Raw genomic sequence first — 144,179 nt, 5'->3', positions numbered from 1 at the left:
GACTCAAGGACAAATATGTCTGTTTGTATTAAGACAAAACATTAAAAAGAACTGAGCAAACTTTAAAAGCACACAAACACACTCACACACACACACACACACACACACACACACACAAACACACATTCACACACACACGCTGAAAAGGAGGGTGACTGAGAGTGCAGTGTTAGGTGTGCTGCTCCCTGTGTCACTGTGCCTTTGCACTGTTTCAGGGACCTTGCTGTCACCATGGGGTGTCGGTCAGAACACAATCCAAGCATCCAATTTGGATTTTTAATATTTATTAAAAGGCACAGAATGACATGAGCACACTTGAACTTGCAAAAAAGGGGTTTGTTAAGGTATGGTCTGGTGTGGGTGGTTAAATCGTGACTGACGCACACCGCATAAACTTAAACTGTCCAGGTTTTGACCTCTTCTCTCCGGAGTGGGGGTTGATCTGACGATCGGGAGAGATGTGAGTGTTATATATGCTGACCTGTATCTTTAACCCTATTGGCTGTAAGGTCAGAGGGCAGCCTGGATGGACAGGTCAGATGGCTAATCCTGACCTGGACGAGAAGTTTATGGGTGCGGTCTTTGGTGTACACGCAACTTGTTGACTTTGGGGTGCATCGGGGGGAGGGGGAGCTCTGCCAGCCTGATGGAAAAACACAGAACTTGCACAGTGCAGTGGTTATCTAACATGTTGTAATTTGTAGTGTGAATATATTTAACTGACTGATAGGACTTGTCTTTAAACAGGAAAAATACTGAGAGGGTAAACTGACTGAATATAGATGGTGATGTTTAATGATTATGAAATGATGTACATGTATGTTAATCTACATGAGTCTGTGTTATACTTTCCATAGATAACCATTTAGGCACTGTCTCCTGAAGCAGAGGTTCCCTACTGATGGCCCTTTTATACACACGCACGCACACACACATGCACACGACTCTGAGACACACACACACACACACACATGCACACGACTCTTGGCATTATTTACACTCATACTGTTACTATAGAGTAACTGACAAGCACTGAAAAACATTTGGATTAAATTAAATGTAATATGTATTAATTTATTATATCTAAACGGTCATTCACCTCTTCACTGTCTCTCTGTCCTCTGAAAGAACACAGATGTGGACATTGTTTGTGTTCTCACAGAGTGAAATCTCCCGTGTCATTTCTGACACATCAGTCCTCCTCTTGTTTGTTCCCTTCAGCTGCCTCCACACTCAACTCCTCCTGACTTTTGGAGCAGATACAGACCTGACAGACACACCTCCCTCCCAGTCACACAAACAGAATTCAGCTGAGACACTGTTATGATTGGACAGTGATTTGGAAGTATATGTACATGTGGATTTAATCCCTTTATTCTCTAGGACTCATTCTAAAACTACACAAATCTACAGAGCTCTGGGCTCATGTGTGTTCTGTACAGAGCAAAATATAAGACAACTCATTTCACCTCAACATTCTTATCATCCTCAGAAAAGGGTAAATAGATTTTCATCTGAGGCAGTCAAGCAGCTTTATTAGTGGCCATTGTAAATACTAGAGCACTATGCCTCTGTCTCCACTGTTTCTCTCTCTGTAATTCACTGATCTGTTGAGATATGAACCTGTTTAAAATCTTTCAGTAATTCAGCACCATTACTCTCCAGCTCCTGTAAAACACACTCATACACAGACACACCCTCACAGACTCCACCCCCCACTCATGTGACCTGTACCAGCACTGCACCAAATAAGGCAATATGGTAAACAGGGGAAAATGAAAGTAATCAAAAAGAATACATTTTGTTTTGAGTTCGATTTCCTGTACGCAGTATGTTTGGGTCACTGAGGTATTTCTGAACCTCAGAGAGAAAGAGAGAGAGAGAGTCACTGGTCGACTGTTACAGAGTATAGGTTTATATTTGGTCTATAATGTATAGGATAATATATATATTACAAAAGAATGAATGGAAGACAGTAGGCCTTTACCCTGGCTGCTTGCAACTGTAGGTTGACTTCATGAAGGATGATTCTCATGCCTCCACAGAAAATATCCAATCATTGATGAGTTATTGTGAGCTGACTGCTGAGATCAGACAAAGCACTCAGCCTATGACAGCGTTCAGTCCAAAAATAAGTTTGTCCTGACTCTATCTCCTCCCCCTGTCAGTTCTACCTATGAACGATAGGCCTCGCCCGTCTCTTAACTGCCGCCAGTCTATTGGACCCGTTACTCAGCAATCGCTGACACTCATGTTCCATTAGTTCCTGTTTGCTTCATCAGGTTTAAATATCTCTGGGTTTTGTAAAGTGAATCATTATTGTGAATTCTGAGCAGTGTTTTACATTCTGCGATTTAGCTTTCCCTGTACTGTGACCAGTGTTTATCTATGGACTTTACTTTTGTCTGAGGTTGGTTATGATTGACTGAATCTCTGTATTGACCACTGCCTGTTATTTGGATTACAGCTCAGTCTTATCTCCAGTACCAAGCTTCCTTTTAATATTTTACATATAATGATTTTCAAATTACCCTTTTTGTTAACTTCTGACAAACTTTTCTTTAATCATTTTCATTTTCTAATTATTTATATATCTCTCCCCTTAGATAAGGTGTTTCTCTGTTTATTATTCACAGTGTTCCACAGGAGATATCAGACTCACCCGTACCCAGCTGTGTGTCCATGAGGAGTGATGACTCTAAAGGCATGCTGCCACCTGACCTCAGAGAGGGAAATATTCCTGATGGAGAAAGGTACTTGCTATGATGTAATTTATGTAAATAAGGAGGTGTGGTCAGTGTAATCTGACAGTTGTGCTTCACTAATGAACAGTAGTGTGTACTTCATGAAGGATGAGTCTCATGCCTCCAAAGAAAACATCCAATCATTGATGAGATGTTGTTATTGTGAGCTGACTGCTGAGATCAGACAAAGCACCCAGCCTATGACAGCGTTCAGTCCAAAAATAAGTTTGTCCTGACTCTATCTCCTTCCCCTGTTGTCATGGGTTGGACTATTTTTGACCACTAGAGGTCGCCAAAGACTCTTTGTTGTTCTTGCTATGTTCATCCTGCCCTCTTCTTACCTAGCTCACCTGTACCTTATTGTCTCTGTCATGTGCTTTGTTTGCTTGTTAACCCAGTGTATTTAAGCCCAGTCCTCTGTCTCTGTCTTTAAGTGTTTGTGGTTCCTTTGTGTTTCTTGAGTTCTAAGCTGTTTTGATCTCTCTGTTTTCTGGACCGTATGCCTGCCTCATTTTAAAATTTAACTTCTGACAAGCTCTACTTTTTATCATTTTCATTCTCTGATTATTTCTCTCATAGATCACGTGTTTCTCTTATTATTCACAGTCTTCCACAAGAGAGATCAGACTCACCTGTACCCAGCCATGTGTCCATGAAGAGTGATAACTCTAAAGGCCTGCCACCTGACCTCAGAGAGGGAAATATTCCTGATGGAGAAAGGTACTTGTGATGATGTAATTTATGTAAATAAGGAGGTGTGGTCAGTGTAATCTGACACTCATGCTTCACTTATCAAAAGTGCTAAAAACCTGAGACAGAACAAAACAATACACATTCATATGTGGTGATGGGCTCACTGGTCCCAGTTAAATGTTTAACTGGGCCACAGTTCTCTCTCACAGTTAGTAACATTGTTTACTGGATTAGATTAATGTTTGGAGCAGTTGAAAGTACTTTGTTTCCATATTTCCTACAAATGAATGCACACTATAGTCACATGGTGCTGTCACACGGTTATTCACACAGTTCATTTGTTAGGACAATCTGACAGGCATACACTCTGTTCTGGGGCTTGGTCATCAAAGTTACCACAACTCACCTGTGAAGGAGAGTGCCCGTGTGTCTGAACATGGCTGCCATTGAGATCACCTCCACTTAACATTTTATTTGATATATTTAAAAGTTAATCAGCTTTAAAAAGGGTTGACTGTTGTGGAGGGCACTGGTGATCTTTTCAAGAACTCAGTGGACTACAAGAATTTACACTGTGATTTACACTTACCTTTTTAAAGACAGCTTGTAAAATGTACTAAAGTGAATATTTTGGAAGGACATATCTACGTTATTTTTATAATGGTCTCTTTGTAAGAGTGGACCATTCTTTAATGAGCTTTTTCTATGTTCAGCATTCAGTGGGAGAGATCACTCATCTGTGCCCTGTGTGTGAACAGTGGTTACTGTTACAATGCAATTTGTTAATGAGGAGGTCTGGACACTGTAACCTTCAATTCTAAATTCAGTAATAAAGTGTATTTATAAAATGTTCAAAGAAAAAGAAACATTCTCTGTGCTAAAACAGAGAAATTAGAGTTGTGGAAAGTATTAATACTTTACAGCTGACAAATCATTACAGAATGTATAAATTCTGTAGACTGTTACTGAGAACGTGTGACTTTTACTTGACCTTGAAAAGAAGTAATCGCGTGAACTTGAGGAAACTGTGGATGTATGTGCAGATTTCTCAGTTTTATTAGAACAAGGCAGGATGAAACCAAAGACTTGGAACTCAGGCTTCTGGTTTCCTGACAGGATTCTTAATGCAGGATTCACAACTCATTGACCACACAGTTCCACACACCCAATAAGAGAAAAGTAGCAGTTTTTATACACAACAGAACAGGATTAGATTAACCAAAACCAGGTGCCACTAATGGTTTGATTACCAAGGTTAACTGAGGGTAACCAGGAAGTGCATAAACAAATGTAACAGAGTGACCAGCAGAGGGGAAGAGAGAGAACCAGATAATTTATTCTTTCACTCATCATGTTTCCTATTTGTGCATGTATAGATCATTATAATGTGAATGACAGAGATATAAAGCATGACACTCAGAGGAACTGTTTTAAGAATACAACACTCATGTTTGTGCTCTGATACAAGTCCATTAGAGGATGTCACTGATGTGGTGGTTAATTGTTGTTAGGGTTGTAGATGTTACTGACACACACTCCCTTTAATCTTAGTTAATACGTTTTTACCCATTAAAGCATTAACCAACCAAAACACAGTCGTTGTCATTCATTGAATATGTTAGGGTGTTAAAGGTGATGTGTTTTTAAAGTGGTTTAAAAACTCTAGAATAGTTTTTATTTCAACCACAGTCACGTATGGGAGGTAATCCCTGCCAAAATTAAAATGAAAATAAAAACAGTAAAATGTAAAAGTTCAAACCCTGTTTTGACATTTCTTTTTCAATACCTTTGCGCACATATCCTGCCAAAATGAAAAACGAAATCAGATAACTCATTTTCATTTGCATTTTCACGACAAAGTCTTTTCTGACTAAAATAAAAATAAAATTAAAATATCTTTTTGTCATTTCACGTCATTATTTAGACTTTTCCTTTCAATAGATTTTGCGGGAGAAATCAAACAAAATGCAAACGAAAATGCAAAGTTGATAAACCTAAGTCCCAGTTTGTGATTTAATTTTCGACATTATGAAAATATGAAAAGGCAAATGAGCATTGCGTTATCGTTTCCCACTTTGGCTTTTCGTTTTCGAGTTCGCCTACATGTAAATATATGTAAACATATGTAAATTAGAAATGGACATTGTCTAAAACATGGGTGCATGTGATGGAAGTCACGTGATCACAAAGGTGCTTGAAAGCCTTAAAAACACACCGAACAGCAAATCACTATATTAATTCATTGTTTTAATTCTGACATGAACTTCATAGGATTATCACAGGGTTGTCTATTTATGTATAACTGAATATTCAAATAAAATAATAAAACATTTTAAAAATAAAAGAATTTCTCATTTCACTTGTAAATTATACAAATTCACACATGTTTTGAAGCAATCTGTATGTTTGTTCTAAAGTTTTTCTTTATATTTTTTCTACAGTACTCAAGAAAAGGAGACACAGTCGAAGATTCAGTCTGTCCAGAATCAACTGCAAGACTTGGTCTCCATATTTAAGGTGGGCTTTGTACTTAATGAGTCAGTATGAGATAAATTTTATCTTAATGGACATTTGATAGTCAGTATTTGTACAGGTGACATTGGGTAAGATGGTAAGAAGACAAATGTGTGTGATAAATGAGGGCAGACAGACTGTATCCACTATACTCCTGGCTTTATGGTAAGAGGTTTGCTTTAGAATATGATATGACTAGTAATTACTTTACATGATCAAATATACATTAATAAAACTCAGGCTTTATTAATGTGCTGTAGCTTTGTAATGCTTTTAAATTTTTTATATACTATTGTGTGCACATTAGTGTTAATCTACTCTTATTTTGTTACTACTTTATTTTCAGCTCCTCGAAAGCAAAATCACCACCTTTGTGAAGAATGAACTGAAAAGACTGAAGAACCTTCTGACTGGGGAAATGTTAGAATGTTTTGAGGGTCTGAAGGAGGATGAGACCAGTGCCAGAGAGGGAGTTCTGAAGATCACACTGAACTTCCTGAGGAACATGAACCACGATGACCTCGCTGACACGCTGGAGAAAAGTAAGACTTCTGAGACAAGATTATACTTTATAGTAAACATGATACACTCTAATTAGAGTCTTCAGGTCTAATAAAATCTAAAACTTCTACTCCTAGCAATATTTCTATTCCTGTTGTCTAAATGGACATAACTGATCATTTAATTTTCAACCTGTTTAGATGACCGGGTTGTAACTCTTCATAGTGAATTAAAATCAAATCTTAAGAGGAAGTATCAGTGTTTGTTTGAAGGAACAGCAAAACAAGGAAACCCCACCCTCCTCAATAAGATCTACACAGAGCTCTACATCACAGAGGGTGGAAGTGGAGTGGTCAATAATGAACATGAGGTGAGACAGATTGAGACAGCATCCAGAAAAACAGAAGTACCAGAGACACCAATACAATGTAATGACATCTTTAAACCCTTACCTGGACAAGACAAACCCATCAGAACTGAGCTGACAAAGGGAGTCGCTGGCATTGGAAAAACAGTCTCTGTGCAGAAGTTCATTCTGGACTGGGCTGAAGGAAAAGCCAATCAAGATATCAAGTTTATATTTCCTATTCCTTTTAGGGAGCTGAATTTGAAGGAGGGAAAACACAGTTTGCTGGACATTCTCCATCAGTTTTTCCCAGAGACAAAGGGACTCACACTGACCAAAAATGACAAATATAAAGTCATGTTTATCTTTGATGGTCTGGATGAATTTCGATTTCATCTGAACTTCCGGAAAAATGAGATTTTGCGTAATACAACAGAGCCAAACTCAGTGAATGTTCTGCTAACAAACCTCATCAAAGGGAATCTATTTCCCTCAGCTCTACTCTGGATAACGTCACGACCAGCAGCGGCCAATCAGATCCCTCCTGAGTGTGTTGACCAGGTGACAGAGGTACGAGGGTTTAATGACCAACAGAAGGAGGAATACTTCAGGAAGAGAATCAGTGATCAGAACCTGTCAAGCAGAGTCATCAAACACATCAAGTCATCAAGGAGCCTCTACATCATGTGTCACATTCCAGTCTTCTGTTGGATTTCAGCCACTGTTCTAGAGAGAATGTTGAGTAACGGAGAGAGTAGAGAGATCCCAAAGAGTCTGACTCAAATGTACACACACTTCCTGATCTTTCAGACCAAACAGAAGAATCAGAAATATGATGGACACTATGAGATAGACCCACACTGGAATAAAAAGAGCATTATGTTACTGGGAAAACTGGCTTTTCAACAGCTGGAAAAAGGTAATCTGATCTTCTATAAGGAAGACCTAGAAGAGTGTGGCATTGATGTCAGAGAGGCATCAGTGTACTCAGGAGTGTGCACCCAGATCTTTAAAGAGGAGTCAGGGCTATTTTATGGCACTGTGTACAGCTTTGTTCATCTGAGCATTCAAGAGTTTCTGGCAGCTTTATATGCATACATGTCTCTCAGCAACAGCAACATCAATGTTCTAGTCCAAGAGCAAGCAACGCTGGATAAATCAAATAAAACAGTGACCGGTTTGTTCAAGTGTGCAGTGGACAAGGCCTTAAAGAGTGAGAACGGACATCTAGACCTGTTTCTTCGCTTCCTTCTGGGTCTTTCATTGGAAACCAATCAGACTCTCTTACGAGGTCTACTGACACAGACAGGAAGTGGTGCACAGAGCAAAGAGGAAACAGTCAAGTATATTAAGAGCAAATTTGGGGTGAATCCCTCTCCAGAGAGATCCATCAATCTGTTCTACTGTCTGAATGAACTGAATGACCATTCTCTAGTGGAGGAGATCCAAAGCTACCTGAACACAGGAAGTCTCTCCAGAGCTAAACTCTCTCCCGCTCAGTGGTCAGCTCTGGTCTTTGTGTTACTGACATCAGAGGAGGAGCTGGATGTGTTTGACCTGAAGAAGTTCATCAGATCAGATGAGTGTCTTCTGCAGCTGCTGCCAGTGATCAAAACCTCCAGAAACAGCTCTGTGAGTAACGACTGTTTATCCACACTGATGAGAAGCATGTCAAGATGATCTTTTACATTTATCCATGTGGTAGCATAGTCAAGGTAACTTTATAAAACATGCAACATCTAACAAAAACTTCACAAACTTGTGATTCATTTATGTGCTGTTATGTTCTTAGCTTACAGGTGCAAGTTTTAATCAGTCCACTGGCTGTGATAGCTGAATTTAAATGTTTGCTAACCAGAGAAAAACATTGGGAAGAGCCACCAAAGCCAATGGAGGGTATCTTCTCCCCATTTATAGACTTGTTTTAAAGGCTGAAACACAATGAGGGGAAAACTGAAAAATTGCAAAACCTTTCTTCAGTGATGTTAACCAACCATCAAACTTGAATCTTCTTTCATGCCATTTTATTTTGGACAAAATTATGAAATCTGATTATATTCAAGGCATTCCTTGTTTGATTTTGTTAGATAGTATAGCCTGTGTCTTTTTCTATCCTACTTAACTTTATCAAGAGCCATGCAGCACTTTTCCAACACACAAAGTTCACTATGTAAGATCTGCAAATATGCACTTTTCAGCAACATAGTTCATATAATGAAGTGGTGAGTTTCATGCAAACATTGCATTGGCCAGCCCAGAGTCTCAAACTCAACACAAAGGAAGTTTCAAACTCAGCACAAAGGAATATATTTAGAGTACGTGTGTGTGTCTGTGTGTCTGCCCTTTGATGGGTGTTTCTCCACCTTTTGCCCAGTTCCCCCGCGACCCTAATTAGGGTAAGCAGTTTAGAAAATGAATGAATAAACTGGGATATAGAATAAATACTAGGCCATGACAGCCCTCCATATCTGAGAAAAAAACAACAACAAGGAAAAACAGATTTAAACCACAAGCCAATATAAACTCTCCCAATGTTATAGTGGGCATAATGTTACCATAATATTGATTCAGTTAATAGCTACATGTGCTTTTAGTTTTGTTATAGTGGACAACACTGACATTTGTTGCTGGGTTTTTTTTTTATTTTTAGGCTTAATAATTGTAATCTAACAGGGAAGAGCTGTTCAGCTCTAGTCAAAGTTCTCAGCTCAAACTCTTCCAGTCTGAGAGAACTGGACCTGAGTAACAATGATCTGCAGGACTCAGGAGTGAAGCTTCTCTCTGCTGGTTTGGAGAACCCAGACTGTAAACTGGAGACACTGAGGTGAGTATGAATGGAGGAATAGAGTACATTTCCTCCAAACTGGAGAATCATTTAGAGTCTAGTTAAAGAATTTTTGTTCTAAATCAGTGCACCATCTTGAGGATTCATATTACAATTCAATATTTGTGAAATACAAGTTTTTTGTCTGTTGTTATCTTTTATTTTTCTTGAATGGGTGACATGGAGTTTTGTTTTCAGTGAATATTTCCATTAACAGTTACGTTGGCCCATAAACCTAAGGAAGAAAAGTATATGATATATCAGAAGACATTTATTAGAAGTATTCTGTTCTTTTTGAATACTTGCTATGTGTCAAACCAGAACAACAAAAATTTGTTCATTTGGTTTAGTGATAAAACAATGTCCTTTCTCTGAATCCTCTTTCATGACATTTTATTTTGGACAAAATTATGGAATCTGATTATGTTCAAGGTATAGCTTGTTGTGTTTTTCTTAGATTAGTAGAGCCTGTGCCTTTTTTCTATTTTATCAAGCACTATGCAGCACTTTTCCAACAGACAGAAAGTAGATTATGTAAGATCTGAAAATATACTCTTTCCAACAAAGTAATACTTAATGTAAGGTTTCAAACCAGAATCGCTGAAGAATTCGTTCTCTTGTTTTAGTGATAAAACACTGTCCTCTCTCTCAAGAATTGCAGGCTGTAATTCAACAGAAGAAGGAAATGCTGCTCTGGCTTTAGCTCTGAAATCAAACCCCTCACTCCTAAGAGAGCTGGATCTGAGTGAGAATAAACTTGGAAACTCAGGAGCGAAGCTGCTCTCTCATCTGCTGGAGAGCCCAGGATGCAAAATGGAGAAATTGGAGTGAGTAAGGTTTTTTAAACAGACAAAGGCTTAAACAGTAAGTAGTCTTTTTGAGAGAAACAGTCTAATTCAACACCCACCCACCCCCCACCCCCACCCACACACACACACACACACACACACACACACACACACAGACTGTGTAAGTGCAGTATAACAGAAGGCGGCTGCATGGATCTGGCTTCAGCTCTGAGGTCAAATCCCTCACAACTGAGAGAACTGAATCTGAGTGGGAATAAACCAGGAGACTCAGGAGTGAAGATGCTCTCTGCACTACTGGAGAATCCCCATTTTAAGCTGGTGAAACTAAGGTGAACAATTTGTCTGACACGCTGAACAGTAATATAAATAACTTCTGTAATGTTTCATGAACAAACAAATAAAAAATTAAGGTGTCAGTATCTCTTGAAAGCAAAGATAAATGTTGTTCTACTGCTGTTGTCTTGAATACTGTATTCAGGAAACAAAAATATGTATGCTCATTGAATCAATCTTCATAATCTTCTTTTGACACTGACAAAGAATAGTTTGATGCTATTTTTACAGTATTAATAATTACACAGTGTACCACAGCAATTTAAATTGAATCAAATAACACACAGAGTATGTGATTAGCTACAACGCCATACTTTAAATTAGAAAGATATTTTTTCTGCAAAACTTTGCATACAGTGTCAATATGTACATCATCCAAATCCATATCCATATCCTGTCACTAGTCTTTCAGACTGCAGTATAACAGAGCAAGGCTGTATTGCTCTGGCTTCAGCGCTGAGATCAAATCCCTCACACCTGAGAGACCTGGATCTCAGAGGGAATGAACCAGGAGACTCAGGAGTGAAATTCCTTTCAGCCCTACTGGAGAATCCACACTGTAAATTGGAGAAACTGGGGTCAGTCTTGTTTTTATCAAACAGAAAATGGAAACATCTCTGGCATTGAGAAGATTCTTTACTTATGGAATTGTCGCAAACAATCTGGCCATGCATTTTCTTTTGAAATTCGGATCAACAGTTAAAAGTGCTAATAATTGAAAGTGTGTCAATTCGTCAATTCGTTGACGCCAATTGTCTCTATCGCGGTTCGTAGCTGCTGTTGCAGTAATGCTTCCACCACTGCTGCGCTCGCTGATCTGCTTCCTACTGCTCTCAACTCTTTCAATGATCAGCAAAGATCTTTGAACGACTTGACGGACAGCATAAATTCTACCCTTCGTAATGTACTAGATATGGTAGCACCATTAACTATAAAAAATTGATGTAAACACTTAACACTTAGGTTTAATAATGAAACCCGCTGAAGCAGGTGTGTAGGAAATTGGAACGAAACTGGCGGGCAACCAAACTAGAGGTTTTCCGCCTTGCATGGCACGACAGCCTGATAGATTATAAACGCGCTCTCTACACAGCCAAATCCGCGTACTACTCAAAAATAATTAATGTTAACAAAAATAACCCCAGGTTCCTTTTTGATGCAATATCTAAACTTACCCAGAATCACTCCCCTCAATCTAGCCCTTTTACCGCAAACGATTTTGTTGAATTTTTCTCGCAAAAAATAGACTTAATTCGTCGTAATATTCAAATTAATTTATCAAATCAGACTGCCTGCATGCTCTCTGTTACTGCGCCCAAGATTAGTCAGGATGTGCACCCTTTAACTCAATTTAACCCTATCTCTCTAGATGCACTGTCCAAAATTGGTGCACTCTGCTAAACCAGCTTCTTGCCTCCTTGATCCCCTACCTGCTAAACTTTACATGGAGCTTTTCTCGGTTCTCGGCCCAACAATCTTAAACACTCTAAATATGTCACTTCAATCTGGTATTGTACCCTCCTCTTTTAAAACAGCCGTGATCAAGCCTTTACTTAAAAAACCAAACCTTGACCCTGAAGCCTTAAATAATTATAGGCCGATCTCTAATCTCCCGTTTCTTTCAAAAATACTTGAAAAAATTGTAGCTGCTCAGCTGATAGCCCATATGTCCTCTAACAGTCATTTGAAATATTTCAGTCAGGCTTCAGGTGTTTTCACTCTACTGAAACCGTACTTACTAGAGTAACTAATGATCTTTTATTAGCCATGGATGCTGGTGCTACTTCTGTTCTTATTCTGCTTGATCTGAGTGCAGCACCTGACACAGTCGATCACACTATATTGTTAAAGTGCCTGGAAAACCAAATTGGCATTCGTGGCCTGGCGCTCTCTTGGTTTAAATCTTATCTCTCTGAGAGAAAGCAGTGTGTCCACTATAATAATGTGACTTCTAAATACCGTAAGCTTAACTATGGTGTTCCTCAGGGATCAGTCCTTGGCACTCTTCTATTCTCTATTTACATGCTCTCTTTGGGTGACATTATTCGTAGTTGCAACATTAACTTCCATTGTTACGCTGATAATACTCAGATTTTCATGTCTTTGTGCTATTAACAGTTGGATGTCTTCAAATTTCCTGATGCTTAACACAGGCAAGACTGAAATGCTGGTCACTGGTCCCCCTACACATAAGCATCTTTTTAGTGATCTTACCCTAAAGTTTGACAACTGCATCATCTCTCAAAACTTTTCAGCTAAAAACCTTGGTGTGATTTTTGACTCTAGTCTCTCGCTAGTCACTCATATCAAGAACACAACCAAAACTGCCTTTTATCACCTCCGTAACATGGCTAAAATTAGGCCCTTTCTAAGTATGGCTGATGCAGAAACCATTGTTCACGCATCCGTCACGTCTCGCCTCGATTACTGCAATGTTCTTTACTCTGGCCTGCCTGCCTCTGGTACCAATAGTCTTCAGCTGGTCCAAAATGCTGCTGCTGGAATTCTGACCGGAATGAAGAAGTTTTTATCACATTAGACCTGTCCTGGCTTCCCTTCACTGGCTCCCAATTCATGCAAGGGCAGATCTTAAGGTCCTCTTATTAACGTATAAAATTTTACATGGGCTTGTGCCTTCCTACCTGTCTGGCTTAATTACACCCTATAACCCACCTCGCACCCTGCGCTCTCAAGATTCTGGATTATTAGTCATTCCAAGAGTTAAAAAGAAGTCCGCTGGCAACCGAGCCTTTTCCTACCGCTCTCCCTTCCTCTGGAGTGGTTTACCTAAAGAAGTTAGAGAGGCAAAGTCTCTCAATACCTTTAAAACAAAACTAAAGACTTATCTATTTTATCGAACTTATTCATGATATAATTTTGATTTGACTTTGTTATAGACATGTAAAGCCCTTTGAGACTATAAATAGTGATATTGGGCTCTAAATAAATATTATTATTATTATTATTATTATTATTATTATTATCTCTGTCATTATGTTTGTTGAGACAAAATAAACAGCATTTCCCTTCATTATGTTAGTTGTGAACATGGTTTAGATGTGTGTTTTCATCACTTTTCTAGCTGATGAAAACATCCCCTCATGCTGCCTGATTACTAGGGCAACCCAAAAAGTTACAGTTTCTAATAATGACACCTCTCTCTCTCTCCCCTCTCTCTCTCTCCTCCTCTTTATGTAGTCTGTGCAGGTGCAGCATAAAGCAGGGAAACTGTGTTGTTTTGGTTTCAGCTTTGAGGTCATATCCCTCATACTTGAAAGACCTAAATCTTAGTGAGAATAAACTGGGAGACTCAGGAGTGAAGTTTCTCTCTGCTCTACTTGAGGACACGCATTGTAAATTGGAGAAGTTGAAGTGAGTAAACTCCGTTTTTCAGTTTTTCTGAATATGTCTTACAGGAACACAGAGGGCTATTGAGAAGAGCATAGGTCTGATTTACCAGAGTAATCTCTGACAGATTTCTCTCTCTCCCTCTATGCAGTCTGTTTCAGTGCAGCATAACACAGGAAGGCTTTGCTGCTCTGGCTTCAGCACTGAGTTCAAACCCCTCACACCTGATAGAACTGAACCTGGGTGAGAATAAACCTGGATACTCTGGGGTGAAGCTGATCTGTGGTCTACTCCAGAATCAGTACTGCAAATTGGAGAAACTGGAGTGAGTTCTGTCTTTATCAAACAGAAAATAGAAACATCTTTAGTAAATGAGAAGGCACTTTACTTAATGAATCACACACACAAGCACACACACACACATTATGCTGTACCATAGCGGGAAAAGCAGGAAGAAATTATAAAACAGGGTTGAGAAAATTCATGTGTTGATTGTGTTCACTGGAAGTACTGCTCTGTAGGTCATGGTGGTAAGGATTAAGAGGGAGCAGAGATAGGGTCAGGAATATGACAGGTATCTTTGGTGCTTGTTTTACTGAGCCATAATGAGCAATGAGACACAGCTCTGACTCCCAGTTACAGCCAGGTGCTGCTGGTCTTTGTGACTGAGGGCATTAAGATCACAGTGGTTGAGGATTGGTCTAGTAACCAAATGGTTTTGGGTTCCAGATGTAGATGTATCTCTACTTTGGCAATTAAATGAATAAAACTGCAAACAGTTTGAGCTACTCGTGGTTCCTGTGACATTTTGACAGACCAGGACTGTCCATGGTCCTAGGTGCTTTGGTCTTACAGACACTCAGCATTTTCACTGTTAGAAGGGGTTACATGGTACATGTATTTTCTGTCCTTTCATTAAATAAATTTTTTAGTGTGACGTTTGTACAACAAAGTGAACTGTAGCTAATATTGGCCTGATGGAACTGCATGAGTGATAAATGTTATCACACAATGTTGACTGTCTCGTAATCCACCCCCCCCCCCCCCCACACACACACACACCCACACACCCATGGTTCAAAATAATAGTAAATAGTAAATAAATAGTCCATGATTTTACCATACTATTAACAAAGGGAAGGTCATGGAGAAGGCATCATGGTTTTGCTGCAATATTTATCTATAACCCCTGATATTACACAGTTGGTCTTTCTTTTTTTTTTAAATTGTATGGTCTGGGGCTTGAGTCATGGAGTTGGGTTTGGGGGAATGAGAGGGGCGCATTCCTTGACTAATTAATCAAAACGGGAGGGAGTGTCAGTGTCCCATGTAAGGCTGATCATTAGTGTAAGTTATTGTGAGTCCTAAACAGTCACTGTCTCATGGTTCTGTATGTACAGTTATGTGATAACGAGGCAAACGGGGGATGAAGATGCCCCATTTCTTTGTAGTAGTCAGTCGCTGTGACAATCATTCTCTCTCTCTCTCTCTCTCTCTCTCTCTCACTCTCTCTCTGTATGTATGTGCTTTTCTGCCTCTCCCTCTCTCTTCTGTGTATCTCTGGGAAAAAAGTCCATAATCCATGGTGTAAACTGGAGAAACTGTCCTGACTTTCACTGGGAACTTTCCTAAATTGGGAACTAAATCCTAAATTAAATGTGTCCCTGGGTCGTGACGTGAAAAGACCGAGTGTATGGCGGATGTGTTTTGGTGTATATGTATGAGTGCTGAATTACGAATAGATCTAGAATAGGTTTTTAAATTTTGATCTAAATTTGGGATAAAGGAAACACGCTGAACATTCAAAAGACTAACAAACTTCTCTCCTCTCTCTAGACTTGCAGACTGTAGTATAACGGAGGAAGGATATGCTGCTCTGGCATCAGCTCTGAGATCGAACCCCTCACACCTGAGAGAGCTGGATCTCAGAGGGAATGATCCTGGAGACTCAGGAGTGAGGCTGCTCTGTGATTTACAAGAGGATCCGCACTACAAACTGGACACACTGAGGTGAACATGTTGGAACAGTGTTCAGAGCAGATATATGGATTGAAAATGTACAGAATTCAACACTTAGGAAAAAAAATCTTGTAAAATGTTTAATTGTTACTCAAATACGGTATAATATTACTTAAACTTTGCTCTTATTGAGGGATTCAGATCCCTTCTCAGCAGCTGAATCAGGACCATCCTGGTGAAAGCAGTCTGCTCAACCCCCAGAGATGTCTAGTTGAACTTAGTCAGGCATCTTAGTTTGGATCCCTAGTAAGGTGGATCCAAATGCAGAGTAAACACAATAGGATGAGGACTTAAACAGATCATAAAAGCTTGAATTTGAGATATACACAGGAAGAGTACAAACTTAAGACAGAGCAAAAACCAAGATGCAGGGTAGGACGTAAGTAGTACGGGGGACAAATGCAAATCTTAACAAAGTAACACAGGTTAAACACATAAACCAAGACAAGACACAAAATATGAAACACAAAAAGCTTCTCATCCTCTCACGATGACCGGAGGGAGCAGCAGCCAAACTTACAGGACCCCTCCACCTCTCTAGGAACAGCTTGGCAATCAGACTGGAGATGGTTGAATTCATAGTCATTGATAGTCAGGATGAAGATCGTTTCAGATGAGGACCGGTGGTCGTTCCTCTGGCTTGTATCTCTTGCTGTCTGCCAGGCTCTGACAGTTTTCACTGGACCCAATGGGAGCCCAGCAGATGACCAGCAATAATGGGGGGAAGGGGATGACTCCCTGATAGAGATAGGATCAAAGATGTCATGCAGGTACCAGTGATCAGTGTCAAGATGACTGGAGAAAGGAGGCTGGACTGTTCACGCTCCTGCCATCCGGCAAACGGTACAGGAGCATCCGGACCCGTACCAGCAGGTTCAGAGACAGCTTTCTCCCCCCAAGCAATCAGGCTACTGAACCACTGACACTACACTTGCAGACCATGCTTGGACCCTCAGACCCTTAGACTGATAACTGTCTACATTACATTACACTGTATACCCACTCAATATTGCACTGTTCATCTACCCAATCCACTACTGTGTACACCACAACTGTCTATGCTGCTGCACATGCACTTTAAGACTGTTCCACTCAGGACTGTTCACCCACTACACATTCTTATACTCCTATACTCTTATACCTCTTATATTTTATATTTCTACGGTTATGTACATTGTATTTATTGCACATGTACATATATATTCCCTTATATATCTCACTGTATTACCCCTATATTTACCCTTATTGTTTTTCCATTATTATTAATGTTATTTAACTGCTACACTTTGCAAGTTGAGCTGGCCCCGAGCCCAAGAAATTTCATTGCTGATAATGATGTCCACATTGTTATCTAGTAAATGACAATAAACCTGAAACTGAAACTTGGAGGCCACAGGCTTTAGGTGAAAGACATGGAAAATCAGTGAATCCTCATGGTCCAAGGCAGTTGGATATGATAGCAGGTTGGATTTACTCTCCTGAGGACTTTAAAGGGTCTGATGAAGTAGAAGTCAGTTTCCAGGACTGAACTCTCCAGCAAAGATCCTTTCAACTCAATCTGAACAACCCAGCCAGTCCTTCCATTCATTGGCCATCAGAAAAATCTCTGTTCAGCTTGGCTCCTCATCACTGCTAGCATCTAAGTCTGCCCGAAACAGAAGAGTGATGATAGATGACCAACTGACCCTAGATCTGTACAACATCAGGAAAATCAGACCATATCTGTCAGAGGATGCAGAATTGCTACTGCACATCTGGTCTTCAATCAACCAAAGCAAGCACATGTCAAAACCCACCTCATCTCCCTTCACTGGCTCCCTGTCTCTGCCTGCATCAAGTTTAAGTCTCTGATGCTGCTTTTCAGATCAGCCAATGGAACCGCTCCTCCTAACACTGAGTCACTCATTAGGGCCTACTTTCAGTCTGTGAGGGAACAGCATTTGGTGATTCCACCTCCACAATTCACAAACTGGACTGGTTCCTTGATGGTGGAACGAGTTGTCTAATTCAGTCCAGTCTGCTGACTTCTTTGCAGTTTTCAAGAAGTGCCTAAAGGCTTATCTTTTATGTCAAACCCTCCACAGCCACAAACTAACTCATAGCTCTATACCCGACCCCCACCTTTCCTCTTGATGGCTCAAATTTCTACTGCATTGCTCATCTTTTTGCCATATACATTTCATGACACTTCCTTGTAATGTGCTGTATATACTGTAAATCTATGCTTATGCTTATGCTGTTCTGCGTTCACTTACTTTTTTAATGCAGATTGCCTTCCTTCTGTGACTGGCACTGGTACTTAGCACTTATTTTGGGATATTTGTTGCCATAGTTACTCAGTAGTTTATATTGTTTGGGCTATAGACCCACGTGTACTCCATTCATTTCCTTTAATAATTTGGGATTTGTAATTGGTTCAATGCTGAACTTAGCAGTGACACTTATGCAACAGACAGCTCCTTCATGGCTATATGCTTGGTTTGTTTCCTGTCTTGGAAGTTGTTTCCTGTCTTGGAAGTTGCTTTGGATAAAAGTGACTGCTAAACAAATAAATGTAAATGTCATGGAGAACCAAACCCATCACCCAGGACAGAGAGAGCCTGAGCCTGCAGTGTTGATGGCCTGGAACTGCTGTTTTGAGGAGATCTTCTGCATAGCTCTCCAGGCTCTCTGTCAAGTATGATGACAGTGCTGGACCAAGTGCTCTGCTGAAAGCACCCCCATGCCTTACTCCTGCCTGGGAAATAGAAGGGGTTGGAAACCAAACTGCCATTCGAATGGGGACATACCTGTGTAGAAGCAATGCAAGGTTTGTTGGAGGTGATGTCTGGGGAGCCTCAGAAAACACTGGACCTGGCTGACCAAGATGGGCTGTGTCCAGTCTCTGAGTCCCTGAGTCTTGCCAGTATCCATCTGAACACGTCCTTTTCGGATGATAAAACCCAGGAAGGATGCTGTGGGGAAGTAAAAGTCACTCTTCTCAGCTTGACAAAAACTTAATTTTAAGTGATCGCAGTAGGACCTGACAAACATGCTGGACATTATTTCAGATGGACATGGAGAAGATGAGAATATCATCAAGACACAGAGACCAAATTATTCAGCACATCCCTAAGTACATGACCAGTCAGGGGTAGGAGCACTGTGAGGGCATTGCTAAGGCTTGATCTGAAGATGTACACAAAGACACTAATGAAACCAAGTCTGACCAAGTCTGAGCAAAAGAGAAAAAAGACACTGGACAGAACTTAAATTGTACAAGGCACATGTGGAAATCATAACCAGTCAACACATGTGAAACCCATTAACCCAGACAAAACATAAAAACACTAAGCACAAAACCTGGTGCTTAAACATGACTAAATGACTAAAGCAATCAGTAGTCAAAATCCACAGAGCTCTGATACCAAGCCTAACGTAAAAATGGTATTTTTAATTTTTATATTGCCTTAATTGTTTTACTAGTTATATTTTTCAATGCTGATCAGTCTCTGTTCTCTGTAGACCAGAATGGATACTGTCCTGGACTATTTAAGAGAATTGGAACAGTGGTGAGGTATAAAGTGTTCAAAGACAAATATTTTTCCTCTCTCTGCAGGCTGTTGAAGAATCCTCTGGCAGAGGAGGCCTGTGTTGCTCTGACCTCAGCTCTAGGTAAACACCCCTTACTGCTGAGAGAGCTGGATCTGAGTGAGGATAAACCATACAACTTAGGAGTGAAGCAGCTCACTGCTCTACTGAAAGATCCACTCTGCAGAACACAGAAACTGGAGTGAGTCATTTTTTTTTAAAAATGCATTTCATCTGCATTTGATCAGCCTGAAGCACTACCTCCATAACAAAGTTCTCACTCTGTTTTCACACCTCTGTCCAGATACAGGGGAAGGCACACCAACGCCTTCTGGGCCTTCCAGCTCTGTATGCTGGGTGTGTGGTGGTGTCAGTTGTTGCTGACTGTAAATTCTTTCACATGGTGATGGGGGTCTGGATTGTGGTTTCATTGACTGGTCAAATGGGAACAATCTCTGTTTACAATAAACATAAGATGAAGATACTGTAGGTATTAAATGATGATGTCGGGTTACACTGGGCTTTCTGCTCTTCCTCCCACTTCTCTCAGTCTCTGTTTGTCAAACCCTTGACCTGTCTCCTATTTCTCCTGTCCTGTCTGATGGTGCAGTATTTATTTATTTGGAAAAAGCCCCACACAGAAACAGTCTCCATATTTTAGTAGATACCCTTCAAATTTTCAAATTCACTCACTCTCTTCTTTACTTACAAAACACTGAAGTTAAATTTCACTAACTGATCCTTTTCCTATGGGTCTCCATAGTGTGAAGGAAGATTATAGTATTTGTCCCTATGAGAATGTTCCAGAAACCTTCACGTTCAATGCAACATTTTTTGTCAGACTGTCGTGATCTTCGCCTGATAGTTCCTGTAAGGTTCATTATCAGACAGAATTAGAGCTGAAACACTGGCATGTATTGACTGGAGGAGCAGCACATGTTGGGAAACTAATGACTGATATGTACAGAGCCAATACCAGTGGACTCTAGGTACAACATATCATCCCATCTCTGTTGTGTGTATATATGTAACACCTGCCCATTGGATGGTGCTTGTAAAGGGAGAATAGAGAAACTGCAGTCAAAAGTCACCAAAGACATGACGTCACCATTTAACTCATGAGTGTGTGCTGTCCAGTAGGGTTTCAAGAGGGTGAAAATCCATCAAAAACTTCACAGTATCTAATCAGAAGCACATGACGGCATAAGAGTTTTCCAATAGAGTTGGAGCTGCTGTAAATGTGTTGGATTGAAACCATGCTTACCTCATTTACATCAATTGTAAATGTGATTTACATTACATGTAATGTAAATGTAGAGGTATTTCTGGGTTTTTTCTTTAATTAAAAAGCCTTATCTGTCCATCCGGTTAATGTAAAAGCTGCCATTGTCATAGTTAAGGCTATTTTGTCAGTCTATTCCTTATGTTTTTAGTGTTTCGCTTTCCCTGTGCTCCCCCTGTTGGTTTGTCTTCTCTGTTGTGCATGTGTGTGTTGTGGGCGTGGTCTCTCTACACTTCCAGATCGCCTACACACCTGCGATCCGGCACCTCATCACGTCAGAGTACTTAAACCCCAGTGTTTCATCCATTCGTCGCCAGATCGTTGTTTCAGCCTGTGCGGTAGAACTCGCTTCTTGGTCTCTCTTTGTATTCAGTTGGTGTTTGTGGTTTTCATATCAGTGTTATCTGCCTGTTCTTTCTCGAAAGGATTACCTCCGTGCCACTCCGCATCTCCAGCGTGCCTTTCGCCTGCCTGTCACCCTTCAGCTCCGTCTACTTAGTCCCACTACTCCGCCTCGCTCACAGCTACACTCTGCAACCTCGCTCATCATCCGCTTCCTTGCCTGCTACCTTCATTTCCTCTGCCCGTTTCCATCTCCATACTACAACTTGTCAATAAACCCTCCTTCATTCTAAGTCTGAGTTGTGTTCTGCATTTGGGTTTCCTTAGTTGATTTTCACAGCCATGTGTTGACACCATTTAGGGCTGAACGATTAATCGAAATTGAAATCACGATTTGAAACAATGCCATTAGCAAATCGCAAAGGCTCTGATATAGGATATACGTTATGCAGCGTGTCTGACCCAGGGCTTGAACTGTCATAGCAATGGTTTTTCAAATTCATGCCATCCACCTTGTGTGGTGTCATGCTCACCAATCAGAGGTGACCCAAGGTGACAGCGTATACGCCCACCAACAACAAACACGTCAAACACGTGGCCTCCGCTGAGCCAGAAGCAACGTTAGACAATTTGGTCCCGAAGAAAAACAGAACTTCAATATTTAGATGCAGCGCCTGAGCCATAAGTGAATGAGCTACCTATTTTAGTGTACAATAATGTTTACAGTAAGGTCCTATTGTTTTTCTTATTGGAATTGTTTTATTTTTTGTTACATCATTTATCTAACTTGATGTAACGGTCTTAATTCTTCATTTGTCTCTACCTTTGCGTTGTGTATTTTTTTCCTTTTAATAATCTCTCCAAGTCGATAATCCGTGATCATTGATGTTTATTCATAGTTTCCCCTGACAATAATAAAAACAGTTTCAGGACCTTCGCTCTCTAGCAACATTGAAACCACACGAAAACACCCTCTGATATCGGTTAAAAGACTGGGAAGAACACAATGTACAAAAACTAATAATATTATATGTACACTATATAATCTTACATATGTATAAAAATAATAACGTATGAAACAAAAAAAATGTAACTGACAATAATAAAACAGTTTCAGGACCTTCGCTCTTGAAACCACACGGAAAAACTATAAAGAAAGAAATGTTAGCTGCGTTGCCCAGCGACAGCCGGTCAAACAGCTGATATGAACATGCTAATCGCTATAAACAACTCTATAAAAACCGTTATATTTCATCAACGTGTTTTTTAGTAGTACATAAAGTAGTATTAATAATAAATAAAATAACTTAGATATGATTTTTGAACATAAGATTGAATAAATTAACGGGGTGGTTAAACTTTTCAACCTACCCCTCTGATATCGGTTAAAAGACTGGGAAGAAGGGGCGGAGTTTTACCTCCCAAATCTGCATAGGCACGAGGGGCGGGGTCTCAGGCTCAAATAGATAAACAGTACACGGCAAGTGGAACAATACATTGATCTGCTACATTGACACAGTCACCACTTTTGTGATAACTGTTCTTTATTACATGGCTTTGTTGAATACTCGACTCTGATTGGTCAATTACGGCATTCTACAGTCTGTTATTTCTGAATAGCAGACCGCTGCAATGAATAACAGGCCATTGCTATGGAGAGATTTTCTGTAGCAGAAGCACTCATTATTAAATCGCTTCGTGTCGAGGTCGTGCTTCACTCTGCCGGGGTTTATTTAGCTGTAATGACCGGCTCACTGTGCACTATCCCTTACATGTTCGATTGTTCTATGTTCTATGCCAGTTACAAAAATGTAATGAACACATGTTGGAAGCAATTCATATTTTTAATTTCTCATCCTTGCATTAGAATATAGAGCAGTTAATATTTTGATGGTATCTCATGTGGTAATGCTCCATTACATGTTTTAAATTCTATTACACAGTAAATATTGAACTGAAGCTTGACTTAAAAAAAACAAAAAAACATATATATCGCATATATATATACATATATACCTATATATATTAAGCACTATAGCCACTCTAAGATGGTGGCCCTCCATGGCAGACAGATGGAGCATTAACAAAGGGGCAGATATGTTGTCTGTGTGGCAAGTGACCGGAATTAATGATGTGCATTAGGGTTAATTATGTAATTTATGGAGAACAGAGCATTTAATATGACAACATATGCTGTTATTCAGTGTTTCAGTATTCTGTTAACAAGCCAAGTTCTGATAGTTTAAGTGAGAGTGAATCTGATGTTGAAGGAAGCAAAATCTTTGGAAATTCAAAATCTGAACTCAATTTTTACTGTTAGCTGAAAAGACATGTTAATGAGACGATATCCTGGAAGTTAAAGTATGAGTTTTGATGCATTTCTGTTTTATCTGTGGAAATACGATGTTAAGTCATTAATGGATTCCCAGACTCTTTTACACTGTGTGTGTTGTGCATCCCTATTTCAGCCATTTCAGATCGGTTTCAGTTACTCTGCCTCTGTCATGCCGTCTGAGACTTTAATGATTTTTAAGACCTTTTTAATACCTCTAAACATTTCCAGACATTTTTAGACCTTCAATATCAATATCAAAATTAAATTTAAGATGTTTTAAGACTTTATATTTTACACGGATTTTTAAATATGGCGGTTACAATCAACGCACACTGACGTCTCCTCTCTGTCTCTGTCTCTCTCACATTATCTCTCTGTCTCTGTCTCTCTCTGTCTCTCTCACATTATCTCTCTGTCTCTCTCTGTCTCTCTCACATTATCTCTCTGTCTCTGTCTCTCTCTGTCTCTCTCACATTATCTCTCTGTCTCTTTCCCTCTCTGTCTGTCTCACATTATCTCTCTGTCTCTCTCACATTATCTCTCTGTCTCTGTCTCTCTCTGTCTCTCTCACATTATCTCTCTGTCTCTCACATTATCTCTCTGTCTCTCACATTATCTCTCTCTCTCTGTCTCTCTCACATTATCTCTCTGTCTCTCTCACATTATCTCTCTGTCTCTCACATTATCTCTCTGTCTCTGTCTCTCTCTGTCTCTCTCACATTATCTCTCTGTCTCTGTCTCTCTCTGTCTCTCACATTATCTCTCTGTCTCTCACATTATCTCTCTGTCTCTCACATTATCTCTCTGTCTCTGTCTCTCTCTGTCTCTCTCACATTATCTCTCTGTCTCTGTCTCTCTCTGTCTCTCTCACATTATCTCTCTGTCTCTCACATTATCTCTCTGTCTATCACATTATCTCTCTGTCTCTGTCTCTCTCACATTATCTCTCTGTCTCTGTTGGATGCTTTTCCCACGTAGTGTAGTCATGCATACCGAGTGGACCCCAGACCTCACTTCCATACAGCGCAATAGGCTGTATTATGCTGTCAAATAATTTGCACCAGATTGTGATTGGTATATTTATATTGTAAAATTTGGATTTTATAGCATAAAGTGCTCTACGGGCTTTTTCTTTGAGTGCATTCACTGCCGTGCTGAAACTTCCTGATGCAGTAATGGGATGACCGAGGTAAGTATACTGCATCGTGTGCTCTAGGACAGTGCTACCCAGAGTGAACATGTATTTGTGTTCCTGACATCTGGGCTTCTTTTGGAAAATCATGATTTTTGTTTTTATAGGATTTACTGCCAGGGCCCAGGTCTGGCAGTACTTTTCTAGCAGGTCCAGGTGCTTCTGTAGGCCCTGTTCAGAGGGTGAGAGGAGCACCAGGTCATCTGCATAGAGCAGGAATTTGACCTTTGTGTCTTGAAGGGTGAGTCCAGGGGCTGCAGATTGTTCCAACTGCACGGCTAATTCATTAATGTAGATGTTGAAGAGTGTTGGACTCAGGCTGCAGCCCTGTCTCACTCCACGTCTCTGTGTGAAGAGCTCTGTTTGTTTTTTGCCAATTTTTACTCTGCATTTATTATTTGAATACATTGATTTGATCACATCATATACTTTACCCCCTACACCACTTTCTAAAAGTTTGTAATATAATCCTGTGTGCCAAATAGAATCAAATGCTTTTTTAAAGTCAACAAAGCAAGCAAATATTTTTCCACTTTTTGTGTCTTTTACATGTTTATGGATTAGGGTGTGCAGGGTGTAGATATGATCTGTGGTACGGTGGTTTGGGAGAAAGCCAATTTGGCTTTTATTCAGGGCATTGTGTTCATTAAGGAAGGTTTGAATTCTGTCATTTAAAATGCTACTAAATACCTTCCCCAGATTACTGCTCACACAGATACCTCTGTAATTATTAGGGTCCAATTTGTCTCCACCTTTATGAATTGGGGTAATGACCCCTTGATTCCAGACATCAGGAAAACAGCCAGAACTTAGGGTGAGATTGAATACTTTGAGCAGAGCTCTCTGCATCTCAGGCGTGCTGTGTTTAAGCATCTCACTTCTGATACTGTCAGGACCACAAGCTTTACGGGGTTTTAAAGATTTTAATTTTTGTGCCAATTCTTCACTTGAAATGGGGTAGTCAAGTGGATTTTGGTTGTTTTTAAATATAGATTCAAAATTGTGTAGTTTTTCTTTGATCTGATTCTGATTTTGATTTGGCTCTGTTGATTGTATTTCACTGTAGAGGTTTTGAAAATGCTCAATCCAAATATTACCATTTTGAATGGGTACTTCTTGTGGTTCTTTTGCACTCAAAGTATTCCACATCTCCCAGAACTGATTTTTATTAATGGAATCTTCAATTTCATGGAGAAGTTTGTTAGTGTAGTTTTGTTTTTTTCTTTTGATTGTTTGTTTGTAGCTTTTGAGGGCTTTGTAATATTGCAATCTTAAGTCTGTGTTTTGGGGATGGTAGTGTTTTTGGTTTGATAGGTGCCTTAGCTCTTTCCTGATATTTTTACATTCTGTGTCAAACCATTTCCCATATCTTTGTTTTTTGACTGTCTTGCTGTTGGCTTTTGTTAGGCTAGCCTTTTTTGCTGCCCTGTGGAAAATCAGGTTCAGCTCATGAACAGCCATGTTTATACCTTTTTTGTCATTGGGGAATGGTTTATCTGTAAATTTAGTAATTTGATTTGTCAAATCAGGTGAGTTTAGGGCTTGTGTAAATTTTTCTGGGCTGTCTGGAGCCCATCTGCAGGTGGGATTAAGCTTGTGCAGCGCACTGGGCTTCATTTGTGCGTTAGTGGGTTGGTCAGTCATTTTCAGAAATATATTTAATTGGTTGTGGTCTGAGAAAGGAGTTTGCTGCCTGACAGTGAATGCACTGAAGTAGGAGGGGTCCATGTCAGTGATTGCATAATCCACTACACTATTACCCAGAGCTGAAGAATACGTAAACCTCCCTAAAGAGTCCCCTCTGATCCTACCATTAAGCATGTACAGACCTAAGGCTCGACAGAGGTGCACTAACTCTTTACCACTGTTATTCACCACACAGTCTGAGTTGTTTCGTATTATGGTGGTTGGTGAGAGGTGCAAAGGGGACTGGCCAAACACATGTGCATTGCCCTGTGGATCTATCAAGTCAGACTCAGTACCTGTCCGTGCATTAAAGTCTCCACACAATAGCACTTTTCCCTGGGCCTGGAAATGGCTTATTTCTGTATAGAGATCTTTAAAACAGTTTTCATCATAATAAACTGATTCCACTGGGGGAATGTAAGCAGCACAGAGGTAGGCTGTAAATTTAGAAATGCCAATAGTATCCTGCAGTTTTAGCCAGATGTGATTTTTTTCCATTTTAATAACTGAAATATGTTTAGCCAATTCATTTTTGCACCACACCAAAATACCACCCGAATCTCTGCCACGGCGTGTTTTTTTTAATTTTACTGAGGGCACTATAATCTCATAATAGTCTGGTGGACACTGAGTTACAATTCTTTCTCGACACCAAGTTTCCGTAAGTATCAAGATATCACTGTTTTTAACACTTGTCAAGAATTCAGGGTTTGTGCTCTTTAAACCAAAGGTTGAGGAGTAGAGACCCTGTATGTTCCAACAGCTAATGCAAAAAGATCGCATGAATACAATTACAATGAGAAATTAACCAATGTTGTGAGACAAATCAGTGAAAACAGTTCTGATGCGATTTTCCTAAAATGTTACATTTTATGTTACCAAGATTTTTTTTTTTTTTAAGCCTATATGTCTGTGTGTTTGTGTTGACCTCACTGTTTGAGGAGACCTGCACACAGCTTGTGAAGCAGGTGTCTGATTTCTCCCAGCTCAGAGGGTTGGTGGGATGCAGGGGTGGGTTGGGCCACAGCTGCAGCATAACTCTGCTGTCTCTCTGGTTGTTGGATGGTTTTGGTAGAAGAGAGTCTCTTCTTTTTGGTGCTGGGCTGGGGTGTTGCCATGCGATGAGGTGATGTATATGGTTATTTTGAGGGGGGAGGCCAGTTGATGAAGGAGTTATCTTGCATGTAAGGTGGGGGAGGGTAGCGGATAAGATAGGGAGGATGGGGCTGTGGGTTGGTTGGATTCCGTCCTAGAGCCACATCTTTGAGAGTTCTGGCAAAGATTCTGACACCATCCTTGTGAAGATGAAGTCCATCATACAGATCTCGGGGGCCAATGGAGGGGTGATGAGCTACATGGACATTGGGTAGGGCAGAGCAGCTTCTGGTTAGCTCTGCATTGATGTCATGGATGATGTGGGGAGGGATGTCTATACGTGGAAGGAGAGTAGAAATTATGATGCGGGATTCTGGGAACTCTCTGCTTGCTTTCTCTGCCACCTTCTTCATTGCTTCTGCAGTCCCACGACGTTGGGAAGGGAGGTCATTTGTGCCAGTGTGGACAATGATACAGTTGGGTCTGCCAAGGGTGTTCTGATTAAGGAGACGAAGGGCCTGGCTGCTGTTACTGCAGCGTTTGGTTGTTACACGTTGTCCAGGAAAGAGTCTTTCAGGGTTCAGGAACTTTCCGTTTGAGTCCATGAGAAGCACCACCTGGGAGTTTGGTGTTTTGGCCATATTCTGCGAAGCAGACAACGTTTCTATAGGTGTGGGGGGGTGAGGGGAGGATTCAGTGAGTGATTGTGTGTCAGTGGTGTGTGTTGTTGGTGGTGGATCCTGCATGGTGTGTTTTGCTGGTTTGTTATCCGAATTAGGCCGTGAGTTTAACTGTTTCTTTGAGGTGCTGGGCAGAGGGAGCTGCACCTCTGTGTATGCCTGTGTGTTTGTTGATGTGTGTTTCTCCCTTTGTATGTCAGTTGCTGAAGTCTGTTTTACCTCCATTTGCTCCTGCATCTGTGTTATTTGCCTTGAGAGGGTTTTCTCCCTGTCGTTGGCATCTTCTTTTAATTTTGCCACCTGGGCTCTGAGACTTTTGTTCTCCTCCTTAATACCCTGGATGGTATATCTGAGCTCAGAGATGGTGGTCTGGGTATTAGTCCTCAGCTGCTGAAGCTCCTCTTGGAGCTGCCTGATGGAGTCGTAGGGGGAATCGTTCAGCCTGGCCTGCATGAGCTCCTTAAATTCTGCCAATTCCAGTTCAAGAAGGGCCAGACTTTCTCTTAACTGTCTGTCAGAGCTGAGGGGTGATGGTGGAGCAGGGGTCAAGGTGGAAGTTGTCTCCTTTATCTGTTCTTCATTTTCAAGGTAGCCTGACGATTTTTTCTTTCTGTACCTCTGCTTTCAGTTTAGGGAATGCCTGCTCAAAGGAATTTAAACAATTTTCATGTCCCTGGACTAGGATTATACCCTTAGTGTAGTAGGTGATGGTCAACTCAGGGTTGTCTGTGTCCAGGTTTTCATCCTCACAGACTGTTAGTCTGCCTCCGCGTCCAATGCCTTCCTTACATATGTGATCGTATTGTTTGCAGAGGACAGATTTCCACTCAGATAGGCAGTTGGTGTGAAATATCAGATTGTTTTTAACTCTTTTGTCCCTGTGCTTTGTAAAGTCTGTAAAGAGGACCTCTGGATTACTTCTTAAGACATGCTCTTTATGTTTTTTCTTTTCCTTAGAGGTTTTGCAGTTATTGGGAAACTCCACTTCTCTGCTTTCTGCTGTCTGCCTGGTTTCCATGGTGATAGAATGTTTACTGCTCTAACTGTCACTCTCCACTGTCAACAGTCAGTTTACTATGCTAGTCTGCTAATTTGATAATAGATAATAGATCTTTTAATAGGTAATAAACCGTGTATTAATATTGTTATAATACTATACAATACTGTAAACAAGACTTCTTGGGCAAATGTCCTTGGCCTGCGGTCAGGCTTACCTTAGATTACAGGTCAGTTTAAAGTTTTAGTTTGAAAAACCTGTTTGTAGCAGTCAGCCCTCAGTTTTCCTTTAGTTTTCTTCAGTTTTCCCTTTTCTTGTCTTCTTTTGTCATAATCCACATGAAAGTGCCAGAATTTGATAAGAAATGTTTTCCTATTTCTTCCTGTTTGGAAACTACATCACATTTTCCTTTTTTGTCTCACTTTTAGGTTAATTTTTCATTTTTCATCAGGAGCTCATCATGACTCTGACTGCACTCTCTGACTGCACTCTCTATCTCTCTCTCTCTGTCTCTCTCTGTCTCTCTCACATTATCTCTCTGTCTCTCTCACATTATCTCTCTGTCTCTGTCTCTCTCTGTCTCTCTCACATTATCTCTCTGTCTCTGTCTCTCTCTGTCTCTCTCACATTATCTCTCTGTCTCTGTCTCTCTCACATTATCTCTCTGTCTCTGTCTCTCTCTGTCTCTCTCACATTATCTCTCTGTCTCTGTCTCTCTCTGTCTCTGTCTCTCTCTGTCTCTCTCACATTTTCTCTCTCTCTCTCTCTCTCTTTCTCTCTCTGCCTCTCTCACATTATCTCTCTCTTTCTCTCTCTGTCTCTCAGTTTCTCTCAGTCCATGTCAGGTCAGTTAGTGTCAGTAAGGTTGTGTTTATTCCTGATGTTTTAAAGCTCTTGATTTATCATCTTTTGTGCTAGAATTGTCAGGTGTGTGTCTGTGTGTGTGTGTGTGTGTGTGTGTGTGTGTGTGTGCACGCGCGCAAGAACAGCTGTGTGTGTTTTCTGGCTTGTTTCTTTTTGCACTTGGTGGGAAACTCCACTTCTGTGTATTCTGCATGATGTCAGGGTAACAGGCCAAAGTGAAATTGTACAGTTTCTAACCAACTTTCCGTTTTGATACGGAATACCTGTAACATTTTATAGAATATCTACAGAGATTTACAAAGTCTTAACACTGAAATGAATGTCTGTAACAGAATAGTGTGGTTCACTAGAGTGAGTTCAGGGAAATGTAATCTGTCTCTCTCCCTCTTTCTGTAGTCTGAGATCCTCCAGACAGAGTCATTACAGAATATGTGAGAGATGCTGTGCTGGTGTGGCTTCAGCTCTGAGATCAAATCCCTCATACCTGAGAGAACTGAATCTGAGAGGGAATAAACCAGGAGACTCAGGAGTGAAGATGCTCTCTGCTTTACTGGAGAATCCATGCTGTAAACTGGAGAAACTGGAGTGAGTTATGTTTTTATGAAAGAGACACTGAAATACCCTTGGTGTACTAGAAACGTTACCTGTAATATTTTTTCACAGTTAAAAATCTGTCATTAATCCGTTTGACCAATATTTTATAGTAGTAAGCAGCCTCTTTGACAGAGAGATGCAATCTAATTTATCAAAGTAATCCTGAAAAATATAATCTCTCTCTCCCTCTCCCTCTCTCTCTATCTCTGTCCCTCTTTTACTCTCTCTATAGTCTGTCTCTCTGTGCAATAAGTGAGAAAGACTGTGCTGCTCTGGCTTCAGCTCTGACATCAAATCCCTCACACCTTAGAGAACTGATTCTGAGAGACAATTATCTAAACCACTCCAGTGTGAGGCTGTTTTCTGCATTACAGGAGGATCCACATTGTAAACTGGAGTGAGTAAACTTAAGTCTGTAAGATGTAGTAAAATGTAATTAACAAAATAATAACAGAATAGTATCACAGTAACACAGTAAACAGAGTAATGTAGTTACAGGGAAGAGTATTAAAGTGAGTTCAATACTGCCCACTGACCTCAGATCAGAATTAGAATCAGGATCAAGATCAAAATCACTTCATATAAAGGACGTACAATGTACAGGAATTTGCTGTGACATACTGATGCCACACACAACATAAAACACATTGCAGAATGACAAGGTAAAATGATAGAAATATATGTATTTGTTTTGACTGGAACATATTGTATGTAATATATATCCAAGAGATCCCTGGATGTCTTGTGTTTGTATTGAATGACACTGTGGGGAAAAAAGGCATTACAGGATAGTGAAGTCAGTGTGAGGGGGAACAGGGGATTGTCACTGAGAGGACACACTGAGAATGGAGGTTGCCCTGTGGGGAAAAAATACTCAGATGGTGATTGGTCCTCGTCTTAAGACAGTCTGATATCACATGACTCACCTCCCAGAGACAGGTGGTCAGATAGACAGATATTTTATTAATCCTGAAGGAAATGGAGGTATCTGGTTAGCTGGATATGTGGGATCGGTCACAATCTGAAACACTTTTTCCTCAGTGTGAACCCTGTACAGCTCCTGTATGAAGAGCCAGATGGCAGCAAATGATCTGCTTGGCTTAGTGTATAAAGTCCAGTCTCTTTACACCTCATTCTGATTACCCACACACATACAAACCTGACAATGCATTACAGGGATTATCACTGCTAAACCATAAACAAATCTAGCTGTTCTGTGTAAATATTTGACCTTATTTCCACCATTACCTCTGAGCATTTTCATTGCTGGTGCAGTAATGTGTGAACATGTCTATAGTATGAAAACTAAGTGGAGTCAAACTGACAGCTGTAGAATGCTGGAGTGATGATGTCAGAGAAATGCATTATGACCTCACACCCGCATCACTCCTCAATCTCACTGTCATGTGATCATGTGTGTAGCAGAGATCAGTGATGCTCTCTGACTCTGTCTGTCTCAACTTCACTCTTATGGCTCACTAAAATTATTCATCTGTTCATACAGACAACACACACACTTATACAATAAGCTGATCTCAGGGGATATATGTACCTCTGAGCATGTTTTTGCACAGCCACAAATACATACGTTTTGCTGCATTTTAGATCCAAATGCACTCTGGGTAAAACCCTTAATTTGGGAGAAAAAAAGTACAAAACGGATTCAGACGTTCTGAGCAGAGGGCAGAGGTTTATATCATGGAGTCAATGCAGCACACTGTCCTCCTGTAGGTCCACATGGTTCTCATGTTGAAACCACCACATTAGTCTATGAAACTAAAGCTGTTTCTACAGGAGGACACTGGGCTGTGCTGACTCAGCGACAAAAGCTCAGAATGTTGCAGATTGTACTTTTTTTCCCTCCCAAAGTATTCATACAGACACATTAGGTACCGATTTCACTGTCGGTTGGCACACGAAGCATGCTATCAGGCAAGGTTAGGTTAAGGGTTTGGTCAGGGTTAAGGTTTAGCTTCTCATTAAACACCCCCCCCCCCCCCCCCCCCCCCCCCCCCGGTGGACATTTGTTTCCCAAAACTGAGGCAAAACAACAAAACAAACTTGACGGTACATATTTGTTGTTGAAAAAACGTGCTCAGAGGTATGTATTTTCCATGAGATGGGCTTGCTTATACAATAACAAGATTGATGTTCACAGATTGCAACAATATTAGACACTCATGGAGATGCCTTTTGGTGTATGTGGAAAACGATATCTATTTAGAAAGCATTATCTCGTAAGCATTTCCCCAGCTATATGTACTATGTACTAAGTCAGATAAAGTGTGTGGTATATGTATCAGTGAATATATCAGATAAAGAGTTTGTATTATTGTATTACACTGCTGAATCAAATGTGTCTAATTCTTCAATGTACTCACAGTTATACAACTGATAACTGTTTAACACACACACACACACACACACATACACACACATACCAAATTAAAATGCTGTAATGAAAAGTAGTTGGTTCAGACAGGTTGTATAAAAAATGGTGGTGTGTTTCTCTTACAGATTTGGCCATAGTCTCCTCTTTTCAATAAATCAGTGGAAATCTCATCTGAGACCGATTTGGCTTCATCCGGCTTATTGTTGTCGTCTCTGTGGCGTATCTGCGAGTGGAATAGATCTGGATCTGGATCTGGATCTGGATCTGGCAGAAAGAGTAGAAGAGCTGTAGTGAGAGGAGACCAGTTTAAATGGTTTTGCTGGGAACTTCTGCAGCCTCCACGTTCTCTGGATGGACAGTGTCTCTTCTCTACAGACTTTTCTCTTTCATTATTTTGGTTCAGTCACATGCTGCCATCATCACCACTGAACTTCTGAGGATACAACACAAAAGGAAATCGTGTTTTAACTTAGTCAGTTTTCTGGAGATGCCATCTGCACTCCCCAGGTTTGGCCATACATTCCAACACATGGGGATGTATTAAACTAGGGACCAGTCTTAAGTAGCTTGTTTAGTTTATTCTCTAGACTACAACCATTAATACAAGTTAGATAAGTGCCAGTTAAGTGTCTCTGCATTTCCCTAAGACCAACCCAAACAGCAAAATGGACTTAAAACAATGGTGACCAGTTTGGCGGTGTCCAGTACCCTGGTATCTCTGTTCTCCACTGTCCACACAAGCCCCACACTAACTGGGGGAGGGTGAAGACTTGACATGTATCACCAACATCTTCTCCCCTCACAGCAGTCATGTGAAGAGATTCATGTTGGACTCAACTTCAACACGCGCACCAAAGTAGACATCTTCACAACTTTGCTTCAAATAAGCCGTTAATGCATTAATTTATTTTATGTATTGTATACAAACCTACCATGAACAAACTCGTATAATTGTATAGAGCCATTTTGTGTAATCAGGTTGCCAATCATATCTTCTTTTTTCCTTGAAACTTCACCAAAACCTGGTCAATGTTGAACAAACTTTGTTTTATGTTTTTTTGCATGTTCAAAATGTATATATCATTCACTGCAGAGGAATAGTCTGCACTGATGGGCTGGTAAATGTGTTGTATTGTCACTTTAAGAGGCTGCAGTTCTGATGTCATCAGTGCTGTTAGACTCTCAGTCTCCACTCTGTGAACTGAGGGTAGTTATACATATTAGGTATACATTATTTTATTGGTCGTAATAAAAAAAATCTATTTTCAGCTTATAATGTGCTGCAAATTCTGCATTATACTTTTATAAATGGTAACCTTGTGTCTATGAACATGCAGCTATATTGTCATTCATATGTAAACATAAATCTTTTATAAAATATATTTATATCTGTATGGCATATTTGTCTTTACTAGTGCTATGAGGTTAAGCATGTATTTCATTGTTAAAATGGGACTGATGACCTGTGTGTATATGGAGGATATTTATCATATTTATCACAGATCTTTGATTTTTTGTATTACTGACTTGTACAGATACGCCCATCAACATCTACATTAAAACAGAAACAAATAGCAGTTTGTGAGCTGAGTCCTTCCTTCAAACAGCACAACAAACTCAACACAACACAGACCACACAACAAACTCAACACAACACAGACCACACAACAAACACAACACAGACCACACAACAAACTCAACACAACACAGACCACACAACAAACTCAACACAACAGAGACCACACAACAAACGCAACACAACACAGACCACACAACAAACTCAACACAGACCACACAACACAGACCACACAACACAACACAGACCACACAACAAACTCAACACAACACAGACCACACAACAAACGCAACACAACACAGACCACACAACAAACTCAACACAACACAGACCACACAACAAACACAACACAGACCACACAACAAACTCAACACAACACAGACCACACAACAAACTCAACACAACACAGACCACACAACAAACTCAACACAGACCACACAACAAACTCAACACAACACAGACCACACAACAAACAAAACACAACACAGACCACACAACAAACACAACACAACACAGACCACACAACAAACTCAACACAACACAGACCACACAACAAACACAACACAACACAGACCACACAACAAACTCAACACAACACAGACCACACAACAAACGCAACACAACACAGACCACACAACAAACACAACACAGACCACACAACAAACTCAACACAGACCACACAACACAGACCACACAACACAACACAGACCACACAACAAACACAACACAACACAGACCACACAACAAACGCAACACAACACAGACCACACAACAAACTCAACACAACACAGACCACACAACAAACACAACACAGACCACACAACAAACACAACACAACACAGACCACACAACAAACTCAACACAACACAGACCACACAACAAGCACAACACAACACAGACCACACAACAAACACAACACAACACAGACCACACAACAAACTCAACACAACAAACACAACACAACACAGACCATACAACAAACTCAACACAACACAGACCACACAACAAACACAACACAACACAGACCACACAACAAACACAACACAACACAGACCACACAACAAACTCAACACAACACAGACCACACAACAAACACAACACAACACAGACCACACAACAAACACAACACAACACAGACCACACAACAAACTCAACACAGACCACACCACAAACACAACACAACACAGACCACACAACAAACTCAACACAACACAGACCACACAACAAACACAACACAACACAGACCACACAACAAACTCAACACAACACAGACCACACAACAAGCACAACACAACACAGACCACACAACAAACACAACACAACACAGACCACACAACAAACTCAACACAACACAGACCACACAACAAGCACAACACAACACAGACCACACAACAAACTCAACACAACACAGACCACACAACAAACACAACACAACACAGACCACACAACAAACTCAACACAACACAGACCACACAACAAACACAACACAACACAGACCACACAACAAACACAACACAACACAGACCACACAACAAACTCAACACAGACCACACAACAAACTCAACACAACACAGACCACACAACAAACACAACACAACACAGACCACACAACAAACTCAACACAACACAGACCACACAACAAACGCAACACAACACAGACCAAACAACAAATTCAACACAGACCACACAACAAACACAACACAACACAGACCACACAACAAACTCAACACAACACAGACCACACAACAAACACAACACAACACAGACCACACAACAAACTCAACACAACACAGACCACACAACAAGCACAACACAACACAGACCACACAACAAACACAACACAACACAGACCACACAACAAACTCAACACAACACAGACCACACAACAAACACAACACAACACAGACCACACAACAAACACAACACAACACAGACCACACAACAAACTCAACACAACACAGACCACACAACAAACTCAACACAGACCACACAACAAACACAACACAACACAGACCACACAACAAACTCAACACAACACAGACCACACAACAAACACAACACAACACAGACCACACAACAAACTCAACACAACACAGACCACACAACAAACTCAACACAACACAGACCACACAACAAACACAACACAACACAGACCACACAACAAACTCAACACAACACAGACCACACAACAAGCACAACACAACACAGACCACACAACAAACACAACACAACACAGACCACACAACAAACTCAACACAACAAACACAACACAACACAGACCATACAACAAACTCAACACAACACAGACCACACAACAAACACAACACAACACAGACCACACAACAAACACAACACAACACAGACCACACAACAAACTCAACACAACACAGACCACACAACAAACACAACACAGACCACACAACAAACACAACACAACACAGACCACACAACAAACTCAACACAACACAGACCACACAACAAACACAACACAACACAGACCACACAACAAACTCAACACAGACCACACAACAAACACAACACAACACAGACCACACAACAAACTCAACACAACACAGACCACACAACAAACTCAACACAGACCACACAACAAACTCAACACAACACAGACCACACAACAAACACAACACAACACAGACCACACAACAAACTCAGCACAACACAGACCACACAACAAACTCAACACAACACAGACCACACAACAAACGCAACACAACACAGACCACACAACAAACTCAACACAACACAGACCACACAACAAACACAACACAGACCACACAACAAACTCAACACAGACCACACAACAAACACAACACAACACAGACCACACAACAAACTCAACACAACACAGACCACACAACAAACACAACACAACACAGACCACACAACAAACTCAACACAACACAGACCACACAACAAACTCAACACAACACAGACCACACAACAAACACAACACAACACAGACCACACAACAAACTCAACACAGACCACACAACAAACACAACTCAACACAGACCACACAACACAACACAGACCACACAACAAACACAACACAACACAGACCACACAACAAACTCAACACAACACAGACCACACAACAAACACAACACAACACAGACCACACAACAAACACAACACAACACAGACCACACAACAAACTCAACACAGACCACACCACAAACACAACACAACACAGACCACACAACAAACTCAACACAACAAACACAACACAACACACACAACACAGACCACACAACAAACTCAACACAACACAGACCACACAACAAACACAACACAACACAGACCACACAACAAACACAACACAACACAGACCACACAACAAACTCAACACAACACAGACCACACAACAAACACAACACAACACAGACCACACAATAAACTCAACACAACACAGACCACACAACAAACACAACACAGACCACACAACAAACTCAACACAGCACAGACCACACAACAAACTCAACACAACACAGACCACACAACAAACACAACACAACACAGACCACACAACAAACTCAACACAACACAGACCACACAACAAACTCAACACAGACCACACAACAAACTCAACACAACACAGACCACACAACAAACACAACACAACACAGACCACACAACAAACTCAGCACAACACAGACCACACAACAAACTCAACACAACACAGACCACACAACAAACGCAACACAACACAGACCACACAACAAACTCAACACAACACAGACCACACAACAAACACAACACAGACCACACAACAAACTCAACACAGACCACACAACAAACACAACACAACACAGACCACACAACAAACTCAACACAACACAGACCACACAACAAACACAACACAACACAGACCACACAACAAACTCAACACAACACAGACCACACAACAAACTCAACACAACACAGACCACACAACAAACACAACACAACACAGACCACACAACAAACTCAACACAGACCACACAACAAACACAACTCAACACAGACCACACAACACAACACAGACCACACAACAAACACAACACAACACAGACCACACAACAAACGCAACACAACACAGACCACACAACAAACTCAACACAACACAGACCACACAACAAACACAACACAACACAGACCACACAACAAACACAACACAACACAGACCACACAACAAACACAACACAACACAGACCACACAACAAACTCAACACAGACCACACAACAAACTCAACACAACACAGACCACACAACAAACAAAACACAACACAGACCACACAACAAACACAACACAACACAGACCACACAACAAACTCAACACAGACCACACAACAAACACAACACAACACAGACCACACAACAAACACAACACGACACAGACCACACAACAAACTCAACACAACACAGACCACACAACAAACACAACACAACACAGACCACACAACAAACGCAACACAACACAGACCACACAACAAACACAACACAACACAGACCACACAACAAACTCAACACAACACAGACCACACAACAAACACAACACAACACAGACCACACAACAAACTCAACACAACACAGACCACACAACAAGCACAACACAACACAGACCACACAACAAACACAACACAACACAGACCACACAACAAACTCAACACAACACAGACCACACAACAAGCACAACACAACACAGACCACACAACAAACACAACACAACACAGACCACACAACAAACTCAACACAACAAACACAACACAACACAGACCACACAACAAACTCAACACAACACAGACCACACAACAAACACAACACAACACAGACCACACAACAAACACAACACAGACCACACAACAAACACAACACAACACAGACCACACAACAAACACAACACAACACAGACCACACAACAAACTCAACACAGACCACACAACAAACACAACACAACACAGACCACACAACAAACTCAACACAACACAGACCACACAACAAACTCAACACAACACAGACCACACAACAAACACAACACAACACAGACCACACAACAAACGCAACACAACACAGACCACACAACAAACTCAACACAGACCACACAACAAACACAACACAACACAGACCACACAACAAACTCAACACAACACAGACCACACAACAAACACAACGCAACACAGACCACACAACAAACTCAACACAACACAGACCACACAACAAGCACAACACAACACAGACCACACAACAAACACAACACAACACAGACCACACAACAAACACAACACAACACAGACCACACAACAAACACAACACAACACAGACCACACAACAAACACAACACAGACCACACAATAAACTCAACACAACACAGACCACACAACAAACACAACACAACACAGACCACACAACAAACTCAACACAGACCACACAACAAACACAACACAACACAGACCACACAACAAACTCAACACAACACAGACCACACAACAAACTCAACACAACACAGACCACACAACAAACACAACACAACACAGACCACACAACAAACGCAACACAACACAGACCACACAACAAACTCAACACAGACCACACAACAAACACAACACAACACAGACCACACAACAAACTCAACACAACACAGACCACACAACAAACACAACGCAACACAGACCACACAACAAACTCAACACAACACAGACCACACAACAAGCACAACACAACACAGACCACACAACAAACACAACACAACACAGACCACACAACAAACACAACACAACACAGACCACACAACAAACTCAACACAACACAGACCACACAACAAACACAACACAACACAGACCACACAACAAACACAACACAACACAGACCACACAACAAACTCAACACAACACAGACCACACAACAAACTCAACACAACACAGACCACACAACAAACACAACACAGACCACATGCCACATCGCTGAGTTGACCTGTTTCTCTCCTCTCATACATTTCATTGTACCGTTGACCCTGTGTTAACCTACATATGACAAATACTAAACTTGACTTGACATGCAAAAGTTTGTGTAGCCAAGCAACAACATGTCCTCTCATAACACGGGCACACCTGTTACAATGATGTCAATGGTGACTTTACAGGATTGGTCTGAAGATCAGTGTCAGCTTGTTCACCAAGGCAGGCTACAGTCAATTCTCATTCTCTGTGTTAAGGTATCTCCATGGTCTCTGTGTGGGCATTTCACTGGACATTCTCCCAGCTTTTCCATCACTCCAACATAAATGCACCAGAAAAGAACAAAAATGTAGACTAACTCAGAATGACATCATCTAAAGAGACGGGTTGTTCTGTCCTTGCTTGACGTAAGATTAGCTGGAGGTATCCAGCTAGACAGACAGCAAACATACGAGGATGGATTCAAACTTCCTCTTTATTGTAAAACTGAAATAAACAGAAAATGACACAATCAGTTTCTCTCTTGGTATCAGACAACGCAGAAAAGTTATGTTATCTAAGCAAAACAAAATATATCTTACGCCTGACAGCGCAGCCCACCATCTACCATATAAACAGTAGCACAATTGCTAACATCATTAACCTAGTAAAACAACTTTTGGAAGCTTCAAAACCCACCATACAAACCAGCAACTTGTTGTATTCACATCCGAAACATTTCAAAACATAAAATGTCAAACTCTCAACACAGGATGACTACTTACAAGCATATTTGGGCCAAAACTCCACCGAGTGAAGAAATCGACTGTACCTCACAGACAAGTGGTTTGCTATTAAATTGAAGTCACATGACCACGAGCTTAACATACAAAACTGCAACCATAAGAGGGCACCAAACCTATTAAGTACATATTATTTCTATCAAATTAAACGAGTTACCAACACGGGTTGAGACTGATTTACAACTCATTTGATGACTGATTGGTCTGGCTGTCCAGCTTTATGCCGTTTTATGATTTTTTATGTAATATTTTTCTATGTGTGTAGACTTTCATAAATCAGTAGAGGGTCCACCATATAGGGCTGAGGGTGACAGTGATGACTGTGATTCTTCTGAGTGCCAGTTAGGAGTGGGAAGGGGGTTTTCCACTCAACCCTTAGAGACCAGAACACCAGAGCCCAGAGTTAGAGCACGAGATACTGCAGTACTGGGGAGGACTTGGGTGAATCCAAGGACAAGCAAGGGTCAATCCTCAGAGTTAACCAGACAGACCAGGATGACAAATTCCACAAGACAGCGTTGAGAGAAAAACCCAGAGCAATCAGGGATCATAAACCAGATTACAGATTTAGCACCTTATGGCCTTCAAAACTCTCAACATGCTTTTAAACATGAAACTTTTCAGAATGTTCAAATCTCAGGCTGAAATGTATCATACATGTTAATGAACAATAAGTAACTTAACAGAACAAGAATGTCCTGAGAGTCACTAGCAGTTGTCCCTCAACCAGGTGTGAGACCAGTAGGATGTGACCATTCACTTTCTCAGGACTGGTGAAGGAAGTTTCCACTGGGGTTTTCTTTAAGAATTGGTAAGACCTGAGATACTGCAGGAAGCCTGTTGTGAAAGGTTAAGTAATAAATGACATGTGGACACTCACAATACATATTTTTGGTATTTTCCCAAAGTCTGGCTGTTCACTAGTGTTCTGAACAGAAAGTTATTTATGTCAGATATTTGGTCCCATTCAGGTAGGCACTAGGGGTGAGTCTCGTGTCAGGAGGGGGTCAGGTGTGAACAGTGTTCTTATATCTTTTGCTGAGCTGTTGCCTTTTGTCTCTGTTTAAACATCAGTCTTCAGTTACAGATCAAGACTCGTCATTTTTATTTGATGTGCTTTTTCTTCAACAAATTTTGAACCTACAGTAAATCCTCTGACTTAACACTAAACTTTTTTCTCCCCTTTTCATGCATGGTGAGGACAGTAAGGATTTCTCCCAACCAGTCACCAGAGTGTCAAACAGTCACTACTCCCTCAAATCTGACAAATCAAGTCACAGCCCAGATAAAAGATCTAAACTCCACTCTCAGGGAATAAATCTCTACACCAGTCTCTACAATTTGTGTTCTTTCTTTTCACTCTCCCCCTCAACTGTGTGGGACAATGACACTATTAACAGTTTCATTATTCCCAAATATGACCACTGGCCAGAGTTTTGTACCTGCTGTTGTGATATTAATTTCAACCCAAATATTCACAGCCGTGGCTTGGCTTTGTTGAATGGAGTGATATAGAGGGAAATGGAGAAAAACACACAGAGCTGAAGAAAGAGTCTGACAGAATGATATAGAGAAAGAGAGAGCTACACACACATACAGACTTGAGTCTGATCATCATTATTTTTAATGTACATTACTGTTACGTCCCAGATGGTGAGTTGGGTCTAGGGGTATGATGCAGGGACGTAGCATAAAGAAACCCACCACCAGTGTCGGATTGGGGACGGTGCAAGGGGGAAAAAGTACGCGGACACGGGAGCAACGTACAACAAAAAAAGTGCAATGTATTAAAGATATTTACAAAGTGACAAAGGAATATTTACAAGAATATATATATATATATACACAGGAATATTTACACGAACACGGAGAGGGGAGAGAACTATAGACGGTGCCGAAGGAATGAACGAAATATAACAAAAATCACACTAAATGCCTATGGGAAAACACACACTTAACTACGAAAAGCAAAAAGGTGGCAGAGCCAAAATAAACCTACCTACACTCACTGACTATCAAACAAAAACATACAATAGTGGCACCCGCCTCTAACCTAACCCCTATACACAGTTAACTCCTAGCGCGGGGCTCCCCCTCTTACCTGTTCTTCTCCCCACGCCAATCGAAAGCAACCAAAACCAATCCGTAATCCAAATTCGTAATCGAACAATAACAAAAGTCAAACACAATATACAGCGAGTAATTATAACACAAGAGAGCACAAGCGAATGCAAACGAGACCGAAATCTACCAACAGCTAAAAACTGGCATCTTTAAATTTCCGCGCCCCATCTCCGGTTGGCCATCCGACGAGGGGCGCTCCGTCTTTGGTTGGCTGGCTGGGAACACGGAGGTGGGACGCAACACCAGGCCAGGTGGGGAGTGGCAGCTGTTCGCGCCACCGCTGGATCCCTGCGTCAGGTGACAGGAGAGGGTAGAGAGAGAGAGAGAGAGAGAGAGAGAGAGAGAGAAAAACAAGACACAAGACGCAATAAGACGCAAACACACACAAATGCGCCGCACGTAACAATTACTGACACATTGGTCTTAATCCTAAAAAGCAGATTTCATCATCAATAAGACATCTGTATCACCTACTCCATCTGTCTAGGCATGATGTGGTTTTAGTGAGAAAACGCAGCGTTTTTCTTCACACGTTTATTAACCATTTAGAGATCACAGCAGTGACAACCTTATTACATAAAACATATTCCTACATATGAATCATTAATAATTTATTAATGAATCATTAATTTGATCATATAGAAATCAAACCAGTTTTTGAATCCATGTTTGGGTTGTTTAGAGGAATCTAAACACTGTTCTTATGTCAGTGACCAAAGTGATAATCTCAGTCATTCCATTCAGTCCAAGCATAAAATTGCGTCAGATTATATTAGATTACATTACATTAATTTACATTCCATTTCATCAGATTATATTAGATTACATTACATTACATTACATGAGATTATATTAGATTACATTACATTACATGAGATTAGATTAGATTACATTACATTACATGAGATTATATTAGATTACATTACATTACATGAGATTATATTAGATTACATTACACTACATTGTCAGTACCTCTGCTTGGACTGTCACTCTGCGGCCTCCTGCTGGTCATTCTGTGTTTTGTTTTACCATGCGCTTTTGTTTGTTTTGGTTTTCCTTGTGATTCTGACCCCGCCCCTCACTTGTGTTCTACTTCCTGCCATTGTGTGTTTCCCACCCTCTAAGTTCACCTGTTTTCTCATTTTGGTTGAACTACTCATTACACATTTATATCTTCCTCTGCTAGTCCCTGTTTGTCAGATTGTCCCAGCCTCTTGACTGTGTCTGAATTGTGATTTTCTGGATTTCTTTTGGGCAGTTTTCGGGTTCGCCTATTTTTGCATTTTTGGTCTACAGCTATTTAGAGTGCTGTTTTTGTGTTTTTGCTTTTTCAACTTACAATTTAGCATTTAGCAGACGCTTTTAGCCAAAGCAACTTAATATCAGTGCATCAGTCGGATTTCTAATACCTCATAAGCAGACATCGCTAAAAAGACTGAGCGTCAATTTACTCCTTCGTATTGCGCCCTGGAATTCTTAGACAAACATAGATGCAAGACAAGTTTTTTTTTTTTAAGGAAGGGGGGTTAGGCTTAGGGGGATAGGTGGGTTCTGAAGAGGTGGGTTTTCAGTTTCTTGCGGTAGATGGTGAGGGATTCCGCAGTCCGGTGAGACTGGAGATTTTTTTCCCGGTGAGACTGGAGATTTTTGTGTTACTTGTTGAGTGAGATCTTTTTCTTCATTAAATAATCAAACTAAATCTGCTTTTGGGTCCAATTCTCCATTCTAAACCTGACATACATTACATCAGATTATATTAGATTACATTACTTTACATTACATTACATCAGATTATATTAGATTACATTACTTTATATTACATTACATTACATTACATTACATTCAAACATTACACAACATTCATTCATTTAGTAGAAGGGACACATGTTCTGAGAGAAAATATCTTGGGCTGACAGAGAACACAGAGAATGTTAGCCTACACTCCTGAAGAGTGGAGAAATATAGTGTTTAAAGAAAGCTCACAAAACACCGTGCTGCTTCGTCAGGCTGCCAATTGTAATGATATGGAAAAGCAACTATATACAAAATATACGAAACACAAACATAGGCACTCACTTTTTTAAATAAAACAAAAAATTACAATACTATTCTCTTTTCCTCTAACAGTCCATTGTTATGGGGCATGTAAGTTACCAAACGCAAAAAGGGAACATCACACAGGTGAATACATTCTATAAATTAAGAGGTACATCACTGCAAACAAAATCGGTCAAACGTGTCAAAAGTCATGTTGTTACTCATTATCAAACTTATTAACTATACCGTTGTTGTACCTCAATGAGTAGACTGTCTGTGACAGGCTAGAACATCGCAACAATTCAATACAGGCGACACTCGAATCTAAACAGCGCTAGGTAGCTCAGTTATACTAATTTGTTAGCAGAATACATTAAACAGGTTTCGTTACATTCGACATTCAACCAGCGCATCTTATTCTACACAGTACATTCAGTCAAAATTAAAGAAATTAGACCAAGAATAGTTAACTATTAAAGTTGTTACTTCACACAATGCCTAATTCAGATTAACAACGAACCACATTTTCTCTCAATGTTCGTATGCGATTAGTAAATGTGACTAGCAATACTTTTCTACGGAAAACTACATAACTTTCAGAAAACACAATAATAACAACGAAGTCTCTCTTGTTGCAATTACAATCTAGTGACCAATTAATTAAGATTTAAACAAAATGCATACCTGAGGAGTGGAGAAATATAGTGTTTAAAGAAAGCTCACAAAACACCGTGTGGCTTCGTCAGGTTGCCAGTTGTAATGATATGGAAAAGCAACTAGCTCCCTCCCCTTTTTGGCAGCACATCGCCCCAATCAACAGGCAGCGCCCTCTACAGAAATCTGAGAAAAACACCTGCTGCCTAAAAATCACCCCATCATTAAAACACGTGATGCCATCACACTCTACATACTAAACTCATAGAAGAACTGGAACATGAATATGATCAATAAACACACCTCACTGTGTGTGACACAATAAAACACACAAATCTAAAGGAAAACCAAAACTAAAGTCACTGTGTCACAATCAGTGGTGACTGGTTCTGCACTTTAGTGCCCTCTGCTGGTGATCTCTAACATCACGAGCACGCAGAATCATGCACAACCAGCCATATTCACATGACTACACTGTGATATTGGAAAGCTTACAGATTAATGGAAATAGTAGTTAAGTTTATTTTTCAGCTTCAGGGAGAATTCCAAATCTTTATTTAACAAGTTTATTTTATAATAGCATATAATAGTATAATGATAATTTAATAAAACGTTTAATAAGATGTTTAATAACGCATTTAAATATTCAAAGAATCAAGGACAAATATGTGTGTTTGTATTAAGACAAAAATCGAGCAAACTTTAAATGCGCACAAACACACTCACACACACACACACACACACACACACTCACACTCATACACACACACACACACACACACACACGCACACACACACAAACACACATGCACACAACTCTTGGCATTATTTAAATTTATACTGTTACAGAGTAACTGATTGACATGAAAAACATTTGGATTAAATTAAATGTAATATGTATTAATTTATTATGTCTAAACGGTCATTCACCTGTTCACTGTCTCTCTGTCCTCTGAAAGAACACAGATGTGGACATATTGTTTGTGTTCTCACAGAGTGAAATCTCCCGTGTCATTTCTGACACATCAGTCCTCCTCTTGTTTGTTCCCTTCAGCTGCCTCCACACTCAACTCCTCCTGACTTTTGGAGCAGATAGAGACCCGACAGACACACCTCGCTCCTGTGAAGGGAGGTAAAAAGCATACGCTTATTGGGTGTGTTATTGTGTGCTGGGAACCAAATGCAAAAATATGTAACAAACTGTGTTCTGTATGGATTTAATACAGAATGCAGTCATGCTCTCCTGAACAGAACAGTAACCCTACTCACTGCCAAGCCAACACACAAGCTCATAACACAAAATATCACAGAAAGAAGATAAAAAAGAACATGGAAAGAACAAGAAAATGATTAAATAACCTCTGAACATGGTGTTAATGGAGTTTACTCACAGCTCATCAGGAAATACATATAACGACTCTTACCTAAAGGAATACAGGCTCCCTGAACTATCTTTCCTCACCTCCTTTGTGAATTATCACATGATATCTGTGATCTGTATGATAAATCACCAGACACTGGACTCCAGTCACACAAACAGAATTCAGCTGAAATACTGTTATGATTGTACAGTGATTTGGAAGTATATGTACATGTGGACTTAATCTCTTTATGCTCTATGACTCTTTATGCTCTAAAACTACACAAATCTACTGAGCTCTGGGCTCATATGTGTTCTGTACAGAGGGAAATATAAGACAACTCATTTCACCTCAACTCTGACAACATTATTATCATCCTCAGAAAAGGGTAAATAGATTTTCATCTGGGCAGTCAAGCAGCTTTATTAGTGGCCATTGAAAATACTAGAGCACTATGCCTCTGTCTCCACTGTTTCTCTCTCTGTAATTCACTGATCTGTTGAGATATGAACCTGTTTAAAATCTTCCAGTAATTTAGCACCATTACTCTCCAGCCCCTGTACAACACACTCATACACAGACACACCCTCACAGACTCCACCCCCCACTCATGTGACCTGCACCAAATAAGGCAATATGGTAAACAGGTGAGAATGAAAGTAATCAGCAGAGCTGTGAACAGAATCCATTTTGTTTCCTGACTGTCAAATAACAAGACTTGGTAAGTACTACAGCAAATTAGACTGAACAGATTTGTGTTTGATGAGTGATTCACAGCTTGGGCAAGCAATGAATGCCCGTGAATATTTTATGGTTGAAAAAGAGAAAGTTTGACTGGTACAGCCTTAAACCCTAACCCTGTGGTTATCTTACTCCCTGCCTGTATGTACCTCTATCCTTTGCCTCATCCCTAAATTTGTACATCTACAGGATAGAACAGCTCTAAGAACATTTTGAATGAGAATATTTAAAAGTTATAATCATTATTATTATTATTGTTATTGTTGTTATTGTTGTTGTTGTTATTGTTATTATTATTATTACATCTACAGGATAGAACAGCTCTAAGAACAAGTTTCATTCCATTAAACATCAAACTGTAAATGATTGAATTTGATCATGTTTCTGTTGACAGCTGCAGCTGTTGACTCATTGCTTTGTGTCAGACTTTTACTTTATGCAATAAAAAGATCAGAAAAAAGCTGAACACCTGAGTAGACGGAGAGTGTGGTGTCTGTGTTAAAGAATGAACAGGGCGATATTGTAGAATTGGTTTTAGTGAGAAATGCAGAAAAATACTGGAGGTGAATCTCTAAACTGTATGAAGGACATAGAGCAGTAAATCAGAAAGAGGTGTGACGACTTGTTCGACAGAAACTCACAGGAATGTCCCTGAGCTGGTTTGATGGGTCTTTCTTTATGTACTGGTTTAATAGCAGATATACACCGTAACAGAGGAAACCTCTCCCTCCCCTTATGTCTCAAGTCACACTGCAGGATATTGTCAGACTTTTGAATTAGGAATTTGTAATTGTGATATATGAAGTAAGGTATATGACATATTACGTCAGAATTTTGAGATATTAAGTTACAGCTGTGACATTTTGAATGAGATTATTTAAAAGTTATAATTATTATTATTATTACTTAATAATAATAATAATAATAATAATAATAATAATAACAACAACAACAACAACAACAACAACAACAACAACAACAATAATAATAATAATAATAATACGATACATCCAAGAAGAGAAACTTCTCTGACCTCGAAATAGAAACTCTAATGTCTAAGTTCAACTGAACGAGTTGGTTCTATTTGGCAGCCAATCACGTTGCAGATCAGTTAGCTGACCCATTGCTTTTAATTGCTTAATTTTATTTGCTCATAATTATGTCACCAGTAGAGAAATTAATCTTACACCAAAAAATTGTTAACCCTGTTAAGTTCAAACAATTTGAAAACTTATTCATGTTAGGGATATATGACACATAGTTGATGTAGGCCTTTACAAAACAGAATATTTTGACATAGGCTCCATATTTTTAATAGTAATAATATAATAATATATGTTTAGTTAGAGCCCAGTATCGCTATTTACAGTCTCACAGGGCTTTACATGTCCATAACAGTCAAATCAAGTCAAATATTATTCATAAGTTAGAGAAAATAGATAAGTCTTTAGTCAGTATCCATCTATGGAACAAAACACTCCGCCACTGGAATGATCATTCATTTAGTCATTTTACATTTATAGATTTTCAAATTACTCCATTTTTCTGATTATTTATGTGTCTCTCTCATAGATCAGGTGTTTCTCTGTTTATTATTCAGTGTTCGCCAGGAGAGATCAGACTCACCTGTATCCAGCTGTGTGTCCATGGACAGTGATGACTCTAAAGACTTGCTGCCACCTGCCTTCAGAGGGGGAAATACTCCTGATGGAGAAAGGTACTTGTTATGGTGTCATTTATATTAATAAAGAGGTGTGGTCAGTGTAATCTCACACTCATGCTTAATGAATAGTGCTTAAAACCTGTGACAGAACAAGATAATACAAAGTCACATGTCATCAGTAGGTGATTTGTTATTTTTTAACAGTGGGGATGGCCCAATGGCCAACAGGGGGTCACTAACACTACTGTATAGAGTGTATAGGGGAATGGCAGGTTAACAAGGGGGGTGGCATCCCCCCTAATTCCCCGACAAATTGCCTACTGCATGTGGTGATGGGCTCACGGTCTCAGTTAAATGTGGAACTGGGCCACAGTTCTCTCTTACGGCTAATAACACTGTTTATTACATTAGAATCACGTTCAGAGCATTTGAAAATATTTTGAGTGTTTCCATGTTTCTTACAAAATAATGCATACTACAGTCATATAGTTCTGTCACACAGTTATTCACACGGTTCATTTGTTAGGATAATCCGACGGGCATGCCCTGTCCTATTATTTTCCATCTTGGTTGGCACTGCGGATTGGGCTTGATTTTCAAAGTTACCACAAAAAGAGTGAAGGAGAGAGTGCCTGTGTGTCTGAACATGGCTGCCACTCAGATCGTCTCCAGTCAATCTTTTATTTGATATATTTATTTACTCAGCTTTAAGAAGGGTTAACTCTTGTGCAATGCACTGGTGATCTTTTCAAGAACCCAGAGGACCACAAGAAAGACTGTGATTTACACTTACATTTTTAAAGACAGCTTGTAAAATGTACTAAAATGAATATTTTAGAGGGACATGTATGTACGTTATTTTTATATTGGTCTCTTTGTAAGACTGGATCATCCTTTAATGAGCTTTTGCTATGTTGTTCAGTATTCAGTGGGAGAGATCAGACTAAGCTGTGCTCTTGTGTGTGAACAAAGGTTACTGTTACAAGGAAATGTATGTTACTGAAGGGGTCTGGACACTGTAACCTTAAATTCTAAATTCAGAAATGAGGTGTATTTAGAAAGTGTTCAAAGGAAAAGAAACATTAAATATCTGTGCTAAAACAGAGAAACTGTTTTGGAAAGTTGTTGAAAGTATTTATACTTTACAGCTGACAAACAGTTGACTGACTGTTACTGAAAACATGTGACTTTTACTTGCCCTGGTAAAGAAATAATGTCAGGCTGTGGGAGAGACTCCCCGGTCAGGGCCAGATGTGACAGAGTCCCTTCTCCACACTCAGTGTTCTACTTCTTCTTTTTTAAAAATAAAGTCTAAGTTTCAAAAAGCAGTCAAAGTCTTCAGGAGTCCGATGCAGTGTAAGTTTATTGCATTCAGCAGTGAACAAAATACAACAAACTGAGTCAGGTCCCAGGGAGTGACTGAATATAATACAGAAAATCATGCACTTATATCTAAAATTTTACCTGCATGCTAAACCTGTGTATCCAATAAGCGCATAACACGGTTGTATGGTAACACCCCTTACATCATCTGTGTTTTGCATGGTCCAACCCAATCGCTTCCAGAATTTTCCCCAGATTTTCCCAGAATTCATTATTCCATACACCATTATTTCCGGATTGTCCATGTTTGGTTAAATAAAAAAAAAATATTCAATCGTGTCCTCATTTTACCTCGGATACCCAACCATGTCCCCAATTTCACCTCAGACACTTTACCCTTAATGTAGGTGTTAACTATCGAGCATTGGGCTTAATGCAGGTGTTAACTTATCAAATGTTGGGCTAGTTCATGCAAAACGGATGCTGATGCAGCTGCATCCCAACCATTGCTTATACTTCCAATTTACAATTTACAATTTAGTTATTTGGCAGACGCTTTTTACCAAAGCGACTTACAATTGGTGCATCAGTCGGATTTCTAATACCTTCAACAGAGATCATAATAAGACTGAGCGTCAAATTGTCCTTTCGCATTGCGCCCCTGGAATACTTTTACAAACAGAAATACAAGACAAAGGTTTTTTTTTGTTTTGTTTTTTTTCCTTCCTCTTGGGAAGGGAGGTTAGGCATTGGGGGACAGGTGTGTTCTAAAGAGGTGGGTTTTCAGTTTCCTGCGGAAGATGGTAAGAGATTCCGCAGTCTTGACTGCATGGGGGAGGTCGTTCCACCACCTCGGGGCAATGGCAGAGAAGAGGCATGGTCGGGAGGAGCGGCTGCCGGGTTCCCGGAGTGAGGGGACCGTCAGTTGTGCGGAGGACGTGGAGCGGGGGGTCCTAGTTGGGGTGTAAGGCGTTATAAGAGACTGAAGGTATGATGGGGCAGAGCCTCTAGTGGCCTGGTAGGCCAGCACCAGTGTCTTGAACTGGATGCGGGCTGCTACCGGAAGCCAGTGGAGTGCAGTAAGCAGTGGAGTGAAATGAGAGTGCTTAGGGAGGTTGAATACCAGGCGTGCAGCGGCGTTCTGCACGAGCTGGAGCGGCCTGATGGTGCAGGCCGGCAAGCCAGCCAGTAGAACGTTGCAGTAGTCCACTTCCTTATCACTTATCCTAGATTTTACCCTTTTTATTTTGCCTTCATGTTTTGCTGTCCTTGCATTTTCCCTTTTTGGTATACCGAGGCCTTCTTCCGTTGGTTTCAACTTACAGAGGCCCTCTCCCATTTTAGAGGCCTTCTTACATTTCTCCAACAAGGTACTTGAGGAAACTCTGGATGTATGTGCAGATTTCTCAGTTTTATTAGAACAGGATTAAACAAAAGACTTCTTGGAACTCAAGCTTCTGGTTTTCCTAACACAGGATTCAGGATTCTTAATGCAGGATTCACAACTCATTGACCACACAGTTCCACACACCTAACAAGGGAAAACTAGTAGTTTTTATACACTACAGAACAGGATTAGATTAACCAAAAACAGGTGCCACTAATGGTTTGATTGCCAAGGTTACCTGAGGGAAACCAGGAAGTGCATGAACAAATGTAACAGAGTGACTAGCAGAGGGGAAGAGAGAGAACCAGATAATTTATTCTTTTACTCATTGTGTTTCGTATTCATGCATGTATGACTCCATTCCAGAAAATTATGAGAAAATGCAGCTATAGATGGTGCCCAGTAGAGGAAATTAGCATAGAAATCTGTTTTTATCCAAATGGTACCATCATTATAATGTAAATGACAGAGGTATATAAAGCATGACACTCAGACTGAACTTTTTTTTTAAACAATAAAACACTCATGTTTGTGCTCTGATAGAACTCCATTAGAGGTGATGTGGTGGTTAATTGTTGTTGGTGTTGTGGATCCACTCACACAGACTCACTTTGAGATTAGTTCACTCACTTTCACCCATTAAAGCAAACACAGCTGTTGTCATTCATTGAATATGTTAGGATGTTGAAGGTAATGTGTTTTTAAAATGGTTTAAAAAGGTTAGAATAGTTTTTATTTCAACCACAGTCAAGTGCTGTTGAGTCCTATTGTGAATCTTAAACATGAAGCTGTGTGACTGGTGAACAGTGTGTGTTTTTTCTGAATGAACATTAATGTAATGAAAGTAACATGAGAAAACCCGCAGAAGGACAGTCAGAGTGTATACATTAATTTATTATTTTAATTCTGACTTCATAAGATTATCACAGGGATGTCTATTTATGTGTAGCTGAATACTCAAATAAAATAATAAAACATTTTTAAAATAAAAGAATATCTCAGTTACTTGGTAAATTATACAAACTCACACATCTGTTAAAGTATACTGTTTGTTCTAAAGTTTTTCTTTACATTTTTTCTACAGCATTCAAAAAGATGGAGCACAGTCGAAGATTCAGTCTGTCCAGAATCAACTGCAAGACTTGGTCTCCATATTTGAGGTGGGCTTTGTACTTAATGAATCAGTATGAGACAAATTTGCTCTTAATGGTCATTTGATGGTCAGTATTTGTACAGGTGACACTGGGTAAGAAGCCAAATGTGTGTGATAAATGAGGGCAGACAGACTGTATTCACTATACTCCTGGCTTTATGATAAGTGGTTTGCTTTAGAATATAATATGACTAGTAATTACTTTACATGATCAAATATCAATAAAAACTCAGCCTTTATTAATGTGCTGTAGCTTTGTAATATTTTTAAATTATTTTATATACTATTGTGTGCACATTAGTGTTAATCTACTCTTATTTTGTTACTATTTTATTTTCAGCTCCTCGAAAGCAAAATCACCGCCTTTGTGAAGAATGAACTGAAAAGACTGAAGAAGCTTCTATCTGAGGAAATGTCAGAATGTTTTGGGGGTCTGAAGGAGGATGAGACCAGTGCCAGAGAGGGAGTTCTGAAGATCACACTGCACTTCCTGAGGAACATGAACCACAATGACCTCGCTGACACACTGGAGAAAAGTAAGACTTCTGAGACAAGATTATACTTTATACCTTATAGTAAACATGATACACTCTAATTAGAGTCTTCAGGTCTAATAAAATATAATACTTCTGCTCCAGGCAATATTTCTATTCCTGCTGACTAAATGGACATAATTGATCATTTAATTTTCTAAACATCTGTTTAGATGACCAGGTTGTAAATCTTCATAGTGAATTAAAATCAACTCTGAAGAGGAAGTATCAGTGTTTGTTTGAAGGAACAGCAAGGCAAGGAAACCCCACCCTCCTCAATAAGATCTACACAGAGCTCTACATCACAGAGGGTGGAAGTGGAGAGGTCAATAATGAACATGAGGTCAGACAGATTGAGACAGCATCCAGGAAACCAGCAACAGCAGAGACACCAATACAATGCAATGACATTTTTAAACCCTTACCTGGACAAGACAAACCCATCAGAACCGTGCTGACAAAGGGAGTCGCTGGCATTGGAAAAACCGTCACTGTGCAGAAGTTTGTTCTGGACTGGGCTGAGGGAAAAGCCAATCAAGATATCAAGTTTATATTCCCTATTCCTTTTAGGGAGCTGAATTTGAAGAAGGGGAAACACAGTTTCATGGATATTCTACATCAGTTTTTCCCAGAGACAGAGGGACTCACACTTACCAACAATGACAAATATAAAGTCATGTTTATCTTGGACGGTCTGGATGAATGTCGATTTCATCTGGACTTCCAGAAAAATGAGATGTTACATAAAACAAAAGAGCCAGACTCAGTGAATGTTCTGCTGACAAACCTCATCAAGGGAAATCTACTTCCTTCTGCTCTACTCTGGATAACGTCACGACCAGGAGCGACCAATCAAATTCCTCCTGAGTGTGTTGACCAGGTGACAGAGGTACGAGGGTTTAATGACCCACAGAAGGAGGAATACTTCAGGAAGAGAATCAGCAATCAGAGCCTGTCAAGCAGAGTCATCAAACACATCAAGTCATCAAGGAGCCTCTACATCATGTGTCACATACCAGTCTTCTGTTGGATTTCAGCCACTGTTCTGGAGAGAATGTTGAGTGAAACAGAGAGTAGAGAGATCCCAAAGACTCTGACTCAAATGTACACACACTTCCTGATCTTTCAGACCAAACAGAGGAATCAGAAGTATGATGACCATTATGAGATGGATCCACACTGGAATAAAAAGAGCATTCTGTCACTGGGAAAACTGGCTTTTCAACAGCTGGAAAAAGGTAATCTGATCTTCTATAAGGAAGACCTAGAGTATGGCATTGATGTCAGAGAGGCATTAGTGTACTCAGGAGTGTGCACCCAGATCTTTAAAGAGGAGTCTGGGCTGTTTTATGGGACCGTGTACAGCTTTGTTCATCTGAGCATTCAAGAGTTTCTGGCCGCTTTATATGCATACATGTCTCTCAGCAACAACAACATCAATGTTCTAGTCCAAGGGGAAGCCACGCTGGATGAATCAAATAAAACAGTGACTGGTTTGCTCAAGTGTGCAGTGGACAAGGCCTTGAAAAGTGAGAACGGACATCTAGACCTGTTTCTTCGCTTCCTTCTGGGTCTTTCATTGGAAACCAATCAGACTCTCTTACGAGGTCTACTGACACAGACAGGAAGTGGTGCACAGAGGAAAGAGGAAACAGTCAAGTACATTAAGAGCAAATTTGGGGAGAATCCATGTCCAGAGAGATCCATCAATCTGTTCCACTGTCTGAATGAACTGAATGACCATTCTCTAGTGGAGGAGATCCAAAGCTACCTGAGCTCAGGAAATCTCTCCAGAGATAAACTCTCTCCTGCTCAGTGGTCAGCTCTGGTCTTTGTGTTACTGACATCAGAGGAGGAGCTGAATGTGTTTGACCTGAAGAAGTTCATCAAATCAGATAACTGTCTTCTGAAGCTGCTGCCAGTGGTCAAAACCTCCAGAACAGCACTGTGAGTAAAGACTGTTTCTTCACACTGATGGAGAGCGTATCAAGATGACCTTTTACATTTACCTAAGTGTTAGCACAGTCGAGGTAACGTTATAAAACACAGAGCATCTAACAAAAACTTCACAAATGTAATTCATTTATGTGCTGTTATGTTCTTAGCTTACAGGTGCAAGTTTTATTCAGTTAACTGATTGTGATAGTTGAATATGAATGTTTGTGAACCAGGTAAAACATTCTGAAGAGTCACCAAAGCCAATGGAGGGTATCTTCTCCCCATCTATAGCCTTGTTTTAAGGTTGAGGCAAAATGGAAAAGTGAAAAAATTGCTAAACCTGCCTTCAGTAATGTCAGACACAAGGCAAAAGCCCATGTAAAATTTTATGTGTTAATAAGAGAACGTTAAAATCTTGCATGAATTGAGAGTGAATGAAGGGAAGCCAGGACAGGTGTGATCTGGTCAATGTTAGACATCCCTGCCCACAGTCTCAAATTTCAACACAAAGGAATAAATTTAGATTGAACTGGGGTGCAGAATAAATACAAGGCCAAGACAGCCCTCAATATCTAAGCAGAGAAACAACAACAAGGAAAAACAGCTTTAAACCGCAAGCCAATATAAACTCTGCCAATGTTATAGTAGGTATAACGTTAGCATAATATTGGTTCTAGTCAAAGCTACATGTGCTTTTACTTTTAGGATAGTGGACAATGCTGACAGTTTTGTCACTGTTTTCATTTTTAGGCTCGAAAGCTGTGACTTAACAAAGAGAAGCTGTTCAGCTTTAGTCAAAGTTCTCCGCTCAAACTCTTCCAGTCTGAGAGAACTGGACCTGAGTAACAATGATTTGCAGGACTCAGGAGTGAAGCTGCTCTCTACTGGTTTCAGTAACCCAGACTGTAAACTGGAGATACTGAGGTGAGTATGAATGGAGTAGAGTACATTTCCTCCAAACTGGAGAATCATTTAGAGTCAAGTTACAGAAGTTTTCTTCTAAATGAGTGCACCAACTTGCAGATCCATATTATAATTCATTACAATCCTCCCTCACCCGACTATAAATCACCAACTGACTATAGCAATATCTGAGTTCAAACCCCTCACACCTGATAGAACTGAAACTGTGTGAGGCCTGGACCTGGACACTCAGGGGTGAAGCTGATCTGTGCTCTACTTGAGAATCATTACTGTAAATTGGAGAAACTGGAGTGAGTTATGTTTTTATCAAACAGACAATAGAAACATCTTTAGTAAATGAGAAGGCTCTTTACTAATCAGTTAGGTGATTAGCAGGAAGAAATTCTAAAACACAGGATTATTTGTGTAATTATCTAGTGGAGACTTTATTATAAAAGTGTGTAGTTGAGAATTCCGTGTGTTGATTGTCTTCATTGGTAGTACTGCTCTGTAGGTCATGGTGGTAAGGATTAACAGGGAGTGGAGATAGGGTCAGGAATATGACAGGTAGCTCTGGTGCTTGTTTTACTGAGACATAATAAACAATGAGGCCCAGCTCTGACTCCCAGTTACAGCCAGGTGCTGCTGGTCTTTGTGACTGAGGGCATTAAGAACCTAGTGGTTGAGGATTGGTCTAGTAATCAGAACGTTTTGGGTTCCAGCCCTCGATGTATCTTTAATTAGGCAGCAAATGAAGAAAAAAATGAGAGAAATTTGAGCTACTTGTGGTTCCTGTGACCTTTTGGCTGTTCCTATAAAGTGAACTGTAGCTATTAGAGACCTGATGGAACTGTTTCTAGTCATAACTGTTAAAATGTTATCACACAGTATTGACTGTCTCAATGGTAGAATATAATGGTAACTGGTCCATGATTTACTAGTAAATAAAGAAAGCGCAGGTCTCAGAGAATAAATAAATTCTCAGAGAAGGCACCATGGTTTTGCCACATGTTGAACTATAATCCCTGACAATACATGGTCAGTCTCTCTTTTTTATGACGTAAAAGACATAAAGTCGTACGGTCTAGGGGTTTGGTCATGGAGGCATCCCGATCTCTCTCTCTCTCTCTCTCTCTCTCTCTCTCTCTGTTTGTGTGTGTGTCTTTTTCTGTCTCTCTCTCTTTTCTGTCTCTCTGTATAAAAAATATATACATAGTCCATGGTGTAAACTGGAGAAACTGGAGAGGGGATAACTGTACTAATTCCCTTATTGAATTATAATGAAGAATCTTGTCCTGACTTTCACTGGGAACTGTTTTTCCAGTAAAAAATCACTATGTGTCTGAGTAAATTTTTGAATTAAGGATGTGTCTCTTGGTTGTGATATGAAAAGACCAGGGCCCTCATTTACCAATGTAACGTAGAAACCAGCGCAGATCCCAGCGCAGAAATCACCAATCATAGCGTAAGAATGATCAGGCATTGATAAATGTGGTGGCTGAAAACAGGCGTCATTTAAATATCACGCCCCTATAGTTTCTCGGTTTAGAGGCCTTGTCCCCAGACTTCACGAAACAGAGATGCGTAATACATCCAAGAGGGGAAACTTATCCAACTTCAATATAGAAACTCTAATGTTGCAAGTCCAATTGAACCAGTTGGCTCTATTTGGCAGCCAATCACATCCCAAATCAGTTAGTCTACCCATTGCTTTTTATTGCTTAATTTTAATTGGCTCCATATTTTTAAGTGATGAATATGTGGCTGCATATGTTTAGATGCCAGTCAGATCAGACGGTTTAATAACAATTCTCCCACTCAGCCAGACTCAGTGTGCTGCACTGTAAGTCCACGCTGACTTGATATCCAGCGTACACGAGTTGAGACTTGACGTGAGATTTGATCATGGCCTCCGGAGGCCTCATGTCCATATTGATAAATACTGAGCTTTGCGTGGAAATGACCCTGTGCCCAGTTTTCTGTCATATGTTTGTTTTGTAAATGAGGGCCCAGGTATGTGGTGGGTAGACTGTGTGTGTTTGGATGTGTGTGTGTATATGTGCACTGAATTTAAAGAAGATCTAGAATCGATACACTGAATATTCAACAAGTTTCTGACAAATTTTTCTTCTCTCTCTAGACTTGCAGACTGTGGTATAACAGAGGAAGGATATGCTGCTCTCGCTTCAGCTCTGAGATCAAACCCCTCACACCTGACAGAACTGGACCTCAGAGGGAATGACCCTGGAGACTCAGGAGTGAAGCTGCTCTGTGATTTACTAGAGGATCCAGACTGTAAACTGGAGACACTGAGGTGAACATGTTGTAACAGTGTGCAGAGCAGATATATGGACTGAAAATGTATAGAATTAAACACTTGTAATTCACAATTCAAATCTTGTAAAATGTTTAATTATTACTCAAATATGCTACAATATTAATTTAAACTGTGCTCTTATAATGGGATACAGACACTCAACAGCTGAATCAGGAGCATCCTGGTGCATGTAATCTGCTCATCCACCAGAGTTGTCTAGTTGAACTTAGTAAGGTAACTTAGTTTGGATCCCGAGTAAGATGGATCCAAATGCGGACTAAACAAAATAGAGTGAATCACTTAGCAAAGTACACTTAAGGACTTCAAGAGATTACAGGAGCTTGAACTTTAGATGTACACAGGAAGAATACAAACTATTAAGACTGGGCAAAAACCACGATGTAGGGTAGAGCTTAGGTAGTACAGGACACAGACGCAAGTCTTAATGAATTAACAATGGTTAAACACATAAACCAAGACAAGACACAAAATACAAAACACAAAAATGACCGGAGTGAGCAGCAGCCAAACTTACAGGACCCCTCCACCTCTCTAGGAACAGCTTGGCAATCAGACTGGAGATGGCTGAATTCATAGATCAAGTCAGGATGAAGATCATTTCAGATGAGGACCAATGGTCGTTCCTCTGGCTTGTGTCTCTTGCTGTCTTGCCAGGCTCTGACGGTTTTCACTGGACCCACTGAACCCAGCAGATAACCTGCAATAATGTGGGGAGAGTTAAGTTTCAGTGATTGCACACACACACTGTGAACAGTGAGATGACTCCCTGATAGAGACAGGATCAAAGATGTGTCAGGCAGGTACCAGGGACAGGTGAGCAGGAGGTTATGAGGTGTCTGCAGATAGGAGGCTGGAGGCCACAGGCTTTAGGTGAAAGACATGGAAAATCAGTGAATCCTCATGGTCCAAGGCAGTTGGATATGATAGCAGACTGGATTTACTCTCCTGAGGACTTTAAAGGGTCTTATGAAGTAGAAGTCAGTTTCCAGGACTGAACCCTCCAGCCAAGATTCTTCCAACTCAATCTGTCAAAAACAGAACTCCTGGTCAACCCAGCCAGTCCTTCCATTCATTGTTAAAATTGCCGTTCAGCTTGGCTCAATCTCACTGCCAGAAATCTAAGAGTGATAATAAATGACCTACATCTGTGAAACATCAGAAAAATCAGACCATATCTGTCAGAGTATGCAGCCCAAGTCCTTGTCCAGGCTCTTGTAATCTCAAAACTAAAGTACTGCAAGTCTGTCCTAGCAGGTGTTCTGGCATACACTACCAAACCCCTCTAGATGATTCAAAAGTCAGCCAGCAGCAGAGGAGTGATGATAGATGACCAACTGACCCTAGATCTATACAACATCGGGAAAATCAGACCATATCTGTCAGAGGATGCAGAATTGCTACTGCACATTTGGTCTTCAATCAACCAAAGCAAGCACATGTCAAAACCCACCTCATCTCCCTTCACTGGCTCCCTGTATCTGCCTGCATCAAGTTTAAGTCCCGGCTGCTGCCTTTCAGATCAACCAGTGGAACCGCTCCTCCTAACACTGAGTCACTCATTAGGGCCTACTTTCAGTCTGTGAGGGAACAGCATTTGGTGATTCCACCTCCACACAGCAATAAGCCACAAACTGGACTGGTTCCTCGATGGTGGAATGAGTTGTCTAATTCAATCCAGTCTGCTGACTTCTTTGCAGTTTTCAAGAAGTGCCTAAAGGCTTATCTTTTATGTCAGACCCTCCACAGCCACAAACTAACTCCTACCTCTATACCCAACCCCCACCTTTCCTCTTGATGGCTCAAATTTCTACTGCATTACTCATCTTCCTGTCTTACACATTTCATGACACTTCCTTATAATGTTCAGTATATACTGTAAATCTATGCTTATGCTGTTCTGTGTTATTACTTTTATGCTGTAGATTTCCTTCTGTCTATGAATGGTACTGGTACTTATTTTGTGGTACTTGTTGCCGTAGGTACTCAGTAGTTTAAATTGGGCTGTAGACTCACCTGTACTCCACAATCTCATTTCCTTCAATATTTTTGCATTTGTAATTGGCTCAATACTGAACTTAGCAGTGACACTTATGCAACAGACAGCTCCTTCACGGCTATATGCTTGGTTTGTTTCCTGTCTTGGAAGTTGTTTCCTGTCTTGGAAGTTGCTTTGGATAAAAGCGTCTGCTAATCAAATAAATGTAAATGTCATGGAGAACCAAACCCATCACCCAGGATGGAGAGAGAGCCTGAGCCTGCAGTGTTGATGGCCTGGAACTGCTGTTGTGAGGAGGCCCTCTGCATAGCTCTCCAGGCTCTCTGTCAAGTATGATGACAGTGCTGGACCAAGTGCTCTGCTTAGGGCACCCCCATGCCTTACCCCTGCCTGGGAAACAGATGGGGTTGGAAACCAAACTGCCATTCAAATGGGGACATATCTGTGTAGAAGCAATGCAAGGTTTGTTGGAGGTGATATCTGGGGAGCCTCAGAAAACACTGGACCTGGCTGACCAAGATGGGTTGTGTCCAGTCTCTGAGTCCCTGAGTCTTGCCACTATCCATCTGAACACGTCCTTTTCGGATGATAAAACCCAGGAAGGATGCTGTGGGGAAGTAAAAGTCACTCTTCTCAGCTTGACAAAACCTTAATTTTAAGTGATCGCAGTAGGACCTGACAAACATGCTGGGCATTATTTCAGATGGACATGGAGAAGATGAGAATATCATCAAGACACAGAGACCAAATGGTTCAACACTGTGAGGGCATTGCTAATGCTCGACCTGAAGATGAACACAAAGAAAACTAATCCAAGTCTGACCAAGACTGAGCAAAAGAAAAAAAAGACACAGGACACAACTTTAGTAGTACAAGGCACAGGTGCAAATCATAACCAGTCAACACATGTGAAACCCATTAACCCAGACAAAGCACAAAAACACTAAACACAAAACCATGTTGCCCCCTAAAGATGACTAAAGCAATCAGTAGGCAAAATCCTCAGAGCTCTGATATCAAATCTAATCTAAAATGGTATTTTTAATTCTTATATTGCTGTAATTTCACCACTGGTTGTATTTTTCAATGTTGAACAAACTCTGTTCTCTGTAGATCGGAATGGATACTGTCCTGGACCATTTAAGAGAATTGAAACAGTGGTGAGGTATAAATTGGTCAGTGACATGAATATGTACTTCTTCTCTCTGCAGGCTGTTGAAAGATCCTCTGGCAGAGGAGGCCTGTGTTGCTCTGACCTCAGCTCTAGGTAAAAACCCCTTACTGCTGAGAGAGCTGAATCTGAGTGAGGATAAACAATACAAGTTAGGAGTGGAGCAGCTCACTGCTCTACTGAAAGATCCACACTGCAGACTAGAGAAACTGGAGTGAGTATTTTTTTTTAATGCATTCCATCTGCGGTTCATCAGCCTGAAGCACTACCTCCACAACAACGTTCTCACTCTGTTTTCACACCTCTGTCCAGATACAGGGGGGGGCACACCAGTGCCTTCTGGGCCTTCCAGCTCTGTATGCTGGGTGTGGGGTGGTGTCGGTTGTTGCTGACTGTAAATTGTTTCACATGGTGATGGGGGTCTGGATTGTGGTCTCATTGACTGGTCAAATGGGAACAATCTCTGTTTATAATAACCATCAGATGAAGATACTGTAGGTGTTAAATGATGATGTCGGGTTACACTGGGCTTTCTGCTCTTCCTCCCACTTCTCTCAGTCTCTGTTTCCCAAACCTTCCTTGACCTGTCTCCTATTTCCTGACCTGGACTTTTACATTTAAATACAATACATTTAAATTAAATGAAGATTAGTTAATGACTTTTTAAAATGGGTCGTGTTAACAGTTGCTAGAGCAGAGAGTGACCAGTTGGAACACTTTTTGGTGATGGATGATGATCTGTTATTTACTTTTCTGTAAAATACCCCACACAGAAACAGTCTGTATATTTTAGTGGATATGATGCAGATTTCAAATTCACTCACTCTCTTATTTAGTTATAAAACATTGAAGTTAAATTTCACTGACTGATCCTTTTACTATGGGTCTCCATAGTATGAAGGAAGTTAATAGCGTTCGTCCCTATGAGAATGTTCCAGAAACCTTCACATACACAGCTACATTTTGTCAGACTGTAGTGATCTTCACCTGATTGTTCCTATAAGATTCATCATCAGGTAGAATTAGGGCTGGAACACTGGCATGTATTGACTGGAGGAGCAGCACATGTTGGGAAACTAATAATATCTGATGTGTACAGAGCCATTACCAGTGGACTCTAGGTACAACATATCATCCCATCTCTGTTGTCTGATGTGGCACTGATACATATGTAACACCTACCCATTGGATGGGATTTGTAAAGGGAGAATAGAGAAACTGCAGTCACCAAAGACATCACGTCACCATTTAACTCATGAGTGTGTGCTGTGCAATGGGTTGAAAGAGGGTGAAAACCCATCAAAAACTTCACAGTATCTAATCAGAAAGATATGACAGCATAAGAGTTTTCCAATAAAGTTGGAGCTGCTGTAAATGTATGTTGGATTGAAACCATGTTTACTTCATTTACATCACATGTAAATGTAATTTACATTACATGTAATGTAAATGTAGAAGTATTTCTGTTTTGTGTAGACACCATGCATTCTGCAGATATTTTGTGGTTACTCTGCTTTGTATGGCTTAAATACTCACTGACTTTCGAAGCCACTTATCCTAATTAGGGTCGTGGGGGGTGCTGGAGCCTATTCTAGTGTTCATTGGGCGAAAGGCGGGGAAACACCCTGGACAGGTTGCCAGTCCATTGCAGGGCAGACACACAGACAAACACACTCACACCAAGGGGCAATTTAGTGTCTCCAATTCACTTAACCTGCATGTCTTTGGACTGTGGGATGAAACCCACACAGACACGGGGAGAACATGCAAACGCCACTCAGAAAGGTCCCTGGCTGTCCACCTATGGTTTAAATAGTGTTACTAATTTCTTAGTGTTGTTTCTTAATGTACATTGTGTGATTTATTTAGTCTGTAGTGTAATGCAGCTACCTGAAGTAGCATAGCTACTCTAAGATGGTGGCCCTACATGGCAGACAGATGGAGCATTAACAAAAGGGCAGATGATTTATCTGTGTGGCAAGTGGCTGAAATTAATGATGTACATTAGAGTTTATTATGTAATTTATGGGGAACGGAGCACTTAATATGATAACTTAAGCTGTTATTCAGTGTTTCAGTATTCTGTTAAGCCAAAGTTCTCACAGTCTAAGTGCGAGTGAATCTGATGTTGATGGAAGGAAAATCTTTGGAAATTCAAAATCAGTTATTAACTGTTAGCTAAAAAGACTTGTTAACGGGATGATATCCAGGAAGTGAAAATCTGAGTTTTGATACATTTTTGTCTCATGCGTGGAAGAAACGGTGTACGCGTGTGTGTGCGTGTGTGTGTATGTGTGTGTGTGTGTGTGTGTGTATGTGCAAGAACACCTGTGTGTGTTTTCTGGCTTGTTTCTTTTTGCACTTGGTGGGAAACTCCACTTCTGTGTATTCTGTATGATGCCAGGTTAACAGACCAAAGTGAAATGGTACAGTTTCTAACTAACTTCCTGTTTTGATACAGAATACCTGTAACATTTTACAGAATATCTACAAAGACTTACAAGGTCTTATCACTGAAATGAATGTCTGTAACAGAATAGTGTGGTTCACTAGAGTGTGTTCAGGGAAATGTAATCTGTCTCTCTCCCTTTTTCTGTAGTCTGAGTTCCAATATAATGGGTTCCTTCACAAAGAGTGATTACAGAATATGTGAGAAATGCTGTGCTGCTGTGGCATCAGCTCTGAGATCAAATCCCTCACACCTGAGAGAACTGGATCTGAGTGGGAATAAACCAGGAGACTCAGGAGTGAAGATGTTCTCTGCTCTACTTGAGCATCAGTGCTGTAAACTGGAGAAACTGGAGTGAGTTATGTTTTTATGAAAGAGACGTTGAAAATGCCTTTGGTGCACTAGAAACGTTACCTGTAATATTAAGTCACGGTTAAAAATCTGTCATTAATCCGTTGGAGCAATATTTTATTGCAGTAAACAGTGTCACTGACAGATGCAATCCAATTTATCGGAGTAATCTTTGAAAAAGATCTCTCTGTCACCCTCCCTCTCTCTCTCTGTGTGTGTTTGTGTCTTTTCTCTCTGTAGTCTATGTGGCTGCAGTATAAGTGAGGAGGGCTGTGCTGCTCTGGCTTCAGCTCTAACATCAAATCCCTCACACCTGAGAGAACTGAATCTGAGCGGGAATAAAATAAACGACTCTACAAAGAAGCTGCTTTCTGCGTTAAAGGAGGATACACATTATATAGTGGTGAAACTGGAGTGAGTAAACTTAAGTCAGTAAGATGTAGTGAAATGTAGTTAACAGAGTAATAACAGATTATTAACACAGTAACATAGTAAACAGAGTCATGTAGTTACAGGAAAGAGTATTAAAGTGAGTTCAATACTGCCCACTGACCTCAAATCAGAATTAGAATCAGGATCAAGATCAAAATCACTTCATGTAAAGGACATGTACAATGTACAGGAATTTGCTGTGACATACTGATGTCCCACACAGCATAAAAACACATTGCAGAATGACACAGGAGAAGGACAAGGGAAATTATAGAAATATATGTATTTGTTTTGACTGGAGCATATTATACGTAATATATATTCCTGTATGTCTCTGTATGTCTTGTGTTTGTATTGAATGACACTGTGGGGAAAAAGGCATTACAGGATAGTGAAGTCAGTGTGAGGGGGAACAGGGGATTGTCACTGAGGGGACACACTGAGAATGGAGGTTGCCCTGTGGGAAAAAATACTCAGATGGTGATTGGTCCTCGTCTTAAGACAGTCTGATATCACATGACTCACCTCCCAGAGACAGGTGGTCAGATAGACAGATATTTTATTAATCCTGGAGGTATCTGGTTAGCTGGATATGTGGGATCGGTCACAATCTGAAACACTTTTTCCTCAGTCTGAACCCTGTACAACTCCTCTATGAAGAGTCAGATGGCAGCAAATGATCTGCTTGGCTTAGTTTATAAAGTCCAGTCTCTTAACACCTCATTCTGATTACCCACACACACACACACCTGACAATACATTACAGGGATTAAACACTGCTAAACCATAAACAAATCTAGCTGTTCTGTGTAAATATTTGACCTTATTTCCACCATTACCTCTGAGCATTTTCATTGCTGGTGCAGTAATGTGTGAACATGTCTATAGTATGAAAACTAAGTGGAGTCAAACTGACAGCTGTAGAATGCTAGAGTGATGATGTCAGAGAAATGCATTATGACCTCACACCAGCATCACTCCTCAACCTCACTGTCATGTGATCATGTGTGTAGCAGAGATCAGTGATGCTCTCTGACTCTGTCTGTCTCTACTTCACTCTTATGACTCACTAAAATTATTCATATGTTTATACAGACAACGCACACACTTATACAATAACAAGATCCCATGTTCACAGATTCCAGCAATGTTAGACACTCATGGAGATGCCTTTTAGTGTATTTAGAAAAAAGATATCTATTAAGTAAACACTAATTTGTAAGCATCTTCCCTGGTATATGTACTATGTAATAAGTCAGATAAAGTGTGTGGTATGTGTATCAGTGAATATATCAGATAAAGAGTTTGTATTATTGTATTACACTGCTGAATCAAATGTGTCTAATTCATACAACTGATATGTACAGTGTTTAACACACACACACACACACACACACACACACACACACCAAATTAAAATGCTGTAATGAAAAATCTGTAGTTGGTTCAGACAGGTTGTATAAGAAATGATGGTGTGTTTCTCTTTCAGTGTTGACGATCCTGGGCTTATGGAGTTTTGGCATACCGCTGTATCTTATCACCATTCCCAGCCTTTTAGCTGTCGTCTCTGTCATCGTCTCTGAGAACTGAGTGGAGTGGATCTGGACTGGCAGAGAGAACTGAGTGGAATGGATCTGGACTGGTAGAGAGAACTGAGTGGAGTGGATCTGGACTGGCAGAGAGAACTGAGTGGAGTGGATCTGGACTGGCAGAGAGAGGATGTCTAGTCACTGTTGTTGAGAGACTGAGAGTGACCACCATTCTCTCTTAATGTCCATGACAAACTCTTACCTGGGTGTCAACTGCATCACTGATAGAATGTTGAAAGTATGACAGTCAGGTTATAATAGTGGTGTAGTAGGGAAAGACACTAACATGTACATGAGACGCTGCAGGGTGCTGTCTATCTGTGGTCTCTTTAAGAAGAGAACTGATGAGCTGTAGTGAGAGGAGACCAGTTTAAATGGTTTTGCTGGGAACTTCTGCAGCCTCCACGTTCTCTGGATGGACAGTGTCTCTTCTCTACAGACTTTTCTCTTTCATTATTTTGGCTCAATCACATGCTGCCATCATCACCACTGAACTTCTGAGGATACAACACAAAAGGAAATCGTGTTTTAACTTAGTCAGTTTCCTGGAGATGCCATCTGCACTCCCCAGGTTTGGCCATACAGTCCAACACATGGGGATGTATTAAACTAGGGACCAGTCTTAAGTAGCTTGTTTAGTTTATTCTCTAGACTACAACCATTAATACAAGTCAGATAAGTGTCAGTTAAGTGTCTCTGCGTTTCCCTAAGACCGACCCAAACAGCAAAATGGACTTAAAACAATGGTGACCAATTTAACGGTGTCCAGTACCCTGGTATCTCTGTTCTCCACTGGCCACACAAGCCCCACACTAACTGGGGGAGGGTGAAGACTTGACATGTATCACCAACATCTTCTCCCCTCACAGCAGAGATTCATGTTGGACTCAACTCCAACAGACGCACCAAAGTAGACATCTTCACAACTTTGCTTCAAATAAGCCATTAATGCATTAATGTATTTTATGTATTGTATACAAACCTACCATGAACAAACTCATATAATTGTATAGAGCCACACAGCCAAAATAATGGAGCCTATAAATTAGTGTAGAGGCTTTGTCATCCCAGGTCAGTCAAGCTATTTTGTGTAATCAGGTTGCCAATCAAATCCTTTTCTTTTCCTTGAAACTTCACCAAATCCTGGTCAATGTTGAACAAACTTTGTTTTGGGTTTTTTTTTTTTTTGCATGTTCAAAATGTATATATCATTCAGTGGAACTGATCACACTGATGTGTTGGTAAATGGGTTGTGTTGTCACTTTAAGAGGCTGCAGTTCTGATGTCATCAGTGCTGTTAGACTCTCAGTCTCTGTGAACTGAGGGTAGGCATATATATTATGTATACATTATTTTATTGGTTGTAATAAAAAAATATATTTTCAGCTTATGATGTGCTGTAAATATTGTTTTATGCATTATGCTTTTATAAATGTTAGCCTTGTGTTTCTGAACATGTAGCTATGTTGTCATTCATATGTAAACATACAGATATAAATACATTTTATAGCAGATTTATGGCATATTTGTCTTTACTAGTGCTATGAGGTTAAGCATGTATTTCCTTGTTAAAATGGGACTGATGACCTGTGTGTATATGGAAGATATTTATCATATTTATCACAGATCTTTGATTTTTGTATTACTGACTTGTACATATACACCCATCAACACATGCATGAAAACAAATAGTCTCCTCAACTGAAACATGTATCTTTTAGGAGACGGGTACATGTAATCAGGAAGAATGATGAACTAACCATTGCTTTCAATTTCAGAACTAAATGCTTTTATTACATCATCTTTTTGACTACTGAAACACTAAAGTGTTTTGTTATGGTCTAAGAGGGACATTCAACTCTTATCTTGGACTACAGTGATATCCACAGCCTTGTCTGAGCACTGAAAATGGGGTTGAAAAATATGTGCCGTAGTTCTAACCAGGCATCACACTACAAATTTTGATCTAGTTCAAATGTCTGTCAAATGACCACATGACAGAGCATTTCATATGTGTGTCAACTGTTTTTCCACTCAGTTAAGTTAAGTAATGTAATATGCATGAGAACATACATACAACAAATGCAAATATAAGGTTAGTAGAATGAAGCTGTCCAGGCATCTGTCCAGTATTGCAGTGTATGTGCCAAAAGTATGCTCATGTTTAAAAGCAAATACAGAGTACAGATAAACTTCAATAGCAAAACATTTAGGGATATAACAGTCATAATGGTGCTGTGACAAATGTACTCTCAAAGGCTATTGTTGTAATGCAAACTTTACATTAAAACATACAAGCTCTGTGCACTTATAAATAGACATACAAACATCTAAAACCAACTGAGAATGAAATAAGAACACATCGCCAAAAACTTTACTAAGGGTTTAAATAACAGTTCAAATCTTCTCAACTTTGGTCTTAAAGTAAGTATAAAGAAACAAAATCCACAATGAGGCATGTGAAATTATGGGTTCTGATTTGTTGAGGGGTATGCAGGGCAAGTTATACATATTGGGCACTGAACTGAGAAATTTGAGATGGAATACAGCCCTCTTTCACTGAGGCATATAATGGTAAAGGTCAAAATCAGGATGCTGCCAGTAGGTTGAACAAAGCAGTAAATCCACAGATATCATGCAAATTTTATGTCTCTAATTCATCCTATCCTTCTTTATTCTTTGTTACAAAGCCACCCTCTCGAACTTCCTCTGCATCCTGATTTTGAATTATCTCATCCAATGCAGAACTGATGAATAATATTAATTATGACAAAGAAATAACATGATAAAATTTACTTTAAATCACAAAAAAGTATCATTAATCTCTCTCACACACACACACTTTCTCTCTCTCTCTAGTCTGTGTTACTGCAGTGTAACAGAGACAGGCTGTACTGCTCTGGCTTCAGTTCTGAGATCAAACCCCTCACACCTGAGAAAACTGGATCTGAGTGGGAATAAACCAGGAGAATCAGGAGCGAAGCTGCTCTCTGCTCTGCTGGATGATCCAAACTGTAAACTAGAGACACTGAGGTGAGTAAACCTAACCCAGTATGATATAGTGGTCAACAGAGTTTTCTAGTGACATCAGAAGCATAGGTTCCTCAAAGATTTAGAGAGGCTGTTTCCAGTGCCCATTAGCCTGAAATGTTTATGATGTGTGTTCCATCCACTGTCTTTACACCACACTCTGATTCCACACACAAAGACTAAACTAACAGTAAATTACATCAATAATGTTAAGTGTGTGTGTGTGTGTGTGTGTGTGTGTGTGTGTGTGTGTGTGTGTGTACAATAATGTTCTCTTAGTATGTCTGTCTCTACTTTACTCTTATGATTCCTATGAAATAATTTATCTGTTCATACAGACACATACACACTACAATAACAAGATTCATGTTTATACATTCCAACAGCATTGTTTACATTTGGAGCTGCTATTTAGAATATTTGCAAAACGCTATCTAATTAGTAAGCACTCAGGTGCCTGGTATATGTACTTGTGAAGATATAAAATCAAATGTATAGTATATGTACTGGTGAACATATCAGATGAATCTACTCTTACTCATCAACAGGAGCTACAGTAGCAGGTAGAGTGACTGTATGTGTCGCAGAGGAAAGCTAACACTTTCCTGATTGTTCTTGAGGTAGTGAGTATTATTGGGTAAGAGTTTGAATAAAAACACAGGTTTGCCTACACTTACACCATCATGGAAGACATCAGCAGGACAACATTTTTTCAAAGGATTTGCTTTGAGTTTGTTTTATTTTATCGTTGAGTTTGCCTAAGAAATGTAAGATTACTCGTTATGATTCAAAGCTCTTGTAAGGAATAGTTATCATCTCACCCTGAAAAATAATCACTTCACTGCCTTACTCACAATGACTCAATCAATCCTGAGTAATAAATCAAATTACAGGAGATCAGTGAATCGCATCCTTACATATAGCACATTGCCTGGATAGTTTCTCAGCCTTCATAAAACATGTTTAGATGTGTGTTTGTGAGAGGGTCAGAGAGTGACACAGTTCTCCTGCTCTCTCAGAAGCATGTGTGAGAGTGTGTGTGATTTTGTGCTTGGGGATGGGGCAGGGCTATGTCCTGGTTGCATTCATCTCCTCTTTCTCTGATAAAGGCAAATATACTTAAATCAACACTAAGCCAACCTATCTGAAGTGTCTCATCCAATTTGTACACATAACATAACTCAGTATACAACTTCACTCATAGTGTGGGAAACTCAGCAAATGATTGGCTCCATAAATATCGGAAAAATCATGTGCTAGCAAATCTCAGCGGAGAAGACTGCTGTGTCAGGAGACTGTGGTTAACTGGGCATATCCAAGCACAGAGGAAGGGGAAGAAAAAGTCAAATGAAGAAATGAAAACTTCTGTTCTTTACAGGCAAGCCCTTTCTTGTTTGAAGAAATTTACAAAAGTCCATTTATCCCAGTGATCTGAAATATAAGGCTGGCATCTCCCACCTTGTTAGGGTTTGGCTTTAGGACCGGTTGTCATTGACAGACACACACACATTACACACACGCACACACACACATACTGGAGGACATCTGAGTTGCTGTTGCTCAGACTACAGCTCATTATCACATGTATCACAGATAAAAGAGGGCTAACTCTGCCTTTTTTGTGAGTTATTGGTCAAGAGCTCCATCTGGTTGCCTCTATCTTCTTTAATAAGTGTTTTGTAGATGTTTTTTCTGAAGTTCTGACTCCAAATCCTTCAGCTCCTCCTGTAGCTTTAGTTGTTCCCTCATAGCCTCCGTCTTCCTAGCTGTACTGTAAAAAATAATTGCGACTCTTAAATAAGCATTGGGTGACTCACATATTGTTAATGACCCCACATCATTTCCATTGTTTGTGATCATAAACCTGATCAGTTGCTCTTTACTAAAATGTTCAAATGGCTGGCTATTCAAAAGTGTTGGGATCAGTTTCATTGCCATCGGCAATATGATGAGTTTCGATGTGAAGGTTATATAATGAAATGGATAGGTGCATAATCAGACAATGTACACGTTCAAATTCCACATTCCTCTGTCCCAAAGCATTTGAGACAGGAGGATGGGAGAAAGTAAAATCTCTCTCTTTAGGCTGTAGTTCCCTACAAACATCAAATAGGCCAAAGGCAGTGCACAACTCTCTGGCTGTGAGGGATTTTCCATTACTCTTACAGCTGGGTAATTCTCAACCACTGGGTCTCAACCACTTAAAATTGCCAGCTACGATACATCAGAATGTGGGAGAAGCAGCTGTTTCGGAGAGTAGTCATTTTCAAAAATGTCAGGGGCATGCAAACAGCCTATAAAAATATATTTCCCATATAAAAGTCTGTTATTGATACAAATCAGCCGTATACACACATTTATCTACAAAGAGGGATACTTTTTTAATTAAATACTGTGATACCTCTTCTACATGACAACAATGAAGAACAAATCACCCGACTCAGTTTTCCAGTTTCTCACTTCCCAGTTTCTCACTTCCCAGTTTCTCATGCCCAGAATCATTCAGATGATTTTCCTGTGGTAAGGTGATACTTGCTCTTTCTTTTTCAAAGGCAGTTAAGGACCATTTTATGTTTTCTGGCATGGTTCACCCCCTTAATAATCAGTGATATTACTTTAGTGACACTCATTATTGCTGAGTGGTTTGCATAATATCACCTGTGCAATGATAGATAATATATGTGTATTAGCAATAACTGTGAAATATAGCAGTGTAATTGTTTATAAGACTAATTCTGTAAGTGTGGAGTCTACATAACCCAAGTGAACCCTCCTACAAAAAGGGTATTTCAGCATATGAACAACCCTGCCCTCATCAAACCTATTACCAAAAAACAAAGAAAATGCAGAGCAGACCTCACAGCACAGAAAAGCAAAACTCATAGCATAGAAAAAACGATGTAAAACTCTTTTGGCTAAGATAAGGCACATTTTGCTGAGAAAACCTGATGAAGAGAGGCCTTGGCATGAACTGGACTTTCCTTTTCCATTGCTGTGGGTCAGTACCACCCGAGTCCAACTCCTGAAATACCATCAAATGACAGACAGGCCTCTTCAGAACAGGGCGTGTTTAAAATGTGTGTCTCTTAGAGGGTGTTTTCACACTTGATCCCTTACACCCTTACACAGTAACTGAAGTAATAAATATCGCTGTGGTGTTCCTTAGCTGAGTGTGCTTTAGACTTCACCTGCATTTACTCACATCCACTATCAACCCAGAGTTATTAATCAAATCATAGAAAATCAATCAACCATCTCCTCACATACATCACACTGCCTGGATAGTTTCTCAGCCTTCAAAGAACATGTTTAGATGTGTGTTTGTGAGAGGGTCAGAGGGTGACACAGTTCTCCTGCTCTCTCAGAAGCATATTAGGCAGCAAGTAACTGAATTCACAAATAACAGAGAAGTCATGTGCTGGCAAAGCTCATCTGTGGTTTACTGGGCATATCCCAACACGGAGAAAGGGGAAGAAAAAGTAAAATGAAGAAATGATGCACATCCAGACAGGATACCATCCAGTGCACTCACATGATTACATGATGATATTGAAAAACTTGCAGAATAATGGAAACATTTATTGAAAAATGTTTCAGCTTCAAGAAGAGTTCCAAATCTTCATTAATAATTTAATAATATTTAATAAGATGCCTAATTACACATAATATTATTTAAACAATCAAGGACACACACACACCCCACACACAAACACACACACACACACTAAACACACAAGACTTGTATTAATATTCTCTACATTCATACCGTTACAGGGTAGCTGACTGACATCAAAAACATTTCAATTAGATTTAGATTAGATTAAATTAAATATAATATTTATTAAGTAAATTTATCTAAATGGCCGTTTACCTGCACCACACTCCACTCCTCCTGAGTTTTGGAGCTGATAGTGCTGCCTAGCAGAAAATGCTCTCTATGGTGTTAAGGTGAGCAGAAACATGCACTTGAGCCACACACACATGCATAACTGTTTGCCTTTGTACACATCTATAGAATCTTCCTTATAAAACTTTTACCTTCACACTTAGATAGATAGATGGTCATCTGCACCTGGTCATTTACTGGTGTCAAAATGTGAGGGTCTAGCAAAAAACACCTCAAAAAAACACAGAAACTACTTGTTTTCTCTCAGATATGGGTAAAAGGTATTTGTTATCCAAGACATGCAAGGCCACAGGCCAACCTATGCACAAGAAATCGTTTTCTTTAGTCAGTAACATTATGACTCAGTCTGGGTAACATTGTGTGCAGTGCGCAGAGGACTCTCCTCTTCACTCCTGTTTCGCCTGAATCAACGAACTTCAGTAAAGAAGACTGAGACCTAAAACCATAATTGTGACCCTTTATTATTTTTTGCATCAAAACGCAAATGCCCAAAAATAGAGATCTAACAAGCACACCTCCCTCCTGTAAAGGGAGGTAAAAAGTATACATGTTTTGGGTGTTATTGTGTGTTGGGAACCAACTGCAAAAATATGGTACAATCTGTATCGTGCTGTATGGATTTAATACAGAGTACAACCGCGTTCTCTTGTACAGAACGGCAACCCTACTCGCTGCTATGGCAACACACAAGCACATAGCACAAAATATCACAGAAAGAAGATAAAAAGGAAAATGGAAAGAAGAAGAAAATGATTCAATAACCTCTGAACACGGTGTTAATGAAGTTTACTCACAGCTCATCAGGAAATACTTATAACGACTCTTACCTAAAGGAATACAGGTTCCCTGAACTATCTTTCTTCACCTCCTCTGTGAATTATCACATGATATCTGTGATCTGTAAGATCAATCACCAGACACTGGACTCCAGTCACACAAACAGAATTCAGCTGAAAGACTGTTATGATTGTGCAGTGATTTGGAAGTATATGTACACGTGGACTTAATCTCTTTATGCTCTGTGACTCATTCTAAAACTACACAAATCTACTGAGCTCTGGGCTCATGTGTGTTCTTTACAGAGGGAAATATAAGAGAACTAATTTCACCTCAACATTCTTATCATCCTCAGAAAAGGGAAAATAGATTTTCATCTGGGGCAGTCAAGCAGCTTTATTAGTGGCCATTGTAAATACTAGAGCACTATGCCTCTGTCTCCACTGTTTCTCTCTCTGTAATTCACTGATCTGTTGAGTTATGAACCTGTTTAAAATCTTTCAGTAATTCAGCACCATTACTCTCCAGCTCCTGTAAAACACACTCATACACAGACACACCCTCACAGACTCCACCCCCCACTCATGTGACCTGTACCAGCACTGCACCAAATAAGGCAATATGGTAAACAGGGGAAAATGAAAGTAATCAAAAAGAATACATTTTGTTTTGAGTTCGATTTCCTGACTGTCTGATAACAGGACTCGGTAAGTACTACAGCAAATTATACTGAACAGATTTGTGTTTGATGAGTGATTAACTGCTTGAGGAAGCAAGTGAATGCCTATGAATATTTCATGGATTGAAAAAGATAAAGATTGGCTGGTACAGCTCTAAACCCTAACCCTGGCTGCAGCTGTTGACACGTTGCTTTGTCTAAGACTTTTACTTTAAGTGGCAAAAGATCAGAGGAAAGCAGCTGAACTTGAGTAGACTAAGAGTGTGGTGTCTGTGTCAAAGGATGAATAGGTCGTTATTGTATCATTGGTGATGATTCTGTGAAAAGTGCAGAGACACACAGGAAGTGAAATTTTAAACTGTATGAAAGACATACAGCAGTAAATCTGGAAGAGATGACATGAGACAACTTGCTGGACAGGGACAGTAACTCACAGGAAACTCCCTGAGCTGGATCAATAGGCCTTTTCTTTATGTTCTGGTTTAATAGCATCTACACAGAGTAACAGAGTAAACCCCTCTCTCCTCTTATGTCTCAAGTCACATTGCAGGATATTGTCTGAATTTTGGGTACCACTTTACAATAAGTAACAACCCTTATAAAGTATGCCTAAAGTAGCAATTTGAGAGGAAATGCTGGTGGAGACTTTTATATTTCGCTTAGACACATCATAATCGCGTTGTATTTCCTCTGTCGCATATAGGCTCAATAAAGCCTGGACTGTCATCTGGGGTTTTTTTTTTTAACGCTAAGAACTGTTGTTTACACGGCTAACGTTTTACACGGACTTTTAAAAATGCCCGTTGCAATGGTACACTTACATCTGGACCAATCACTGTACACTTACATCACTCATGGTTCCTGTTGTGCTGGGAGAGTACCTACCCTGAAGTAGGAGCTAAAAACTCCCTTAAAATGGCGTTCTAAGAACTATAACCGTCCTCACTTTCGGTGGACACACAAAAAAGGAAGTACTTCCTCCAGCAGTTCCAAGAACTATGAAAAGGTCAACCTATCAGGTTGTTATGAACACCGGTGGTATATTGTGATGCTTCATGTTGGTTGGTATCTTCTTTAGGACAGCATTCCAGATATGGCACAGTTGGTAACCTTCCTTTACCTGGTGTACTGCTCTGCTATTCTTGGTCCCACTTTCAGATATCTGTGGCCTAATCTATCCTTGGCATCTGTCATTCACTGAGTTGATTCTCCCCCAGCCATCTTGATTTCTTGGCAACTCATTTTTATGACCATTTATTTTTGAGTTACAAACATTTATAACTACCGAAAGGGAATCATATTGTAAAGTGTAAAGCACATCACCTTTTACTAATGAGTTACTAACATTTATAACTGTCAGGAGGAAGCTTTATTGTGAAGTGTAAAACACAGTAACTCATTAATAAATGGTGATAACATTTATAACTGTCAGGAGGGAGCCTTATTGTGAAGTGTAAAACACATCAGCATTTACTAATGAGTTACTAACAATTATAACTGGCAAAAGGGAGCCTTATTGTAAAGTGTAAAACACATCACCATCTATTACTGAGTTGCTGGGTTTTCTCTGGAGTGATGACGCTGCCTTTGCTCTTTCAGCAACTCACTCATTTTGTAATAGTGCAAACTAGAAAATAACACACTTAACTTGCTGACACAGTGGGAGGGAAGTACATCTTTCACGCAGACAATTACATTTATGATACACAGATAACGTTAGACTATCATGAGAATTAACAACAGTAGTAACTGTGCTATATTAAGTTAGAATTATGACATATTAAGTAGGAATTTTGAGATATTAAGCTACAGCTGTGACATTTTGAATTGGTTATTCTACATGTAAATACCCATCTACGGAGAAAAAACACAGCCACTGGAATGATCATAAATCTTATTTAACTATGGGAGGAAATATTTGGAAAACAAGATATTGTGGTAAAATGACCCACTGTTTGATTACAGTTACTGAGACAGGATGAGACTGTGAGGGCGAGGGTTTATAGAGTAGAAATAGTGTGATCCTCCCCCAAGAGATCAGTAAATGTAGATAAAGATACCAGGAGACCACCATGACATATCTGTGTGTGTGTGTGTCTGTGTGTGTGTGTGTGTGTGTGTGTGTGTGAAGGTTATAATAGTTTTCCATTTTCAAATTCATTTTAATTTTGATAATATGTTTGTGTTCAATCTGAATTTTCGTGTAGTTTTCACCAGTGGTTTCATTAGTTTCAGTTTAGTTTTTATTTCTTTTCATTTCTATTTTCTATTTCATTTTAGTTTATTATAGTTTCAGTTTTTGTTTTAGCAATTTCAGTTAATGACAAAAATTGTCAAGGCTTTGTGCAACGTGAAAAATAATCTGCCTATCATGGGTTTTCAAGGTCAACTCTACCAGTGCAGTTAACTACAACTCCATAAAGAACTCACATGTGAACTTACAAGTTGTTAAAAATCTGTTAAATTTGTTAAATTCTAGCCACTCTTTAACTTTGTCAGTCAAGCTCTGTCTCGCTACTACTTTTTCCATTAATAATATGTAGTTCCGTCGATGGTAACTTTGAAGGTGAGCCTTAAGTTTGTGGAATTTTTCCCTTTGATTTCCACACCACAGGTGCCGTTACCTGAATTTACCATGCATTTTCTTTTACCGCTTTCACAATTAAATTCGAAATAGTCCCATACAGCATACGCTTCCTCCCTGACATATCTGACTTCTTCCCTTGATAACAAGGCCTACTTTCATTAGTTAGTGAGTATAGGTCCTGACACACTATATCGCCATCTTGTGGTTGTCAGCTATAGACACACAGAATTTTGAGAGTGTGACATCCGCAGCCTTTAATGGACACATCTGCTGTCTTGAAACAATATCGACAATTATTTTTTGTCTTTTTTTATTTTATTTTTCAGAGTTTTTTAGCAATCATTATTACTTTCGTTTAGTTTCACTTCTACATTTTCTTCGGGTAAATTATTTTATTTCAGTTTACAACATCTCAAAACCATTAGTTTTCGTCTTGATTTTAGTATATGATAATAACTCTAGTGTGTGTGTGTGTGTGTGTGTGTGTGTATGCATGCGTGTGTGCGTGTGTGTGTGTGTGTGTGTGGATGCGTGTGTGTGTGTGTGTTTTCTACAGGTGTGCTGATGGAGCTCAGAGCCCGTGGATTTGCCTGATCTCCTCTTGAGGAAAATCTCCCTCCAAAGTGAGGATGAAGGAGGCGTAAAGGATTTAGGGCCTGTGTAAATAATCTGATCTGTCTGAGCAGAAGAGAGAGAAACACTGTTTATTAAAATGGATGTCTTAGGATCATGTGAGGAAGAAGTTACTTTGTCTGGGAAACACACTGAAGCTGAGAGGTGAGCTGTGTTTTATTGATCGAAAAAGTAACTGAATGCATAAAAAGATAGAAGAAGCCTAATTTTAAACTTAACTGTTCTTTCTCAGGGATCTTTCTTTTAGTTCTATAGAGCACTTTGGTGCTATAATGGTGCTGTTAGATGGAGTTAATGTGGAGTCTGGTGACTGCATCTGAGCTGTGTATCTACTGACACACACTCACTGTTAGACACATTCTCTATGTTAGAGAAAATGGCATTGAGAATCTCAGCACCATTAAAATATGTCAAGGGCCAGATTTACTAGGAAGCTACTGCAGCAATTATTTGACGTTAATTGTAGAACCTAATTTGAGTACTGGTCATCTGCATGAGCATCCCTGCAGGTGAACAATTTCACATCAGAAAACCCCTGACTGCAATCTTTATGAATCAGCTCAGATTATGTTTTGCTGTTGTGTGTGGTTGCTTCTGCCTCAATAATTAAAGTGTCCCAAACTAACGACTGAAAGATTAATTTAGTCATTTTACATATATTGATTTTCAAATTCCCCTTTTTTCCTGATTATTCATGTACTGTATCTCTCTCATAAATCAGGTGTTTCTCTGTTTATTATTCACAGTGTTCAACAGGAGAGATCAGACTCACCTGTGCCCAGCTGTGTGTCCATGAAGAGTGACCGGTCTAAAGACTTGCTGCCACCTGACCTCAGAGAGGGAAATATTCCTGATGGAGAAAGGTACTTGCTATTATGTCATTTATGTAAATAAGGAGGTGTGGTCAGTGTAATCTTACACTTGTGCTTCACTTATGAAAAGTGATACAAACCTGAGACAGAACAAGATAATGGTGTGTGGTGATGGGCTCACTGGTCCCAGTTACATGTGGAACTGGGCCACAGTTCTCTCTCACAGCTAATAACATTATTTATTAGATTAGAATCACGTTCAGAACAGTTGAAAGTATTTTGAATGGGTCCATATTTCTTACAAAATAATGCACACTAGAGTCACACAGTTCTGTCACATTGTTATTCATTCAGTTAATTTGTTAGGGTAATCTGACATGCATACTCTGTCCTATTATGTTCCATCTTGGTTGGCACTTGGGATTAGGCTTTGTTATAGAGTGGAATTGTGGCCCTACGTATCAATAGTGGCGTGCCCAGGTATCTTTATTGGGTACATCCCGGCACCTGCCGGACCTTTATACACATTGCAGCGCTCATGTTGGGAGTGTTCTGTTTGGCTGTGTAAACTGTTGAGAGCAAGTTAAGTAAAAGACCTAGCCCAATTCATTGTGTGTGTGCATTATTGCTCCCAATATGCAGCAGGGTTGGTCATCAAAGTTACCAAAAAACTCACCTGTGAGAGGGGGTGAAGGAGAGAGTGTCTTTGTGCTTGAACATGAACATGAAGCAGGGTAGGACTGCTGTCCGCCACAACTGCAGCCGTCCGCCATTGGAAATATACATAAAAAACCCCACACATTACAATAAGTAAATCAGTCCATCCATACATAAAACTCGTGGCATACCTGATAGAGAAAATATATCATAAAGACAGATCAGGCACTGAGCAAGTCAGGTGCATCACAGCTCCTGCCAAACAAACCAGATAAACCACATTTAAAACTATAAAAACAATTTCAATGCACATAAAAACGACATCAATTACTTTAAATTAGTTAATGCCTCTATTCCAGAAAAATTATGAGAAAATGCAGCTATAGATGGTGCCCAGTTCAGGAAATGAGCTTACAAATTTGTTTTTACCCAAATTGTACCATCAATTATAATGTGAATTACAGAGATATATAAATAGTGACCATCAGAGGAAGTTTTTTTTTTTTAACAATTGAACACTCAAAACTGTGCTCTGATAGAGCGCCATCAGAAGATGGTGTTGATGTGGTGGTTGATTGTTCTTGTCAGGGTTATAGATCTACACACAGCTGTTATCATCCATAAAAATATGTTAGGATGTTTAAGGTAATGCATTTTTAAAATGATTTAAAAATGTTAGAATACATTTTATTTCAATGAACAGTGTGTATTTTTTTGACTGACCATTAATGTAGTGAAAGTAACAACAACAAAAAAAATCTACTAACCTTATGTCGCAGGTCTTGCTCATTTTATGTATTGTTTGTTGTCACAGAATTTCAGGAGAGCAATACTGACAGTAAATAATCGGCAGTCTTATTGTGATCTTTTGCTTATGGGGTAATTTAATCTGATTGATGAGTCGCTTTGGTTAAATGTGTCTGCTAAATGCCAATTGTAAATTGTATTGTACATTGTAAACACGAGTGTATACATTAATTCATTATTTTAATTCTGACATGAACCTCACAGGACTATCTCAGGGATGTCTATTTATTTGTCACTGATCATTCAAATGAAATAATAAAAGCATTTAAAAACAAAATAAGCTCTCACTTACTTTCTAAATTATAGAAACTCACACATCTGTTAAGGTAATCTGTATGCTGTTTTTCTTTATATTTTTTCTACAGTATTCAGACAGAGGAAGCAAAGTCAGAGAATGTCAGTGTTCAGTCTGTCCAGAGTCAACTGCAAGACTTGGTCTCCATATTTGAGGTGGGCTTTGTACTTGATGAATCAGTATGAGATAAATTTGATCTTAATGGTCATTTGATGGTCAGTATTTGTACAGGTGACATTGGGTAAGAAGCCCAATGTGTTTGATAAATGTGGGCAGACAGACTGTATCCACTATACTCCTGGCTTTACGATAAGTGGTTTTCTTTAGAGTATAATATGACTAGTAATTACTTTACATGATCAAATATCAATGAAAACTCAGCCTTTATTAATGTGCAACAGCTTTGTAATGCTTTTAAATAATTTTATATACTATTGTGTGCACATTAGTGTTAATCTACCCTTATTTTTTTGCTGTTTTTCAGATCCATGAAAACTTTTTAAATTAGTTTAATTTTGGTTTTAAGGGTATGAGGAGAATTTGCCACCCTAATTTTTGTACGTAGACTATTCCAGAGGAAGGGAGAGTGGTAGGAAAAGGCTCGGTTGCCAGCGGACTTCTTTTTAACTCTTGGAACAACCAGAGTACAGAACATTGCAGTAATTGAGGCAATACGTGTCAAATGTGAGAACAATGGTTTCTGCATCAGCCATACTTTGAAGGGCCTAATCTTAGTGATATTGTGGAGGTGATAAAAGGCAGTTTTGGTTGTGTTTTTGATATAATCGACTAGCGAGAGACTAGAGTCAAAAATCACACCAAGGTTTTTAGCTGTAAAGTTCTGAGAGATGATACAGTTGTCAAAATTTAGGATAAGATCACTAAAGAGATGCTTATGCATAGGGGGACCAGTGACCTGCATTTCAATTATTTTAAAATTATTTTATATACTATTGTGTGCACATTAGTGTTAATCTACTCTTATTTTGTTACATTATTTTACTTTCAGATCCTTGAGAGAAAAATCACCACCTTTATGAAGAATGAACTGAAGAGACTGAGGGAAAGTCTGACTGAGGAGATGTCGGAATGTTTTGAGGATCTGAAGGATGAGGTCAGTGTCAGAGAGGGAGTTCTGAAGATCACACTGAACTTCCTGAGGAACATGAACTACAATGACCTCGCTGACACACTGGAGAAAAGTAAGACATCTGAGATTTAGGATTATACTTTATTGTAAATATAATACAAGAGTGATGTCAAAGGGATATAAATCTAAAAAAATTAAGTTTAATACCATATATCACATTCTGCACTCTAATTAGAGTCTTCAGGTCTAATAATATATTCCAGACAATATTTCTATTCCTGTTGTCTAAATGGACATAATTAATCATTTGATTTTCAATCTGTTTAGATGACCGGGTTGTAATTCTTCATCATGAATTAAAATCAAATCTGAAGAGGAAGTATCAGTGTTTATTTGAAGGAACAGCAAAACAAGGAAACCCCACCCTCCTCAATAAGATCAACACAGAGCTCTACATCACAGAGGGTGGAAGTGGAGAGGTTGATAATGAACATGAGGTGAGAAAGATTGAGACAGCGTCCAGAAGAACAGAAACACCAGAGACACCAATACAATGTAATGACATCTTTAAACCCCTACCAGGAAAAGACAAACTCATCAGAACTGTGCTGACAAAGGGAGTTGCTGGCATTGGAAAAACAGTCTCTGTACAGAAGTTTGTTCTAGACTGGGCTGAAGGAAAAGCCAATCAAGATATAAAGTTTATATTCCCTATTCCTTTTAGGGAGTTGAATTTGAAGGAGGGAAAACACAGTTTGATGAACATTCTACATCAGTTTTTCCCAGAGACAAAGGGACTCACACTGACCAACAACGACAAATACAAAGTCATGTTTATCTTTGATCGTCTGGATGAATGTCGATTTCATCTGGACTTCCAGAAAAGTGAGATTTTGCATAATACAACAGAGCCAAACTCAGTGAATGTTCTGCTGACAAACCTCATCAAGAGAAATCTACTTCCCTCTGCTCTACTCTGGATAACGTCACGACCAGCAGCGGCCAATCAGATTCCTCCTGAGTGTGTTGACCAGGTGACAGAGGTGCGAGGGTTTAATGACCCACAGAAGGAGGAGTACTTCAGGAAGAGAATCACAGATCAAGACCTGTCAAGCAGAGTCATCAAACACATCAAGTCATCAAGGAGCCTCTACATCATGTGTCACATACCAGTCTTCTGTTGGATTTCAGCCACTGTTCTAGAGAGAATGTTGGGTAATGGAGAGAGTACAGAGATCCCAAAGACTCTGACTCAAATGTACACACACTTCCTGATCTTTCAGATCAAACAGAAGAATCAGAAGTATGATGACCATTATGAGATGGACCCGTACTGGAATAAAAAGAGCATTCTATCACTGGGAAAACTGGCCTTTAACCAGCTGGAAAAAAGTAATCTGATCTTCTGTGAGGAAGACCTTAGAGAGTGTGGCATTGATGTCAGAGATGCATTAGTGTACTCAGGAGTGTGCACCCAGATGTTTAGAGAGGAGTCTGGGCTATTTTATGGCACTGTGTATTGCTTTGTTCATCTGAGCATTCAGGAGTTTCTGGCCGCTTTATATGCATACATGTCTCTCAGCAACAGCAACATCAATGTTCTAGTCCAAGAGCAAGCAGCACTGGATGAATCAAATAAAACAGTGACTGGTTTGCTCAAGTGTGCAGTGGACAAGGCCTTAAAGAGTGAGAACGGACATCTAGACCTGTTTCTTCGCTTCCTTCTGGATCTTTCATTGGAAACCAATCAGACTCTCTTACGAGGTCTACTGACACAGACAGGAAGTGATACACGCAGCAAAGAGGAAACAATCAAATATATAAAGAGCAAATTTAGGAAGAATCTCTCTCCAGAGAGATCCATCAACCTGTTCCACTGTCTGAATGAACTGAATGACCATTCTCTAGTGGAGGAGATCCAAAGCTACCTGAGCTCAGGAAGTCTCTCCAGAGCTGAACTTTCTCCCGCTCAGTGGTCAGCTCTGGTCTTTGTGTTACTGACATCAGAGGAGGAGCTGGATGTGTTTGACCTGAAGAAATTCATCAGATCAGAAGAGTGTCTTCTGAGGCTGCTGCCAGTGGTCAAAGCCTCCAGAACAGCTCTGTAAGTAAAGACTGTTTCTCCACACTGATGAGAAGCATGTCAAGATGATCTTTTACATTTACCCATGTGTTATCATAGTTAAGGGAACATTATAAAACGCAGAACATCTAACAAAAACTTTACAAACTGGTAATTTATCTATTTTCCAATATGTTCTTAGCTTAGAGGAGTACGTTTTTTTAGTTTATTCAGGATGTAATTTTATTCAGTCCACTGGTTGTGATAGCTGAATTTGAGTCTTTGCTAACCAGATGAAAACATTGAGAAGAGCCACGAAAGCCAGTGGAGGGTATCTTTTCCCCATTTTTAGACTTGTATTACGGTTGACACGCTATGATGAAAAAATGAAAAATTGCAAAAACGATCTTCAGTAATGTTAGACAGCAAAGAAACTGAAATCTTATTTCATGGCACTTTATTTTGGACAAAATTTTGGAATCAGATTATGTTCAAGGTATAGCTTGTTATGTTTGTGTTAGATTAGTAGAGCCTGTGCCTTTTTTCTATTTTATCAAGCAACATGCAGCACTTTTCCAACAGACAGAAAGCAGATTATGTAAAATCTACAAATATATACTTTCCAGCAAAGTAATATGTCATGTAATGAAGCAGGTAGTTTTATGCAAACATTGCACTGACCAGCCCAGAGTCTCAAACTCAACACAAAGGAATTTTTTTAGGTTGAGCTGGGATATAGAATAAATACTAGACCAAGACAACCCTCCATATCTAAGAAGAAAAACAACAAAGAAAAACAGCTTTAAATCACAAGCCAATATAAACTCTACCAGTGTTATAGTAGGCATAATGTTCCTGAATATTGGTTGTATTCATGAATACTTGTGCTTTTACTTTTAGGACAGTGAACAATACCGACATTTTTGTTGCTGTTTTCATTTTTAGGCTGAATAATTGTAACCTAACAGAGAGAAGCTGTTCAGCTCTAGTCCCAGTTCTCAGCTCAAACTCTTCCAGTCTGAGAGAACTGGACCTGAGTAACAATGATCTGCAGGACTCAGGAGTGAAGCTGCTCTCTGCTGGTTTGGAGAACCCACACTGTAAACTGGAGACACTGAGGTGAGTATGAATGGAGGAATAGACTACATTTCCTCCAGACTGGAGAATCATTTAGAGTCAAGTTACAGAAGTTTTGTTTTAAATCTACAGCAACATGCAGACTGACCCATATTACAATCCACAATTTGTGAAATACAACTTTTTTCTCTGTTGTTATCTTATGTTGTTACTCTTCTTAGATGGATGGGATGGTGTTTTGTTTTCAGTGAATATTTCCATTCATTGTTACATTCATCTAAAAGTGTCAGAGGACGGTCAGAAGCAAGTATTGCAAAAAGAACTGAATACTTCTGATATGGGTCAAACCAGAACCACTGAAAATTTTGTTTTCTTCTTTTAATGATATTTAATGATTTTAATGATAAAACAATGTTCTCTCTCTGAATCTTTTTTATGGTATACGATTGTTGACAAAGTTATGGAATCCGAGTATGTTCAAGTTACCACTTATTTGATTTTCTTAGATTAGTAGAGCGTGTTTCTTACTCTGTTTTATCAAGCACCATGCAGCATTATTCCAACAGACAGTAAGTTGACTATGTAAGATCTGCAAATGTACAATTTACAATATTGGCATTTAGCAGATGCTTTTAAACAAAGCGACTTACAATAAGTTCATCAATCAGATCCCATTGCCCCATAAACAGAGATCACAATAATACTGTAGATTAATTACCCTCAGTACCATGCTCCTGGAATTCTGTGACAATAAACATAGAAAGGGAGGTTAGGCAGTGGGGGACAGGCGGGTTCTGAAAAGGTGGGATTTCAGTTTCCTGTGGAAGATGGCAAGAGATTCTGCAGTCCTGACTGAGTGAGGAAGGTCACTCCACCACTGCAGAACAATGGAAGAGAAGAGGCATGGTCCAGAGGAACGGCTGCCAGGTTCCCGAGGTGAGGACCAGAGCTGACCAGAGGTGGTAGAGCGGAGAGCTCTGGCTGGGATGTAAGGAGTTATCAGAGGCTGAAGGTAGGATGGGGCAGAGTCTCTTGTGGCCATGTAAGCCAACACCAGTGTCTTGAACTGGATATGGGCTGCTACCAGAAGCCAGTAGAGTGTAGTAAGAAGCGGAGTGACCTGAGAGTGTTTTGGGAGGTTGAATACCAGGTGTGCAGCAGCATTCTGAACAAGCTGAAGTGGCCTGATAGCACAGGCTAGTAAGCCAGCCAGTAAGGCGTTGCAGTAGTCGAGGCGGGAGATGACAACAGCTTGGACCAAGAGCTTGTTGCGTGAGGAAGGGGCGGATCCTCCTGATGTTGAAGAGGGAGAATCTACAGGATCGGATGACCACCGCGATTTCAAGTTCAAGTTTCAAGTTTAAGTTTATTTAGAGCCCAATATCACTGTTTACAGTCTCAAAGGGCTTTATTTGCCCACAGGATTACAACAAAACAGAGCAGGGTGGCACCCCCTGACTTGATCCTCATAGCAGGCAAGAAAAAACTCCTCAAAAAACCCAGACGTTAGGGAAAAATAGGAGAAATCTTGAGAAGGACCACAAAGAGAGGAGACCCCTTCTAGGCCAGCCAGGCGTGCAGTAGGTGCCAGCCCAGAGGGCAATTTACAAAACAACAGAGTGATAATAAATGAGAACACAACTTGTAGGTAGTATGAGGAATGACAAGACAGCATGGGGCTCAGTTGGGGTGGACGGCACAGCTGTAGCAGCGCAGGAGGACACGAGCCGCAGCAGCCATCGGGATGATGGTGAAGAGGGATGGCATGGAGGGTGGGGGGGGGGTGGGGGACACCTAAGAGAAAGTAGCCACATTCAAACCAGACACTCATGCTCAAACAGATGAGCCACAGCCATGCAGGAGATGAGGGAGAGAAGGAGAGCAATTGGAGTAGCGGCACTTAACAGATGAAATAAGAAAATAATTTTATAGGTAATTTTGTATTGAAAGTTGCAAGAGTAGTAGCTGAGGTGGGCGCAGGAGGAGCAGGGCCACGTGGGGGAGCAGGGCCAGGGACAGCAGGGCACAAAGTCATTCAGCCGGTCAGGGGAAGGTGCCACATCCAGGAAGGAGGCGCAGACATCGACCACTCACACAAAGAGAAGAGAGCAGGTTAATGACAGAAACTGATCAGGTTAAGATAAGAGCAGAGGAGTGGGAGGAGAGAGAGAAGATGAGAGGTATCTAAGCCGGCAGCTACTAAGCTAAACTATGCCAGGAGAGACTACAGCAGAGACTGAGCAATACCGGAAGATTAGTTTGAGACTACGCTATCATACGACACGGAGAATAAATGAGTCTTAAGTTTGGTTTTAAAGGTAGCAAGACAGTTTGCCTCTTTAATATCTATAGGTAGGCTGTTCCAGAGAAAGGGTGCGCGGTAGGCAAAGGCGCGATGGCCAGCAGACTTCTTTTTAACTTTTGGAACAACTAATAATTTAGCAGCCTGAGAGCGCAGGGTGCGGGGGGGGGGGGGGGGGGGGGGGCGTAGAGTGTAATTAAATCAGAAAGATAGGCCGGTGCAAGCCCATGGAGAATTTTAAATGTTAATAGGAGGACTTTAAAATCAGCCCTCATGTGAACTGGGAGCCAGTGAAGGGAAGCCAGGACGGGAGTGATGTGATCGAACTTCCTAGTTCGGGTCAGGATTCTGGCAGCAGCATTCTGGACAAGCTGAAGACTTCTGGTGCTAGAGGCCGGCAAGCCAGAGTACAGAACGTTACAGTAGTCGAGGGGAGACGTGACAAATGCATGGACAATGGTTTCTGCATCAGCTAAACATAGTAGGGGCCTAATTTTGGCGATATTGCGGAGATGATAAAAGGCCATTTTGGTAGTGTTCTTGATATGAGTGACAAGCGAGAGACTAGAGTCAAAAATCACACCAAGGTTTTTAGCAGTAGAATTTTGCGAGAGAATGCAGTTGTCAAATTTTAATTTAAGATTGTTAAAAAGATGCTTATGCACAGGGGGTCCAATGACTAGCATTTCTGTCTTACCTGCGTTAAGCATCAGGAAGTTTGAGGACATCCAATTTTTAATGGCACAGAGACATGCCTCAAGGTTAGCCAATTCAGAGCGGTCACTGTGCTTGATTGGTAAGTAGACCTGAGTATCATCAGCATAACAGTGGAAGTTAATGTGATAGCTATGAATAATGTCTCCAAGAGGGAGCATGTAGATAGTCATTGGACCCCCTGTGTGATAGCTATGAATAATGTCTCCAAGAGGGAGCATGTAGATAGAGAAAAGGAGAGGGCCAAGGACCGCCCCCCGAGGGACACCACAGTTAAGCTTTCGATACTCAGATGTCACATTATTGTAGTGGACACACTGCTTTCTCTCTGAGAGATAAGATTTGAACCAGGAGAGCGCCAGGCCACGGATGCCAATTTGATTTTCCAGGCACTTTAACAATATGGTGTGATCGACTGTGTCAAATGCTGCACTCAGATCGAGAAGAATAAGTATTGAGGTATCACCAGCATCCATGGCTAGTAATACATCATTAGTCACTTTAGTTAATGCGGTTTCAGTGGAATGAAAACGCCTAAAGCCTGACTGAAACACTTCAAAGAGGCTGTTGGAGGACATGTATGCGATGAGTTGCGCAGCGACAATTTTTTCGAGTATTTTAGAAAGAAATGGGAGATTAGAGATTGGTCTATAATTATTCAAGCTTTCTGGGTCGAGGTTAGGTCTTTTAAGTAGGGGGCTAATCACGGCTGTTTTGAAAGCAGAGGGTAGAGTGCCCGACTTAATTGACAAATTTAAAAGGTTGAGGATTGTAGGGCCGAGGATCGAGAAAAGTTCGACGTAAAGCTTAGGAGGTAGGGGATCGAGCAGGGAAGAGGCTGGTTTAGCGGAGTGCACCAGTTTGGAGAGCGCGTCTAGGGAGATAGGCTCAAATTGGGTTAAAGAGTGCACATCCTGATTAGGCTCTGGGGCAGCGATGGGGAGTATACCGGCGCATTGATTTTGTTGACTGTTTTTAATATCACAACGGATTAAGTCTATTTTTTGTGAGAAAAAGTCGACAAAGTCGCATGCGGTAATAGAACTGGATTGAGGGGAGTGATTCTGGGTCAATTTTGATACTGTATCAAATAGAAATCTCGGGTTGTTTTTATTGAGATTAATTATTCTTGAGTAATAGGCGGATTTGGCCGTGGAGAGGGCGCATTTATAGGCTATTAAGCTATCATGCCAGGCGAGGCAGAAGACCTCCAGCTTAGTGGCGCGCCAGTTTCGTTCAAATCTTCTGCATGCTTGCTTCAATACACGTGTATCGTTATTAAACCAGGGTGTTATATGTTTACGCCCATTTTTTAGCGTTAATGGTGCTACCGTATCTAAAGCATTGCGGAGGGTACAGTTTATACTGTCTGTCAGATCGTTCAAAGACCTTTGTTGATCATCGAGAGAGCTGAGGGCAGCAGGAAGTAAGTTAGCAAGTGCGGCAGTGGTGGAAGCATTAATGCGGCGGCAGCGACGAACCACGGTGGAGACTACAGGAGGAGAGGGGAGCGTGACCTGGAAGGTGACAAGAACATGGTCAGATAAGGCAGTGGAATAGGGAGAAACAACCACATGAGAGACGGTTAGGCCGCGAGCTAGAATAAGATCTAAGGTGTTGCCATTGGAATGAGTGGGCTCGCAGACGTATTGGTTGAAGCCAAAAGTGTCTAAAATAGAAGTTAATGCTTTATTAAGAGAATCAGAGCTATCATCGATGTGGATATTGAAATCCCCCATTATAAGGATTTTATCCACCGTAGTTACAATGCTAGAGATCAATTCAGTGAAATCATCGAGAAATTGACTATAGGGCCCAGGGGGCCGATAGATCACTACTATGAGGAAGGGTGAGGTACAGCAGGATTGTTTCAGAGAGAGCAGCTCAAAGGAGGTAAAATTTGGTGCATTAAAGATGCTAGGCGAGAATTCAGTGTTATAAATTAAGGCTACACCCCCCCCCCTTTCTTCGCTGCTCGAGCAGCATGTGAAAAGGAATAATTGGGGGGTGAGGCTTCATTTAAAGAAAAATAAACATCTGGCTTCAACCAAGTTTCACACAAACCCATCATGTCAAGGCTAAGATCAGTGATAAGATCGCTGACCAGCAAGGCCTTGTGGGAGAGTGATCTAATATTAATAAAACCGAACTTCAGGGTTATTGGGCTTACAACGATCGAATCGGAAGAGGGGGTCAGTTGAATAGGAATTAAGTTATTGTGGGAAATAGGCTGTCTAAATCTAGGCCGAAGTGGTCTGCGAGGGCGTGAGAGTACGCTAATAGTGAAAGCCAAATTGCTGCTGACAGAGGGATGACCATAGAGCGAGTTATGTTGAGCAACTAAGGCAGAATGAGGACCAGGCTCACAGAGGGAGCTAGTCTCTGCTGAAGCCCCTCCACTAAATGAATAACTAGTCGAATTAATCTTTGCCTTATGTTGGAGGAGAGGAGTCATTGGTTCATGGAACTCAGCAGCCTCTGAGGGGATTTCATTAGCAGGTTCTGTAATCACCTGCGACCTGGCCCGCTCTAGTGGAGGATGTCATAGCTGACTCAGACATCTATCTATGTTACCTGATAAAACAGCAGCGCCATGCCCATTAGGGTGCAGGCCGTCCGTTTTTAGCAAGCCAGGTCGACCCCAGAAAGAGGGCCAGTTATCTACAAAATCAAATCCCTGATCTAAACAAAACTGCGAAAGCCAGCGATTCAGTTGCAATAATCTACTATATCTTTCGTCGTTACCCCTAGCTGGTAGAGGGCCAGAGACAATTAATCGATGCCGACACATCTTTCTGGCGAAGTCACAAGTCCTAGCTATGTTGACTTTTGTGACTTCAGATTGCCTCATTCTAATATCGTTGGTGCCGACATGATTTGGCTGTAGAAGCTCAGCTGGTCATCCAGGGTCATCAATGGTGATCGAAGCGTGGATCGTTGGGGAGCTCTTAGAAGGAAAATAGAGAAGCTCAGTTGTTTCTAGGTTGAGCTTGAGATGGTTAGCAGACATCCAGGAGGTGATGTCTGCTAAACAGGCTGCAACGCATGGCTGGACCTGAGAGTCGGAGGGGGAGAAGGAGAAGAACAGCTGTGTGATCTAGTGTAAAGAGAGAAAAGGAGTGGACCAAGTACGAAACCTTGTGGGACCCCAGTCTGGAAAAGCCGGGGGGGAGACCAATTTCCTCCAAGAGACCTGGTAAGAACGGTCAGACAGGTAGGACTCGAACCATGTGAGTGCGGATCCCGCGAGGCCCATCTCAGCAAGGGATGAGAGAAGAATCTGGTGGTTAACAGTGTCGACTGCTGCGAAGAGGTCTAGAAGTATGAGGGCAGAGCCGAGCGACTTTGCTCTGGCCAAGTGAAGCTCTTCTGTGACTGCGAGGAGGGTCATCTCGGTGGAGCAGCCAGCTTTGAATCACGACTGATTCGGATCCAGGAGATTGTTGTGGAGAAGATAAGGAGAGAGTTGGTTATAGCCTGCGTGTTCCATGGTTTTGGAGAGAAATGGTAGAAGAGATACTGGACGGTAGCTTCTGACATCAGCTGGGTTTAGAGTGGGCTTTTTAAGCAGTGGCTTGACCCCTGCCCTCTTCAAGGTAGAGGGAACTGTACCAGTAGACAGGGAGCTGTTGATCAAGTAGGAAATGGGCAGAATATCCTCAGAGATGGCCTGAAAGAGAGAGGAGGGGACAAGATCAATAGGACAGGTAGTAGAATGGTGGGATTTTATTAGTAGAAGAAGTTCAGAGTCAGTTAGAGGGGAGAAGGAGGAAAAGGTAGTGCGAGGGAGGGAAGGTGCAGGATCCAGCGTGGGAGGGGATAGGGGGTAGGAGTCACAGATCATCAGCAGAAAGGGATGATATAGGAGGAGGGGAGAGGAGGGAGGAAAAAGTAAAGAAGAGTTTGCGAGGGTTGGAAGAGGCAGAGTGGACCCTTGAGTGAAAGGAAGAAGACTTGGCAGAGGATAGGGTAGAGGAGAAGGAAGAAAGAAGAGAGTGGTAGTGGGATAGGTCGTCTGGAGATTTCGATTTTCACCATCTCCTTTCAGCCGTGTGAAGTTTGGCTCTAGGGACCGGGAGCGGAGACACGAGCCGGTTTGGTAATGGGGGGACAGAGAGTAACCAGGGAGGAAGGTAGCACAGAGAGGAAAGAAGAGGATTCCTCCTCCTCAGAAAGAAGTGAGAGGGATTCTGCAGGAGGGAGAGAAGAGCAGATGGCAGAAGAGAAGGCACTAGAGGAGAGGGTGTGAAGGTTACGTTTAGCGGAGACTGACAGGGTGGGAGCAGAGGATTTCAGGAAGGGTGAGATCAAGAGGCAGAGAGATAGGAAGAAGTGATCCCAGGCATGGAGAGGTGTAACTGTGAGATCAGGAACAGGACAATGTCTTGTGAAGAGAAGGTCCAGCTGGTTGCCAGCCTTGTGCGTTGCAGGGGACTCCACTAGGGTGAAGTTGAAGGATTGGAGGAGGGAGAGGGGGCCAGCAGACTGAGTAGAATTCAGTGGAAGACTGAAGTCTCTGAGTCGCAGGATGGGAGTGCCATCCTCAGGGAAGGAGCTGAGGAAGGTGTCCAGTTCATCCAGGTATGACTGCAGAGGGCCTGGTGGACGATAGAGAACAGTCATGTGCGGTTTACAAGGGGAAGAAACAGAAACAGCATGATATTCAAAAGATGTGGGGGAAATGGAAGGGAGAGAGGTGACTCGGATGCTCCATGAGGGGAAACCCCTCCCTGAGGATCTGGGGGTGTGGGAGATGGCAAAGGCAGAGGAGAGGGCAGCAGGACTGGCTGTGTTCTCCAGCATGATCCAGTGAGGCCCAGGAAGAGAGGGGACAGCATGGAGGCCTGAGCAGAGATGAAGTCAGCCTTCTGTACCGCAGTTCCAGAGGCCACCTAAAAAGGCCAACAGTAGTGTCAGTAGAGCGTGTTGGATGAATGAGGTTAGACAGGTTATGACTGCGAAGATGCAGGGGCCACCACCTCTGAGGACTGAGAGGGGAAACTCGAACAGGAAGGGGGAGATGACACATAATTAGTGTAAGTGCGGGAGAGAGAGAAAGATATTCAGAACAATAGGCATAGAAGCACAATTTCAGTTCCACAAGGTTAGAACAATAAGCGTAGTGGCACAACTACAGCACAGGGAATAGGAGAAAGGAACACAATAACCGGGTGAGTAGCAGGCAGGAAGCAGTTGTGTCAGCGTGCTCGTTGTACCTCCTTGGTGGATTCCCACAGGTAGACTCCCTTGCTTTAGTCTGACCGAGTCTTCATCTGACGAGACAAAGGAGGTGAGCCTGCTACAGCTGCCACTTAGCAGAGGCACTACTCCTAAAGAGCATTGTGACTCACAGCATTTGTGGCTTATGGGCAGGCTATAGCCCCACCCCCTCAGGAACCAGAACAAACCAGAAATCGGCTGTGGCACAAACAAACAAATGCAAATCAGCAACTCAGCAGCTGACACAACAGTAATTCAAGCTACCGAGTAAAATAAACTAGAGACGCTACCAAACAGGACGCAGTTATAAATTGACAAAGAAACCTGGTCAAAAGGTGAACCCATAAGGATCTACCACAAAGTAAGTTATGGACAGCGAACGACAACAGAGTAAACAGAAATTGCGGCTACCGAATAAAAATGATGCGCACACATCTTTTCAGCAAAGTGGGGAGTCTCATGCAAACATTGCATTGACCAGCCTGGAGTCTCAAACTCAACACAAAGGAATATATTTAGATTGAACTGGGATACAGAATAAATACTAGGCCAAGACCACCCTCCATTTCTGATAAGAAAAACAACAAGGACAAACAGCTTTAAACCACAGGCCAATATAATCTCTGTAACTGCCCAGTTTTGCTAGCCTCCCGGATTTTCCCCAGAATTACGAAATCGGGAAGTCCGGTCTGCAACATGCAAAAGTAGTTCATGACACTACCCAATTTGCATGACGCTTTACGACAATACATATATTTCTGCATCCCCTGCCCGATTTACAATGTTTTAATACGTCATATTTCATAACTATGCTATGCTATTCTATTATGCTAAGCCTGTGGACTATAAACTATGCTAGGCTAAACTAAACTAAACTATGCTATGCTAATATGCTGAGCTTACAGAGAGTCTTTGGGGAAAAAAACAACACTTCAGTAACGTTATCAGTATATGGTAACACTCTATCTCTCAACGAAAACCATACGTGTTCTTTGTCCCGTAAAATGTTTATGCATGAACAGTACAGATCTAGCACTGCTGGAGCACGTCATGTAGTGTGTTGTAACGGTTATATTGTGCTGTGCCTTTAAGAGCACATTGTGCAGCTGCGCCTGCGTATGTTGGGGGGAAATTAGTCTCTCTCTCGTGTGGAACAAGTGCAGTGCTAACTGTCTGATTCTACCACCGAAAAAAAACGTAACGCGACAGCTTGTATATCCCCCTTTCTGTTTTATTTTCGCTAGTCTGAAGTGCATGTATGTCCAGATTAGTATGCCGTGGAGACCCGGCATTATATGGTCGACGCTTTATTATTAAACTGACCCCTATGAGTACCACCAACTACGTTGTCCTGCCTCTTCCATGGTGTCTCCAGTCTTCAACCGACGAAGCTAAAGCGCTACAGTGTGCACACCAGATACTGCACATGCGTATTTCAGTCTGGACTTCCGGACTTTTGTACTTCTGGCAAAATCGGGCAGCGCTCAATATCAACTGGGCATGTGTGTTGCAGACCAGACTTCCGGATTCCGTAATTCTGGGAAAAATCTGAGAGGCTAGCAAAATCGGGCAGCTACAAACTCTACCAATGTTATAGTAGGCATAATGTTAGAATAATATTGGTTCTGTTAACAACTGAATGTGCTTTTACTTTTAGTGAACAATACCGACATTTTTGTTGCTGTTTTCATTTTTAGGCTGAATAATTGTAACCTAACAGAGAAGAGCTGTTCAGCTCTAGTCACAGTTCTCAGCTTAAACTCTTCCAGTCTGAGAGAACTGGACCTGAGTAACAATGATCTGCAGGACTCAGGAGTGAAGCTGCTCTCTGCTGGTTTGGAGAACCCACACTGTAAACTGGAGACACTGAGGTGAGTATGAATGGAGGAAAAGAGTACATTTCCTCCAGACTGGTGAATCATTAGAGTCTAGTTACAGAAGTTTTGTTTTAAATCTACACCAACATGCAGACTGACCCATATTACAATCCACAATTTGTGAAATACAACTTTTTTCTCTGTTGTTGTCTTATGTTGTTACTCTTCTTAGATGGATGGGATGGTGTTTTGTTTTCAGTGAATATTTCCATTCATAGTTACATTGGCCTGTAAACCTAAGGGAAAAAAGTGTCTGATATCAGAAAACAATTAGTTAGCAAGTATTCAAAAAGAGCAAAATACTTATGAATCAAACCAGAACTGAAAGATGTGTTCTCTTGGTTTAGTGATGTTCTCTTGTTTTATGTTCTCTCCCTGAATCTTCTTTCATGACATTTTATTTTGGACAAAATTATGGAATCTGATTATATTCGTGGGTATAGCTTGTTATGTTTTTGTTAGATTAGCAGAGCCTGTGCCTTTTTCTATTTTATAAAGCACCATGCCGCACTTTTCCAACAGACAGAGAGTAGATTATGTAAAATCTACAAATATATACTTTCCAGCAAAGTAATACGTCATGTAATGAAGTAGGTAGTTTCATGCAAACATTGCATTGACCAGCCCAGAGGTAAGCTGGGATATAGAATAAATACTAGACCAAGACAACCCTCCATATCTAAGAAGAATAACAACAAGGAAAAACAGCTTTAAATCATAAGCCAATATAAACTCCACCAGTGTTATAGTAGGCATAATGTTCCCGAATATTGGTTGTATTCATGAATACTTGTGCTTTTACTTTTAGGACAGTGAACAATACCGACATTTTTGTTGCTGTTTTCATTTTTAGGCTGAATAATTGTAACCTAACAGAGAAAAGCTGTTCAGCTCTAGTCCCAGTTCTCAGCTTAAACTCTTCCAGTCTGAGAGAACTGGACCTGAGTAACAATGATCTGCAGGACTCAGGAGTGAAGCTGCTCTCTGCTGGTTTGGAGAACCCACACTGTAAACTGGAGACACTGAGGTGAGTATGAATGGAGGAATAGAGTACATTTCCTCTGAACTGGAGAATCATTTAGAGTCAAGTTACAGAAGCTTTGTTCTAAATCAGTGCACCATCTTGCAGATCCATATTACAATTCAATATTTGTGAAATACAATTTTTTTCTTTGTTGTTATCTTGTGTTGTTATCTTAGATGGATGGGATGGTGTTTTGTTTTCAGTGAATATCTTCATTCACAGTTTCTTTGGCCTGTAAACTTAAGGGAGAAAAGTGTCTAATATATCAGAAGACAGTCAGAAGCAAGTATTCCAAACAGAACAGAATACTTCTGATACGTGTCAAACCAGAACCACTGAACAATTTGTCCACTTATTTTAGTGATGTTCTCTTGTTTTATGTTCTCTCTCTGAATCTTCTTTTATGACATTTTATTTGGGACAAAACTATACAATCTGATTATATTCAAGGCATTGTTTGTTTAATTTTGTTAGATTAGCAGAGCCTGTGCCTCTTTCTATTTTATCAAGCACTGTGCAGGACTTTTCCAACAGACAGAAAGTAGATTGTGGAAGATCTGCAAGTATACACTTTCCAGCAAATTAATACTTCATGTAATGTTTCAAACCACAAATGCTGAAAAATTCATTCTTTTATTTCGGTGACAAAACAATGCTGTCTCTCTAGAATTTCAGGCTGTAATTCAACAGAGGAAGGAAATGCTGCTCTGGCTTTAGCTCTGAGATCAAACCCCTCACACCTAAGAGAGCTGGATCTGAGTAAGAATAAACTAGGAAATTCAGGCGTGAAGCTGCTCTCTGCTCTACTAGAGAAACCACAATGTGCAGTGGAGAAACTGGAGTGAGTAATGTTTTTTTTTTTCACAAAGATTGAAAACATTTTATTCTAAGAAATTGTAATTACATAGCATTTCACTCTTAGTAATTTGTCATGAAACAATATTATATCTTATCGCAGTAAATAATCTGTTTAGGAGAAATAGTCTTATTTACCATAGTAATTTGAGGATGAGGATTAAGTCAGGGGGTGCCGTCATATTTTGATTTGACTGTTGTGGCCTGTAAAGCCCTTTGAGACTGTAAACAGTGATATTGGGCTCTAAATAAACTTGAACTTGAACTTGAACTTAATCACTGAATCCACCCACCCCACTCCACACACACACAGACTGTGTAAGTGCAGTATAACAGAACAAGGCTGCAGGGCTCTGGCTTTAGCTCTGAGGTCAAACCCCTCACACCTGAGAGAGCTGAATCTGAGTGATAACAAACTAGGAGACTCAGGAGTGAAGCAGCTCTCTGCTCTACTGGAGAATCCCCATTTTAGAGTGGCGAAACTAAGGTGAGTAGTTTATCTGATCTGTTGAATAAAAGTAAACATAACTTCTGATGATGTAATATCAGAACAAACAAATATAATCAATATCTCTTAAAAGCAAAGATAAATGTTGTTCTACTGCTGTTGTCTTGAATACTTTATTCAGGAAACAAAAATATGTATGCTCATTGATTCAATCTTCATAATCTTCTTTTGACACTGACAAAGAATAGTTTGATGCTATTTTTAAAGCATTAATGATTACACAGTGTTACACCAGACCAATTTAAACTGATTCAAATAACACATAGAGTATGTGATTAGCTACAATGACATACTGAATATTTAAAAAAAAAAAACTTTCTCTGCCACACCTCTCATACAATGTCAATATGTACATCATCCAAATCCATATTCAGTGCAACTCAACTGCAACTGTCCCTAGTCTTTCAGACTGCAGTATAACAGAGCAAGGCTGTATTGCTCTGGCTTCAGCTCTGAGATCCAACCCCTCACACCTGAGAGACCTGGATCTCAGAGGGAATGAACCAGGAGAAACAGGAGTGAAATTACTCTCAGCTTTACTGGAGAATCCACATTGTAAATTGAAGAAACTGGGGTCAGTCATCTCTAGCAATGACAAAATTCTTTACTTATGGAATTGTAGCAAACAATCTGGTCATGCATTTTGCTTTGAAATTTGGATCCACAGTTAAAAGTGCCAATCATCCAAAGTGGGGTTAGCTGCAAATATTTTACTTTTCCAGTTGATGAACATATCCAGTTCCCCTCATGCTGCCTCACTGCTAGAAGAACACAAAAAGTAACAGTTTCTAATAGCAACACCTCTCTCTCTCTCTCTCTCTCTCTCTCACTCTCTCTCTCTCTCTCTCTCTCTCACTCTCTCTCTCTCTCTCTCTCACTCTCACTCTCTCTCTCTGTAGTCTGTGTAAGTGCAGCATAAAGCAGGAAAGTTGCGCTGCTCTGGCTTCAGCTCTGAGGTCAAATCCCTCATACCTGAGAGCACTGAATCTTAGTGAGAATAAACTAGGAGACTCAGGAGTGAAGCTTCTCTCTGCTTTACTTGAGGATACACATTGTAAACTGGAGAAGCTGAAGTGAGTAAACCCCCATCCAGTATGATGTAGTGGTGTATAGTGAACAGAGGTTTATATCGAGTAATTTTTTAATCAAATTATGAGAACCAATGTTTTTCAGAACATATCTTAGACGAACACAGTGGGCTATTGAGAAGAGCATAGGTGTGACTTACCAGAGTAATCTCTGACAGATTTCTCTCTCTCCCTCTATGCAGTCTGTTTCAGTGCAGCATAACACAGGAGGGGTTTGCTGCTCTGGCTTCAGCATTGAATTCAAATGCCTCACACCTGATAGAACTGAACCTGGGTGAGAATAAACCTGGACACTCTGGGGTGAAGCTGATCTGTGCTGTGCTCAAGGATCATTACTGTAAATTGGAGAAACTGGAGTGAGTTCTGTTTTTTCAAAGAGCAAACAGAAACATCCTCAGTAAACAAAAAGGCTCTTTTCTTAATGAATCACACACACACACACACACGTTATGCTGTACCACAGTGGGAAAAGCTCCAGAAAAAGTGGTAAGAGACACTAAAACATAGGGTTATTAGTGTAATTACCTAGTGGGGCTTTATTATAGAAGTGTGGAGTTGAGAAGATCCATGAGTTGCTTGTTTTAATTAGAAGTACTGCTCTGTAGGTCCTGGTTGTAATGATTAAGAGGTAGCAGAGACTGGGTCAGGGTTATGACAGGTAGCTCTGGTATTTGGGTTGAGCAATGAGGCACAGCTCGGAACCCCAGTTACATCCAGGTGCTGCTGGTCTATGTGACTGAGGGCCTTAAGAACATAGTGGTTGAGGATTGTGTTATGTCCCAGGTCTAGAGGTACTAGGGCACAGCACAAAAGTGACGGAGACCAAAGTGCGTAACAAAAGATATTTACAAGTTTATTTACTACCAAACGAAAGAAAAAGAAAAGGGAGAACAGCGTTGGGGTTTGCCCAGGCCAAAATATTAAACAAAACGAAAACTAACTATTTGGTAAACCCTACCTATTCTTACAGAAAAGAAAAGACCAAAATAAAGACAAGTACTACCCTGGCTCTCTATCTAACCAAACACAGAAGAAAAGATCAGCAAACAAAAATGGCAGCTCACCCCTATAGCTCTCAGGCGGAAATAGGACAGATGTTACAGCACACACAACACTACACACAATCTTATACAGACTTAGGCACAAACAAATACAACAATGACAGTTTTTTTTTAGACGAAGGAGGAACACTTAAGCAAATACTCTACAACACAGATACTCTTTCTTTCTCTCAATCTGTTTTTTTGCTCTCCACTGGTCCGTTCGCCTTTTTAAAAGCTTCACCCGCAGCCTGCAGGAAACCCCATCTCCGCACATCTGCAGGGAGACACACACCCACACAATGAAGCAACAGAAACATACACAAGAACAAGAACTAATGACCACGGGTCATAACAATTGGTCTAGGAATCAAATGGTTTTGGGTTCCAGCCCTAGATGTGTCTCTAATGAAATAAATAAATAAAATGCAAACAGTTTGAGGTACTCGTGGTTCCTGTGACATTTTGACAGACCTAGCTACTTTGCCCTTACAGACACTGGGCATATTCGGCGTTGGTAGGGGAGTCACAGGGTACATATATTTTCTGTCCTTAAGTTAAATAAATTTGAGTGTGAGGTAGCATTTGAACAACATGTTTGTTCCTTTGAAGTGAACTGTAGCTAATAGGGACCTGATAGAAGTGTTTTAGTTATAAATGTTATCATATATCACACACACCATCTCAGGTGTGTTTGGGTGTGTGTGTATGTGCACTGAATTTAGAATAGATCCAGAATAGATTTTGAAATTTTGATGTAAATTTGTGGTAAATGAAAACATTGTATATAGACTGAACATTCAAAAACTTCTCTCCCCTCTCTAGACTTGCAGACTGTAGTATAACAGAGGAAGGATATGCTGCTCTGGCTTCAGCTCTGAGATCAAACCCCTCACACCTGAGAGAACTGGACCTCAGAGGGAATGATCCTGGAGACTCAGGCGTGAAGCTGCTCTCAGATTTACTGGAGGATCCACACTGCAAACTGGACTCACTGAGGTGAACATGTTGTAACAGTGTGCAGAGCAGATATATGGATTGAAAATGTGTAGAATTCAAAACTTAGGAAAAAAAATCTTGTAAAAATCAAATACAATATAATATTAACTTAAACTGTGCTCTTATTACGGGATTCAGATCCCCACTCATCAGCTGAATCCTGGTGCATGCATTTTCCTTAGCAACCAGAGATGTCTAGTTGAACTTAATCAGGTAACTTAGTTTGTGTCCTTGGTAAAGTGGACCCAGATGCAGACTAAACAAAATAGGCTGAATCACTTAACAAAGTAGACTTAAGGTCTTCAAGAGATCCCCAATGCTTGAATTTGAGATGTACACAGGAAGCATACAAAACTGAGATGCAGAGTAGAGCATAGGTAGTAAAGGGCACAAATGCAAATAATAATAAATCAACACAGTTTAAACACTAACCAAGACAAAACACAAAATACGAAACAAAAAATCTTATCATCCTTTGACGAAGACCAGAGGGAGCAGCAGCCAGGTCACGGGACCTCCACCTCTCTAGGAACAGCTCTGGACATTCCCTCTTGGCAATCAGATTGGAGGTGGTTGAATTCACAAATCAAGTCAGCTTAAAGGATGTTTCAGGTGAGGCCCAATGGTCGCTCCGCTGGCTTGTATTTCTTGCTGTCTGCCAGGCTCTGACAGCTTTCACTGGACCCACTGGGAGCCCAGCACATGACTTACAATAATGTGGGGAGAAGGGGATGACTCCCTGAGACAGGATCAAAGATGTGTCAGGCAGATACCAGTGACAGGTGAGCAGGAGGTTATGAGGTGTCTGCATATAGGAGGCTGGGGGCCACAGGCTTTAGGTGAAAGACATGGAAAATCAGTGAATCCTCATGGTCCTAGGCAGTTGGATATGATAGCAGACTGGATTTACTCTCCTGAGGACTTCAAAGGGTCTGATGAAGTAGAAGTCAGTTTCCAGGATTGAACCCTCCAGCAAGGATCCTTCCAACTCAATCTGTCAAAAACAGAACTCCTGGTCAGCTCAGCCAGTCCTTCCATTCATCAGAAGAATCTCTGTTCAGCTTAGCTCTTCTTCACTGCTAGCATCTAACTCTGCCAGAAACCTAAGAGTGATGATAGATGACCAGCTGACTCCAGATCTATACAACTATGGGAAACTCAAACCATATCTATCAGAGCATGCAGCCTAACTTCTTGTCCAGGCTCTTGTAATCTCAAAACTAAAGTGCTGCAACTCTCTCCTGTCATGTACTGGCATACACTACCATACCCCTCCACATGATTCACAATGCCACTGCACATCTTGTCCTCAATCAACCAAAGTAGGCACATGTCAAACCCCACTTCATCTCCCTTCACTGGCTCGAATTTAAGTCCCTGATGCTGCCTTTCAGATCAACCAGTGGAACCGCTTCTCCATACACTGAAGCACTCATTAGGGCTTACTTTCAGTCTGTGAGGGAACAGCATTTGGTGAAAAAAAGACAGGACAGAACTTAAATAAAATAAATAGTACAATGCACAGGCGCAAATCATAACCAGTCAACAAATGAGAACCCCATTAACCAAGACAAAGCACAAAAACTCTAAAGACAAAGTCATGTGGCCTTCTAAAGATAACTAAAGCAATCAGTAGCCCAAATCCTCAGAGCTCAGATACGAAGCCTAACCTAAAAAGGATATTTTTTATACTGCCCTAATTATGCTACTGGTTATATTTTTCAATGTTGAACTAACTCTTTTGTCTGTAGACTGGACTGGAGCCTGTCCTGGACTATTTAAGAGAATTGGAACAGTGGTGAGGTATAAAATGGTCAGTGACATAAATATTCTTCTTCTCTCTGCAGGCTATTGAAAGATCCTCTGGCAGAGGAAGCCTGTGCTGCTCTGACCTCAGCTCTAAGTAAAAACCCTTTACTGCTGAGAGAGCTGAATCTAAGTCAGGATGAACTATATAGCTCAGGAGTGAAGCAGTTCACTGCTCTACTGAAGGATCCACACTGCAGACTACAGAAACTGGAGTGAGTACGTTTTTAAAATGCATTCCATCTGCAGTTCATCAGCCTGAAGCACTACCTCCACAACAAGATACAGGGGGAGGCACACCAATGCTTCTAGCTCTGTATGTTGGGTGTGTGGTGGAGTCTGTTGTTGCTGACTGTAAATTCTTTCATATGGTGTAGGGGGTCTGGATTGTGATCTCACTGATGGGTCAAATGGGAACAATCTCAGGTTATAGTAATCACACAATTAAGAAACTGTAGGTATTAAATGATGATTTGGGGTTACACTGGGCTTTCTGCTCTTCCCCCTGCTTCTCTTATTCTCTGTTTGACAAACCTTCCTTGACCTGTCTCCTATTTCTTGACTTGGCCTTGTACATTTAAGTATCGTGGATTTAAATGAAATGAACATTAGTTATTGACTTTTTAAAATGAGTCAAGATAAGAGTTAAGAGTTGCTTGTCAGTGCTTCTGCCAGGACTGTGAAACTCACTACTGTGGTTCACTGGCTTAGATATTGATTGAACTTGTTTTGACCTATCTTTTGCCTAACGATTTGGATTTGTTTGCTCTGTGGATTTTTGGTTTTGACCCTGGTCTGGACTTGACTTTGTTTTTGAGATTGCTTTCCAGTTTTTAAAATAAGCCTAATTTTACCTACTGGGTCTGTGATTGGATCTTGACCTGTCAACCCTTACAGTACAATCTGACCATTATGGACCCAGCAGACCCTTGGTCACGTGAAGGCTGCTCTGGAACAGCAGGGAAGAATGCTGGGAAGACACCAGGTTCAACTGGACTCGCTAAGAAAGACCCTGGACTCGCTCGCTACTAATATTGCCAACATGACGGCTTGTATCAAGCCTCTCTGGCTAGCCCAGAGTAACCCACAAGCCATAGCATCTCTTCACCTGATACCCCAGTGCCCCCTGTTCTCTTCTGTCCCAACTCACTTTTGAGCTGCAACCTTCTACATTCCCCACTTTTATGATGGCGCCGGTGACGACGGCCGCTGTCACTCGGCGTCGCCCTCAACTTTGCTTTTTTCTTATTCTTTTAGTGTTATTTTCCAGTCTTTTCACCACTTGTCATGCGCTAATCACATACGGTAGACAGACTCTGCTGGACATTAGTCCCACAATCTAGCTCGTTACCATTGGACTTTCCTTCTGTTGGATTTAATCTACCTTGGTTACCTTGGCTACCTGGGCAGAAGCGTCGCCGCCGGAGGAGAAGGGGGAAAAGAGCCGGAGTCCTGGAGACTGCAGGGAGAGGGACACACCATCCACATCGGGGGTACAGCAGTGGAGAGGGTCAGCAGCTTCAGATTCCTGGGGATTAACATCAGCGAGGATCTAAGCTGGTCACACCACACAGGAGTGGTCGTCAAAGCACCAAGACAGCGGCTCTTCTTCCTCCGACGACTGAGAAGGTTCAGGATGGACCCCAGGATACTCACCAACTTCTACAGGTGCACCATAGAGAGTATCCTGACTGGCAGCATCACGGCCTGGTATGGCAGCTGCACCGCTCACGACTGCAAAGCTCTGCAGAGGGTGGTCAGATCAGCGCAGCGCATCACCAGGACTGAGTTGCCAGCCATCCAGGACCTCTACAGCCAGCGCTGCAGGAGGAAGGCACAGCGGATCCTCGCTGACCCCAGCCATCCCAGCCACAGACTGTTCACGCCATCCGGCAAACGGTACAGGAGGATCCGGACCCGTACCAGCAGGTTCAGAGACAGCTTTTTCCTCCAAGCAGTCAGACTTCTGAATCACTGACACCACACATGCACCCATTGTTTGGACCCTTAGACTGAAAGAGGTCTACATTACATTGCACTGCATACCCACTCAATATTGCACTGTTCATCTACCCAATCCGATAGTGTGTACACCACAACTGTCTATGCTGCTGCACATGCTGTTGCACATGCACTTTAAGACTGTTCCACTCAGGACTGTTCATCCACTACACATTCTTATACTCCTATACTCTTATATCTTCTTATATTTTTATATTTCTATACTGTACACTCTATTTATTGCACATGTACATATATATTCCCTTATATACCTCCTTATATTACCCCTATATTTACCTTTTATTGTTCTTTCATTATCATTATTTAACTGCTACACTTGCAAGTTGAGCTGGCCCCGAGCCCAAGAATTTCATTGCTGATAATGATGTCCACATTGTTATCTAGTAAATGACAATAAAACTTGAAACTTGAACGAGCTAAGGTGGCCTATGTAATCACTCAGTTGTCTGGTTGGGTGAGGCAGTGGGGAACAGCTGTCTGGGAGGCTAAGTCATCCTGTTGTAAAGATTTCCAGTCCTTTTCCACAGAGATGGGGAGAGTGTTTGACCGCTCAAAACATGAGCGTGAGGCTGCTTGCGAGTTGCTGCATATGCGCCAGGGGCACAGGTCCATGTCTGATTATGCCATCAAATTCAAGACCCTGGCCACTTCCAGTGGGTGGAACGCAGATGCACTATATGAAACCTTCCTGAATGGCCTCTCTGAAAATGTCCAAGATTAGCTAATCACCAAGATCTACCCGACACCTGTGTGGCCTGGGTGAACCTGGCCATCCGAATCGATGCACGGCTACAGCAGCATCACTGAGGTAGATTTCCCAGGGGTCCTCTGAGGGCCAGTCAACCAGCCCTCCCATGTCCTCCATCTCTGTTCCATTCACACGCTTCGGAGCCTGGACCTATGCAAATTGACCATGCCTGCCTGACCCCAGCTGAAAGACAAAGAATAACCACTTGTTCATGCCTGTATTGTGGCCAGCCGGGTCATCGCCACCTGCCCAGTAAAAGCCGACACTCACCAGTAGGATGAGGAGTGCCATTGAGCATGACTCCTGTGAAACTCTCCTCGATGCAACTCACTACTCTCCCTGTCACTCTTGAATGGAAGGATCAACGACCCAAAGCCTTGATGTTGATTGATTCTGGAGCCGAGGAGAACTTCATTGACTCCTGCATGGCTGCTCAGTGGGGGTTGCCCACTTCTTCGCTTGAGTTGCCATTGGTGGCCCATGCATTGAATGGGCAGAGATTGGCCAACGTCACCCATATCAGCACTCCGGTGAGTCTCAGCTTTTCTGGCAACAATTACGAACAGTTAAACCCATATGTCATTGATTCCCCTCAGGCTCCCATCATCCTTAGTCACCCTTGACTAGCCAGACATAACCCACACATAGACTAGAGCAGCATCACAATTGTGGGTTGGAGCCCATTCTGTCTTTCATTGCGTCCGTCATGCTCAACTCCTCTGTTTTCAGAACTTGAACCTCCAGAGGAGTTTCCAGATCTGTCAGCCGTTCCTCCTGAGTACATGGACCTGAAGGCCATGTTCAGCAAATCCACGTCACGTCCTTTCCCCCACATCACCCTTTTGGCTGCACCATAGATCTTCTGCCCGGCACTTCTCCTCCTAGAGGGCACATCTACTCTCTGACCCAGCCTGAAACGGAAGCCAGGAATGAGTCCATCCAAGAGTCCCTGTCTGCAGGTATAATCTGTTCTTCCTCTTTACCCGCAGGCGTGGGATTCTTCTTTGTTGAGAAGAAAGACGGTTTTCTCTGTCTATGCATAGACTACCGGGGCCTCAACAATATAACCATTAAGAACCGCTACCCTTTTCTCTTCATGACTTCAGCCTTTGAACTGCTTCAGCGGGCATCTGTCTGTTACCAAGCTTGATCTCTGCAATGCTTACCACCTGGTCTGAATCTGTGAGGGGGATGAATGGAAGACGGCTTTCAACACCCCCTTGGGCCATTATGAGTACCTGGTCATGCCCTTTGGATTAACTAATGCACCTGCTATGTTCCAGGCCCTAGTCAGCGATGATCTTGGGGATATGTTGAACTTCTTTGACTTCGTCTATCTGGACGACATTCTGATCTTTTCCAAGTCCCTTACTGACCATGTTTCTCATGTCTGCAGGGTCCTCCAATGTCTACTAGAAAATCAGCTCTTTATAGAAGCAGAGATATGTGAGTTCCATTGGGACACAGTGTCTTTCCTCGGATATGTTATCTCAGGCGGCACAATCCAGATAGAACGGCAAAAGATCAAGATGGTGATAGACTGGCTTGCACCTACTAACCATCAGGAGCTATAGCGCTTTCTGGGTTTTGCAAATTTTTACCGCCGTTTCATCTGGAATTATAGCACATTGGCTGCACCTCTCACTGCCTTAACCTCAATGGTTGTAAAATTCTCCTGGTCCCCTGCAGCAGAAGTAGCCTTCCATGATCTGAAACAGTGCTTTACCTCAGCGCCTATCCTGATCCAGCCTGACCCCAACCTTCAGTTCACCATGGAGGTTGATGCTTCCAATGTTGGCGTCGGAGCATTCCTCTCTCAGCGTTCCCCCAAGGTCTGTAAGATCAATCTATGTGCCTTCTACTCCCACCGCCTCACTCCAATGGAGTGAAATTATGACCAATGGCCAGACTGAGCAGGCTAACCAACAATTTGAGATAATGTTACAGTGCATGGCTTCCCAGAATCCTTCCTCATGGCGCCAGCAGTTCCCTGAGCAGAGTATACCATCGATTCCCACATGTCCTCATCCTCTGGCCTGTCTCCCTTTGAGTCTTCCCTTGGCTATCAGCCTCCACTGTTCCCGGACCAGGAGGAAGAGGTCAGCGTGCCCTCTGCTGAGGCCTTCATCTGCCGCTGTCATCGGACGTGGAGGCGCACATGCTCAGCCCTTCTTCGTACTGCAGCATGTGTGGCTCTCCACCTGAGACCTTCCCCTCAGAGTGGATTCCCGCAAGTTTGCTCCTCAGTTCATCAGACCCTTCCCTATACTCAAAGTTATCAGCCCCGCTGCAGTCCGTCTCAAGCTTCCTACCACCCTACACTGCATTCACCCCACTTTTAATGTTTCCCAAGTCAAGCCATTAATCTGTAGCCCCCTGTCCTGCCCCCAACCCCAACCCCTCCCCCCCACATCCCTGGCTCATCGATGGGTCAAAGGCATATATGGTACGCCAGTTGCTGGATGTCTGTCGCCGAGGTCGTTGGCTCCAGTACCTTGTAGATTGGGAAAGCTACAGTCCTGTGGAGAGGTGCTGGGTTCCGGCCCCGCACATTTTGGACCCCACACTCATCCAAGACTTCCAACGCCAACGTCCAGCTTCATCTTCCACAACGCCTGGAGGCGTGCATTGAGGGGGGGTTCTGTCAGTGCTTCTGCCAGGACTGTGAAATTTGGCCACCCTATTGGCCATTCTGTGTGTTGACATGCCTTGTGCTTTTGTTTGTGTTTTGGTATTGGCATGTACTTCTGTTTGTTCCTGTGTGCTCCTGTCCCCACCCCCCACCTGATCCCTATTATTACCTGATTGGTTTTCTCCAATAGTCTGTCTCTGCTGTTAATTGTTCTGTACATTTAAGTCTTGTGCTTGGACCTGTTCTTTGTCAGATTGTGACCATTTATTCTCCGTGCCTGTCTATGTGAGTTTACCTTGACCTGTTTTTTGCCTAACAGTTTGGATGTGTTGGCTCTGCAGATTTTGGTTTTAACCCTGGACTGGACTTTGTTTTTGAGATTGCTTCCTGGTTTTTCAAATAAGCCTAATTTTACCTACTGGGTCTGTGATTGGGTCTTGGCCTGTCAACCCTAACATTACTACGGCAGAAAGTGACCAGTTGGAACACTTTTTGGTGACAAGAATGATGGTGCAGTGTTTTCTTTTCTGTAAAATGTCCCACACAGAAACAGTCTCCATATTTTAGTGGATATGCTGCAGATTTCAAATTCACTCACTCGCTTTACTTTACTTACAAAATGTTGAAGTTAAATTTCACTGATTGATCCTTTTACTTTGGGACTCCATATTATGAAGGAAGTTTTTTAGTATTTGTTCCCATGAGAATGTTCCTGAAACCTTCACGTTCACAGCAACATTTTTATTTCAGCTGTGGTGATCTTCACCTGATTGTTCCTGTTAGGTTCATCATCAGGTAGAATTAGAGCTGAAACACTGGCATGTATCAACTGGAGGAGCACTACATGTTTAGAAACTAATGACTCATACTGTATGTACAGAGCCAAGTGGACTCAAGGTATCATCCCATCTCAGTTGACAAAGTTGGAGCTGCTGTTAATGTATGTTGGATAGAAACCATATTTATTTATATTGCATCACAGGTAAATGTAATTTATGTTACATGTAAGGTAAATATAGATGTATCTCTTTTTTTTTTTTAATTAAAAAGCCTTCTCTGTCCATTCAGCTTTTACAGCTGACAGATGTGTTGGCACCATGCATTCTGAAGATATTTTGAAGTTACTCTGCTTTGTATGGTTTAAATAGTGTCACTAATTTCTCAAAGTGTTGTTTCTTAATGTAAATTATGTAATTGGTGTGTATGTCAGGGCCGGTGAGGCCTGGTTAGTTGAGGACCCAAAAGCAGACTGAGCACAGAGTAAGTTTTTAGTTGGAGTTTTAATAATTACAGTGATTTCCAGAAACCCAAAAGACAGTGGTCTCAGAAGGGCAAAGACAGGCAGAGGACAAAACAGGCAATGGTCCAATGGAAAAAGGCAAAAACTCTTCTTACAAAAACAGGCAATGATCCTAAGGCAAAAAGCAAAAACTCTTCTTACAGAAACAGGCAATGATCCTAGGCAAAAGGCAAAAGGCAAAATTTTTCTTCCAAAAACAGGCGATCAAACACATGAAACAGGAAAGAAGGCTAGATAATTTGGCAACAGGAGTGGAAACAGACAGGGCTTAAATGCAGTAGCTTGTTAATGAAATGGGCAGCAGGTGAACAGAGACCGGGCAGGGAACAGGGTAAGACATGGACTGGAACATACAGAAACAGGCAGACAAGACATCCAGGACACAAGGAAAACAAGGACTAGGATCTAGGAGAGCGGGACTGGACTGTGACAGTGTAGTGTAAAGCAGCTACCTGGAGTAGCTTAGTTACTCTAAGATGGTAGCCCTCCATGGCAGATAGATGGAGCATTAACAAAAGGGTAGATGATTTATCTGTGTGGCTAAAATGAATGATGTACATTAGGGTTAATTATGTAATTTATAGGGAGCAGAGCACTTACGATGATAACATAAGCTGTTATTCAACTGTCATTCCAGTGAATTCCAGAGTAGTGTTGTTCACTGGAGTGAGTTCAGGGAAATGTAATCTATCTCTCTCTCTTTCTGTAGTCTGAGTTCCTGCAAAATATGTGAGAAATGCTGTACTGCTGTGGCTTCAGCTCTAAGATCAAATCCCTCACACCTCAGAGAGATTAATCTTAGAAGGAATGAACCAGGAAAATCAGGAGTGAAGATGCTCTCTGCTCTACTTAGCCATCCATGCTGTAAACTGGAGAAACTGGAGTGAGTTATGTTGTTATTAAAGAGACGTTGAAAATACAGTGGTTCCCAAAGAATTGGATTATACTTGTGGTGGTAGCCGGGGGAGGGGGGGGGGGTATACCGGCGATTTCGTAAATCAATCATTTAATAATACTTTAATAATGACACAATAAGGTGCTCCACTTCAGATATTTTGATTGTGAAGTACTTTATTTAAATACCTGTACAATAACATAATATGCACAGTTTGTGTCAAATAACTGAAAAAAGTGCTTTAAGGTAACACTTAAGTGACTGCTCCATGGCCTACTTGTCGCAAAGTTCGTGCCCTTTGTTTGAACATCTTATTTTACGGGGCTTTCTGAAAAAAATATTCCAATATTATCATATGGAAATATCATAAACAAATTAATCAGAGAGTCAATCACACTGGTCGGACAGTTCATTTTTCCCGTGTGTGTTTTCTTAAGTTTCTAACTCTGTTTTACTAATGCCTGTCTATGCATCTCCTCAGGCCAAGCCCTTTTGAGTCTTGGAAAATATTTTTCAATATTCATCTGGATTTAGGGAGCAAACATTCAGCATCAAAATTAAAGAATTAACATTAACATTGTCCACGAGCAGTCGATATTTACTAGTAGCAAGGTACAGCATGCTAACCTCGGCAACCCAGCTGTATTCAAACGTTAGCTTAGCTATCCTTACTAGCTAGCTAGCTTAGCTATCCTTACTTGCTAGCTAACAACATGCTTGACATGACATAATTGACAGTGTTGTGTTAAGAACCTAGACAGACTAACTTGGAGTTAACTTGAATTGAACAAATTTGAGCAGAGATGTTCATGATATTAACCACTCGTGAACTCCAGATTGATTTGAACATCCATCTTCTCTGCACTAACAACAATCCTCCCTCCCGAGCATGATCATGTTTTGAGTGTGCACGGAGAGGAGGGGCTATTCACAGACGGGTCTGTTGTCAGTGTGATTTTGAGAGAGAGAGAATTCAGGCTGAGCAAATCAGTGTGCACAGCTCTACGATGGAATAAGAATTTAACCTATTTTAAATAGTAAAGAAAATAAGGATGAAAAATTGAAAATCAATATGTGGTGGTCAATGTTGATATTGTGGCAGGCTGCCACAAATAAATTAATGAATGGGAAACACTGAAATACCTTTGGTGTACTAGAAACATTACTTGCAATATTATTTCAAAGTTAAAAATCTGTCATTTATCTGTTTGACAGATATTTTATTGTGGTAAGCCATCTCTTTGACAGAGAGATACAATCTAATTTGTTGGAGTAATCTCTGGAAACTGGAGTGAGTTATGTTTTTATTAATAGAACATTGGAGAACTTGATGCACAAGAAATACTACTTTTAATATTACTGTTAACGACTTGTTGTAAATGTCTTTGACAGAGCTCTTACTGTGGTAAATAATCTCCCTGAAAGAGAGAAGAGAGGTACAGTCTACTTTACTGAGGATATCTCAAATTATTATCTCACTCCCTCCCTCGTTCTGTGTGTGTGTGTGTGTGTGTGTGTGTGTGTGTGTATGTGTGTGTGTGTGTGTGTCTTTTCTCTCTGTAGTCTATCTAGATGCAGTATAAGTGAGGAAGGCTGTGCTTCTCTGGCTTCAGCTCTGACATCAAATCCCTCACACCTGAGAGAACTGAATCTGAGCGGGAATAAAATAAATTACTCTACAAAGAAGCTGTTTTCTGCACTACAGAAGGATCCACATTGTAAACTGGAGAAACTGAGGTGAGTAAACTTAAGTTAAGTAAGATGTAGTAAAATGTAGTTAACAGAGTAACAACAGAATAGTAACACAGTAATATAGTAAACAGAGTAATGTAGTTACAGGAAAGAGTATTAAAATGAGTTCAACATTGCCCACTGACCTCAAATCAGAATTAGAATCAGGATCAGGATTAAAACACTTTATGTAAGAGACATGTACAATGTACAGGAATTTGCTGTGACATACTGATGCCACACACAGCATAAAACACATTGCAGAATGACACAAGAGGGTGACAAGGGAAGTTATAGAAATTATAGAAATATATGTATTTGTTTTGACTGGAGCATATTGTGTGTAATATATATCTAAGAGATCCCTGGATGTCTTGTGTTTGTATTGAATGACACTGTGGGGAAAAAGGCGTCACAGGATAGTGAAGTCAGTGTGAGGGGGAACAGGGGATTGTCACTGAGAGGACACACTGAGAACGGAGGTTGCCCTGTGGGAAAAAAAGGCTGAGATGGTGATTGGTCCTTGTCTTGACAGTCTGATATCACATGACTCACCTCCCAGAGATAGGTAGTTAGATAGATAGATAGATAGATAGATAGATAGATAGATAGATAGATAGATAGATGCTTTATTAATCACGAAAGAGATGTAGGTATCTGGTTAGCTGGGTATGTGGGATCGGTCACAATCTGGAACACTTCTTCCTCAGTCTGAACCCTGTACAGCTCCTGTATGGATAGCTAGATGGCAGCAAAATGTCTGCTTGGCTTAGTTTATAAAGCCCAGTTTCTTTACACCTCATTCTGATTACCCACACACATACAAAACTAACAATAAATTACAGTGATTAAATTCTACTAAACTGTAAAAAATATAGATGTTTTGTGTAAAAATTTGACCTTATTTCCACCATTGCCTATGAGCATAGTATGAAAACTACGTGGAGTCACACCGACAGCTGGGGGATGCTGGAGTGATGATGTCAGAGAAATACATTATGACCTCACACCAGCATCACTCCTCAATCTCACTGTCATGTGATCATGTGTAGGGATGTCTCGATCCGATCTCAAAGATCGATATCAGAGCCAATCAAGGTCTTTCTTAACTAATTGGAGTTGGCCAGATCTTTAGTTTTACGTTAGCTGTCACACAGGTTTTGAAAACAGAGTTCACTCAGGTAACTCAGGCAAAGGCTGCTCCAAAGCAACACACAGTGGAGGGTATATTGGAGAGGGTAATTGAATTCATCGCTGTGGTAGCGAATGTAAAGATGTGTTCAAATTCGGAAAACTGAGGCGAACGTTTTTTAGGTCAGCGTATTCCGACGACGTAAATATTCTAGACTACTAGTAATAACCCAGATATCATTTCAAAATTTAAGTCAAGTCACTTTTATTTATATAGTACATTTAAAAACAACAGGAGTTGGCCCAAAGTGCTTTCCAGTGGAGGCAGAACAATTACAAGTGGATAAAAGGAATAAATAACATGTATAAAGGCAGGACTAAGAGAAAACATATAAATAAAATTAAAGCACAAGAACAGAATGAAATACTAGATAGAAAACAAAAATAAGTAACAAAGGTAAAACTAAGATAAGACAGATGAGTGAAAGATCATGAGTGAAAGATATCAAAATCAAAGTGGAAAAAATTAGAAATTAAAAGAAACTGAAGTAAAACCAAGAACAGATCAGAACGCAGTGTAGGACAATAAAGAATAAATAAAATGAAAAATAAACGTTAAAAATAAATTAAGAGTGGACTTGACAAAACCCTTGGGGCAACCTCAGACTGAACTAAAAGCAAGAGAAAAAAGGTGAGTCTTTAATCTAGATTTAAAATTGTCAGTGGTAGAGCATGACTTGACGTGAGATGGGAAACTATTCCAGAGCCTAGGGGCAGCAACAGAAAAAGCTCGGTCACCTTTGGTTTTGAGGCATGAGTGGGGGACTGAGAGGAGCTGTTGTGAGGATGACCTAAGAGATCTAGGGGCAGAATATGGAATCAGCAGATCGGTGATGTATTGTGGAGCTAATCCATTAAGAGCTTTAAAAACAAATAGTAAAATCAATCCTGTATTTCACTGGTAACCAGTGTAAGTGAGCCAGGAGTGATGTGTTGTGTTTTCTTGGTTCCAGTCAAAAGTCTAGCAGCTGCGTTTTGGACCATTTGTAATCGAGACAGGGTGGAATGGGTCAGCCCTATATACAAGGAATTGCAGTAGTCTAGCCGTTAGGTGATAAAAGCCTGGATGACCGTTTACAGGTCCTTATGAGATAAAACCGGCTTCAATTTGGCTATGGATCTAAGCTGATAAAAGCTGCCCTTCACAACACTAATGACTTGCTTGTTAAAATTCTAAGAGGCGTCCAAGAAGACGCCAAGGTTTTTAACTGCATTTTGCAAATTTGCAGACAGGGGACCAAGCGCATTGCTTAGGCTAGGGACGGAGCTGGGAGAGCCGAATATAATTATATAATTACTTCGGTTTTGTTTTCATTTAGTTGAAGGAAGCTCCTTGCCATCCAGTGTTTGACGTCGTCAAGACAATTAAAAAGGTTTTTCAGTGATGTGTAACTAGTAGATAAAATTTTGTATCGTCCGAATAACAGTGAAACTGAATGTTATTTTTTCAAAGATAGAGCCATGGGGAAGCATGTAAAGTGAGAATAAAAGAGGCCCTGAAATTGAACCTTGGGGGATTCCACATTAAATGGGAGCAGGGATGATTCCATTTAATAAGCAACTATTGATTAAAGCCAAGATAAAAGGGCAGATTGTGGCAAAAATGTCCTTAAAGAGGCGTGATGGAATAATGTCTAAGGGGCAGTAGGTGGGATTCATGTGTGAGACCACCTCAGACAGCTGGGAGGACAACAGGTTGAAACTGCTGGAGGCTGCTGACTGGATGATGTGTCTCTGAGGGATCAGAGTCTGGGGGTTTCAAGTTTCAAGTTTATTTAGTGCCCAATATCACTGTTTACAGTATCAAAGGGCTTTCAGGCCACAACAGTCAAATCACAACAGGACGGCACCCCATGACTTTATCCTCGTGGCGGGCAAGAAAAAACTCCCCAAAAACCCAAAAGGGAAATGGGAAAATGGGAGAAATCTTGAGAAGGACCACAGAGAGAGGAGACCCTTCCTTGGCCAGACAGGTGTGCAATAGGTGCCGACCAAGTGGGCAGTTACAATTGAAAGTAAATTGGAGCATGAACAAAGGGGATGGCGATGCTGACAGGAGGCTGACAGGGGGATGAAAGATGATAACACCAGGATGGATCGGTCCACAGGGCGGGAGGAGTCAGGATCACTGGTATCTCAGGAGTAGCATTTGTGGCGAGTAACATGTGTGGCTCGACAGAGAGAGAAAGAAAGAGAGCGAGAGAGAGAGAGAGAGACACATATTGTTAGATGTTCATTTCCACATAGGCCTAATGGTTAAGGTAAATATACATCGTGTGCCGAGTGCAGGCAGAGACTCCCGCAAGACTAGCTATTACAACATAGTTAAAAGGGAGAGCTAGAAGGTAATACAGACATGATGGGGGTGAGATGAGAGATCTTATATTGTCAATTTTACTGATGAAGAATGCAGGAATTTCTCACAGGTTTCAGGAGTGGAAGCAGTGGTAACAACAGCAGCAGCAGGATGTAAGATCGAGTTAATTGTGTTGAAGAGTATTTTGGGTCTATGGGCATTTTTATTAATTAGTTCAGCATAAAATTGTGCCTTAGCTGACTTGAAAGAGTTTTGATAAAGCATCTCTGAATATTTCATATGAGACCTGGAGTTTGTCTTTTTTCCATTTCCATCCTACAAACCTGTCTAAGAGCACAAGTGGAGTCATTCAGCCAGGGGGTGCCAACTGTGCTGGCCTTGGGTCTCTTTAGTTTTAAAGGAGCTACACAGTCCAGAGTGTCAGAGCAGGATGAGTTGAAGAGAGTAACTAGCTCCTCAGTGTCGGTGCAGGAGGGAATGACATCTAAGATAAGGGGTAGGTGAGTGAACATGAATGTGGGGACCGTCAGTTGACCAGAGGTCGTAGAGCGGAGGGTGCTAGTTGGGGTGTATGGAGTTATAAGAGACCGAAGGTATGATGGGGCGGAGCCTCTTGTGGCCTGGTAGGCCAGCACCAGTGTCTTGAACTGGATGTGGGCTGCTACCGGAAGCCAGTGGAGCGCAGTAAGCAGTGGAGTGACATGAGAGTGCTTAGGGAGGCTGAATACCAGGCGTGCAGCGGCGTTCTGCACGAGCTGGAGCGGCCTAATGGCGCAGGCCGGCAAGCCAGCCAGTAGAACGTTGCAGTAGTCCAGGTGGGAGATGACAAGCGCTTGGACCAGGAGCTGGGTCACCTGTTGTGTGAGGAATGGGCGGATTCTCTTGATGTTGTATAGGGAGAATCTGCAGGATCGAGTGATTGCTGTGATGTGACCGGAGTAGGTCAGCTGGTTGTCGAGGGTTACGCCAAGGTTTTTGGCTGCTGTGGTGGGGAACACCACAGATCCCTTGATGGTTATTGCAGTGTCGATCGCTGGGGAGTTCTTTGCGGGAAAAAACAGGAGCTCCATTTTCTCCGGGTTGAGTTTGAGATGGTTAGCAGACATCCAGGAGGCAATGTCAGCTAAGCAGGCTGCGATGCGAGGTTGAACCTGGGAGTCAGAGGGGGGGAAGGAGAACAGCTGTGTGTCATCAGCGTAGCAGTGGTAAGAGAGGCCATGGGTGGAGATAACTTGACCGAGTGATCTGGTGTAGAGAGAGAAAAGGAGTGGACCAAGTACCGAACCTTGTGGGACTCCTGTGTGTAAAGAGACCTGGTAGGAACGGTCAGACAGATAGGACTTGAACCATGCGAGTGCAGAACCCGCGAAGCCCAGCCCAGCAAGGGATGAGAGGAGGATCTGGTGGTTGACCGTGTCGAATGCTGCGGAGAGGTCTAGGAGTATGAGGACAGAGCTGAGAGACTTCGCTCTGGCCAAGTGGAGCTCCTCCATGAAAGCAAGGAGGGCCGTCTCGGTGGAGTGGCCAGCTTTGAATCCGGATTGATTCTGATCCAGGAGATTGTAATGCAGAAGATATGGTGAGAGTTGGTTATATACTGCACGTTCCAAGGTTTTGGAGAGAAACGGTAGGAGAGAGACTGGACGGTAGCTACTTACATCAGCAGGGTGTAGGGTGGGCTTCTTGAGCAGTGGCTTGACCTGTGCTCTCTTCAGGGCAGAAGGAACCGTGCCAGTAGATAGGGAGCTGTTGATCAAGGACGAGATGAAGGGCAGAATGTCGCCCGAGATGGCCTGAAAGAGAGGGGAGGGGATGGGATCTAGAGGACAGGTAGTGGGACGATGGGATTTTATAAGTAAGAGAGCTTCAGCATCAGATAGAGGGGAGAAGGAGGAGAAGATAGTGGGGGGGGGGGTGCAGGATCCGAGGTGGGAGGGGAAGGGGGGAAGGAGTCGCAGATGTCATTGATCTTCTTGAAAAAGGAGACAAAGTCATCAGCAGATAGGAGGGAGGGAGGAGGAGGAGGAGAAGAGAGGAGGGAGGAGAAGGTGGAGAAGAGTTTGCGGGTGTTGGAGGAGGCAGAGTTGATCCTAGAGTGTAAAAAGGCAGATTTGGCAGCGGACAAGGTAGAGGAGAAAGAAGAAAGAAGAGAGTGGTAGTGGGATAGGTCGTTGGAGGATCTCGATTTCCGCCATCTCCGTTCAGCCGCGCGAAGTTTGGTTCTGTCAGCACGGATACTATCAGTCAACCAGGGACTGGGAGCGGAGAGGCCAGCCGGTTTGGTGACTGGGGGACAGAGGGTGTCCAGGGTGGAGGCCAGCGCAGAGAGGACTGTAGAGGATTTCTCTTCCACGGCGAGAAGTGAGAAGGCTCCTACAGATGGGAGAGAGGAGCAGACCATGGAAGAGAAGGCACTAGAGGAGAGAGTGCGAAGGTTACGTCTAGCTGCGACTGGCAGCTTGGGAGCTGAGGATTTCAGGGAGGGAGAGATCGAGAGAGAGAAAGACATGAAGAAGTGATCTGAGGTGTGAAGCGGTGTGACCGTGAGATCAGGAACTTGGCAGCCTCTTGTGAAGACCAGGTCCAGTTGATTACCACCCTTGTGCGTTGCAGGGGACTCCACGAGGGTAAAGTCAAAGGACTGAAGGAGGGAGAGTAGGCCGTCAGACTGAGTAGAATTCGGATGGTTGAAGTCTCCTAGCAGCAGGATGGGAGTGCCGTCTTCAGGGAAGGTGCTGAGGAGGACGTCCGGTTCATCTAGGAATGACTGCAGAGGGCCTGGGGGGCGGTAAAGAACAGTCATATGTAGTTTATAAGGGAAATAAACAGAAACAGCATGAAATTCAAAAGATGTTGGGGAGGTAAAAGGGAGAGAGGTTGCTTGGAAGCTCCATGAGGGGGAGATCAGGAAGCCAGTTCCCCCACCCCTCCCCGAGGGTGTGGGAGTGTGGGAGAAGGAAAAGGCAGTGGAGAGGGCAGCGGGAGTGATCATGTTCTCCGGTATGATCCACATCTCAGTGAGGGCCAGAAAGTGCAGGGACAGCAGGGAGGTTTGAGCGGAGATGAAGTCTGCCTTCTGTACCGCCGATTGGCAGTTCCAGAGACCACCTGAAATGCCAGTAGCAGTGTTAGCAGAGCGTGGTGGATGGATAAGGTTAGACTAGACAGGTCACGTCCACGAGGATGCATCGGACGCCACCTGCAGGGATTGCAAGAGGAAACTTGAACTGGAGTAGGGAGATGACACATGATTAGTGTGAGGGGGACAAGGTATTTTAGGAGGTAGGGAAGAGACACAATTACACAGATAAGCAAATGAAAATGAAAATGAATAAATCAAGATGAAAATAAATTGCTTAGAGTACGGCAGACAGGCAGCAGTTGTCTCCGCTTCCTCGTTGTCCTTCCTCGTTGGACTCCCGCAGGTAGACTCCCTTGTCTTAGTCCGACCGAGTCTTTGTCCGACGAGACAAGGGAGAGGAGACCGCTACAGCTGCCGCTTGGCGGAAGCACTATTACTAATGAGTCTTGTGACTACAGCGTTCACGGCTTAAGGGCTGGCTACAGCCCCGCCCCCTCAGAACAAAGCGTAAATTGACTGAGACTGAGAGTAACAAACAAATGCAAATCAGCAACTCAGCAGCTGATGCGACAGGAATTCAATACAAACTCCCTAGTAAAGTGAGCTAACAACGCTACCAGACAGCGCACACAGTTCTAAACAGACGGAGAACTTAAGGTAAAGCAAACCCTGAAAGAATCACGCACGAAGTAAATTATATATGGTAAATGACAGCAGAGTATACAGAGCAAACAGAAATCACAGCTACTCGGACAATTACACGCAACAGAGACAAGAGAGAACCCAGAAATCGCGGCTACTAAGCAATTTAAAGCAAAGTCTTACTTGGAATCTGCTCTGAAGGAGAAGTAATCTGACTGAAAACGATGCACGCACATTCGAGAGGCCATTAATGATAAAAGATCAGAAAACTCTTGAATAAAATTATGGCTAGTATTAGGTCTGTGTACCAGTACACATAGAACAGGGGTAGTGACATTAATCTTTAAAAGTTGCACTTCAAAAGTAGAATATACATTGACAAGCATGAATCTGCATTTAAAACAGTTTTTAAAAACGGTCACTAAGCCACCTCTGCGACCAGTAGTCCTTTGAGAATTTAGGAAGTTGCAGTGGGGAGGACGGAGATCACCAACGTTAAACCAGGTCTCTCTTACAAATAAAAAGTCCATACGACTAGACGTAAACTTATAATTTAAAACAAAGGTCTTGTTTGATATGGACCGAGCGTTTGTTAGGGCAAACTTAACTGGTGAGGAGTCCGGTTTATGCTGTGCAGCCTGCTCTGACGCCGTATTTCCACACAGTTTTAAAGAACGGAGATTTCCAGAGTCAACACCGCCACCCGTGTGTTGCCTGGTTTGGGAGCGAGTGGGCCGCACAGACCAGATAGTGACGATAGCGCCAACGGATAGATCAGCCTGTCAGCTAAATCTCTGGCATGAACCTCGGTGTGTATAACCAGGCCGGTGAGCGATGCATAAATTGACACAGTGATTGTAAACTCCAGCAGGTAGACGGATGGATGACTTGTTCGTTTTTAGAAAGTCCGCTGAGTTGTACAAATAACCCATAGACAGATATGGTGCTATAGAGAGGCCAAGAAAGTAAATTCCCTAGATTGCTTGGCTAGCTATCTTACACACAGCCAAAACTGTGATGACAGTCAAAGGCCATCTGCCGACAGACATGTAGAGACCAGCAAATTAGCCAGAGTGAACAGGAGACAGCATACAAACGTGAGGAAGGAGACTTACAGTGGTGTCAGCCGCAGAGAGGGCTCGAGTTAGGCCGGTGAAGATGCTAGTGTCGCCCGCAGAAGAGAAAACATCCAAACGGACCAGGTTGACTAATCTGATATTTTATTTGAATAGACAATCCTGCGGTTGCAATCCTTGGTTTTTGTTACAGTCCACGAAAAACAAATAATCCACAATACAGACAGGATTGCCAGGGGAGAATGGCATAGACAGTTCCCATGAGCAGCAGCAGACAAACACGCTAGCGTACACCCTTACAGGGAACAGGAAACCACAGAGAGCAATACAGTCGCTTAACTAACACTAAGGATTGATATCGATAGCATACAAAAAGAGGCTTTTAGAAAAAGTATCAGCATAGCTGACAGTTAGACAAGTTAATGTTGATGTTGGAGAAATAATATGTTCCCTTAAGATAATCATTGTAATAATCATGATAAACACTGTAACAATTATTTAATCATTTTTATAGGGGTGAATCAATGTAATCATTTGTATTAAAAGTTGTAGCTATACAATCTTTTGTTTTACAAGAAATATCAAGCTCTCTGTGTTCAAAAATAAGAGGCCTGTGAGGCCCTCTAAGAGCTGCATGTAAGTTAAGGAGGGGGCCTCTGCCGGTGCTTTGTGGTCATTAACAAAGCATGCAGATGGTTAAGCATTCAAGCTGGCAGATACTCCATATTAAATGACTGGGATCGGGATCGGGGGCAAAAAAACTTGATCGGGACATCCCTAAGCATGTGTGTAGCAGGGATCAGTGATGCTCTCTGACTCTGTCTATCTCTACTTCACTCTTATGACTGACTAAAATTATTCATCTGTTTAAACAGACAACTCACACACTTATACAATAACAAGATTGATGTTCACAGATTCCAGCAAGGTTGGACACTCATTGAGAAGACTTTTGGAGCATTTAGATACAGATATTTATTTAGTAAGCTCTAATTTGTAATTTGTCTAATTTGTCCCTGGCATATGTACTATGTAAGTCAGATAAAGTGTGTGGTATATGTATTAGTGAATATATCAGATAAAGAGTTTGTATTATTGTATCACGCTGCTGAATCAAATGTGTCTAATTCTTTTACACTCTGACACTTATACAGCTGATATGGACAGTGTTTAACATACACACACACACACACACACACAAACCACAAATTAAAAAGCTGTAATGAAAAAGCCGCAGATGTGTAAAGTATGGTGGTGTGTTTCTCTTACAGATTTGGTTTCACTTGGTTTACGAACCACTTGCGTGATTCTTGTCCTTGGGAGGTGCATGTCCAAGCTTATGGTTGTTGCCTCTGTCGTCGTCAACTGAGTGGAGTGGATCTGGACTGGCAGAGAGAACTGAGTGGAGTGGATCTGGACTGGCAGAGAGAACTGAGTGGAGTGGATCTGGACTGGCAGAGAGAACTGAGTGGAATGGATCTGGACTGGCAGAGAGAACTGAGTGGAATGGATCTGGACTGGCAGAGAGAACTGGGTGGAGTGGATCTGGACTGGCAGAGAGAACTGAGTGGAGTGGATCTGGACTGGCAGAGAGAACTGAGTGGAGTGGGTTTGGACTGGCAGAGAGAGGATGTCTAGTCACTGTTGTTGAGAGACTGAGAGTGACCACCATTCTCTCTTAATGTCCATGATAAACTCTCACCTGGGTGTCAACTGCATCACTGATAGAATGTTGAAAGTATGACAGTGAGGTTATAATAGTGGTGGAGCAGGGAAAGACACTAACACACATGAGACGCTGCAGGGTGCTGTCTATCTGTGGTCTCTTTAAGAAGAGAACTGATGAGCTGTAGTGAGAGGAGACCAGTTTAAATGGTTTTGCTGGGAACTTCTGCAGCCTCCACGTTCTCTGGATGGACAGTGTCTCTTCTCTACAGACTTTTCTCTTTCATTATTTTGGCTCAGTCACATGCTGCAATCATCACCACTGAACTTCTGAGGATACAACACAAAAGGAAATCGTGTTTTAACTTAGTCAGTTTCCTGGAGATGCCACCTGCACTCCCCAGGTTTGGCCATACATTCCAACACATGGGGATGTATTAAACTAGGGACCAGTCTTAAGTAGCTTGATTGGTTTATTCCCTAGACTACAACCATTAATACAAGTTATATAAGTGCCAGTTAAGTGTCTCTGCGTTTCCCTAAGACCGACCCAAACGGCAAAATGGACTTGAAACAATGGTGACCAATTTAGCAGTGTCCAAATCTCCAAATCAAATCTTTTTTTTTTCCTTTAAACTTCACCAAATCCTGGTCAATGTTGAACAAACTTTGCTCTGTTTTTTTGCATGTTCAAAATGTATATATCATTCACTGTAGAGGAACTGTTCACACTGATGTGTTGGTAAATGTGTTGTATTGTCACTTTAAGAGGCTGCAGTTCTGATGTCATCAGTGCTGTTAGACTCTCAGTCTCCACTCTGTGAACTGAGGGTAGTTATCCGTATTAGGTATACATTATTTTATTGGTCCTAATAAAAAAAAGATTTTCAGCTTATGATGTGCTGTAAATATTTTATTATGCATTATGCTTTTATAAATCTTATCCTTGTGTTTATGAACATGCAGCTATATTGTCATTCATATGTAAACATACAGATATAAATACATTTTATAGAAGATCTATGGCATATTTGTCTTTACTAGTGCTATGAGGTTAAGCATGTATTTCCTTGTTAAAATGGGACTGATGACCTGTGTGTATATAGAATATATTCATCATATTTATCAAAGATCTTTGATTTTTTTGTATTACTGACTTGTACAGATACATCCATCAACATCTACATTAAAACAGCAACAAATAGCAGTTTGTGAGTTGATTCCCTCCTTCAAGCAGCACAACAAACACAACACAACACAGACCACACAACAAACACAACACAACACAGACCACACAACACAACACAGACCACACAACAAACACAACACAACACAGACCACACAACAAACACAACACAACACAGACCACACAACAAACTCAACACAACACAGACCACACAACAAACACAACACAACAGAGACCACATGCCTCATCGCTGAGTTGACCTGTTTCTCTCCTCTCATACATTTCATTGTACCGCTGACCCTGTGTTAACCTACATATGACAAATAAACTAAACTTGACTTGACATGCGAAAGTTTGTGTAGCCAAGCAACAACATGTCCTCTCGTAACACGGGGACACCTGTTTCAATGATGTCAGTGGTGACTTCACAGGATTGGTCTGAAGATCAGTGTCAGCTTGTTCACCAAGACAGGTTACAGTCAATTCTCACTCTCTGTGTTAAGGCATCTCCATGGTCTCTGTGTAGGCATTTCACTGGACAGTCTCCCAGCTTTTCCATATACTAAAAATCACTTCAACATAAATGCACCAGAAAAGAACTAAACAGTGGACTGTGTCAGAATGACGTCATCTAAAGAGACGGGCTGAGATTGATTTACAACTCATTTGATGACTGACTGGTCTGGCTGTCCAGCTTTATGCTGTTCTGTGATTTGTTTATGTAATATTTTCTATGTGTGTAGACTTTCATAAATCAGTAGAGGGTCCATCATATAGAGCTGAGGGTGACAGTGATGACTGTGACTCTTCTGAGTGCCAGTTTGGAGTGGGAAGGGGGTTTTCCACTCAACCCTTAGAGACCAGAACACCAGAGTTAGAGTATGAGATACTGCAGTACTGGGGAGGACTTGGGTGAATCCAAGGACAAGCAAGAGTCAATGCTCAGATTTAACCAGACAAACCAGGATGACAAATTCCACAAGACAGCGTTGAGAGAAAAACCAGATCAATCAGGGATCGTAAACCAGATCACAGATTTAGCACCTTATGACCTTCAGAACTCTCAACACGCTTTTAAACATGAAACTTTTCATAATGTTCAAATCTCAGGCTGAAATGTATCATACATGTTAATGAACAATAAGTAACTTAACAGAACAAGAATGTCCTGAGAGTCACTAGCAGTTGTCCCTCAACCAGGTGTGAGACCAGTGGGATGTGACCATTCACTTTCTCAGGACTGGTGAAGGAAGTTTCCACTGGGGTGTTTTTTAAGCATTAAGAGTATTCTTAAGAAAATCTGACAAATAAAGTCATAGCCCAGATAAGAGGTCTAAACTCTACTCTCAAGGAATGAATATCTACACCAATCTCTACAATTTGTTTTCTTTCTGTTCATTCTTCCCTTCAACTGTATGTTTTTCATCACACGTTGATGTACCATTTAGAGATCACAGCGGTGACAACCTTATTACATAAAAAGTATTCCAACATATTAATCATTAATAATTTATCAATGAATCATTAATTTGATCACATAGAAATCAAACCAGTTTTTGAATCCATGTTTTGGTTGTTTAGAGGAATCTAAACACTGTTCTTATGTCAGTGAACAAGGTGATAATCTCAGTCATTCCATTCAGTCCAAGCATAACATTACATCAGATTATATTAGATTACATTACTTTACATTACATTACATTACATCAGATAATATTACATTACTTTACATTACATTCAAACATTACACAACATTCATTCATTTAGTAGAAGGGACACATGTTCTGAGAGAAAATATCTTGGGCTGACAGAGAACGTAGAGAACACAGAGAACACAGAGAACATAGAGAACACAGAGAACATAGAGAACACAGAGAACACAGAGAACATAGAGAACACAGAGAACATAGAGAACACAGAGAACACAGAGAACACAGAGAACACAGAGAATACAGAGAACATAGAGAACACAGAGAACATAGAGAACACAGAGAATACAGAGAACATAGAGAACACAGAGAACATAGAGAATATAGAGAACACAGAGAACACAGAGAACACAGAGAACACAGAGAACATAGAGAACACAGAGAACACAGAGAACATAGAGAACACAGAGAACATAGAGAACACAGAGAATACAGAGAACATAGAGAACACAGAGAATACAGAGAACATAGAGAACACAGAGAACATAGAGAACACAGAGAATACAGAGAACATAGAGAACACAGAGAACATAGAGAATATAGAGAACATAGAGAACATGGACAACACAGAGAACATAGAGAACATAGAGAACATGGACAACACAGAGAACATAGAGAACATAGAGAACATAGAGAACACAGAGAACATAGAGAACATGGACAACACAGAGAACATAGAGAACACAGAGAACACAGAGAATACAGAGAACACAGAGAACACAGAGAACATAGAGAACACAGAGAACACAGAGAACACAGAGAACACAGAGAACATAGAGAATACAGAGAACATAGAGAACATGGACAACACAGAGAACATAGAGAACATAGAGAACACTAACACATTTAGTGTTGTTTTACAGCTGTCTAGAGTTGATAAATCTGATGCATCTATAGACCAATATAGTTGGTAGATCACCCTTGTGAATGCCATAAAAGCACATTAAACATGTTTTATGTGTTTGCTCAGATTAAATAATATAATATAATATAATATAATATAATATAATATAATATAATATAATATAATATAATACAATCATATTATAATATGCAGTACATACAAACATAAAATACATCACAGTACAATGCATTCTTACACCTGTATCATTCATTTTAATAATAACAATGAAAACAGAACAAAAGAAAATTCAGGACTTTGGCGCACTCTTGTGGTCAAACAAGATTACTACAAAAACCAATCTGCGCTAAAAATAACTATTTGATAAGTCCTGTAAAATACACACTCTACATCGATAACTGTCAAATTCAAATTCTACATTGCTAACCTAATAATATACAATATACACAATATGTTCAATATTACTATTGTCGCAAAAACACAAAACTTTTTTATGTGAGTTTGGTTTCTTTGACAAATACTGTCATCCTCTGTAAATGTAGGATGTAGCATCATACACTTACAGAAGATGACAGTAACTAGTTATCAGGGGATAATAACACAGCTGTATTGCTAATCTTGATTTTATATTTGCGAATAAACGGAAAGCAACTTGCTGAAATTGTACAAACTTCACATAATGGTAATTATGGGAATATCAACCAAATCCATTATAAAAATGCATTCCAAAATTCCAAACAAAGACATAAGTGCATTAAATAACTTTGACAGATACCCCCTGAGACCCTTTAACCCTCCAGTATTACCAGTAGACGATTTGTTATTTTTTAACAGGGGGGATGGCCCAGTGGTCACTGACACTACTCTACAGAGTATATTTGGGGATGGCAGGTTAACAAGGTGGATGCATTTTGGTCATTTTTCAATTGAGGGGGGATGGCATCTCCCCTCATCCGCCTACAAATCACCTAATGAGTATTACATACAAGATATATGATTGTGTGAAGATATATGATTGTTTAAAGATATATGATTGTGTGAAGATATATGATTGTGTGAAGATATATGATTGTTTAAAGATATATGACTGTTTGAAGATATATGATTGTGTGAAGATATATGATTGTTTGAAGACATATGATTGTGTGAAGATATATGATTGATTGTGTGAAGATATATGATTGATTGTGTGAAGATATATGATTGTTTGAAGATATATAATTGATTGTGTGAAGATATATGATTGATTGTGTGAAGATATATGATTGTTTGAAGATATATGATTGTGTGAAGATATATGATTGTTTGAAGATATATGATTGTGTGAAGATATATGATTGGTTGTGTGAAGATATATGATTGTGTGAAGATATATGATTGATTGTGTGAAGATATATGATTGTGTGAAGATATATGATTTTTGATACGTTCCTGTTTTAAATGTAGAGAGGAAAATGATTTCTAAAAAAAAGTCTTAAGAAATTGTCAGACCATTTCAGACTGGTCTCAGTTATCCTGTTTCAAACACACTATCTGAGACCGTTAACATTTAAGATTCCATTCCTCAGAATTCTCTCACACCCTGCAAAGTATTGCAGAACCGTTTTTCCCCTTCTGATGATAAACTGCTTTAATTTAGGACAGAGTTTAAATTTAGGACAGAGTTTAGTGTGCCTGGAAAACTACCTGGACACTAGATGTTGACAAGAATATAGAATATAATATGGAATATAGAATATAGAATATAGAATATAGAATATAGCTCAGTAGGTAATTTACTTGCTACAATAAAAACTAATAGCTGAGATTTGCTCTGATAACTCAGTTCACTGTGTGGGCATGTGAGGTTTTGAACCAGGCAGTTAGTACATTATACCCATAGAAAGAGAGAGGGGAGCATGTGTTACAATGTGACAGTCATATGAACTCTGCTACAATGTAGCAACAAACCACATATCAACCATGTGATGGTAATAGACTATTATACAAATTATTAATGTGACTACACTATATGCTGCCACATATCTACGACAAACCAGCCAACCCCCCTCCTCTCTCTCTCTCTCTCTCTCTCTCTCTCTCTCTTTCTCTCTCTCTCTCTCTCTCTCTCTCTCTCTCTCTCTCTCTCTCTCTCTTTCTCTCTCTCTCCCTCTCTCTCTCTCTCTCTCTACTAGCGATTTGGTATCATGTGTTGTTCAGGGGTCAAGTATTCATCTCAGAAGTGTTTTGTTTAACCCGTAGACTCGAAACATGATTTATTTACCTCGGTGTCAGTTGAGCGGGCGGTCGTTCAATGTGGTTGAGATCGCATTCGCTTTTACACTGCTAAAAGAATGTGGTCGTATGCGGTCCAGACCACCTCCGAATGTGGTCAGATGCGACCTCAATGCGCATTGGGTGCTTACTGCTTATTGTACTTTAGAGCTGTCCACTTGTCATCGGATCACCAAAATCTGATCTAATGCAAGGTGTAAACAGGGCCATTGTGGAGTTAAGATACACAAGGCCCCCCCCCCCCCCCTCACCAGAGCAGATTTATTATAATCTTATCACGATAGCTCTGCACAGCATATACAGGACAAATGCAAACTCAAGTCTGAGCAAGACAGAACATAAAAAGCAGGATGCACATCCACAAAATGAACAAGGTATGAATACAAACCATAACTGAGCAACACAAACGCAGGCAGTCATGAATCCACAAAAAAAGACTCTGTCACCCTCTAGTGACTAGCGAGGGCAGCAGCAACTGAACTCCTCATAGATGTCTGAGACATACCTGATAATATCACATGTAAATGTAAATCTCTGTGATTGCACACACACACTGTGAACAGTGAGCAGTGAATTTGTCCTCTGCATTTAACCCATCCAACACACCAGTAGTGAACACACACACACCAGATACAGGAGCAGTGGGAACTATTCCATGCGCCCAGGGGGACATTGGGGTTAAGTGCCTTGCCCAAAGGTGTACAGGAAATGATTACAGCTCTGCAGGAATTAAACATCATCACAACCCTGGGAAAACTAATGATGATGGATCCCGGTGAAGACAGCTTTAAGATGGACCAAGACAAGCATCAGCAGGGGCCAGCAATGAGGAGTCAGTGGAGCTTCATAGAGACTCATAGCTCGTCACTCAGAACAAGGATAACTTTGAAAATAACTACTGCACAAAAGCCACTGAAATAATGGATATTTTGTATGGGAAGAAGCCAATACAACTTAATGACAAATTTGGAAATGAAGTACAATTTGAATGGCAAAGAAAGCACCTAGAAGATGAATAGGAGAGGGTAGCGTGGGTAGCAGTGGGTAGCACTGTCGCATCACAACAAGAAGGTCCCAGGTTTGATTTCCAGCCAGGCATGTTCTCCCCATGCTCCCCAATCCCCCCCCCCCCCCCCCCCCCGCCCCCACCCCACAGTCCAAAGACATGCAGGTCAGGCGAATTAGAAATATTATATTGCCCCTAGGTGTGAATGTATACGTGGATGTGTTTGTCTGTATGTCTGCCCTCTAATGGATTGGCGACCTCTCCAGGGTGTTTCCCCACCTTTGCACAATGAATGCTGGGATAGGCCCCAGCACCCCAAGCGACTGTAATTAGGATAAGTGGCTTAGATAATGAGTGACTGAGTGAATAGGAGAAGTTGGTCTTACACTGATATGACTCAGATGAGAAACTCTTCTGAAACACCACCTCATGTGATTCATCAAACAGAGCTACCTGACTACATCTACTACACACAACATCTGATAAAACCACAAGTCTACACTTTTAAATTTTACACTCTCACACTGGTAAAATTTCAGCATGTGTTCTCTAAGGTGATGTTATAGCAAATCTGACATGGCGTGATGATATTTGCTATTCTCTCTTAGCTGAATGAATTTCTGCTGTCATTCCTAATAAATATGAAAGACAGCAGTAAAGGTTTTTACTGTCATCATGTTCATTGTTACCATTCACAGTTCAAGTATGACACAGACAACATCTAACTATTTATGACAAATGTAGAGGTCAGTGTTTCTAAGGCTGACCAGACCACATAAAGATTAGTCTAAACCTGACCTGGGAAAACAGTTAAGACTAAACTGCATCACACACAAGAGCAGATAAGGATTAGCCTAAACCTGACCTGGGAAAACAGTTAAGACTAAACTGCATCACACACAAGAGCAGATAAGGATTAGCCTAAACCTGACCTGGGAAAACAGTTAAGACTAAACTGCATCACACACAAGAGCAGATAAGGATTAGCCTAAACCTGACCTGGGAAAACAGTTAAGACTAAACTGCATCACACACAAGAGCAGATAAGGATTAGCCTAAACCTGACCTGGGAAAACAGTTAAGACTAAACTGCATCACACACAAGAGCAGATAAGGATTAGCCTAAACCTGACCTGGGAAAACAGTTAAGACTAAACTGCATCACACACAAGAAGTGAGACTGAAGTGCTGTGCATCTCATGAAATGTAGCTGCATGCTTGGCATACAAAATATTTTACTATCTGTATTAAAGATTAAAGCAGCCCACATCAGTCCCAATGTTTTGTAATAAAAACAGTTGTTCACAAATGATGCATGCTCGCCCACAGAAGTTAGCCTGTCATGCTAAAGTTAGCTTGGCTTTCCAGCTTTATAATGCAGAACCCACAGGGGCAATATTACAGAAAAAAAATGGCAGCATCTCCCCAGACAACCTCCCAACAATCAACACCAGAAAGGTTAAGTTTTAATTTTATTCATACAGCAGGTGAAACAACATTGTACAAGCTTTGCTGTGGCTTACATTTGATGTCTCCTATGTGAGCAGGCGTGCTGTTTTTTAAACTCTCAGCGGCGTGATGGCCAGACGTCTGTGATGTTGTGTATGCAATGGTGTAGCCAAAAATCCCTAGATTACAAGAGGGGTTCCAGATAAACCAGTGACATTGCCTTGTCTCATGCTGTCATAGCATTAGCCCTAAAAGTCATGTGGCTATGACTCCTGTTCAGTGGGGGCATGAATAAAGCTCTCCTGAGGTCTGGATCACGCAGACACGTGACATGTTCCAGTGACCACGAGGTAAAGCATTGGCAGGATTATAGCGTGTGAGTCACTGCACTTCACTTGTTTCTATATCTACACATTACAGATACAGACCAACACAAATAATCAGAACTATAAGAGACGTCATCCACTCAAAACCATTTGCATATAATCAAATGGTTTAAGCACGAAATATGGAATGTGGCAATTGGTCTGTTCTTATTAGCTTCTACTATATAATGTCTTATTCACTGTGAGAGTCAACCATACAACACTGTGATTATAGCTTTGGTCTCATGTTGATTGGCAACTCCAAAAGGTTAAACTCATTTCAAAGCACCACAAACCCAATTAGCACAAAGATGAACATTCATCTCATTCACTCCACCTAAATATGTTCATCAACCCAGTTAAGATGAAGATAGTATGAAGTCTAGCTGTGTAGCTCCACAGAGATGGACGGTTTTACAGGTAAAATCTTTAGAGGATGAAGTTTGCAGTGATTGTAGAAGTATGGGAAGACTCTCTCAGTGAAGTTGTGTTTGAATATGTGTAGACAGGTGTTGTGTCCAGAGTCAGTGAAGACCACTTTTCCTTTCTCCCAGTCCAGCTGGACTCTGATCCTCTGGATCCTGTGGTTTACTCTCAGCAGAGTGAGGATCTCTGGGGAATAACCTTTGCCGTATTTGCCGTTATAGAAACCCACATACCATAACCCAAACTTAGACAGATTCTCTCTGTGCTTATAGACAGACTCTGTGATGACTCCCACTGCCCAGGCTGTGTTGTCTCCAACCTCAATGTCCCAGCAGTGGGAGCCTGAGTCAAAGCCCTCAGAGCCCAGGACACTGGAATAGTCGTCAAATCTCTCTGGGTTACCAGGGAGCTGCTGGCCTTCCTCACCGAATTTCACACTGGACAGACTCTCACACAGGTACAGATCTGGATGAGCTGTGTTGGGGTCCAGAATCACAGGAGCTGAGAGGACAGATGGATGGATGGATGGATGGATGGATGGATGGATAGAAAAACATATTGGGGGTGGAGTGAGAGAAGAAGATATTCTACAAAAGTAAAATGATTGTTTAAAACTGATCTGGGATAACATTTCTTTTGTAAAACAAAATTTCAGCTCTCACTGTATTCTGTGATCTCCTCCATCTTCTCCCAGACTCTGAACTTCAGGTTACCCAGGTGTTTTGCCACATTGATCAGTGATCCTGAAACCATCTCTGGATCCCTCAGTGGGTATTGGGTTCTGAAATCACATTCAGGATTCACACTGTAAATAGTTTAATTTTAAATGAGGAAGTTGTGTACATCTTGAATGGGGGAAAAAAAGTGGGGTTTTTTGTTTGTTTTGTTTGTTAGTGTTTTTTTACTCACTATTTGTTACATTTAAAACAGCACCTCTGGATAGTTCGCTATGTGTATTTCCACCATTGAAAAGTGGACACAAGTGCTTAGATTATGTTTGAAGCTCATAAGGGGTTTGTCTTTATAGACAACAGTTTACACACATCCACCCACTGGACTGCCTCTACCCTGAATATCAGCCTTCCACATCCATCAGTACGCAAAGGATGAACCCCCACATTAGTTCTGTTAGGAACTCTCACATTAGTCCTGTTAGGAACTGTGAAACAAAGGGTGAACTCTCACATTAGTCCTGTTAGGAACTGTTAGGAACTGTGAAACAAAGTGTGTGACAAAAAACAATCTACACAAATATAGAAAGTTGGGAAAACTTGAGACATAAAACTTGGGGTTTCAATTTTGTACCTCCATGCGCTTGTAGATAAATTTTGATCTTACAAATGAAGTTAAATTAAAAAAACTCAGCCACACTACAGAGATGGTTTATGCTTTAGACACACAGCACAGCGCCTCTGTGGGTTCGGAGTTCAGACGTCCACAGACAGAAGAACTCGCTTAAGACGATGTCTGACAGTCCAGAGGTGCTTCCCACATCTGACACAGCCTTAACCACTGGCAGCCTGGCAACTGCATGGCTAAGAATTTAACACTCATGCATGAGAAAAGTAAGTCCACATCCAAATGTTCCACATCCTTCAGTTGTTCTTTGGTGTGGGTTTAGGTGCAGTTTGGTGCTTATAGTCATTATGGTTTAATTTAGACATTTGTCTCAAACGTCGGCGAGTGTGGGAATTGGTGTCAGCGACATGATATGTACACTGGATCCTTTAGTTTGTTTACTGTCCATAATGTGGAGGATTTCTTTCGCTCTCTTGATGCTAATGCACTCACTCAGTCATTCATCAGACTGGAGGAGTGAGTGTGTCTGGAGACGTGAGAATGAGTGGTGACAGAGAGGAAGCCGGTCACTTACCTCTCCACTATGGCCTTATAGCTCTGTGGGAGGAATGAGGGACAATGTGTGAGTGCACAAACACAGTGTGACTGAACCTAGTTCATTTACAATTCCACAGACATCACTTTTCCAACAGAACACGTCTCTCTCCTGAACAGTAACTTTACTAACCAACAGGAACGACAGGTCCTCAGCCTCTGTCCTCTCTTCTATGGATTTAATTATATCTGCCAGAGAAGATATCTCTGATCTTATTTCTTCAATCTTTTTCTTCATTATCTGAGTCTTCTCCTCCTCTTCCTCCCTCAGCACAGCTACCCTGGCCGCCTCTTCGTCGCGTAGAAACTGATGAAGTTTCTCAAACTCCTCTTTAATCTGTTTCTCCGTGTTCTGTACCTGGATCTGTAAGGAAGGGTGTTTTATGAGGGAGAGTCGACTTTGAAATGGAATATAATATTGAAATGTATCAGAACTTTTTAGACCTTGGCATGCTCCATTGTATTATCACAGGTTTGTTCGAATTCTTCATAGACTCTCAGCTTCTCCTGTAATGGCTTTAGTTTCATCTTGAGCTCCCTCTGAAATGAAATGACAGTTTCCTTCTGCAGTGAAACAACCCTGCAGGCAGCCTCTCTACAGTCAAACTCAATCACAATCTTGACCAGGTCAAATAAAGCACTACAGTAAAGTTTCTAAAACAAAGTTATCAAGACACATTCTGTGCAGTCAGAGTTACAGCATTTCAATTAATCCATACATCTCTGAAGTATATCAAAATAGTATATTTGCATGTGTGAATTTATGCTTGTGTGTGTGTGTGCATGTGTGTGTGTGTGTGTGTGTGTGAATGTGGGTGTGTGTGGGTGTCTGTGTGTGTGCATGTGAGTCTGTGTGTGTGTGTGTGCACGCTTATCTGTGCATGTAAGAGGCCTTGCCGGACCAGTTAGACTTGAATGCTCTCATATTTGGACTTCCAAATTTTTCCACTCTGAGTTCTCTGCTGGGCACCAACTCATCTGTCATGTTTTGAGTTCCTGGAGTTGAACCCTGTTTGTTTCTTTGTCAAAGGGCACTGTCCCTGTGATGTACCTGATATCTTACTCTCTTACTTTCACTCTCTGTGTCTCTCTCTCTCACACACACACACACACACTCACACACATCTAATCCATGTTCACATCATGCTAACTCACACTACATGAGTCTTGGTATTGTAATATTTCTGGCAGGCTACTCTTGAGTTCATTGTTAAATGTTACGCTGTCTGTATGACTCACACAGAGCCTGTAAATTCACTTTACTGACCGCTCTCTCAATATGACCACGTGCTAGTACTTTTTAGATATTTAATTATTCATTACTCAACAAATAATTCAATGATTATTCAGTTCATGATTTAATTCATTATGCCTGAAGTCTTTTGAGAGGTCATGGCATTGCTGGTTCAGCTTACCTTCAGGTCCACTGCTGCCTCCTCTACAGGTCTGAAGCTGTGATGGTTGTGTAGTTTGGGGTCTCGACACTTGACACATACAGGTTTTCTGTCCTCTGTACAAAAGAGAGTGAGGTCCTCACCGTGGACACTGCAGAGCCCCTGTGATTCCGTGGAACCCCGGAAACTTCTCTCCTCCAGGATGGCCTCGCACATGTTCTTCAAGACGATGTTTAAGGGCGGGTCGGGGTTCTGAGAGACGGTCCGACAGATGGGGCACTCCAGAGCTCCTCTCTGCTCCCAGAAGGTGTGCAGGCAGGACTTACAGATGCTGTGTGAGCAGGCGAGGAGCACGGGATCCCTGAAGATGTCACAACAGACAGAACAGGAGAAATCCTCCTCCGTCAGTGAAGGTCTGCTCACTGCCATGGTCCAACCTTCAGCGTGCGGACAGCTGTCTGTGTTTGTGTGTCAGCTAAAAACACACACTCACACTCAACTTTATTCCTTTTTCACACGCACTCTGTCTCACTCTCTCACACTATCTGTGCCTTTGACATATTCTCTCTGTCTCTCTCTCTCTGTCTCTCTCTCACTGACTTACATGAAACACACAGTTACTTGCTCTTTTTTCTGTCTGAATATGTACACGTTTTCTTTCCCTGCTATGGAACTATGCTACCTGCAACCCTGCACTACTGGAAAGTTCATCCAAACCACCACCATGTCAGAGGTGGAGCCAAATACAGGCTGACACTACAACAGCACACTGTGTGTGTGTGGTGTGTGTGGTATGTGTGTGTGTGTGTGTGTGTGTGTGTCTGTGCACATATGTGTTCGTTGCACGTGTCCACACAACTCCAGTCTAGTGCTGATTAACAGACAAACAAAAATGTTAACAGGACATTATTACATGCTGAGAATTTGAGGTGGCCAGGACGGTTTATGTCTCTGTCTGTCTTATCATGTTTTAGTCTAAAGCTCAAAGCATCAGGTTGAATCATACACACAGCACCTGTCAACTGTCACAAACCTGTCACAGTCTACTGTTTACACTCTCTAACCAGTCTCTGTGAACCTTGGTCATTTAACAGCCTGCATGTCCAGCCTCGGGGCAGACAGGCAAACATAAGGTAGAGAAGCTGGTAGATCATGTAACAGTTTATCTGATAATGAAGTTATGTGCTATGGTGGCTGTAACATATTTTGTCTTTTGTCTCCTGACAGGAATGTGGCCAAGACGACATTTTTGTCTCCAAGAAACCTTGCTGACCAAGGCCTTCACAAATTTTCACCAATATGAAGACCCTCACTGGTTTAAAAAGCTTTATCTAGTTAGTTAGTCAGCGTCCAGGCTAATATGTTAAAAATCAAGTTCATAAGGACCTTTTGTTATCTCCCAGTTATCAGTATGCAAAGTCGATGTTCTGTAAATAATCTTTATGTCAGTCATCCGCACATTAAATATTTTTAAAATTCTATTAAAATATTACTATACATTGTGTCGTCCTCATGATTTTTCCCCACAGAACCTTTCAACCACTTCTACAAACACAGAGAAAAACATGCATTATGTATAGGTAGCTCAAACTAAATCTATTCAAAAGAAGTTTGCTGGCATGTCACTGAGATTTTCCTCGACACAATTCCGGCAGCACTCGAACAGCCCTTTGTTGTAATATCAGGACCCTTAAAGCGTCTTTGCGTTGCGTAGGAACGAGGTCTGTCGTAAGTGTGTACACTCCGAGGCTACTACTGCGCAAACAACTCCGTTTTAGTGGCAGGCGGATTCAAATGCTGTTGTGGCAGAATGATCAGGCAATGAAGCATTAATACTTAATTTTATATTTATCTGGAGGCAACGGATTCGCGCGCGCAACCTAATGTTTACAAGGCAGTGGCTCTCTCAGCTAACGTGGCTAGCTCGCTTTAGCTGGTTATGACACTTGTTGCTAACTAGCTATGCTAACTCCTGATAAACATGTCAATTTACATCAGAATTGTCTTGCAACTGGTGAGAATAGCCAGTTAACGCCAGCCAGCGGCAGATGAAATGCAGGATAAACTGTTAGCTCATATAAATGTTGAGTATTGTTGTTAACCATCCTGTAATATGTTTGATAAGCACGCTGTAGTTAGTGCTTAGTGAGCTAATCGGATAGCTAATGTTAATCAGCTGAATGTCTTATCTAACGTCGCGAAGGTATCAGTGACAGTATATATTTAATTCGCACATTTTCGCACAGATTGTGTCAAAGCGTTTATGTAAACGAATGCCTCACAGGTATTGGTGCGTAGCCGTATAGCAGGGTTAGGAGTTAGGTTATTAGGTACGCTGCGTTCTGCTTGGTTAATCCCGCTCTCAGGCTATACATTTGAACGGGATTTTGCTTAAGAATGGCTGGCGAGACCAATAACTTGCCGGAGCTGGACCAGGACAAATACGATGCTGATGAACAAGTGAAGATCATCTGTCTTGGAGACAGCGCTGTCGGAAAATCGAAGTAGGTGTTTATACTCGTAGGATGGATGTGTTGGATATGAGTTTGAGCTGTGTCGGAGGAAGCATGCTAACGGTCATTCCAGTCTTGTGTCACTTCTATTTATCCACTGCGCCCAGCTATGACTGAAACAATGCGATGTGTTTGTTTTACAGGTTAATGGAGAGATTTCTCATGGACGGATAGTATCCTTTTACCTCGTTGTTCGTCTTATAGTACCCCTTTAATTTTGTTTAGTTTGTTGATGGATTGTAGTTTATATAATCAATAGTGTTATTAAATTCTTTCCTGTTTAAAGATGATTAAATAGATTAATTAGGAATACAAAAAAATGGTAACGCACGTTAAATGACCTGTCGTTACTGAAGCTTAACTGCATCGCCCAGCCGGCCGCAGCAGCTGTCCACCTATGCGTTGACTCTCTACAAATACACAACGACCGTCAACGGGAAGACGGTACTAGTGGGTGAGTCGCCAGTTTTATCCTCGTGAATTTGTGAGTGTGTTGTTTGTCTAAGTGTGTGTTTCGTAAACTTTTACATCTGCATCACAGATTTCTGGGATACGGCTGGACAAGAACGATTTCAGAGCATGCACCCCTCATACTATCACAAAGCACACGCGTGTATCATGGTAAGACTACATACACTCACAGCACACGCGTGTATCATGGTAAGACTACATACACTCACAGCACACGCGTGTATCATGGTAAGACTACATACAGTCACAAAGCATACGTGTATAATAATAATACTAATACAAGTTTATTTGGAGCCCAGTATCACTATGTATAGTCTCAAAGGGCTTTACATATCTATAACAAAGTCAAATCAGAATTATATTATCCATAGGTTAGAGAAAATATCTCGTCTTTAGTCTGGTTTTAAAGGTATGGAGAGAGTTTGCCTCCCTGGAAGAACTACATAGTCACAAAGCACTTTCATGTATCATGGTAAAACTACATATAGTCACAAAGCACAGGTATGTGTGATGGTTTACATCTGTGTGATGGAGTTCACTTTTATCCCTGACATCATGATGCACACATGTGCTTGTGGGTTCCCTCTCTAGTCGTTATTCACCCTGTATTCATTCATTCATTCATTCATAATTCAGTATTCACCCTGTATTCATTCATTCATAATTCATTATTCACCTTGTATTCATTCATGCATAATTCATTATTCACGCTGTATTCATTAGTTTATAATTCATTATTCACACTGTATTCACTCATTTATAATTCATTATTCAGCCTGTATTCATTCATTCATAATTTGTTATTGACTCTGTATTCATTCATGCATAATTCATTATTCACCCTGTATTCATTCATTCATAATTCATTATTCACCTTGTATTCATTCATTCATAATTCATTATTCACCTTGTATTCATAATTCATTATTCACCTTGTATTCATTCATTTATAATTCATTATTCACGCTGTATTCATTTGTTTATAATTCATTATTCACGCTGTATTCACTCATTTATAATTCATTATTCAGCCTGTATTCATTCATTCAGAAGTCTATCTCTGTGTGTAGGTCTTTGATATTCAGCGGAAGATGACCTATAAGAACCTGACTAACTGGTACACGGAGCTGAGAGAGTACAGACCTGAGATCCCCTGTCTGGTGGTGGCTAATAAAATCGATGGTGAGTGGGCTGTCTCCCGGGCGACTCTGTTCTTCTGCTGCTGCTGCTCGTTCAGTTCACAGACGCGGCACGCTGAGAAATACCAGGCAGGGACAGCACCGTCTGTTACACGGTTCAGCCGCAGGGTTTTTTTATGTGTGGTGTTTAGCAGTTCCTTAGCCACACACTAGTGTTTCCTCAGACGCTCAGACGCCCAGCTGTAGACAGCCTGACAGGGCGATGCTTGTGTAGTTTTTGGGAGATGTGTTTGTGTTTTAACAGACAGGAGGTCAACAGAGAGACATGTGTCGTGTTAAGTCCTGTGTTACTACATGACATCAGTCTGCTTATGTTAACACTGTCCTGTGCGTGTTTATGGATGTGGGTGTGTGTGTGTGTGTGTTATAGCGGATATGAAGGTCACTCAGAAGAACTTTAACTTTGCGAAGAAGCAGGGTCTGCCCTTCTACTTTGTGTCGGCAGCTGATGGCACGAATGTGGTCAAGGTGAGTGGGCTCTGGATGGATGGAGATTGTAAGAGTTGTTGTTGGGGATTGTTGTTGTTCGTTGCTATGATACAGTATTGCAGTTACTAGTTAGTGAAGCAGGTGGTTAGTTCACAAGCTATGATGTGTGAGACTGCTCAGGACACACAAGCTTGGCATTACACTCATGGTAAACAGGGGCAGATATCTCTCTGCGTCACGGCCGAGACAGCATGCTGAGGGTTTGTTGTCTTTAAACATGCCCCAGGTCTTTCGAGAGGCTATTCACATGGCGCTGTCCTACAAACAGAACTCCAGTGACTTCATGGATGAAGTCATGAAAGAACTTGAGGTGTGTGTTATGCCTTCATTTCCTCTGTCTGTAGCCACATGTGTGAGTGTGTATGCCTGTGTGTGTGCGCGCACATGTGTGTGTGTGTGTGTGTGTGTGTGCAGCTGTAACCATGTGAGTGAATTTCTGTCTGGTGGCATACTCACTGTATGTGTTTGTCCCTGTAGAGTTTTGATCTGAAAAACCAAGAGGATTCTGATGAACACGAAGATGAAGAAACAGAGAAACTCAACACAGCGTGACCAGTTCCACCACTGTCCGTCGTGTCATCACGCGCCCCCCCCCCCCCCCCCCCCCCCCCCCCCCCCAGCCGCCCCCCCAGCCTGACACTCCTCAGCCCACCCCTCTCTGCCTCATCTTCTCTCCCGTCTGTCTCTGTGTACATCACTCGTTCTGTGTCCTCTCTGTCCCTTACCTTCTGTCTCATTTTCCCCGTCTGTCTCTATGTGGGGGGGAATGAGTGTGTGTGGGGGTGTGTACGTGTGTGTGTGGGGGAATAAGTGTGTGTGCGTGAGAGAGAGTTCTGATGGACATAAAGTTAGACTCTCTCTGGCTCTTCAGAGCCAGGCTCCTTCAGTGAATGACTTTCTCAACACTTGAATCTGTCATGTGCTTTGTTTACGGTGTGTAGAGATGTCAGAGAACTGTGAGATTAGTCGTACCTGACTGGTCAAGGAGATTCAGTGTGTGCTGTGCAGTGATAGGGACCAGAGCTGAATGTATATTTAATATGGAGAGCAGTGGGCATTATGTACTTGAATAGCCTGACAGTGACTTTTTGTTTCACTGTGGCAGAGATTGTAACATGGAATATAGCGCTGAGGAGTGTTGTCACGGAAACCGGGCCCAACAGAGGAGCCTGGACACCGTGCTAATGGCTAGCTTGATTTTATTGCACCAACTGTGAAGCTGTCTGAGCTTTCATTATCTCTCATGATTCTATATGTCACAAGTGCTTTTATACATATGTTTGTGTGTGTGTTGTACTCACATATGGGAGTTTATGTTATAGTTTGAAAGACCACTGGACTGCATATGATTATGATGTGTTGTATTTAATGAATACAGATGACACTGTAAGAAAACTGTGATTGTGTAAAATGACTGATCCTTCCTGCTCTCCTCTGGGATATGTCACAGACACTCAGGCTCTGCGCACTTTTAAAAACAACAGACCACTCGTATTCTAACCACAGATACTGTACGCTTCCACAGTCAACAAACACTGTGTATCTATCTATGGAATAAGACATAATGTGGGAATGGATGGGTAATATATAGATTATATAGTAAGAAATACCACTCCAGGTACCCCAGCCATGAGGAAGTGGGGGCTCGTGGGGGTTAGGGTGTCACAGTCAAAGTGGCTGTGAAGTGTGTGGCATGGCAGTGCTCAGAACTGAGTGGTTACCTGTGGAAGCAAATCACAACTGTACTGACAAGTTTGTGTGTGTGTGTGTTCTATCTGGCGATTCAGTCTTGACCCCCCCCCCCCCCCCCCCCCCCCGTTACAGGCACAGAGTGTGTTTTACCTCACTGCAGAACATGAGCGGTTTTGAATGACCAAATCGAACCAGACGAGACACCGTGTGAGGTCAGGTCATGTGACGCAGACGAGAAGAACAGTGTGAACTGCTGTAGACAGAACACCGTCAGGAATAGGCAAACCTCCTTAACTTTACTGATCTGCTTACATTTTTTTTTCCTGTCCAACTCTGGCACACCTGAACTGAAAGGCAGTGTTACCCAGGTGTGTGTGTGTGTGTGTGTGTGTGTGTGTGTGTGTGTGCGAGGGGAGGGGGGGGGGGGGGTTATAAAAGTTTATCATTAGGGCCTGTCACCCATAGCACTGTTGCCACACAGGGTTTACCTCTATCTGAGGATGAACCGATTCCCCAGAAATCCTCTTCAGTCCAGGAGTTTGTGGGGGTGCAGGGTAGATGACCTCAGAGCAGAAATCAACCAATCACAGATCAATGATGATGTAAGCAGGGGCATTGTGTTTCTTCCCATGTTTTATTGTGCTTTTGTTGGTCAGAAAAAAAAACAAAACAAAAAAAACCCAAGATTGATAACCCCACAGAGTGCGGTAACGCGAGGGACGTGTTTTATTCAACAGTTTGCTTTCCCTCCCCTTCTGTATGGTCACCGTACACAGTATTCATTCTCACTCCCACCCAAAGGAAAGAGGCGGGGCATGGAGAAAGTGGGAGGGGCATCATGGAATGGGAGTGGTCTGTTTATTACGCAGTGAGGCATCCACATCCCTTTATGTAGATCAACTCAAAAAACAAAAAAAAACACTAACACCTTTAACTAGTCAAATGCAGATTAAAAACATTAGTGAAAAAAATCCCCATAAAATCATTTTTCAGGGTTTCTGTTTTCCCATGAGAAAACGCAAACAGCACAAAACATACTGTGTGTGTGAGAGTGAAGGGGGGGGGGGGGGGGGGGGGGGGGGACAGGCACACAGAGGGAGCCTGGCTGTGGTCTGGGGGTTTGTGGGGGGGGTCAGGAGTGTTGATCTTGTGGAGGGATCTCCCACCCCCCCGGCTTTTTTGGCACACTTTTTCCTTCCCTTAATCGTCTCCCATTCCAAAACAATCAGTCAACCAATCAGGATGCACCTGAACGCAAAACACAAGATCCAAAGGACCATCAGAGTGAAAATAAAAAAAGAGTAGGTGTTCACACGTGTGTGTGTGTGTGTGTGTGTGTGTTAAGTGTAAGAAAGATAAATAACTAGCGAAAGGGTCTCAGTATGTCAGAGGCTCTTTCTCCGACAGACGTTTATGGAAGGGGCTCATGATATCCAGACCTGGGCTTTCTCTAAACATAAGAGAGTATAATGTGAATAAGTGGGCACTAATACTGCTTCTTCTCACCCTGTGGTGGCGCATGAGGTCAGGAAACCGCTTCACAAAACCCTACTCACAACAACCAGGCACAGGCTACTCAGTAGCACCATCTATAGGATCTACTCCGTCATCACAGCTTAAGGAAACACATTACAAATAGATCATTTCAGTATGACATGTGGATGTGATGCACGGCTCTGGAGGGGCCTTCGTGAATTCAGACTGATCCGGTCTGAACCTGTCTGGCGCTTTTTTGTAGTTGTTGTTTTTAATGATGTTTATTAAATGGATCACAGTTTCCTTAGAGATAACAGACAAGGCTTAATTCTTTGCACAGTGTCGTTGTCTACAGGTGCAAGCTCTTCGTCCTGTAAAAACTTTTGAGAGAAAAGGTGGAATATTTTCCTTGGCTGTAGATGCTCGTCTGGGAGTCGTAATGTATGTGTTTACATAATGACTGTCAGTCAACTCACACAAACGGCTCCTCTGAACATATGTCCTCTGTTCTGTATGTCGGCTGCCTCATTATGCACTTATCCAACTCCCCCTCTCTCTCTCTCTCCCTCTTTTTCTCTGTCTCTCCCTCTCTCTCTCTCTCTCTCCCCCTCTCTCTCTCTTCGTCTGTCTCTCCTCAGTCTGACTGAGTAACACCAGATATTCAGGCTGAACGTTCAAGAGGCGAACCAGGGAGCCGAAAGGGTGTGTGCTAAGGGTTCAGAGTTGGCCTAAGGCTACAAAGAGCAGTTTGTTTCCATGACCCCGCCCCTGGGATTGTGTGAGTGGAGAGAGAGGTTATGTGTGGTTATGACAGTGCAGTCTTCTCGTTCCCTCATGTCTGCACTGAGTGGCAAAGCAAGGGCAGGAACAGGACGTGGTGATCTGTGTGAAAAAGAAAAGAAAAGAACCTCACAGGAACAGATGGATAAAAAGTGAAGTGAATATCAATGATTTGAATGCTAGCACCTTGTTTTGTGTAAATCTTCCCAAAATTCGAGAGTCCATACAAAGAA

The 144,179-nt window shown here is 41.2% G+C and overlaps 4 protein-coding genes across 4 annotated transcripts; 3 read left to right on the top strand and 1 right to left on the bottom strand.

The window, feature by feature from the left end:
• The first annotated feature begins 346 nt into the window (after positions 1-346).
• Positions 347-19,907, top strand: LOC115826584 (NACHT, LRR and PYD domains-containing protein 3-like). The gene is made up of 14 exons (XM_030790463.1): positions 347-354; positions 2,637-2,753; positions 3,351-3,464; positions 5,879-5,954; positions 6,298-6,493; positions 6,653-8,468; positions 9,449-9,622; positions 10,276-10,449; positions 10,587-10,760; positions 11,169-11,342; positions 13,963-14,136; positions 14,264-14,437; positions 15,949-16,122; positions 19,730-19,907. Exons 1-14 carry the CDS (start codon positions 347-349, stop codon positions 19,905-19,907), a joined length of 3,723 nt encoding a protein of 1,240 aa, XP_030646323.1.
• A 28,377-nt stretch (positions 19,908-48,284) lies between these two features.
• LOC115826583 (NACHT, LRR and PYD domains-containing protein 12-like) lies at positions 48,285-108,120 on the top strand. The gene is made up of 19 exons (XM_030790462.1): positions 48,285-48,295; positions 49,990-50,106; positions 53,847-53,922; positions 54,256-54,451; positions 54,622-56,395; positions 57,137-57,310; positions 59,430-59,603; positions 62,835-63,008; positions 95,962-96,135; positions 97,833-98,006; positions 98,334-98,507; positions 98,929-99,102; positions 99,428-99,601; positions 99,799-99,972; positions 101,482-101,655; positions 104,872-105,217; positions 106,591-106,761; positions 107,037-107,190; positions 107,921-108,120. Exons 1-19 carry the CDS (start codon positions 48,285-48,287, stop codon positions 108,118-108,120), a joined length of 4,785 nt encoding a protein of 1,594 aa, XP_030646322.1.
• A 23,875-nt stretch (positions 108,121-131,995) lies between these two features.
• LOC115826821 (nuclear factor 7, brain-like) lies at positions 131,996-135,755 on the bottom strand. Its single transcript, XM_030790729.1, has 6 exons — positions 135,348-135,755; positions 134,377-134,472; positions 134,066-134,296; positions 133,913-133,935; positions 132,702-132,820; positions 131,996-132,540 (listed from the first exon to the last, which is right to left on the bottom strand). The coding sequence occupies exons 1-6, from the start codon at positions 135,753-135,755 to the stop codon at positions 131,996-131,998; spliced, it is 1,422 nt and encodes a 473-aa protein (XP_030646589.1).
• Positions 135,756-137,714: 1,959 nt separating this feature from the next.
• On the top strand, positions 137,715-140,550 carry rabl2 (RAB, member of RAS oncogene family-like 2). Its single transcript, XM_030790690.1, has 8 exons — positions 137,715-137,830; positions 137,983-138,012; positions 138,214-138,293; positions 138,381-138,460; positions 139,381-139,492; positions 139,880-139,977; positions 140,225-140,308; positions 140,476-140,550. Exons 1-8 carry the CDS (start codon positions 137,724-137,726, stop codon positions 140,548-140,550), a joined length of 666 nt encoding a protein of 221 aa, XP_030646550.1. The 5' UTR covers positions 137,715-137,723.
• Positions 140,551-144,179: the final 3,629 nt, after the last annotated feature.

Source organism: Chanos chanos, chromosome 13 (assembly GCF_902362185.1).
Source record: "Chanos chanos chromosome 13, fChaCha1.1, whole genome shotgun sequence".
NCBI lineage: Eukaryota > Metazoa > Chordata > Actinopteri > Gonorynchiformes > Chanidae > Chanos > Chanos chanos.
This window is presented reverse-complemented; position numbering and strand designations above follow the sequence as displayed.

What these genes read in the sequence shown, in the direction of transcription:
- LOC115826584 (XM_030790463.1), top strand. An exon ending in AATATTCCTGATGGAGAAAG is followed by an intron (nt 2,754 to 3,350) that starts GTACTTGCTATG and finishes TATTATTCACAG; the next exon opens with TCTTCCACAAGAGAGATCAG. An exon ending in TGCAAATTGGAGAAACTGGA is followed by an intron (nt 14,438 to 15,948) that starts GTGAGTTCTGTC and finishes TCCTCTCTCTAG; the next exon opens with ACTTGCAGACTGTAGTATAA.
- LOC115826583 (XM_030790462.1), top strand. An exon ending in AATACTCCTGATGGAGAAAG is followed by an intron (nt 50,107 to 53,846) that starts GTACTTGTTATG and finishes TTTTTTCTACAG; the next exon opens with CATTCAAAAAGATGGAGCAC. An exon ending in CGCTGACACACTGGAGAAAA is followed by an intron (nt 54,452 to 54,621) that starts GTAAGACTTCTG and finishes ACATCTGTTTAG; the next exon opens with ATGACCAGGTTGTAAATCTT.
- LOC115826821 (XM_030790729.1), bottom strand. Translation starts at nt 135,755, where the DNA reads ATGGCAGTGAGCAGACCTTCACTGACGGAGGAGGATTTCTCCTGTTCT. An exon ending in ATACAATGGAGCATGCCAAG is followed by an intron (nt 134,297 to 134,376) that starts GTCTAAAAAGTT and finishes CCTTCCTTACAG; the next exon opens with ATCCAGGTACAGAACACGGA. An exon ending in GGAGGAGATCACAGAATACA is followed by an intron (nt 132,541 to 132,701) that starts GTGAGAGCTGAA and finishes CTGTCCTCTCAG; the next exon opens with CTCCTGTGATTCTGGACCCC.
- rabl2 (XM_030790690.1), top strand. Translation starts at nt 137,724, where the DNA reads ATGGCTGGCGAGACCAATAACTTGCCGGAGCTGGACCAGGACAAATAC. An exon ending in AGCGCTGTCGGAAAATCGAA is followed by an intron (nt 137,831 to 137,982) that starts GTAGGTGTTTAT and finishes TTTGTTTTACAG; the next exon opens with GTTAATGGAGAGATTTCTCA. An exon ending in GGTGGCTAATAAAATCGATG is followed by an intron (nt 139,493 to 139,879) that starts GTGAGTGGGCTG and finishes TGTGTGTTATAG; the next exon opens with CGGATATGAAGGTCACTCAG.